Source organism: Camellia sinensis, chromosome 2 (genome assembly GCF_055761805.1).
Source record: "Camellia sinensis isolate YWXY chromosome 2, ASM5576180v1, whole genome shotgun sequence".
NCBI lineage: Eukaryota > Viridiplantae > Streptophyta > Magnoliopsida > Ericales > Theaceae > Camellia > Camellia sinensis.
In genome coordinates, this window is record NC_138962.1 from 42,615,663 (window position 1) to 42,759,841 (window position 144,179).

At 37.3% G+C, this 144,179-nt stretch overlaps 6 protein-coding genes and 1 pseudogene across 17 annotated transcripts; 3 read left to right on the plus strand and 4 right to left on the minus strand.

Annotated features, from left to right (window-relative positions):
* Positions 1-36,722: 36,722 nt before the first annotated feature.
* LOC114284601 (soluble inorganic pyrophosphatase 6, chloroplastic) lies at positions 36,723-42,011 on the plus strand. Its single transcript, XM_028227545.2, has 6 exons — positions 36,723-37,182; positions 38,556-38,716; positions 40,101-40,201; positions 40,312-40,493; positions 41,318-41,416; positions 41,779-42,011. The coding sequence occupies exons 1-6, from the start codon at positions 36,907-36,909 to the stop codon at positions 41,869-41,871; spliced, it is 912 nt and encodes a 303-aa protein (XP_028083346.2). The 5' UTR covers positions 36,723-36,906; the 3' UTR covers positions 41,872-42,011.
* Positions 42,012-42,686: 675 nt separating this feature from the next.
* Positions 42,687-55,840, minus strand: LOC114284600 (putative sphingolipid transporter spinster homolog 2). The gene is made up of 16 exons (XM_028227544.2): positions 55,449-55,840; positions 54,357-54,488; positions 53,205-53,306; positions 51,923-52,027; positions 51,738-51,813; positions 50,314-50,388; positions 49,990-50,092; positions 49,841-49,906; positions 48,423-48,498; positions 48,125-48,222; positions 47,801-47,877; positions 47,521-47,634; positions 46,087-46,206; positions 45,404-45,532; positions 43,787-43,865; positions 42,687-43,138 (listed from the first exon to the last, which is right to left on the minus strand). The coding sequence occupies exons 1-16, from the start codon at positions 55,583-55,585 to the stop codon at positions 43,002-43,004; spliced, it is 1,626 nt and encodes a 541-aa protein (XP_028083345.2). The 5' UTR covers positions 55,586-55,840; the 3' UTR covers positions 42,687-43,001.
* An 8,964-nt stretch (positions 55,841-64,804) lies between these two features.
* LOC114284598 (disease resistance protein RGA2) lies at positions 64,805-71,939 on the plus strand. Of its 4 annotated transcripts, XM_028227541.2 has the most exons (4): positions 64,805-70,248; positions 70,874-70,921; positions 71,022-71,120; positions 71,808-71,939. In XM_028227541.2, the coding sequence occupies exon 1, from the start codon at positions 66,648-66,650 to the stop codon at positions 70,188-70,190; it is 3,543 nt and encodes a 1,180-aa protein (XP_028083342.2). In that variant the 5' UTR covers positions 64,805-66,647; the 3' UTR covers positions 70,191-70,248; positions 70,874-70,921; positions 71,022-71,120; positions 71,808-71,939. The 4 variants fall into 4 exon arrangements, with proteins under 4 accessions (XP_028083342.2, XP_028083344.2, XP_028083341.2 ...); XM_028227543.2 differs by lacking the exon at positions 70,874-70,921; XM_028227540.2 differs by lacking the exon at positions 71,808-71,939 and having other exon boundaries at positions 71,022-71,350.
* A 1,015-nt stretch (positions 71,940-72,954) lies between these two features.
* On the minus strand, positions 72,955-81,994 carry LOC114284597 (mRNA cap guanine-N(7) methyltransferase 1). Of its 4 annotated transcripts, none has more exons than XR_014360849.1 (14): positions 81,760-81,937; positions 81,308-81,443; positions 80,841-80,980; positions 80,656-80,724; positions 80,474-80,545; positions 79,937-80,038; positions 79,591-79,647; positions 75,711-75,849; positions 75,305-75,369; positions 75,144-75,194; positions 74,784-74,846; positions 74,179-74,705; positions 73,498-73,559; positions 72,955-73,367 (listed from the first exon to the last, which is right to left on the minus strand). XR_014360849.1 is itself a non-coding variant. In XM_028227539.2 (14 exons), exons 2-14 carry the CDS (start codon positions 81,384-81,386, stop codon positions 73,269-73,271), a joined length of 1,122 nt encoding a protein of 373 aa, XP_028083340.1. In that variant the 5' UTR covers positions 81,387-81,436; positions 81,760-81,994; the 3' UTR covers positions 72,955-73,268. The 4 variants fall into 4 exon arrangements, 2 of the variants coding, with proteins under 2 accessions (XP_028083340.1, XP_028083339.1); XR_014360850.1 differs by having other exon boundaries at positions 81,308-81,436; positions 81,760-81,925; XM_028227539.2 differs by having other exon boundaries at positions 74,179-74,302; positions 81,308-81,436; positions 81,760-81,994.
* Positions 78,520-79,054, plus strand: LOC114279504 (uncharacterized; annotated as a pseudogene). Its single transcript, XR_014360851.1, has one exon. The product of XR_014360851.1 is annotated as an uncharacterized LOC114279504 (transcript).
* Positions 81,995-82,830: 836 nt separating the features above from the next.
* LOC114284595 (K(+) efflux antiporter 3, chloroplastic) lies at positions 82,831-117,664 on the minus strand. 4 transcript variants are annotated; one of them, XM_082914221.1, is made up of 20 exons: positions 117,244-117,626; positions 116,020-116,124; positions 115,735-115,909; positions 115,087-115,188; positions 114,644-114,724; positions 108,225-108,326; positions 107,536-107,613; positions 106,680-106,748; positions 106,451-106,501; positions 100,186-100,299; positions 99,998-100,099; positions 99,765-99,899; positions 88,386-88,567; positions 88,168-88,303; positions 86,764-86,835; positions 86,578-86,679; positions 85,409-85,570; positions 84,944-85,033; positions 84,691-84,852; positions 82,831-83,411 (listed from the first exon to the last, which is right to left on the minus strand). In XM_082914221.1, the coding sequence occupies exons 2-20, from the start codon at positions 116,076-116,078 to the stop codon at positions 83,136-83,138; spliced, it is 2,250 nt and encodes a 749-aa protein (XP_082770347.1). In that variant the 5' UTR covers positions 116,079-116,124; positions 117,244-117,626; the 3' UTR covers positions 82,831-83,135. The 4 variants fall into 4 exon arrangements, with proteins under 4 accessions (XP_082770347.1, XP_082770346.1, XP_082770344.1 ...); XM_082914220.1 differs by having other exon boundaries at positions 82,831-83,406; positions 115,735-116,124; positions 117,244-117,664; XM_082914218.1 differs by having other exon boundaries at positions 115,735-116,124; positions 117,244-117,664.
* Positions 117,665-122,800: 5,136 nt separating this feature from the next.
* Positions 122,801-135,349, minus strand: LOC114284596 (peptide methionine sulfoxide reductase B5-like). Of its 2 annotated transcripts, none has more exons than XM_082914228.1 (3): positions 134,888-135,349; positions 123,419-123,575; positions 122,801-123,283 (listed from the first exon to the last, which is right to left on the minus strand). In XM_082914228.1, exons 1-3 carry the CDS (start codon positions 135,214-135,216, stop codon positions 123,125-123,127), a joined length of 645 nt encoding a protein of 214 aa, XP_082770354.1. In that variant the 5' UTR covers positions 135,217-135,349; the 3' UTR covers positions 122,801-123,124. The 2 variants fall into 2 exon arrangements, with proteins under 2 accessions (XP_082770354.1, XP_082770353.1); XM_082914227.1 differs by having other exon boundaries at positions 122,801-123,313; positions 134,888-135,319.
* Between the last annotated feature and the right edge of the window lie 8,830 nt (positions 135,350-144,179).

The window sequence follows — 144,179 nt, forward strand, 5'->3', positions numbered from 1 at the left end:
TGGAATCGATCCTGAGATTGTACAGCACCGGATCCCTCTTGATCCCGAGGCTCGCCCTGTCAAACAAAAACTCAGAAGGATTCGCCCGGACTGGGCTCTCAAAATTAAGGAAGAGGTCACCAAGCAAATTGACGCAGGGTTCCTCTGGTGTCCGAATACCCAACTTGGTTGGCCAACATTGTTCCGGTGCCAAAGAAGGATGGCAGAATTCGGGTCTGTGTAGACTTCAGAGATTTGAACAGGGCCAGTCCGAAGGACGACTTTCCCTTGCCACACATTGATGAACTGGTGGATTTCACGGCAGGACACGCTTTGCTTTCGTTTATGGATGGTTTCTCAGGCTATAATCAGATAGTAATGGCACCCGAAGACCAAGAGAAGACTGCGTTCACTACCCCGTGGGGTACATATTGTTATAGAGTGATGCCATTCGGGTTGAAAAATGCTGGAGCTACGTATCAACGGGCAGCAACTACAATATTGCATGATATGATCCATAAAGAGGTCGAGGTGTATGTGGACGACATGATTGTCAAGTCCAAAGAAAGAGAGGGCCACTACACCGCCTTACAAAAATTCTTTCAAAGGATCAGAGAGTTTCGGCTGCGATTGAATCCCCAGAAGTGCACGTTTGGTGTTACAGCAGGGAAGATGCTAGGGTTTCTGATTACACAAAGGGGCATCGAGGTCGACCCTTCCAAAATCAAGGCCATCTTAGAAATGCCACCACCAAGGACTGAAAAGGAGGTGCGAGGCTTTCTAGGTAAAGTGCAATTCATAAGACGGTTTATTTCTAAATTAACCTTGACTTGTGAACCACTTTTTGGTCTCCTGAAGAAAGGAAAGAAATTCCAATGGGACGGCCGATGTCAAGCAGCTTTTGAGCAGATCAAAGAATATCTACAGAACCCGCCTGTGTTGTCACCACCAGAGCCGGGGAGACCGTTGATATTGTACCTTTCGGTAACTGAGACTACCATGGGCTGCATGCTGGCGCAGGAATCAGAAGACAAAGTAGAAAAAGGCCCTCTACTATCTGAGCAAAAAGATACTGGATTACGAGACCCGCTATACACAGCTGGAGAAGGCTTGTTTGGCCTTGGTATGGGCAACCAAGAAGCTGCGGCACTACCTGTTAGCTCACTCTGTAATGTTGGTTTCACGATTGGATCCCATCAAATATCTTTTCGAGAAACCAGCACTTACGGGTAGGCTAGCTCGTTGGCTGCTGTTGCTCTCCGAATTTGATTTGAAGTATGTAACGCGCAAGTCAGTAAAAGGAAGAGCGGTAGCAGAGTTCCTTGCCGACCACCCGGTTGAGGGGGATGAAGCGGTTGAGTACCTATTCCCAGATGAAGCCATTCTGCACGTCAAAGATGAAACTTGGACGATGTACTTTGACGGAGCGTCAAACCAGTACGGGTATGGGATAGGGGTGCTGCTGATAGCGCCTGACGATTCCCGTATCCCTTTAGCATTCAAGCTCCAGTTCAAAGTCTCCAACAATGAGGCAGAGTATGAGGCATGTATTGCTGGCCTGGAAGCAGCCCTAGAACTAGGGGCAAGACGGTTGGACGTCATTGGGGACTCGAACCTTGTTGTGTCTCAAGCAAAAGGAGATTGGAAAGTCAAGGAGGAAAGGATGATAATTTACCACCAAACCTTGGATTTGTTAATTCCTCGGTTTGAGAAGCTAAATTTCACCCACCTCGTAAGGGAGAACAACAGGTTCGCAGATTCACTAGCAACTCTATCTTCTATGATAGACATCCCGTCCGGAGTTCGGATGCGTCCGGTCATTATTGATCAAAAGTTTACGCCAGCATACGAGTCGATTTCCGCCATAGATGAGGTTCAAGACGGCAACCCCTGGTATTACGACATCTGGAACTTCTTGGAAAAGGAGACATATCCACTAGGGGCAAATGCCAAGGATAAGAGGGCCATCAGAAGAATGGCTGCTCAGTTCATTATCTGCGGGGGTAAGCTGTACAAAAGGGGTCATCTGGGAATGCATAAGCTCTGTGTAGAAGCTGAAGAGTCGAAACGCCTGATGGAAGCCATCCATGGGGGGGAGTGCGGTGCACACATGAATGGAGTAATGCTGGCCAGAAAGATCCTCAGACAGGGCTACTACTGGTCAACCATGGAGGAGGATTGTATTAGTTTTGTTCGGCGATGCCATAAGTGTCAAATTCATGCAAACCGCATGAATATCCCGCCGTCAAAGCTGTACAACATGACTTCACCATGGCCTTTTTCGGTTTGGGGAATTGATGTGATCGGAGCTGTTACCCCGAAGGGGTCAAACGAGCATGAGTTTATCCTAGTAGCGATAGATTATTTCACAAAGTGGGTCGAGGCCCAATCATACACGGTGTTGAAGGCGTCGCACGTCGCAAAGTTCATCAGAAACAACATCATCTGTCGCTACGGGGTGCCAAACGAGATAATTTCAGATAATGGTTCCCACTTCAAGAAAGAAGTGATAGACTTGTTGGAAAAATACAATGTGGCTTTCCATAAGTCATCTACATACCGGCCGCAGACCAATGGAGCGGTTGAGGCCGCCAACAAGAATATCAAGCATATACTGCAGAAGATGGTGGGAACCTACCGGGATTGGCCAGACAAGCTGCCATTTGCTCTGTGGGGCTACAGGACTTCAATCAGAACTTCTACTGGAGCGACTCCATATTCATTGGTCTATGGAATGGAGGCTGTTCTACCCATCGAGATTGAGGTTCCGTCGTTACGAGTATTAGCTGAATGCCAAATAGCCGAAGCAGATTGGCAGCAAAGCAGATTCGAAGAACTCATGTTCTTTGATGAAAGAAGACTGAAAGCACTGTACCACATCCAAGGCTATCAACGCAGAATTGCCCGGGCTTTCAACAAGAAGGTTAAGTCCAGGAATTTGAAAGAAGGAGATTTGGTGCTCAAAGACAACCGAGCTCCCATCCACGACCCAAGGGGCAAGTTCAAACCCAATTGGACTGGTCCTTACATCATCAAAGCTATCTGGTCAGGTGGAGCTGTGGTTCTGATGGATCTAGATGGCTTGGAGTTCTCACAACCGATTAATATGGACAAGTTGAAGAAATATTACCCTTGAGAGGCTCGCTAGGCCGAAAACCCGAAAGGGCGACCTAGGCAAAAGTCAGAGCACAAAAAATTAGAAAATATAAAAACTGAGCTCGCAAGGTTGAAAACCCGCAAAGGGCGGCCTTGGCAAAAGTTAGAACGCAAAAGGAGAGTGAAAATACTCGAGTGAACCTTAGCTTGAACTACGTAAGGCTTGATTCCCATCTTTGGGATACGTAGGCAACTTCACCTTGAAGTTCAGCCATAAACTTTTCCCCGATCAACTCTGTCCATTTTGATCGTCTCAGTCATCTTTATCCATCAGCATTCACCGTGATCTCCGGTACAGTGCTGTTCAGACTAGGGGCAACTTTCCGTTGCCGCGACGGTGCAAAGTTACTCAGACTAGGGGCAACTTTCCGTTGCCATGCAGTGCCGCATTGTTCTTCAGACTAGGGGCAACTTTCCAGTTGCAGGGATCTGGGGTTGTGCATCTCAGTGACAGATCTTCGGCGTGTCCAGTTCTGATCCACATCGAAAATAGTTTTGAAAAGTTTTAATAAAAGTTGACTTTGTTCAAATTAATCTTTTTACGACTAAGACCATTTTTGGACCAAAGCGGAAAATTTTCAGTACCACAACCTTCAAACTTCATTGATTTCAAAACAGAGTTCTCCTGCTCTTATATATAATTGAGGTTGCTTTTTTTAGTACATTGATAAAGAAAACTTGAAAATGCTAAATAAGCAATAAATTCGGGGCATAGTTGAATCAAGTATCTCTGTGTCCCCTCCCAGAGCTGGACGAAGCATCTGATGCCAAGCTAGGCCCAACCTGTGCCTCCTCATTGAGCCAATCCAAGCACTCATCGGACAAAGCGCAACTGAAAGTGGAAGCAGGGGCCAGGAGCTCTCTAGTCCTCCATGCTGTGGCATATCGGGCAAGCTGTGCACCCCGGATCGGGAAAGCAGCTGGGTACTCAATCCCCTCCGGTGGGCAGGTCTGATCATGACCGAACTGGCGCAGGAACCGGAACGGAAAATAGAATACGCAGTGGGTTAGACCAATCAATTGGATCCCAATCAGCCGGGACATACTATAGCTCATTGCCAGGAGGTTGAGCCAAGGACAACGCCAAGCAATGCCGTCTGCGGACAAATTGCACATCCAATCGAACCACCACCTTTCGTCAAGAGCATTGACTAGGCGCTGCCGAAAGAAGTAGCCTCGAGCTGAATAGGCCGGGCAAGAGTCCACAACCTGTAACTTGTCCATTAACCATACCTGGGGGAGAGATGGAAAATGAGAGAATAAAGAACAGAGAGATGTACGATGAGAGAAAAGTAAGACAAGGGTTTTGTGAGAAAAACCGAGCCTGAGGGCCGAGTGATGTGAGCAAATATATATGTAAGGTCGGGTGGGAAACATTACCTGCAGCAACAGTGGACTCCCAGCAAACCTAGTCGCCTCCCGGCGATAGACAGAATCTAAGCCCATCAGTGTCTCGGCCAAGGTCATGGCAATACAGCTCTTTCCATCTCTCAAGCCTTGGGCAACTTCAATCAGGCGAATGCTAGCTCCGCCGAAGCCCGAGGAAAGCAGAAAGTGAGACAACAAACACAAGCAAAGGGCGTGTTGCCGGAAACCCTGCCAATAATGGTTGCTGCGGTCACCGGCGTCGGAAAAATGATGGATCAAGCCGAGGATGTCCAGTTCCCCACTGCAGATCAGAGATCGAGCGTCATGCGCCGTGAGCCCACACATCCGCCCTAAAGCCTGAGCATGGCCAAAACGGAGCTGGGGCAAGATCACTTCAGAGCATTCAGACTCCATCAAAACCTCAAAATCTTCGAAAGTGGGACACATCTCTTGGCCGCCAAAGCTAAAAACGTGCGTCACTGGGTTCCAGAACCTTGCCGCGGCATGGAGAAAAGGGAGCTGTAGCGGGGTACGGCTCAGCGCGAATAGTGCATTCAAGCCGAAACCCCGGAAGTTCAGCTTTTCCGAGCCATCTAGAGAAGAGATCCAAGTTGTGAGATTTTCCGCGAGAAACGCCTCCATCTTTGTGTAAAACTAAGATGAAATGAATGTTCCCGAAGTTGAGGGTTTTATAGAGGGAAAAACACTATTCACGGGGACACGTGTCAAAAACCAGGTGGCTGCAGGAATAAGTGGCCGGCCGACCACCTTTTCTGGCTGGCCGACCATTTACTTTTTACAAAACTGGCCGGCTGGCTCCCTCTCTCCACAAAATTGGCCGGCCGGCTCCCAAAGGTGGCCGGCAATGCTGCAGTGTATCCCCTTGGCCCTGTTTTACCCTTCGAGGGAAAGTTTCAAGCATTTCCATGCAACGGGAGAGTCAAAGGCCTTCATTTCCCTCTGTTTCGGATGCGTTCCGGTGTCCAGATCGTCCGAAGTACACTCTGTTGTTGCCGAGTTTTGTTTATCGAATTGTTGTTTTGATTATCGAGTTATTGTTTTGCTTATCGAGTTGTTTGTCGAGCGGACGTGTTTCGTGTTTTTGAGTCATTGCGCTCTGTTCAAGCAATCTTTGTTTAAGTCTTGTTTATTTGCGTTGTCAACGTTATTGCATTTTGTTTATTGAGTTGTAAGCTTCCTAAGGTTCTGTTATATCTTAGTAAGTTGAGTTGCTTAGTTTGTTGCGTCGGTTCACTACCTGACTTGGTGATTACACAATGCACATTACCATTCTATTTCATTTTTGTGCAAAATAAAATGATGCGATACGATGCTAAAAGTTTAAAATACAAATACCTTTTCAAAAGCTGTTTCATTCCATCATGTTTTACAATGAACAAAGGTACAAGTTTTACGAAAAATAAAACTACCTAACAATGTGCAAAGTGCTACAAACTACTAGCAAAAAGAAAAATAAAGCAGGAAACAGCAGCATCAACGTCCTCAGGAGCGGGAATGAGAAGCACTCCTCATCCTCTTCTGCGGGACAACCTCTGCACCATCATCATCATCTGAGTCGGAGCTGTCATCCTCAGGATCCCCCTCAGCCTCGCCTCTGTTCCCCGAACCAAGACCGGAGCCCCCCTCCTCAGCAGATGTCTCTGACTGACGGTCGGTAGCCTCCTCCTCCTCCTCAACATCCTCCTCCTCCTCATCAGGCTCCGCCTCTACAACGTGAGCCCTGCGTCTGCGGATAGGCCCTCCTCGAGCTCCTCGAAAAGGCCTAGATGGCCCGGCTCCTCGGAAAGGCCGGGATGGCCCAGCCCCCTGGAATGGCCCAGATGGCCCAGCTCCCCAAGGAGGCCCAGGTGGCCTGGCCTGCGGCTGACCGGACCATGAAGGTATCTGAAAACAAAGAGTTCAATTCAAATACATCAGTCCAAATATATACATCAGATGCAGATACAAGCAAAGACTACGTGAAGTGGGTGCATGTAAATACAATGTACAAGTGGGGTGTGTGTCAGATGTGCTCTACACAAGTAGTCTATCGACGCAGTAGAAATCAGCATGTCATCAGAAGTATGATAAATGCCAGAAAACTGAAGGGTACCTGAATGCCCGCGATAGACAACCGTGCCTCCCTCCGCAGGACCATGCCCTCGAGTGTGGCCACCAGTCCAACCACCTCCTCCACGTACCCTCGCGATGGCTGCAAATATGAGCTCATAATCATCAGTGAATGAAAGAGTGTCTAAACGTCTGAATGACGAATGAAAAACAGTGGAGCATACCAGCGGTGAGTCAGGATCAATGGCGTATCGATCACTGGGCATCGGAGGCTCTAGCGGGATCGGAGTCGGGGAGATAGCCCCATACTGCCACGCCATCAACTCAGTTGGCATATCCGGCCATCCAGGATGAGGATAAGTCGGAGGAGTCGGAGGAACCGATCTACCCCTACCTCTAGATGTACCAGCCCTACTAATAGAAGGGGCGTCTGCAGCCCGAGCCCGGGCCTGGCCCGAGGATGACATACCAGCAGGCCTCGTCATCGGGGTACGAGCTCCCGTCAATGGAGGCATCAAATATGTATGGCGGTAAGTGCCGTAATTCCCCTCCTCGAGATATAATAAAGCATCGCTACCCAGCATAGCGCCGACTACCTCCGAGAAAGAGAGCCTGTCAGCAATCCACATACTGACTGGGGGTGCTGAGGGAGGATCCTGAGAAAGATACCCCCATACCTGACGCAGAAAGCGTTCCCCCAGAAACCATGCTCTACCAACAGGTCCTTCGAGCAGGAACCTGTACTGGGAGGTGCCCGATCCTCCGAGATACTGAAATCGGAGACCATCGCCCAAGGGTGCCCATGGCTGCCATGTGATCTGCGGATAATAAATACATAAGCCAATCAGAAATCGGGAATACACAGAGCAAATCAAAGATGAAAATGAAAAGAACTGAAAGTTCTGAAGTACCTCCGATGGGCGCACAGTGTCAAAATACTGTCGCAGATAAATAAGAGTCTCTCGGGGTCTCGGCCGATGCGGGCCCTCGAATACTAATGAATATGGGGTCATGGGAGGCCCTGCCACCTCCAACTCTAGGGCTAATGCTGGGAAGTATACATAGACCCATAGCTGAGAAAAGCAGTGCAGAATGTAAGTACAAAGTGCTGAGAACAGAATACAGACTGTAGAGTGCGCTGTGTGTGTGCAATGTACAAGTAATGAAGAGCAGAAATGTAAATCAAGGGGACAGAAAAGTACCTCCCAGGCTCGCCAGTAACCGCCAAGTAAGTCTCCCCGCCCGCGGGAAGTGGCGCTCATATAAAAGTAAAGGGTAGCCAGGCCGGCGCCACCCCAGTCATATCGACTGACCTGTGATAGGTCAACCAGAGCGCTCAACAGGTATAGCCCGACCGTGTTCCCTCTATCGGCGAACAGGGTAGTCCCGAAAAGGAACATAAGGAAACCACGGGCGTACTGCTCCGTCTCCTCAGGAGTCTCGGGCACCATCTCCGCCCGTCGGAAGTGGGAAGAGAACCAAGTATATCGGACTCTCCCAGAAACCCTGTCAACAGCCGAGCGAGCCCCCAACAGATATGTCCAAGCGGCCTCCCACTCGCCCATGTCCTCGTCATAGGGGATGGGCCAACCTCCTATGTCCAGGCCGGTCAACACAGCGAAGTCTAGAGGGGTCATAGTCATGTCCCCGGTAGTAGAGAAATAAAAGGAGTTGGTGGTGTCCCACCATCTCTCTACCAATGCCGCCATCAGAGTCCTCCTGGCAGAACAACGTGACAACCCAGCGCAGAAGGCCCCGAACCCTGCCAAGTCTACTAAATCTCGGACACCCTCCGGGAGCTCAGCGTACCAGTCCCGCGCGGCGGTGGAACCATACCCCCGTACACTACGAGAACCAACCTGCATTCAGAATGAATACATGTGTCAATAATGGAAAGTTTAGGCTGCGTGCCAATGAAGTGAAATAGGCTGCGTGCCGATGAAATGAAATGGGTTGTGTACCGATGAAGTGAAATAAGCTACATGCAAATTTAAAGTCTGGGCTGCGTGTTCAGAAAATTTGAAGTTTGGGCTGCGTGTTCACTATTCTAATCTAGGCTGCGTGTTCAGAAAATTTGAAGTTTGGGCTGCGTGTTCAACTTTCAATCAGTGTGGGCTGCGTGTTCACTATTCTAGTCTGGGCTGCGTGTTCAGAAAATTTAAGTTTGGGCTGCGTGTTCACTATTCTAATCTGGGCTGCGTGTTCAGAAAATTTAAGTTTAGGCTGTGTGTTCAACTTTCAACTAGTGTGGGCTGCGTGTTCACTATTCTAATCTGGGCTGCGTGTTCAGAAAATTTAAGTTTGGGCTGTGTGTTCAACTTTCAACTAGTGTGGGCTGCGTGTTCACTATTCTAATCTGGGCTGCGTGTTCAGAAAATTTAAGTTTAGGCTGCGTGTTCAACTTTCAACTATTGTGGGCTGCGTGTTCACTATTCTAATCTGGGCTGCGTGTTCAGAAAATTTAAGTTCGGGCTGTGTGTTCAACTTTCAACTAGTGTGGGCTGTGTGTTCACTATTCTAGTCTGGGCTGCGTGTTCAGAAAATTTGAAGTTCGGGCTGCGTGTTCAACTTTCAATCAGTGTGGGCTGCGTGTTCACTATTCTTGTCTGGGCTGTGTGTTCAGAAAATTTAAAGTGTGGGCTGTGTGTTCACTTTCGAATTCGGGCTGTGTGTTCGACAAATCAGTGTTTGAGCCGTGTGTCCACCTCTTAACTAATATGTACTGTGCGTTCGCAATTAATTAATGAGCCGAGTGTTCAGAAATTCGAGTGTTTAAACTACATGTTCAGGATGCAAGCAAAGTACTATGTCATAAGCTAAACTGTGTATTCAAGCATGGCAAAGGCGCAAAATGTACGAAAAATGCAGAAAATGAAGTAAATACCTCTCGGGCCTCATGGGAGAGGTGATGCTCTGGCTCTCGGAGAAGCAGATCCCCGGGTGCTCGCTCATCAAAATCAGTGAAATGACGGAAGACGGCACGAGGAAGGACATGTGCTGGCGGATTGTACCTCCCGGGAATAAAAGGTTGGACCCTCGGGGGCAAAGTCATAGGATCAAAATCGTCCCCGGCACCCGGAAAGCCTCCACCATGGGGAGAATTACCCGCCATTTTCAAAAAATCTGCAAAAGGAGCAAAAATGAGTGAAAATGAGCCAAAATTGGAAAAAGTCAACAAAAGTCAACTCTCGGGAAATGAAAAAGTCAACAAAAGTCAACCCCCGGGAAAATTTTCCAAATATTGAGACAAACTCACCTCAAGTGGCGGAAATGAGAAAAGAAGCTCCGAAACCAAAATTTGATCAATTCAAAGTGCTTGAAACTGAATATTTTTCCGAAAACAACTTGCGTGGGGTGTTGGAAAACGCGTATGGAACTCAGATCTGGAGAAGAAAGTGGTGTAGAAGGCAAGGGGAGAGAAGATCTCGGCTGCATTTATAGGCTCCAAGTCTTGGGATGAAGGAGCATAAAGAAAGGAGGTGAAAAGACCGAAATGCCCTCGGATTTGGTCATATAGCCGGCCGGCCCCTTTTTCTAGCCGGCCGGCCATTTCCTTTTTGGAAAACCGGCCGGCTAGCCATCCACTTTTTGTAAAACCAGCCGGCCACCTCCCCCTTCCCATAAGACTGGCCGGCCATGTCCCTCACAGGCTCACCTAGCTCCCTGCAAATTTTGAGGAAGATCGGAGTTCCCGGGACCTGAAAAAGTTCAAGAAAAGTACACTTCCGGTCGCGAAATTGCTCCGCCGGAACTTCAGCTTCAGGATCTGACATGTGTCTCATCATCATTCATCAAAATCAGAGTGTATCCTTTTTGAATAAGTTGTAGCCTTTCCGGGAAGCGGATCGGAGGCCGTGATCGAGTTGCCTTCGCCGAAACACGCATTTCCGTGCTCGTTATTTCACGACAAACGGGCACCCTGATTTATGCTCGTTTTGTACTATCATGCACATAACTTGCATTCTCATGAGCATAGTTACATTTTTATGCACATTTCTTGATATTGGCATACCTCTATGCTTGAGCATGCGTTGTCACGCATGTTCCACTCTTGCATTGCGATGCATTCACTCACCGGCGCTGCGTGTGTCAAACTTTCAGAATCACATTAAATATATGTTATTAGCATATTGTGCTTGTTGAATTTCTTTCTTTTGCAGGCACGATATTGTATGTACGGTTCAATTGAGGCTGGTGCGACCAGACGAATCGCGCAGGTATCGTATCTTCTCCGTGTGAGACGTGGTGGGGATTGAATAATCCTCCGCATTCTTAACTGCATGAAATGTAGTTGTTGCTTTGCATTCTTGCTTAAAACTGTTGCATCTATTTGCGAATACTTGCTTCATTACAGCTTGCTACATTTGCATGATCATTGAGTTATGTTGGGCTTCTTGCATATCGCTTTGCATTTTGCCCCCCCTGCCTGCGGGCACATCTCTGTTTACTTTATACGTTTGTCTAAGTTTTCGGCCTTGTCAAAAATGGGTCGTCTCTGGGCTTTGACAATTCACTCCCGTCACTTGTGACTTCCGAGTTCTGTCAAAGAGGGGCAACTGTAGACACCCCATTTTTGACCGACCTTAAGACTCAGACGTCACCGATTGAGGGCTTGGTGATGTTGCATAATGTGCTCGTTCAGAAGTTTCAGAGTCGCGGCCGTGAGCCCTGCCTCCGGACTTCCGAAGCCTCTTCTGTGCCTTGCCTCGGTTTGCGAACCAGGCTCGGTTTTCTTTGTTTCTTTTCCTGAGGGGAGGGAGAGGTCCCGTAGACTATATCTCAGTGGCCGTGCACTACATTTGGTGGCCGTAGGCCATTTTGCCCATTTCGGAGTCCGGTTCCCGGTTTTCGGAGCTGTCAGGCCGTGTGCCTCGGTTCGGGACCGCTTAACCATCTCTGTTTGTTCTGATTTTTGGCATACTTCCTTTCTACTCCCTTTTGAGGGACACTGGCGTCTGAGAAACCCACTTCGTGGCCGAATGCCACTTTCGATGCTTAACAGCCCATTTTCGGGACCCCGAACTGCGCGTTTTGGCCCCCGAACATTCGTTTTGCAACGGTTTTCGTTCATTTTTGGCAGGTACCTCTGTTTTATCACTGGGAAGGTCACTGAAGGGTGGGAGGCCAGTAATTGTTGCAGCAACCAGTTATATATTCGCCGACGCCCTCCGACGCCCGTTTTTCACACTTCTGGGCTAATGTTGAACACCTTGGGCCCACTTTCTTGAACTTTGAACCTCATACTTGTGATGTACACACATGGGAGGACCCTAAAAGTTGGTGGCCGGCCACTAATGTTACTTGACCCTTTTGAACCTCTCCTTCCGGGCTAATGTTGAACACCTTGGGCCCACTTTCTTGAACTTTGAACCACATACTTGTGATGTACACACATGGGAGGACCCTAAAAGTTGGTGGCCGGCCACTAATGTTACTTGACCCTTTTGAACCCCTCCTTCCGAGCCAATGTTGAACACCCTTGAGCCACTTTCTTGGACTTTTAACCACAGGGTTGTGTTGAGGACACATGGGAGGACACCATTATGTGGTGGCCGGCCACTAAACCAACTTGACCCTTTTGACCCCTAGCCGGCCGGCTAGGGTGTGTGGCCGGCCGGCCACCTGCAACCAAAATACCTGGCCGGCCATGATCCTCACACTGTTCACTTTACAGCTGTATGGCTTTATCCCCCAGAAAATATCTATATCCGGGGGATATTTTGTGGGGGAAAGCTTGCCTCCTTTTTCCCCCACCTTTTGCCCCTCTTTTTGGTCCATATAACCAAGAGCCAACACTTGTATTAGGGGTTAGAGAAATTGCCTTCAAGCATATACATTCAAACCTCCCTCTATCTCTCTCATTTCCTCAAAAACATCCAAGTTCTATACTTCATTCCTTCATCACCACCAATCACCACCACCACCACTCCATTTCCAGCAACAAGGAGGGCTTCTCAAAGGCTAAAGGTGCTGCAACTTGGTCCAAGAAGCAACCAAAGATTGGTCTACAAGGGTGAGTTGCTATTTCACCCTTTTGGGGCTTATTTTTGCAACTTTTCTTAACCATATATGCTTCTTGCTTTGAGCTCCGGCCATAACTTAAAGTGGCCTTGTTTTGAGCTCATTTTCACTTTTTCTTAAGGGCTCAACCCTGTTTGAGCCTCCCATATTGCACTTGCTTCAATACCCTTCTCAAATACCGTTTTCTTGCATGATTTTTTTAGCTTGTGTATGAGCTGTTTTGGAGCATGATGTAAACTGTAAATAGGCTTATTTTGAGCCCCTCTTCAACATTGAAGAAGGGATCAACACTGTTTGGGACCTCCATGCTATACTTGCCTTTATACTCCATTTTTGGTCCCATTTTTGCATGCTTTGGCAGCCTATTGTGCTTTGGTTTTTGGCCATTTTACAGCACTGAAAATAGTCTCATTTTGGTCCATTCTTCATGTTTCATTTAGGTCCTTTCATGGTTTGGGACCTCCATATGCCACTTCATGTTATATCTCTCTTTTGGTCCCCATTCTTGCATGTTTTGTTAGCCTATCATGCTTTTGTTTTTGATCTTTTTACAGGCCTAGAAATAGTCTTATTTTGACCTTCTTAACATGTTTCATTAAGGGTCTTTGGCAGTTTGAGGAATATTTTGCATACCTCATGTTATAGCCTCTTTTGAGCCTTATTTTGCATTGCATTTCTAGCATGTTTGTATACTGTTTTGGAGTTTTTAAAGTTCTGTAAATATGCTTATTTTTTGTCCCTCTTCAATGTTGTAGAAGGGAATTTTTCAGTTTGGGCTTTGCATATACCACTTGCCTCTTTGGCCACCTTTTGGCCCTTTTTCTTGCATGGGAATGCAGCCATACCTGTGTTTGTTTTTGGGGTTTTTAAAGTTCTGGAAAACATCATATTTTGAGCCCCTCTTCAACTTTGTTGAAGGTCCCTAACCTGTTTGAGGACAGAAGCTATGAGTTGCTTCTTAATCCCATGTTTAGGGCCATTTCTTGCATGCTAATTTTGCCCTATCTTTGCTTGCTGTTTGGCCATGTTTTGTACTAGTAAAATGTTTATTTGGGGGCTGCCTTGCTTCTGTATTTTCATTCCATGTGCCAATTATGCATGTTTGGTATAGCTATAGGCCATTTCGGGTGCCTAATTTTGCATTTCGGGAGAAATTCCATGCATCGGGTGTGTTTTCGCTGCGTTTTGGGGCTGTTTTCCCCCACATTTCAGTGCTTAAATTCCATTAGCATGTTTGTATGCCATTTTTTCCATATTGCATTGCATATGCCATTGCCTCGGTTTGCGTGCCCGTGTGTACGCATTTCGAGGCACTTCATTTTCATCTACCGGCCTCTTATGTGAGTGTGGCTGAGGCTCTCTCATGTTAGTATAAGTCCATGTTGCATTCTATATGCCATTTCCATGCCATTGCATTGCATATACCATTGCCTCGGTTTGCGTGCCCGTGTGCACGCATTTCGAGGCACTTCATTTTCATCTATCGGCCTCTTATGTGAGTGTGGCTGAGGCTCTCTCATGTTAGTATAAGTCCATGTTGCATTCTATATGCCATTTCCATGCCATTGCCTCGGTTTGCGTGCCCGTGTGCACGCATTTCGAGGCACTTCATTTTCATCTACCGGCCTCTTATGTGGGTGTGGCTGAGGGTCTCTCATGTTAGTATAAGTCCTTGTTGCATTCTATATGCCATTTCCATGCCATTGCATTGCATATACCATTGCCTCGGTTTGCGTGCCCGTGTGCACGCATTTTGAGGCACTTCATTTTCATCTATCGGCCTCTTATGTGAGTGTGGCTGAGGCTCTCTCATGTTAGTATAAGTCCATGTTGCATTCTATATGCCATTTCCATGCCATTGCATTGCATATGCCATTGCTATGCCCTTTTCCTGCTCTTGTTGCAGCAAAATGAAGAATCAGCAACTTCCGGAGTTTGGCGCGCTTTCCAAGAAAAATCACAAAACAGAGGCTAATTGGGGCATCCCAGTGGATTTCCGCGAAGGCAGCCCAGACATGCATCATTCATCAGGAGCAAGGCAGTCTCTGGCTTGCATGCCAGTTTATTTATTTTCTTAGTTAATTTGTTAATTAATTAGGAATTTGTATAATATTTGGACTGTACTATTCTTTCATTTGGGACTGTATATTTATTCGGACCCTCTGCACGAGGGCACAGCTGTAATAAGCGTGCGTGAGTGTGATGTATGTTTTCCAACCCCACGTCTTTCTCCCTTTTATTTATCCGCTTATGATGGTTAGATTAGGGCATATTTCAATTAGCATACAGTATGACAGCATGTTTGCATTATTCATCTGTTTTGCATGCACCGGGCTCGGCGCATCATACTAACTGCATTGTACTTTCAATTCCAAATTGAATACATGATAGTTGTAGCATTTCACATGCCATGTTTAGAATAGCCGAGCCTGCTATAGTTTGCATTTTTGCATGTGTTGCATTAGGCATTTCTGTATACTTAGGATTCATGCATGATTTCTAATGAGTTTTTGTTTTGGCTTGGAGTACCCGGTAAGCTTTATGCTTTAGCATCCTTGCATGCGTGTGAGTGAATGCCATGATAGCATACTTACCATGAGGCTATGTGCTTATATGATATAATTGCCTGAATGCCTGTGGGTGAAGGTTGGGTCACTTGGATTGGAATAAATCATCAATTGTTTGTTTTAAGCCCACTAGATAGTGGCAAAACCATTGTTTTCTAAGCCCACCTAAGGGTGGCAAAATCTGCATTTTAAGCCTACTTGCGAGTAGCAAACCATCTTTCAAAAATAAACATAAAATGTTTTGTTCCAATTTAGGCGACTCAGTCTATAATTGTATGTTGTGCGCATCACATAGTAACCTAGGCTAATAACCGGAATAAGAACATACAATGTTTTCAAAAATAGATATCATAGTTAGTAGAGGCCGGTCTATGACCGGGCGAGCGGGGGTGCTCACGAAGTGACCTTCCCCAATCGTACCCAAGTTCCCGAGCCGAGGCAACTTTGGTGATGACGGACATGTGGCCTTTGGCAACGAGTCAGGGTTTCTTAAATTTCCCATAAAAAACATTTAGGTGGCGACTCTGTATCTGGCAAAACAGTCCATGTTTGGCACTTCTTTCAAAAAATCTGTTTTTTTTTTTCTCAAAACGATTTGCCGGATTTGGACTCTTTGGTTCAGACTTAGAACCGTGACAAATTTGAGAGTTCTGAGCTGTAGTGACCCCAATATGAACGGAACGGGAGCTCGTTCCTCCCGGGGCGTTCGGGGACGTCTACACTTGCAAGTAGCAAACCATCTTCCAAAACAAACATGAAATGTTTTGTTCCAATTCGGGCGACCCGGTCCATACTTGTATGCTGTGCGCATCACATAGTAAAACTAGGCTAATAACCGGAATAAGGACACACAATGTTTTCAAAACTTGATATCACGGTTAGTAGAGGCCGATCTTTGATCGGGCGAGTGGGGGTGCTCACGAAGTGACCTTCCCCAATCGTACCCAAGTTCCCGAGCCGAGACAACTTTGGTGATGACGGACACGTGGCCTTTGGCACCGAGTCAGGGTTTCCTAAATTTTCCCAAAATAAAATATTTAGGTGGCGACTCTGTATCTGGCAAAGCAGTCCATGTTTGGCACTTCTTTCAAAAATCTGTTTTCTCAAAACGATTTGCCGGATTTGGACTCTTTGGTTCAGATTTAGAACCGTGACAATTTGAGAGTCCTGAGCTGTAGTGACCCCAAAATGAACAGAACGGGAGCTCGTTCCTCCCGGGGCGTTCGGGGACGTCTACAGTTTCTGGCGACTCTGCAGGGGACTTAGAGAACTTGACTTGAACTCATGATATCTGTTTTTGACTACACTTGTGTGTTTCTTTGCATTGCATTTGCATTGGTGCGCCTAGGACACCGTGTTTGCCATCTGCTATTCCTGAACGGTTTGCCGGAAGCTTGTCTTGTCAAGGCATGACCATAAGGCTGACCGGTTGTGGGCTCTGCCTGTATGGGAACACAAACCCCGGTTTTACCGGGGCACCCTTTTTGACCATTCGACCTAGTGCATATTCGGATCCATAGTGACCATTCCAAACTAGGACAGGTTGCTTACCCGTTTATAGGTTGTTTGAAACCACTGCGTACGTAGTGAAACCCTAGTTCCTGACAAAATAGGACAGGGAAACCCTATCCCAACATAGGGGTGTTTTGGCTCTCACTTATCTGTTATGTGCTTTAGAGTGCGTCTCTACAGGAATGCATGTATCAGTTTGTAAGTCTGGGCATCAGGCCTGCGGGCATTACTATCAGTATTTGGGAGTCAGCTTTACCTGTGGGTATCAGACTCAGATTTTGAGGCCGAATTTTGGGGCAGAATTCAGTAGAGGGCACACTCATTCAACTATGCTCGTATCTGTTCAGATGGAATCAGGCTAAGATGCTGTCTGTTTTCTCTTTTGCTAGGTAGTCTGGGAACCATAGCTTCAGAAGGCTCCGATATCCCCCGAGGTTCATCAAACTTGTGCTGATAGACTTTGCTAGGTCAGAGATTCAGTTCAAGGGCAATCATTGTTCCTTCGCCAGAGGCAAGGTAAAAAGGGCTAGTCGGGCACAAATCACCGGTTTAGCAGTTACCAGGTCAGCGGCCCTTATCCGCCCCACCAGTGAACAGTCAGGCTGAGGTCTCAGTTTCTACTGCAGGGATAGATACCAACCAGTCAGATGGATCAGCAGAACACGTCAGGGATGGAGGCAATGATGCGCCAGATGCAAGAAAGTATGAAACTCATGCAGCAGGATGCTGCTTGTCAGGAGGAATTTGCCAAACAGCAGGCTGTGATCATGGCTCAGCAGGCCGAGCTCATCACCAAGCTACAACAGCAAAGCGGCGCGTCCGCTTCACAACAAGTTCCTCCCCCAGCAGGAGCTCCAGCACCTGGGGAGATGCCAAACGTCCGGGATGATACGGACATTCTAGGCGGGCCAGCTCCGCCCCCAATTTTACCTCAACTATCCAAAACACCTACCAATCTACCGGACTCTCCCTTCGAGTTCGAGGTCGACCCCACAGCGTTGAAGTTGAGTGTAACAAGCCCGCGGGGGACCTCGCTACAGTTCGGACTCTCGATTTGTGTCACGGTTCTTAATCTGAACCAAAGAGTCCAAATCTAGCAAATCGTTTTGAGAGACAGATTTTTGAAAAAGTAGTGCCAAACATGGACTGCTTTGCCAGATACAGAGTCGCCACCTAAATATTTTTTATGGGAGAATTTAGGAAACCCTGACTCGGTGCCGAAGGCCACATGTCCGTCATCACCGGAGTTGTCTCGACTCGGGAGCTTGGGTACGATCGGGGAAGGTCAGCTATGAGCACCCCCTTTCGCCCGGTCCGAAGACCGGCCTCTACTAACCGTGATATCCGTTTTTGAAAACTTTATGTGTTCTTAAACCAATTGTTAGCCTAGAATTACTATGTTATGCGCGCAGCAAACAAGTATAGACTAGATTGCCTAATTTGGAAAGAAACATTGCATATCCGTTCATTTTGAAAATGCTTTGGAATTTGCTGCTCGCAAGTAGGCTAAAACACGGATTTCAATGAGTTCTTCCAACTCAAACAATCCAACCTTCACCCATAGGCATTCAAGCAGTTTATAACACATAAGCATCTAGCCACATGTTAAGCATGCTGTCATGGTAGCATTCACACACATGCGACGTGCTAAAGCATTAAAATACTTACATAGTACTCCATGCCAAAACAAAGAACTTGTTAGCAAACATGCATGATCCAAGTCCATGTTAAGTGCCTAATGCATCGCATACAAAATGTTGCTAAGATAGGCTCGGCTAACCTAGACATGTCATGTGAAAATGCACAATTATCACATATTCAGTTTGGAATTTGAAATACATATGCGGTTAGCGTGATGTACCGAGCCTAATGCATGTAATACAAAATGCATGAATGCACTCATGCATAGCATAAGGTATGCTGAATTTAAACATGTCCTAATACTAACCATTAAAGCGGGTAAGTAAAAGGGAAGAAAGAAGTGGTGGTTGGAAGACATTCACACACTCACCCACACTTATTACAGATTTACCCTCGCTCGGAGGGACCGAATAAATATTACAAATTAATTAACTACGCAAGCTAATTAATATTACAAATTGCCTAATTTAATTAACAAATTAAATAGACTAAGGAAAACAGAAAAACGCCTCGAGAAGCGCGTCGCCATGCACAAGCTGCCTCTGTTTTCCTTCCTTCACTCCTCTGGAGGCTGTCAAAACCTTAGGGTTACATCCCTGGGCACTGGGGAGTACCACCGGCTGAGTGGGATCATCACCGGCACTGGTATGTGGCCATCGGCACAAAATTGAAGCTGTCGGCAGAGAAAAGATTGCCGGTCGGCAGAGTGTTCCTGCAGAACCTGCAACCCACAGCAACAGAGGACAAGGCAAAGCATGGCAGCACATTTCAAGGCATATATGCACCAACCATGTCTCTTATCATTGTAATGACTCAAAGGGACATGTGCCTCGGTTCTCGGACCACCAATCACGCATTTCCATGCATGATGGCCCAAAGAACCAGGTATGCAACTTTGATTTCAAATGCATGCAAACCAAATCAAACAAATAAGGGCCCAATTCCCATCACCAATTCAAGGAACAAGGCATGCATGCAAGATGCAATGCAACCTAGGCATACAAGCTAAGGATGCAACATGGCATGGCAAGGCACTTATGCAAGCATACAAGCATACATAGGGGCATGCAAATGGATGTAAAGATGGACTTATGCATGAATTAGACAACTCTAAAATAGGCCTAAAACAGTAGCCATTAATGCCCAAAATGGATGCTAAACACACATGCACACATACACATGTTATGGTCCAAACATTAGGCACAAATTGAACAACCCTCAAACACATTTGAAAGGGGGAATCATGGACTAATCAGCATGCAACATGAGCATTGAAAGTCATGTTAGGATGGTGCCAAACCAAGCAGCAAGATAAGCTAACATTCACATGCAAAATGATCCAAATGTTCAAAGCAAACCAATGAGCAGTGAACTACACTTAACAAGACCAAACATGGCATGAAAGGAAGGACCAAAATCAGAGGTTTAGCATGTTAAAACAAAGCTAAAGGGCTACTTAGATGGCATCTAAGTGACTCAAAAACAAAGGCATGCATAAACGCCAAAACATGGAGCATTGCTACACAAGCTTCCAAAGCATTAAAGAGGCATGCAAGGCTATCAAACAAGCATGGAAATGGGACTGAAATAACATGTAAGGTGACCCCAAATCACCAAAACAATGCAAAGATGCCATGCTATACATGCACATGCTCAAGGCCAACAAGCCTAAATACAAAGGAGCTATATCAAGCATGCCAAAATCAACCCAAACACTTATGGACAGACCTAAAACATGGCAAAATAAGCACATAATCTTCACAAGACTAAGCCTAAAACGTGCTCCAACAAAGGCTAACAACCTAAAACATGTTAAGGCATAAATAAGGCATTACAAGGCAACTATGCTAAGCATGCATGGAGTACCAAAACCAACTTAAAATCATGTTATATTATGGATATATAAGCATGAAAAACATACCAAACATGCTCAACACACACTCAAGCATAATGCTCCCTCAAGAGGCCAAAATATGCCCTTTTCAAGGACAACAAGGAGAGAGGGTGGCCCTCTCCTTCTTGGGACTTCAAGGCATCATCTTCACCACTGAAATCCCTCAAGATTTCAATGGTGAAGAGACCCCAACACCAAAATCCCGGAGCTAGCACAAAAATGGCCTAAAATGAGGCCTTTCAAGGCCTAAGGGTGGTCAACAACCCTCAAACAACAAAACACTCTTAATAAACAACAAAGAGGGTCTAAAAGCAGAACTTTTTTATGTTATAAAATAAGCACAAAAACAACTCTAAGATGGGTATAAAATCAATGCAAAAAAGGGGGAAAATGGGACTAGATTCTCACCCTTGAAGCCTCCTTCACAAATGATGCTCCAATGGCCTCCTTTGGCTCCAAACCAGTCAAGAAACTCAAGAACAAGCCCTTAGAACCCTAGTTTCAAGAGGAAGGTGAAACACTAGGTGTTTGTGTGCAATAGTAAGACACAAAGCACCTAGTGAACAAATGGGAGGGAAAGAGAGATAGAAAATGTATCTCACCCAAACCCTAGAACAAGAGCTCAACAATGGCTGTCTTTTGCTCCCAAAATCCCTCTCTCTCTAACCTAAGTCCTCTCTTCTTGTTCCAAGAGAGAGCCTCTCTCTATATCTCTTGTAAAGCTTACAAGACAAGCTTTACAAGAGGGAGATCCCTCCATACACGTGTATGGAGGAGAGCAAAAGCAAGACAGCTGTCTAAAAATATCTGCAAAAGCAGATGAACAGCAATCGGCCGGCCAAAAATGCCATCTTGGCCAAAAAGAGTGCCGACCGGCACAAAATAGTGCTGACCGGCAATAAATAGTGCCGGCCGGCAAATTACATTGCCGGTGGCACTAAACACCAGCCGGTGGCCTCTAGCCACTGCCGGTGGTGGGTGGGGATGGTCTACAAGCCTCACCCTGCCTCTCAAAGGCAAGATGCAAGTGTTTGGTGCAAAACCAGACACTAAACGGTTGAGTTCGGGGATCCTGAGGCAAGGCGCGCGAGCCGAGACCTCCGGGAACTCCAAACGAACACAAACATGGATAATCACCGAGTGTTCAAACGGTGACGTCCAAGTCTTGAGGACGGTCAAAAATGGGGTGTCTACATTGAGCAAGCTTGAAAATTTGTTCAAGAAATCTCAGGGGGTAAAGTCCATCCCGGGCATCGAGGACGGGTACACCGACGCAGCTGTAACTCTGCCGGACAGGTTCAAGATGCCTCACATCGACCGTTTTGATGGGTCAGGAGATCCCATGGTCCACCTGAGTCTGTTTTCAGATGTTTTGCGCTCGATGGGCTTGACAAGATTACAGAAGCTCTCCTTTTTGGCAGGACCCTGTCAGGTATTGCGGTCACCTGGTATGCCAAATTGGAGGATTCAGTAAAACGAAGCTGGGAGGAGATGGCCGAGGCCTTCGTCGCGCAATATTCATACAATACCCAAATTGAGATTACGACCCGTGATCTTGAGACGATGAGACAGGAGCCTAAGGAGAACTTCTCAGAATTCGTGGCCCGCTGGAGAGCCAAAGCCTCAATGATGACCATTAGGCCAACGGATAAGGATCAAATACGGATGGTTGTGCGCAATCTCCAGCCCAAACTAATGCAGAAAATGATCGTGTTCCCCTTCCCTACCTTTTCAGATTTGCATGAGATGGGAGTACAGATCGAGGACGCTATGAAGCAGGGCCTTTTTGACCAGGAGAAGGAGCAGCCCAGGAGGGCGTTTTCCCGCAGTTCGAATGCGACCACCAGTGGTGATGCAGCTGCAAGATCTTCTGATGTAGGCATGGTTACTACCACCGTATCAAAAACAGCTACCCCATTCACCGGTGCATCCGGAAGTAGCCCACAAGGAACCAAGTACCCACCTCGAGTCAAGAGGGTTTTCACCCCACTTCATATGCCTTTGTCAAAGGCCCTAGAGGTCTTAATCCGGAAAAGACATCTGAAACCATTGGAACAACGGCCCTTACCCAATCCTATCCCTGCAAAGCATGATCATATCAAATACTGCGCCTACCATCAACAAACCGGTCATGACACCGACAGTTGCTTTCGTCTGCGCCATGATGTACAAGATCTGTTTGACAACGAGGTCATTCCCGCGCCAGTCCAGCAAAGTCTATCGGCACTCGATCAGTGAATTTGTGGGGGGATAATGTGATCTGATCAGAGATTGAACCGGCTGCGGGTGGCACTCGATTTACTCTAGATGGGGGAAGGACAGGCACTGTTTTGAGCATTTGCGAATGCCAGTTTCTGACTTGGGTATTGGGTCAGTCTTGTTGTTTTATTTTGAGTCTGTCTTTTTGCTTTGAGTCAGTCTCTTTTTGTTTTGGGTCTATCTTGTTGTATCGAGTCAGTCCTGTTGTATAGGAGTCGGGTGATTCCAGGGGGTGTTACCTCGGGCATCACCATTTTGTTTTGTGTCTGTCTTTTTCGTTTTGTTTTGAGTCTGTTTCTGCCAAGGAGCTAGTAACACCAGAAGATTTGAATGAAACAGCAGTAATTTTTACACTTCTGTGTTCGCTTCTGCCATGTGCTAGTTGTGATGGAATCTGAATGAAATGGCAGTGCATTCCACCTGCTCTCTTGTGCCCCAGAATCATTGCATCGACCTAAGTTTTCCAAAACTTTTTGAACACTGCAGTGAAAACGAAGAGGAAGGAATTCCTCGGGATTTGTAAAACTTTGATCATTTGACAGAAAGAGAGGCGTGCTAAGCCCTTAATGAATGAAATCATGCTTGTTAGCGTGAGTACTGAGAAGGACCCTGGCTTGATCCAGACTGGTTTCACACTATCTTCAGCACGAGTGATTTGTCGCTTTCTTAAAAACTTTCAAAAACAAAATGTTTTGCGCGGTCCTGCGAAGACCTGTGTGGAATCACTCTTGAGATTGTGCAGCCTAGGATCGCTCTCAACCTCGAGACTCAACCCCTTCGCTTCCAAACCTTGAAACTTGAATTCAGAAGGTTCAACGGTCAACTATGATGTGAGGCCTGTGTGGCCGGATTTGAAGCAGCCCTCGAACAAGAGGCCAGGAAAGTCAGGTCAAGAAGATCAGATCTCATCAGAAGAAGCTTACAAAGCAAAACAGCAGCCATTCTCCTGGATTCAGATGACTTCAAGATCTCAAAACCATTTGACATGGACAAAGCTACACTTTTACCCTTGAGAGGCTCGCTGGTCCGAAAACCCGGAAGGGCGACCCAGGCAAAAGTTAGAGCAAGAGAAAAATACAAAAAAAGAGAAGCAAAAAAATGCAAAGAAAAGAACAAAAAAAAAATCAAAAAAGAAAAGAAATGAAAAGAATTGAAAAGAAAAGAAAAACAAAGCTCGCAAGGTCGAAAACCCGCAACAGACGCCTTGGCAAAAGTTAGAGCATAAAAAGGAGAGGTTAATACCCGAGTGTACCTTAACCCCGAACTACGTGAGGCTTGATTCCCATCTTTGGGATACGTAGGCAACTTCATTCTGAAGTCCAGCCGTAAAATAATTCGATTATGTCCATGCGATGGTTCTGGTCATCTTTGTCTTTTCTGTATCCGGGAGTTCGGTTGCAATCATCGCTCTGAGGGCTGATTACAATACACTACGGTGACATTCAGACAAGGGGCAACTTTCCGTTGCCATTCAATGCACCGCGGTGTCATTCAAACAAGGGGCAACTTTCCGTTGCCATTCAATGCGCTGCGGTGCTATTCAAACAAGGGGCAACTTTCCGTTGCCATTCAACGCGCCGCGATGCCGTTCAAACAAGGGGCAACTTTCCGTTGCCATGCAGCTCCCCTCAAGCAAGGGGCAATTTCCCATCGAATCCGAGGTTGTGCATCTCGAGAGTAGGTTCCGTGCTCGTTGAGCAGTGGTCGTTCGCAAAAATAGTTTTTGAGAATTTTTACTAAGGTTGACTAATCTTCTCGAAAAGTACTCCATTTTTCAAAATTGGACCATTTCTCGGACCCAAAAAAGGAAAACTCTCAGTGCTCATAGCCCAACTTGCATGATTTTAAATCAGAAAATCGAACAAGCGCGTTAATCTAACTCTCATGTTGGTCAAAATTGTTTTCGTAGAAAACCAAAACAAAAAATGGTCAAAATGATGAACTAGGGGCACAGTTGAGTCAGACTTTCTGACTTTCCCATTGTCAACATACTTGCCAAGAAGGGCACTCTACCTACCAGAATAGGGCACAACTGAAGTTAACAACAAAGGGCAGAAAGCTCTCACATCCTCCAAACCAACGAGGTATCAAGCCAAGTGCGAAGCACGAACTAGAATGGGGCAAGATATTCCACTCCATCACCTGGACAGATCTTATCACGTCCAAGCTCCCCAGCAAAGCATCATCAACTGATGTTAACTGCGGATTTGCCACACACCCAGTTGTAGCGCAACCTTTCCGTGGGAGGAATTTACTAGCTGTGAGCGGAAGAAAGAGAATCTAGCAGAATGCTAGGGGCACGAGCCCACAATTTGCTGTTTATCCATCAACCACCCAGGGGAGGGATGAAAAATGAGAGATTGAAGAATAGAGAGATGTGCGATGAGAGGAAAAGTGAGAAGAGGGCTTTTTCAGAAAAATAGAGCTTGAGGGCCGAGTGATGTGAGAACCACAAATGAGAAAGGGTGGGAAACACTACCCGGTGAAACAGGCTCCCTGTGCACGTCTGAGTGTCGTGTCTTTTGTTTTGTTTTATCTCGATTCTTGTTTCAAGTCGTTTCGAGTGTTACTCGATGTGTCTAGGTTGTGTGCCTTTTATTTCCTTGTTGAGTCGTTTTGCTGTGTTCAGTCGTAGGCTCAATACTTGGTCGAAAACTCATCTCCCAATTTCAAAAATAAAATCATTTTGTGCTCCGAGTGCCGTGTCGTTCTCCACATCTGTGCAAAACAAGATTCGTTCTTTCATAAAACCGCAGGGTTCAACCCAGGTCATGTCAGAACAGCAAAACTAGGACCTATTTGAAACTATATGGGTTCCAGACTACAAAGCAAAAGAAAAGAGGAAATGTCGGGTATCTGAGTTTGTTCCAACTTCAGTAAGTTCCGAGACTACATTCTGTGTGTACCTCTTCAAGTCTTGCCAAAGCTCCGAAGTATGAGTGCGCCTCTACCTCAAGCTCAAGATCAAGGCTGCTTCAAGCCAAAATGGCAATCAAAAGTGCTCTCCCTGAGTACCATTCCCCGCCAGAGGCATCTTGGCTGTGTTCGCAATGAGTTCCTAGGAGACCAACTGCGACGGTGGAAACTAGAGTTCGAATGGCTGATGCCTAGAACGTAATGGTTCGAGATTTCCGGGACTAAAGTCTGGTTTAAATACCCAGAGGCGCGTCCTCGGCTTGAAATCTGTATGGAAGCCCCATAGGTTGAGATAGCGTGTATGCACCTCAATTCTGGATACTGAACCAACCTAGTCTGTCACCCCATTGGAGAATAGGGAAAGTTGTGAATATGATCAAGAAGAAAGGCAACATCCAAAGTGTTCTACGTGAAGAATCCTTGTCAATATTTCAGAGCCTTTATACTGTAAGATTGAAGGTAAGTGTTCGAAGAGCACAAGGGGAGATCCCCATCGGAGAAGAGCGGTTCACCGCCACTCACCTCATGAGGTGCTTTCTAAAGCGCCGCTACGCTTGTTTATTGCGTTCATTAAACATCATGCATTGTATTGCATTGTACCTATCAAGTTTCTTTCTCATTCATGCACGATATTGTATGTACGGTTCGTTCAAAGAAGTTTGGTTTAAGATCATTTCTTTAGTGTATCTATCACACTTTTCTTCATTCACTTTTGTGTATCTATCACATACATTCTCATTTTGTGTATCAATCACACTTCTTTCATTTTGTGTATCCATCACATACATTCGCATTTAGTATATCAATCATACTTTGCTCACATTGTGCATCTATCACACTTTGTGTTCACTTTCAGTATATCAATCATACTCTGTTCACATAGTGTATCTATCACACTTTGTGTTCACTTTCAGTATATCAACTCTGTTCACATAGTGCATCTATCACACTTTGTGTTCACTTTCAGTATATCAATCATACTTTGCTCACATTGTGCATCTATCACACTTTGTGTTCACTTTCGGTATATCAATCATACTTTGCTCACATTGTGCATCTATCACACTTTGTGTTCACTTTCAGTATATCAATCATACTATGTTCACATAGTGCATCTATCACACTTTGTGTTCACTTTCAGTATATCAATCATACTCTGTTCACATAGTGCATCTATCACACTTTGTGTTCACTTTTAGTGTATCAATCACACTTTGTTCACTAAGTGCATCTATCACACTTTGTGTTCACCTTTTGTGTATCCATCACACTTGTTCACATAGTGCATCTATCACACTTTGTGTTCGCTTCTAGTGTATCAATCACACTTTGTTCACTAAGTGCATCTATCACACTTTGTGTTCACCTTTTGTGTATCCATCACACTTGTTCACATAGTGCATCTATCACACTTTGTGTTCATTTTCAGTATATCAATCATACTCTGTTCACTAAGTGCATCTATCACACTTCGTGTTCACATTTAGTATATCAATCATACTCTGCTCACATAGTGCATCTATCACACTTTGTGTTCACTTTTAGTGTATCAATCACACTCTGTTCACATAGTGCATCTATCACACTTTGTGTTCGCTTTTAGTGTATCAATCACACTTTGATTCACTAAGTGCATCTATCACACTTTGTGTTCACCTTTAGTGTGTATCCATCACACTTTGCTCACTTCACCCTTTGTATATCAATTACACTTTGCTCAAATAGTGTATCTATCACACACTCGCTTTGCTCACTTAGTGCATCTATCACACTTTGTGCTCACCTTTTTGTGTATCAATCACACACTCTCGCTTTGTGTATCTATCATACTTGTTCACTTAGTGCATCTATCACACTTTGTGTTCACCTTTTTGTGTATCAATCACATGTTCGCTCTGTGTATCTATCACACATGCACACTGTATTTGCAGTGAGAATTCCATGATTTTCTTACATCCTTTCTGCACGAGGTGTAGTTTGGCTCGAGTTTACTTGCTTGCCTAGCATTCGCTTAAAATGTTGCATTTATTTTGCATAATTGCTTCATTACAGCTCTCTTTGCATGATCATGAGTGATAACCGGCTTCGCGTAGCGTATAAGTCCAATTATCAAAACCGGCTTCGCGTAGCGTATAAGTCCAATCTTCAAAATATTTCTGCGTATCATTTGCACTTTGCCCCCTTTGCCTGCAGGCATGCCTGCGGGCACATCTCTGTTTATCTTGTATGTTTGTCTAAGTCTTCGGCCTTGTCAAAAATGGGTCGTCTCTGGGCTTTGACATTCACTCCCGTCACTTGTGACTTCCGAGTTCTGTCAAAGAGGGGCAACTGTAGACACCCCATTTTTGACGGACCTTAAGACTCAGACGTCACCAATTGGGCGCTTGGTGATGTTGCATAATGTGCTCGTTCAGAAGTCTCAGAGTCGCGGCCGTGAGCCCTGCCTCCGGATTTCCGAACCCTCTTCTGTGCCTTGCCTCGGTTTGCAAACCAGACTTGGTTTTCTCTGTTTCTTTTCCTGAGGGGAGGGAGAGGTCCCGTAGACCATCTCTCAGTGGCCGTGGGCTACATTTTGTGGCTATAGGCCATTTTGCCCATTTCGGAGTCCGGTTTCCGATTTTTCAGGACTGTTGGCCGTGTGCCTCGGTTCGGGACCGCTTAACCATCTCCGTTTGCTCTGATTTTTGGCATACTTCCTTTTTACTCCCTTTTGAGGGACACTGAGGTCTGAGAGACCCACTTCGTAGTCGAACACCACTCCCGGTGCCTAACAGCCAGTTTTCGGGGGCTCGGGCTGCGCGTTTTGGCCCCCGAACCTTCATTTTGCATCGGTTTGGGCTCATTTTTGGTGGAGACCTTATTTTCACTGTTAGAAAGCTTGTAGGAGGGTGGGAGGACAGCAATTTTGCTGAAAAGCCAACTTCTTTTTGGTCAAAAGTGGTTCAGCATGAATCCGGGAAGGAGAAATTTGCGCGGCTTCACCGAAACGGGCGTAACTCTTTGCACAAGAGGAATTAAGATATGAGGCCACCACCATTGGAAAGCTTACTTTCAAGGATTCATTTTTCACTCAAGAATATCCCAAGTCCAAGTCCGGGGGGGGGGGAGATGTGGTTGGTTGAAGTCTGGTTGGACCGAATCTGCGCGGCTTCACGGAAAAGGGCATAACTTTTTCTACAGGAGGAATTTTAATGCAAGGTTTGCGCCATTGGAAAGATAACTTCTGGGGCTTCATCCTAGGGGGTGGCCGGCCACTTTTTTCCCTTTGACCTAGCCGACCAGCTAGGGGAAGTGGCCGGCCGGCCACTTGCAGCCAAAATGTCAGGCCGGCCTGCTTTTTCAGGTTGAGTACATTCCAGCTGTGCCTTGGTTTTCTCCCGAAAATATCTATATCCGGGGGACCCTTTTGGAGGAAAAAGAGGCCTCATTTCCCTCCACTTTTGCCTAGACCCTTCTCTCCCTCTCTTGCCTATATAGTTGGCCTCCCAACTTAAGAGAAAGGGTTACAAAAATTGGCCTGAGGATATACATACATATCACTCCATTTCCTTCAAGTTTTGGCTCCATTTTCTTCATCATCTTCAAGCTCTACCATCACCACTCCATTCCAGCAGCAAAGGAAGGGATTCCAGCAGCTTAGAGTCATCAAATCTGATCCAAGAAGCAACAAAAGTGTTGGTCTTCAAAGGTAAGTAGACTTTCCCTCTTTTCTAGCTCATTTTTGCACCATTTCTTAGCCATATATGCCTACTGTTTTGAGCTCCGGCCCTAATTGAAAGTGGCCTTCTTTTGAGCTCTTTTTCACTTTTTCTTAAGGGCTCAACACTGTTTGAGGCCCCCATATTGCACTTGCTTCAATATCTCCTTGTATGTCAATATTCTTGCATGCTTCACTAGCCTATCATTTTTCTATTTTTGGACCATGATCAGAACTGAAAGTGGCCTTATTTTGACCTTATTAACATGTTTTATTAAGAGTCTTTGCTCGTTTGGTGAATGCTTTGTATACCTCATGTTATAGCCACTTTTGAGCCTCATTTTGCATTGCATTTCTAGCATGTTTGTGTACTGATTTTGGGGTTTCCATAAACTGTAAATGTGCATATTTTTGGTCCATCTTCAGTGTTGTAGAAGGGCATTTTTCAGTTTGGACTTTTCATATACCACTTGCTTCTTTGGCCACCTTTTGGCCCATTTCCTTGCATAAGAGCTTAGCCATATCTATGTTTGTTTTTGGGGTTTTTACAGTTCTGTAAAGTGGCTTATTTTGGGCCCCTCTTCAATGTTGTTGAAGGGCCCTAACCTGTTTGAGGTCAGCAGCTGTGAGTTGCTTCATAGCCTCACATTTAGGGCCATTTTTGCATGCTAGTTTTGCCCTGTTTCGGTTAGCTGTTTGGCCATGCTTTGAACTGTAAAAATGCTTATTTTGAGGCTGCCTTGCTTCTGTCTTTCATTCCATGTATCAATTATGCATGCTTTGTATAGCTGTAAGCCATTTCACGTACTTAATCTTGCATTTCGGGAGAAATTCCATGCATTGGGTGTACTTTCGCCTCGTTTCGGGGCTGTTTTACCCCTCATTTTGCTACTGAGAATTGCATGTTTGCATATCATTTTCCATTCCATGTCTTTGCCATGTCTCATTAGAGTGGCATTTCGGTGCCTGAGGGTCGGTCCTCGATTTGCGTGCACGCGTGCACGCATTTCGAGTTGTCTTATTTTCATCCATTGGCCTCTTATGTGAGTGTGGCTGAGGCTCTTTCCTGTTGGTGTAAGCCCATTATTGCCTTGCATATGCCATTGCCTTGATTTGCGTGCCCGTGTGCACGCGTTTCGAGGCACTTCATTTTCACCCATCGGCCTCTTATGTGAGTGTGGCTGAGGCTCTCTCATGTTAGTGTAAGTCCATGTTGCATTCTATATGCCATTTTAGCCATATTGCATTGCGTATGCCACTGCCTCGGTTTGCGTGCCCGTGTGCACGCGTTTCGAGGCACTTCATTTTCATCCATCGGCCTCTTATGTGAGTGTGGCTGAGGCTCTCTCATGTTAGTATAAGTCCATGTTGCATTCTATATGCCATTTAAGCCATATTGCATTGCATATGCCATTGCCTCGGTTTGCGTGCCCGTGTGCACGTATTTCGAGGCACTTCTTTTTTATCCATGGCCTCCTATGTGAGTGTAGCTGAGGCTCTCTCATGTTGGTGTAAGCCCATTATTGCATTTCGTATGCCATTTCATCCATAGCATTGTGTATGCTCGGTTGTGTATTACCTCGTGCAGCGTGTATGCCATTCCATAACATTGTGTATGTTAGGATTGTATCTTAGTTACATTTCATGCATGTCATGCATATTGCATCGTGTTCGGGATAGGAGTTAGCCTGGGCACGGGAAACGAGGTACGTTCCGTACTCCGAGTGACGAAACGTGTCTCAATTCCCCAGTCACCGACACTCCGGATTATCCATGATGGAGTTAGGTTTTGTTGTATTTTCATATGCATTCATTTTATATTGAGTTGTGCAATTCGACTCCTCGGCCATCATGTATCGATATGCGTGATTGGTGGCACGAGGATCGAGGCATGCATATATTTGTGAAAATACATTGCCGTGCCCCTTTCCTGCTCTCTGTTGCAGCAAAATGAAGAATCAGCAACTTTTTGGAGCTTGGCGCGCATTTCAAGAAAATGTGTAAACAGAGGCTAATTGGGGCATCGTCATGGATTTCCGCGCAAAGGCAACCCGGGCATGCATCATTCATCATCCGGAGTGGAGTCAAGGCAGTCCCTGGCTTGCATGCCAGTTTATTTATTTTCTTAGTTGATTTGTTAATTAATTAGGAATTTGTACATTATTTGGACTGTATTATTTGGACTGTAATATTCTTTTATTCGGGACTGTATATTTATTCGGACCCTCTGTGCGAGGGCATAATTGTAATAAGTATGGGTAAGTGTGATGTATGTCTTCCAACCCCACGTCTTTCTTCCCTTTTATTTACCTGCTTATGATGGTTAGATTAGGGCATATTTCAATTAGCATACAGTATGACAGCATGTTTGCATCATTCATCTGTTTTGCATGCACCGGGCTCGGCGCATCATACTAACTGCATTTGTATTTCAATTCCAAATTGAATACATGTTTAGCTGTAGCATTCCATATGTCATGTTTAGAATAGCCGAGCCTGCTATAGTTTGCATTTTTGCATGTGTTGCATTAGGCATTTCTGTATACTTAGGATCATGCATGATTTCTAATGTAGTTTCTGTTTTGGCTCGGAGTACTCGGTGAGTTTTTATGCTTTAGCATCCTTGCATGCGTATGAGTGACTGCCATGAATAGCATGCTTACCATGATGCTATTTGCTTATGTGATATAACTGTCTGAATGCCTGTGGGTGAAGGTTGGATTATTTGGATTGGGACAATTCATCAAATGTTTATTTTTAGCCCACTAGATAGTGGCAAAACCATCTTTTCTAAGCCCACCCGAGGGTGGCAAAATATGCATTTTAAGCCTACTTGCGAGTAGCAAACCATCTTCCAAAACAAACATGAAATGTTTTGTTCCAATTTGGGCGACCCGGTCTATACTTGTATGCTGTGCGCATCACATAGTAAAACTAGGCTAATAACTGGAATAAGGACACACAATGTTTTCAAAACTTGATATCACGGTTAGTAGAGGCCGATCTTTGATCGGGCGAGCGGGGGTGCTCATGAAGTGACCTTCCCCAATCGTACCCAAGTTCCCGAGCCGAGGCAACTTTCACGTGGCCTTTGGCACCGAGTCATGGTTTCCTAAATTTTCCCAAAATAAAATATTTAGGTGGCGACTCTGTATCTGGCAAAGCAGTCCATGTTTGGCACTTCTTTCAAAAATCTGTTTTCTCAAAACGATTTGCCGGATTTGGACTCTTTGGTTCAGATTTAGAACCGTGACAATTTGAGAGTCCTGAGCTGTAGTGACCCCAAAATGAACAGAACGGGAGCTCGTTCCTCCCGGGGCGTTCGGGGACGTCTACACCTATTCTTCCCTTGTCCTGACCTCATCGACATGGTCTCTCAGATGGCCTTGCCTCACCAGGTCTTCTAAGTGTATTTTCAGGGCTCTACAACCCTGAGTCATGTGCCCATCTTCATTGTGGTAAACACAATGTCTGCCGACGTTTCTTCTCATAAACTCTCCTGGTGCCCTCATTGGCACTCTGAAATAGGGTTGGCTCCGAATTTTGTCCAGGACTTTCTGAATCGGGATTCGAAACACAGTTGTAACTGCTTGTGTTGCCCCCAGTCCTACCTCTTGCTTGCTGGATCCATTGTTACCTCGGCCTCGCTTCGGCGAGCTGTTTCCTTTTTCTTGCTTTGTCTCATTTGTCCTCGACGTATCTTCCTCAGCTCTGGCATACTTCTCAATTCTAGCCATGAGCTCTTCCATGCTTTTCGGCAATGTCTTTGCCAATGACTTCCGTAGAGCGCAATCATCTTTCAGGTCGTTCTTAAAAAACACGACCGTCACCTCTTGGTTGCATTCGGGTATTCGGTTGAACACCTCATAGTATTTGCATAGGCCTTAAGGCCTTCATTCTTACTGATTCTTAGAGCCATCAATGCGTCCACCCTTAATGGCTGTAATTTATTTGTCATGAACCTGGCCACAAACATCTCGGCCAGGCCTTTCCAGGTTTTCACACTTCCTTTTGGTTGTTTGTGAAACCAATCTGATGCAATCTCCCCGAAGGATGAGGGAAACACTTTGCAGAGCAACGTGAAAGTTGAGTTTAGGCACAATCCAACGTGAAAGTTGGGGTCCGACTTACCGTCGTATATTTGAAACCTCGGCATACTGAATCTCTTTGGAGCCTCAAATTTGTCTAGCTCTACTAAGAATGGTGTTCTCGGCTTATCAGGGGAGGTTACCTCGGCATCGGCATTCTGTTGCTTCCTCTTGAGGTAATCTCTCAAGTCCTCCTTGCTCCGCCTAGGAGCTCGGCTATCTCCCGACTTCAGTCTTTTCGGCATACTACTCTCAGCTTCGTTGTGGGCCCTTTTCAACCTTTCTCCATGAGTTGTGTCGAAGCACAGCTTTTGCCTTTGAACATGCCGATATTCTTTGGGGTCTACTTCTTTAGTTCGATGTGTCATTCGTGACTCTTCTTTCCTCGACTCTCCTCGCCCGACCTCCCTAGAAGGCCGGTGAGAGTGTTTTTCGCTTCTGGTGTGTTGAGGGGCTATTGGGATTGGCTTCTGCCCCCATTTCTGGGTATTGGCCACTGGAATCGGCGTGTCTTGCAGCGGGATGGTGGCTGCATGACATTACTTTACATCATAAAATTGACGACCGATTGCAGGTCTGCCAACTTGTTTGCCATATCTTTCACCTCTTCGTCCTTCTGTAGACATCTATCCTTCCATACCTAGAGGTCATCCTCGTTATAGTATCCGCTTTGATCTGGTTTCTTTGGCACGTCGCCATCCTGGCCGACGTCTTTCCTGCCGTGATTCTGGTTCTGAGTCTCCTCATTGCGACCATCTTCTTCTACGTTTGGATCAACGTGTTTTCCACTCCCAGTAGGGATTTCGTCCCCAACCTTATCATTATGTCCGTCACTGGCCATCTATTCTCCTTTCTTTCCCACAGATGGCGCCAAATTGTGTGAGTGAATTTCCAATCACACTGCCAACTTAGTACAGCTGGAGAGCACTGGCAGAATAGATGGCACCTGCCTGACCTGCAACAGAAAGAGAAGATTTCAGCGGTGGTTCGTCCATCCGGGGGCACTCCGACGATCAAGTCAGTTTATCTCTCAAAGATAATCAATAGTGCTAAACTCACTGTTCATAATATAAATTACGTATCTTATACCCATCGGGGGTGCCTTTCTTTTATAGTTACCTCAATCCTAGTCCCCATAGAAGCCTAGCTTCAATGGACTTCTGCTCAGTGCTTATCCTGGACTCTCCAAGAGATAAAGATAAACTCCCTAAGAGTGTTACCCTTATCCATGCTGAAGTCCTTCCTCATTTTAGGACTCTTGTGCCTTATCTGCTTATCTCGGATTCCGATATCTTCGGAGATAACCTCGGCCTTTCCGAGATAACCTCGATGTCATGACCAGGACACGTGGCACCTCGGCGTCACCTTGGCCACGTGTTGGTACTCAGAAAATTTATTCCCATAATATCGATGAAGACGGCGAAAGAAAAATGTTACAATAGTAGGTAGGAAAAAAAAACGAGGAGTTATTAAATAGATACTCATATAAATAATCATGTGCCATAAATCAGAAGTAAACTCGTGCTAAGATAATTTGTGATTTGAAATAGAATTATTTTGAGTCACATTTTTGCATAGTTTTTGGAGTTTTAGACACATACTAACGATAAGGAAAATGTTTGGTAGCTCGAAAATAGTTGGCTCAAATTGGCTCGAAACCCAAAACAACGTCGTTTTGGATTCTCTTACTGGTAAGATATATGAAAATTCTCTTACCGGTAAGATAATTTGGTAAGATAATTTTCATTAAATATCCCTCTCGTAAAACGAAACTACCGTTCCAAAACGACGTCATTTTAATTTCGAGCCAAATTTGAGCTCGAAAATTTCGAAATACGTAGCATAATCTCTAACGATAATTAGCATATTTTAATTTTTTTAAAACAATAGTTTGTTGGGAAAATTACAAATAAAATAAAATAAAAATTACACGATTTAAATTTTGTAGTAAAATAAATTATAATTTTTAATTTTACTAATTTACATCATAAATTTTTTATTTATTTTCAATATAAATCATTTATCTATTTTTATTAAGTAAAATAAATAAAAAAAATTAATATTTTAATCAGCAAACTTAACAAAAATAATATTTTAAATATTTTATGTATATTTACATTGAGTTTAATTATCAAAATATTTTTTTTATCAATTTTATTTAACAAAATAAGTAAACAGTTTAAATTTAAAACAAAAAAATTAAGATTTAAATTGATAAAATTAAAATTCAAAATTTATTTGTTATAAAAATAAAAATAAAATTTTAATTTTTTTTTCTCTTCTAATTGTCCCAATTTATATATCCCTTTTATGGATTATTTACCAATAAATCTTACTTCACAAACTGTTATACTAAATAGTCCCACTTTTATTCTATTATATCAAATAGTCCTGTTGGTGGGTTGATTTAGTCCTTTTTGATTTTTTTTTTCCATTTTTGTTTCACTGCGTGGACGAGAGTGCCCTTGATTTAATGTGGTACTCTTTTGCGGGGTCAGTTCCTTTGGGTTGGTTTCATGCTAGAGAGAGAGATGGGTTGGTTTCAGGCGAGAGAGAAAGAGGAGTAATCAGTCTCTCTTGTGTGTGTGTGTGTGCGTGTCTACTATCCGTGTATCAGTCTGTGTGTTTTTCAATCTCCCTGATCAAGGCTCTGTGCTAATGTTCCACTCTCTTCTTCACACACACACACACAGACAGCGAGAGCGAGGGATAGGGTTCTTCTGAGTCGGTTCGAGAGTAAGAGAGAGAGAGATGGGTTGGTTTCAGGCTAGAGAGAGAAAGAGAGGAGTAAGTTGTTTCTCTTGTGTGTGTGTGTCTGCTGTCCGTGTATCAGTCTCTGTGTTTTTCAATATCCCCGATAAAGGCTCTATGCTATTGTTCCACTCTTTTCTTCACGAGAGATAGAGAGAGATCAGAGAGAGAGGGCGACAATGTATGTTTGTATCTGTGTGTGATAGGAGAGAGAGAGAGAGCCCATGCCAGCCCCTGTGTGTGTCTTAACTCAGATTGAAGAGAAGTTGTGTACGTGTGTCACATGTATCAGTGTGTGTGTGTTGTGTGTGTGTATCAGTGTGTGTGTTAACCCCCAAACACACCAAACCCAGCCCAATAAAAAACCCCTTACAGCCCTTTGCCATTCTGTGACACCCTGTGTGTGTCTTAACTCAGATCGAAGAGAAGCTGTGTGCGTGTGTCCCGTGTATCAGTGTGTGTGTATGTCGTGTGTGTGTATCAGTGTGTGTCTTAACTCAGATCGAAAAGAAGCTATGTGCGTGTGTCTCGTGTATCAGTGTGTGTGTATGTCGTGTGTGTGTGTTGTGTGTGTGTTAACCCCCAAACATACCAACCCAGCCCAATAAAAAACCCCTTACAGCGCTTTGCCATTCTGCGACACCCTACCAATGTATCACATGCAACACACCACACATCTATTCACTAATCATGCATGTGAGCGACACACGCACCACACCCAATTTCTACCCGACAACTGCATCAGCAACGGTTAGATGAGGGTAATTACGTCCCTCACAATTGAATGAGACTAAATGGTTTAATAGAATAAAAATGAGACTAATTGATTCATAAGTTCAAATTTTAGGTTTTATCGGTAAATCTCCTTTATTTATTTATTTTTGTTGTAAAACTACTAATTGAGAGTGAGAAAGAGCCGAGCCTACCAGATTTCTTCATCGTCTTCGAAGACTCTCTCTGATTTTGGAGTTCATAGCAAAATCAACAATGGCGGTGGTCACCAGAGTGATAGCCACAGCAGCAGCAACCAACGCCACCTTCACCACCACCACCACTGCCTTACTCTTCAAAGGGACGCCATTGCGAAGATCTCAAGCTTTCAATCTTTTCTTCAACAACAACAACAACAGCAACAAATTAGTACCCAAGAGGAGGTTATTCACTTGCAGTGCTCTGTATAAGCCCGAGATTCATATCCAAGAGGAAGGCCAATTCGAAACCCTAGACTACCGGGTTTTCTTTCTCGACAATTCCGGCAAAAAGGTTTGATTATTAGAATATGCTAAAAATCTGTGTTCTTGATGTGGATTGACTGATTGAAATTTAAATTTAAATTCTTACCTTCTGAATTTTCATTTGCGTGATAGAGATGCATGACACTAATTTTTTGTTTATGTACTTTTGATTCACAAGAAACTGCAGGCAAAAGAGGAACTTAAAAAAAAAAGAAGCCAAAGTTTGATCATTCTAACAAAATAAACTTCTAAGTACTTAATTTTATCAATTTAAATTGTAATTTTTTTTTTTTAAATTTTCAATCGAAACATTTGATTATTTTATTAAGTAAAAAAACAGAAAAAATAATATTTTAGTCATTAAATTTAATGAAAATGCATATTATAGATGGTGTATGTACACCTCCATTGAGTCCAAGACTAAAATTAAATTTATATATATATATATATATATATTTCTGTGGGTTTTAATTAACAAAAATAGGTGGATGGTTTGAATTGAAAAGCAAATCAGAAGATTATGATTTAAATTTACAAAATTAAAAATTCTGGGTTTATTTTGTTACATAGAGTCGGGTTATTTTGTATTTTTCTAAAAAATAGAGTTTAAATTCTGTGTCTTAAGTTTCCTTGTTACCTTCTTAGCTTGTATTTTTATTTGATAGCACCGAATGACTGAGCTTTTCAACTAAGATGCTAATGCATTTTTAATGCACTTTTTTGTTTTTCCATACTAGTTATGACTGCTATAGGTTTTTATTGCATGCTTATATACATATTTGATGTGCAAGCTTGAAAGGGCAAATCGAAGTTGGATATATATATCCTTGAAAAAAGTAATATTTGGAAGTTTATGATTCATAGTAAGTGTGTGCATCATGAGTAGAGCTATTTCGTGAACTAATCAGTTCCATTGAGTTTGTCATTGTTATGAAAAGGGATTCTTGATAGTTTTCTATGTAGATGATTGCTTTGTAGCTTAATCCCATGTTGCATTGGTTTTGGTATTTGACATAATTTTGAACCCATTTTCTACCCACATCAAAATGATTAAGAATGAAGATAATGCAAAATGCAGTAGATAATTAAGAGTTGAAAAAAATGAGAAAAAGGGATTCTAGTAGAATTATTAAATTAGTAAAAGTTTACTTAAAATCAATAATTGACAGATAAAAGTGAAGTACACGTATCATTGAAGTATATCATTTTTTGTGTGGTTTAGGAATTATTTACAGATTTATAGTAGTCCTGGAATTTGCAAAATATTGAAGTACATGGAAGAGGAATGTTTTATGTAGCTTTATAAACAAGTATTGGGAAATATGGTTTTTTCTTACAATTTCAAATATTTATTGGTTAGTAAGGCATTTATTTATTTGCAAGTGCTTGCTTACTTTGCAGGTTTCTCCCTGGCATGATATACCATTACACTTGGGTGATGATGTTTTTAATTTCATTGTTGAAATACCCAAAGAAACAAGTGCAAAGATGGAGGTTGCTACTGGCGAGTCATACACTCCCATAAAGCAAGATACAAAGAAAGGAAAACTTCGATATTATCCGTAAGATGTGCCATTTTGCCTTCTCTTTTCCTTTCCCCTTCTTTTCTTGTTTCATAACTTCTTCATGCATAGTTTTGTTGTTCTATAAGGGCTTGAATCAGGCACTGTTGTTCATTTTCATGTATAAGCATCTGATTAAGTTATCGGACAGACTGCTCAATTTTTCCGCTGATGCATGTCTAACTAAGCATCTAAATACGTTTTCATTTGTTGGGAGTTGAGTATTACCAGTCTCATATGGGAATTTTGCAAGCCAGAATTCAACATTTTTCTGGTCTCATATGGGAATTTGGAGTATTGAATTCATCCATATTGATAATCGTAGTGCCCTCATGCTATTTCTGTCAAACTTTACCTAGTGATGTTTGCTTCTCTGAGGGTGATTTGTGGCATTTCTATCAAATGGCAAGCACCCTAGCCTATAGGCTTAACATATGTTGAGTAATGTTGTTCGTACGTGGTCCTTTAATTGTAATCCGATTTTGGCTTAAAAAAATATTTCTTAATGTGAATGGATTAAGAAGGTGGAAATGGTGGATATCAGAATCTTCTGGGTTTAAACATTATGCTAGTTTTATTCCATTGAGATTATTTTTAGCAGTTGGGTAATTGCTCTAAATCCTAATAATCAACTTAGATTTTGGAGAGGAGGTCAAATAAATAGGCGATGTAAGGCTGGTCCTAGGGAATATTTCCTTGAAAACCTGAGATATATAATCAGTGTCAAAAAATGAACTAGCTTTAGCGACCTTCATATCATTTGCATGCTCTTATAGAGTGAATTTATTTTGATTTTATCGTTTAAAACTTTAATATGAGAGCTTTTTAAGCCAACTTGTTTATCCTTTTATTTCTTTTAACCATGGTTGTTAAAATCGCGATCCGGAGCGTAGGATCGTACGATCCTACGATCCTACTTTGCCAAAACGATCCAGATTGTTGGAGGATCGATGTTACAACAGGATCGCAAGTATCGTGTAAGATCGCATGGGATCGTGTAGGATCGTATGAGATCATATAGGATCGTAGGTAGGATTGCAAGTAGGATCGTAGATTTTATGATTTTTCACCTTATTTTTAATATGTATCATTTTAATTTTAATTTTTATCTTTTTTTTTAATAGAAAGTAGGATTTTACGATCCTCGATCCGATCCTACGATCCGATCCACCAGACCCTCTCACCGATCCTACTTAGGATCCCGATTTTAACAACCTTGCTTTTAACAAATTGATGTTTGCCAGATCTTTGGTACTTCTTGCCACTGTTGATCTAATCACAAAACCCTGGATTCTCTCTTTACATGACTTCTCCATAATTTTTATATTGGAATTTGAGTTTCTTAAAGTCTAAGCTCCTGAATCATTTTATTTATCTTTCTCAGTTACAATATAAATTGGAATTATGGATTGTTTCCACAAACGTGGGAAGACCCATCATTTGCAAACTCTGAAGTTGATGGGGCACTTGGAGATAACGATCCAGGTACTAGTTGATCATTCATTTCATTGTACCTTTTTACTAAGCATTCTCTTCTACCAAAAGCAAAAGCATAAAATAATTGAATTTATTTTGCCAATTTCTTCTAATTGTAGTTGATGTTGTTGAGATTGGTCAAACTCGTGGAAAGATAGGCCAGATTATGAAGGTCAAGCCATTAGCTGCCTTGGCAATGCTTGATGAAGGGGAACTTGACTGGAAAATAGTTGCAATTTCATTGGATGATCCAAGAGCTTCACTTGTTAATGATATTGATGACGTGGAAAAGCATTTGCCGGTAATGTTTTTGTTGAACTAAGCAATAATTTATTTTAGTTTGTTCTAAATACTAGTAAAAAAAAGAGAGTTTATTGTAGATATACATGCTGAGACTTTTGTAACATCTGTGACATATCATCTGTTCTCATGCTCTTTGTTTATCTGGTTCCTTCGGGGGATGGATCTATAACTGGTTAACATCTCCTTGTATAATAATAAGCCTACACCAATTAGTTAGGATGAGCATTGTTGGGTTGGTCGAACTTACTCATTGCACAAAATGTTTTAGTTATTAATTTTAACAAGGGCAATGTGATAATGTGTAGAACACTAGAAGGTATGGAATTTTGTAAGACAAATATAGTCTTAGAAGCACTAGCAATGTATTGGTTATATCATATACAGTATCTATGTCATAAGTACATTTGAGCTTTACAGCATTTTCCATCCTTTTCTTCTTCCTTTTTTTTTTAATTTTTTTTTTTTTAAATTTTTTTAAATTTTTATTTTTTTAATTATCTTAATAAGGGCATGACCAATGATTGGTGTGAAAGTCAATATTTTACAGGTGTTGGTTACCTCAAAGCCATTAAATTCGAGCAATATGAATGAAGGTGTGATTTAGATTTCAATGTTAGTAATCAGCGGTGCATATGTACATCATTCTGATTACATTGCAATGTCAATAATCAGGGCTAAGGTGTTCTATTTATTAGCAAACTATGGTAGTCCCTGGTTAATAGAAATATAAGTTGACATAGGCTGCTTAAAAATTGATTTGGCACCTATGTAAATTAATTGCTGTGCATAATTGTCACGGGCCTGACTGGGTAACTTCTCCAGGGCACTCTCACTGCCATCAGAAACTGGTTCAGAGACTACAAGATCCCTGATGGAAAACCTGCAAACAAATTTGGTCTTGGCAACAAGGCAGCGAACAAGGTATTATGATTTCTATGCTTCAATCAATCTACATTGTTTAGATGCAGTTCTGACCATCTTGAAGGGTGTTTGATTAGGAAATTGTATGTCATGCAGCATAAGTACATAACGCATAGAAATTTATGTGCATTGAACATATTCATTTTGCTCATGAATTTGAAGTGCTTGTCAAACCACTGGAAAGGACTGAATCCGAGAACAACAATTGATTATGTCATTCTTTAAGAATGGAATTTCCATATTGTTGTTATTTTATTGTCCTTAAAAAAAAAATTATTTATTTATAGACTATGTTTTGAATTCTATTATATGATATTGTTCTGTTGTTTAATTAGTGAAATTAATTGTTTTGGAATAAACAGGATTATGCTCTTAAGGTAATCAGTGAGACCAATGAATCTTGGGCTAAACTTGTGAAGAGATCTGTTCCTCCTGGAGAGCTTTCGCTTGTGTAAATATGAACACTGTAAAGTTCGAGGTGCTGGTGCTGGTGCTTCTGCTTGTAACTTTATTGACAAACCATATATCTTCTCTGTTGCAAAGTGGGCAATATTATTTTTAGACGTCAAAATCAATAGTGATTTTTTTTCCTTTACCACGATTTGTGCATTTTTGCGCTTCAGCTCTACATCCATAGGAGAAGAATATACAGAACATTCACACGTAACATGGGTGCAGACCTCACACATACATATAAGTGTTATGTTTATTTCCGGTGTACAAAAAAAAATAAACATGCAAGTGTTATGTGAGACTTACACCAATGTGAATGTTCTATGTAGTTTTCTCTAGTAAAGTTCTCTTTTCTGCATTTATATGACTAGAACTCGTGACATTGATATGCTAGGTGTTGGTTTTATGTGACTTTTTTGTTGGTTTTTTTCTTCTTTTAGTAATTTTTTTTTTTTTTCCCCACACTTTTAAATTTTACTCAACTAGACAAACTTGAAAGGTTTTTAAAAATTAGACAAAAATCTACTAAAGACAATAAAGTCAGTTTTGTTGTTGTTGTTACTGCTGCTGCTGCTATTGTTGGTCTTTAGTGAATTTTTTTTTAAAAATTTACTTGACACAAATTAACAAATATATATACTAAAAACAAAAGTATGGAAATACAAGACTTTCAACAACAGCAATGCAAACTATGCAATAGACCTTCCAACATATTTCTGGTAATAATAGGTGGTGATGTTTTTATGAGAGCCATCCATACTCTTTTGGTTCAAAAAATACATCCTCTCTACCAAACAAAGATCAGTAACACTTGGGCTGCATAAATTCTGGGATTGATATATCACTAGGAAATGCTTACAGATTACTGAAAGATTAGATCTGTAATAAAAAGCCAAAAGCCAAAGATGGAAGACAATATGTTCTTCACAATTCCTTCTAATCTGTCCGACAAGATCAATTTCAAAACATTGTGATTTGTTTCGAAACTATCGACAATTTGAAAGCAATTGAATCACCATTGAAACATTATTTACAAATTGAGAAGAAGAAGAAAAAAACATCAAGGGGGCATGTACATGAAAGACGTGTCAGGCCCAGCTAGAACTGGGAACTTGTTATACTGGCAAGGAGTTTATGGTTCACCGGATGATTTCGTTCTTTCTTCAGTCTCCTCTTCAAGCAACGGTGTTATGTTTGCCTTGTCGATTATCGTGACTGGATGCTCATCATCATCTTCATTAAATCTGTCCACACTGTGAAGAAAGATCCCTGCCAAAGTACACACATGGATAACACAAAATTACTGCCAGTTGACACGTGGACGTTGAAAACTTGCCAGCTTGGTAAGATCTATGGTTATCAATGATCATCATAACCTTAGGGATTACCAATAACAGTAAGTTTAGATTGGGTGATTTGTGAAGAAAATTTCTCTTGATTCATATCGACACGTGGATTATTAGGTAGAATACCTAATGGGGAGGAGAAAAAGGTGAGGCTGAAATAGGGCCTGTTCTTGTTTTCCGTATTGATTTTCTAAAAACACAAACTTGTTTTTTTGGGAAATTTTTTGAAAGACCCCCCAAATTTTGATTAAAATTGTTGCCACACAATATGGAATGAAGACGATAGACACTTATGAACTTTTCGTTTTATTTCAAGAATGCAGAAATCAAAAATGAAAAAAACGAAAAAAAAAACAAAACAAAACATGCCCAAAGTAACCCAGTGCATTTCATGCAAAAGACGAAAAGGGGTATCAACAGGAAAAAGAGGGAAAATTGTCGATTGTAGGGTCCTTTGGAAATAAGAATAGGCTGCATAAATACCAAATTACCCTTTGCAGATGCTATTAAATGAACAAAGGTTGATTTTAGGTGGTTTCTGATTCAGGAAAGTAGTGATTGAAAATGCTACCTATAAACCATATTCCAGCTGCCAGAAACAGAATGGATGTTAGGATCAGAGTAGTCTTCCTCCAGTTGTGAATATGATCCTGAAGAATCATCCAAATTAGGACATTAAGTAATAAATCTGGGCATGATTAGAGAAGAAAGAATGGGATATATATACATATATATCTAGAATAGTAGGGAGAGATGTTGAGTCCATCACCCACTACCTTAGCCGGAAGGTTATAAAAAATGGAACAACAAAGAAAATATAGATGGCTTATCAAAAGTCACAACTTAAGAGTCACAATAGAACTTCTATTAATTAAATAAACATTCAATTGTTGTGTCCATGATTGTGACCGTCTAAGTCATCACTATATTTACTAATGTAGAACTCTAACTAGTTTAGGCAGGTCCAGATTTAGAGATCCAACTATTATAGAAGAGTAACAATTATTGACCCTGCATCATAAATCCAAACAGTTTAAAAATAACAATAATAAATAAATCCAAACAGTTAAGAGGGCTTCAAATCCCTTCTGTAGTTTTACTTGATGCAACAATATTTATGTAATCAGCCTTCAATTTCAGTAGTATTTCAGACTTCCAAATACATTGCTTAGTTACAACAATGTATTTGGAAGATTTAACCGTTAAGGTAAAACATGAGATGGTCAAATTCGCAGTCCTTGAATCACAGCTGAGCAGTTAATATTGTGGTGGCCAAATTTGAGCCATTGTCTCACAGCTGAGTTTCAGTTAGTCAGAATTCTCACTAAAGTCCCCATGACGAAAATGTGAAAAAGTTGTAAGCAAGTTGAGCAAGTGTACTTACCCAAAAAAAGTTGAGCAAGTGTGTATTGGGAGTCTGGGACATAAACAAACTTTCTCCTCTCCTTTTGGTATGGTGATTGACCTCTTATAGGTTCTTCCCTTGAGTGTTCATGAGAAAGAAATATGTTGTTGAAATAACAATGACCTAGAGCTTGGGTGATCAAACTTTGTTTTTACCTACAATTTTTTCCCCTCTATTTTCATCTTGAAAGGGGCATTTCTTATCTTACAAGTGTAGTATTCTGTTCAGCATGATTGTTTTCCTTTGGTTAGCATTGCCTTCTTCTAAATGCCTAAATACTTATTTTATGTTTTGTCATGTCCTCAAATCCCAAATAAATATCTTCATCATTAAAGAAAGGGAAAAAAAGAAGAAGAAGACTTTCTAGTCAAACTAAATAAATTGCTTTTGACACAGATAGACCTGATATATTGTAGTTGACATCTCAATCTTCCCACCCATTTAAACCCATCTTCTTCAATGATAATAACAAACATTGATCTACTTCGCTCAATATGTGAGGCTACCGGGTGGTCGCATGTATCCAAGGTATATGAATCTACATGGAAGAACTTTAGCTACATCAAAGAACTTCTATCTGAATCAGTTCGAAAACAAGTGGTGCGATCTAAACCAATGCCGAATAATCTTATTTTCAAATATATGAGCCATTACTGGTGAACCCCACTACTTCAAGAAAGGGAGTCATGAAACAAGATCCAACAATATAAAGAGTATTGGTTTAGCAAATAACAACATAAAGCTGTTTGCAAGATGGAAGCCATTGAGGATATGAATGCAAACCTGGAGAATCCCAACAAGTGGGGAGGAAGGCACATCACCGAAAATGTGAATTGCGACGGTAGACATAGCCATAGAAAGTGGCCTCATACTTGGTTTAACACAATGGAGACATACGTAATTCACCGGACCCTGCAACAGTGAATGTATAGAATGTTATTAGCAACCGTGTCTTCAGAATTCTGGGCTTATGTAGATGCCTATTGTCTTGCTCACATTAGCACAAACAGAATAGTATTAGGCAAAGCCATATAAGGATCTTAAATAATTAAACATTATTAATAGAATGAACAATGCATGCCGCCATTTGATTTAGTATAGATGCCAAATGAGGAGAAGATTGGGAGAGTTAAAATCAAATAACTACATAAGAGTCAACCACTATTAGCCACAAAGTGGAATTTGGTCAACCTATAAACCAGTATTGCCTCACCCCAAACTGTATTTTTAATCTCCAGATAATATACTAAACAGCCTAAGTTGATTATCTTGTTTCTACATTCTCACTTGGGCTGCTTTTTAACTTGTGCTTGCACAGTCTTTACTTTTGCATGTTTTAAGATATATATATATATATATATGCTGCATACTTTTTGTGTCACTTTTATTTTTGTTTTTGTTGTATATATGCTGACAGCTTGGTTAGGTACAAGGTAATAATATCTTTCCTTTAAAAAATAAAATACCTGAGTGGCGAAGACGAGTAGTTCACCGACAGAGAAAAGAGCTAGGAAAACATAGAGGCTCTTAAAACAGAAGGCGGCAAAGCAAAATGCAGCTCCCAGAAGTGTTGTTGCAGAGAGGAGCTGCAAATGTGCACAATGAGTTGAATGATACAAACCATAATTATCTTAGTGTAATTTAAAAAGGAAAAAAAATAAAAATAAAATCAACATAAGAATAGCATTTGACAAATGCAGGATTACAACTGAAAACCAGTAAAATTCTCCTCATGACCTGCATAAACCATATGCCACTATGAGTATTTTATGCTATTGGCAAGGAACTTATGAATAATGTGAATCCATTCCTAGAGGTACCATTCATGGAACTACTAAGTTTAACCAAACTTTTCAGTGGTTAACATAATGGGGAAAAAAAATCAATAATACAAATCTTATTTCCATTAGATGTAGGGTGCACTAAACCTTTAGTGCCATGTTTGATTGCCGGATTAGGGTTTATGGATGGGATTAGTATTGGATAGGATTATATATGCCATGAGAGTACTTATACTATGTTTGGTTAGGGTAAGATATGGCATGGGACAAAATGGGAGGATTATTTTTTATTGTTAGATGGAGGGGGTGGCTAATCCCATGGTGGGGCATAATGAATATCATAGAGGGTGGTATTGTTAGTCCCCCCTCAATAGACAACTAAATAAGCAATATACAATACAGTCAAATACACACACACCCAAAAAAACAAAAACAAAAATACAAAAAACAATAAACTAAAGTTTACTTGCAAGCAGTATATCCTGGCACCAACAAACTAGGTTTAGTTGCTACAACTACAGGATTATGTAGCAAGCGTAAGACAAGCTGACTTTAAAATCCAGGTCACCATCCAAATGAACATTGATCATAACAAGTATATACGTATACAAGTCAGAAAAAAACTCATGGTTGGCTATTAAACTACCTTTTGCTCAGCTATAAACACTTCTTTAGTAATCCTAACCATCCTGCATATCAAATTTTAATTATCATTGTAAAACTTCTTTTGGTCTTCTTATTATATTTTCAAACAATTAAAAGCATGAGAAGCAAAATGAAAATTTGGTTCTCAAGCCAAATTTTTGTAGATCTATGTCAACAACTATGTAATACTGATCAAGAACAAAAGAATCTTCTCTTTGCTCCATGTGGTCGATAAGAAATTCGAACAAAAGTTTATGTATGAAGACTTAAATATGAGACTTCACTCAAGTTAAATTTAAAAGGAATATAAAAAGACTAAGAGTTGAATAACACGCGGACATGCATCACACATCTGAACACAGAATATTCCTAACAGGAAAAATAATTATGCATATGATAAACCAAGAATACAATAGACCAGTGTTGACAATTCAGAAAGGTAATTCCTAAATCCTATTATTTAAGAGCGTTTACCTTGAAAGCATTGGAGATCGTGGAATTTATTTTATCTAGAACATAACCTCCTGCTAATGTTCCAAATATTCCACAGACAATTGTAATCCCACCAAAATACATATCTGGACTTTTCTGCCAAAAGACCCAAATAACAAACATAGTGAAGTAACTTTAGTGTTTCCATCTATTTTCTGAGTATCACTAATATCTAATGAACACAAAAGAAAGATGAAAGAGCTGTCATATATTGAGTGATATAGAAGTATCCTAATCAACACAAAAGTCGCTTAAAAATTACCATGTGATATATATTATAACCAGCTTTTGGCCCCCAATAAGAATATGCACCTATAACAAAATTGTAGGCTATGTAACCTGCAAGCAGCCAAACAAGTGGAAGAATTAGTACATTGAAATAAGGTACAAAAGTTAATGCCATAGATTATACGGAGGGAAATCTTCAATGACTAGTTAAATGTAGCTGACGTTGATCAAGACAACAATGTCAAGCAAACAAATTAACCATCACGTCTATGAGCACATAAAAATATCAAATCAAAACTAATCTATAAGAATCCTTCTACAATAAAAGCTTGCAGGTAAAGTGTGGTGAACAATATACCTAGAACATTTACGACATAAACCTTGTCAAGCAAAAGCACTTTCATATCTTTTAAAAATCTTGATATCTGATTCAGAAGAGCATATCTAGACTTCAGCCTGAAATAAAAATGAGATCCAACAAAATCAAATTGATATTCCTGTCTATACTAAGCTTGCACGGATGCCAAATCAAACTTAAATAAATGTGTAAAATCCTACAACATAAATGACATTTGCTTAGAAGGCAGCATAAATTCATTCCCAACCATATGCTATCATAAATAACAGAGTATGAGCATCAGGAAGAGAGCCCTCACTTGGAAGGTCCTTTTGAGCTTTGATCAATGAACTCTTCCTTTACGAATAGGATGCCATCTTTACCAGTTGAGTCATCTGTATTTATATCAAGTATCAATCAAATTATTATGGGCAAGAGAGGAAACTATAAGCTGAATAAATGTATGAACAAGAAAAGCTTAAAGCTAAAATCCCCAGTTATCATTAACTGACTTTCATTAAAATACTGAACAGCCCTTGACCGAGGAAATAAGGTTGAAGACTGAAGTGAAGGAATTAGGCCTATCAGTAGATTTAATTTTAGTCCCAATCCAATCTAATTAATCAGATTTGGTAAAAAGAGTATGAAGTGTTGGCCTGGTAATGATCCATATCCAAATTTAGGGTGGCCAGATCCAATAACAGTGTTTATAAGTAGATGTATATACATATATATAATAGGTTGTGGAAAAATATTTATAAAGGTAATATGGATAACTCAACAAAAAATATATAATAAATAACCAAATATCATAATTCAAGTTTAGTTAATTTAATCGAATAAATTTCTCAAAAGGTTTTTTTTATTACTTCTCATTGGACTATATCAGATAATCATATCAATTTCGGCTGTTAACAAATTCAGATTCAAATTATTGTTGAATAGGCCCATTAAGTTCTCCTAGTGGAATATTTTCTTGACTGATTAAACCCCCCATCTATTTGAAATGCCACAACAAAAGAAAAGCATGTCCTTCAAAAATGTGCATTTGCGATGCCTTTCCCATCTGATTTTGCACAGTGCTCCCCACTTACCGCAGAGTCTAGGAGAGGTAGTAGGTAGGTAGCCTTCCCCCCACTTTTTTGAGGAATGGTTGATTCTTGTGACTTGAACACCCACGACAAGGCTGGAAGCATATAGCACTTGTCATATCATGACCTCTAATTATCCAAAGACACAAATTGTCACCCCTTGAGAAAAATTTCTCTGGTCTTAAATAGAAGACAATAACTTACTGCATGCAATGCAAGGATTGTTTTCCATTATAAAAAATTTCTATTTCAAGTCCATCACTAGGATTGATTAGCATCACTGATTCAAAATACTATTCAGAAACTTTGAGTCAAAACCACATTGCATAGCTAGAATAAAATTCTGACAATCAACTATTTTATCAAGGTAATCAAGTTGATTATAATGGATTCAAATGAAATCAATAAAAATATTTAAACTGGGCAAATTGAGGCACTATTGTGTGGGAACAAGATTGTCAAAGCTATTCAGTGACATGTGCTTGATGTATATTGGATTACTGTATATGTTCTCAATAGCACCCATTATCTTGGCTTTTGTACATTGGTTCTTACATAATAGCGATGTAGTAAACTGAAAAGAGAGAAGAAAAAAGTGCAATTATACTGAAAAGATCCCGTGCACACTAATCATAAGGGGTTGCACCTTTAAGTTCTACGACAGCTATCTCTGTACCAATCAATGCTTTTTTTGATCCAGCAGGGGAAAAACCTGTATCCACAAGTTGTTAAGAATAGCTAGGAAATGCTAATAGATTACATCAAAAAAAAAAAAAAACCTAACACAACATATACCTTTCAACTGCAAAGGTTTTATAACAAAACCTAGAATAGCAAATGGAACCATCACAATTGCCTCCCCAAAGAATGCAAAACGCCAATTCCAGTGACCTGCAACCTATACCAAAAACAAAACAAATTAAAGGGAAAAAAAAAAAGACGATTAGCAATTGTTCCACCTAAATATTATCAAAACAAATCCATATGTGAACTATAAAGTAGCAGTCAAACCCACAACTTGCAGTATCATATGGCCAAAGATCCAACGATGTATTAAAAAATGTTTGTCAAAAACAATATTGATTTAATGTAGCACAGTTCAGAGTAAGTTGTACTCACAAATCCACCATAAACATAGCCAAGTGCAACTCCAGCTGGTATACACATGTAAAATATTGAAAGCCATGCAGTTTTCTGATACAAGGACAGAAGTTAAAAATCTATATGAAGATGAAATGTATGTAGAGGCAACAACCGTTTGAAATGAAGCTGCTACTAATACAGTGAGCAAGTCAAATAGAAATAAGAATTCGATGTCAATGTATATAGTAGAAGTAAAACAAGACTGAGATCCAAATAAGCTCAACAAATTTAGAGAAAGGCCTAAAGTTAGGGGTCCAGTTTTTTGGTTTCTTTTTTAGTTTGTTGGGGAAAAAATCAGCAGTGAACATGCAGCAAAATTCGATCCTCCTTTCCATGTTTTTTATTGACTATTTGATCCATATACTGTTTCTACTTCAGATGTTTGGACAAAGGTGTTTCTCAAGAAACATTCATTATACAATAACATGAAACTAAAATGGCAGTAAAATATTTTGATGCATATGAAATTGGAATAGAGGTAGATTTTTACTCAATGAAAGACAAAGCAGACAAGAAAAGAGGGAAGAAACAAGATACGATCCAAGAGAGACTAACACCATGCTTATTTTCACTTTGGTCACATGAAAAAAATAGGGTTGGCAATTGCTTTCAGAGAGAAGGCAGGGTTGAGAGAAAAATGCCAGAAGAACTCCAAACACAAATTAAGAATTTTTTTTAATATGGAAACTCTCACACATTTCCAGAATGAGCTGTAACTGAATTTTGCCGAGCTAATTTGGCTCTCTTCAATGCCCAAGCTAAATTTAAGCTCAGTTCAACCTTATTCAGGTTTGCTCCAAGCTGAGGTTAGTGCCAAGTTGTACATGGGTGTTTCGATAATTCATCAACTAACATCCCAGGACATAAATGGTAAGTAACTCGCCCAAATAGCAATTTCATTGGGCACTTTTTCTTCGTCTCTATTTCTCACCGTTTGCAGTTTGCTCCCCCTGGCCTCTTTCTCCAAATCTATTAGGAAAAAAAAAAAGTTAACAGGCCACCAGCACTAACTACTTTTGCTATGTAGTCTGTTCCAAAAGTCTAATACTTAACTTATGAGCACCTCTGGCCTTTTTATACTTATACCAAGATTTAACCTTCATTATGCTTATGAATAGAATTTTTTTTTTTTTTTTGGGTTGCTCTAACTACTTGATAGAGCTACCAAAAAAAAAAAATTAAAAATTCATCAAAATTCACAACCTTGGGTACTACTCCGATGAAAATATATATATGAAAATTAAAAGGGGCTACCACGTATCCTAAGCATGTCCCCCAGTGAGTCCAACTAGAAAAAAATAAATAAATAAATTGAAACACTTCCTCCTGTGTGTCCAACATGTGTCCATGCTTCATAGTCAAATATCAAGCATAGTACAAATCAAAAAATAACATATAACCTGAGCAGCTGGAGCATTGTCATCAATGAATGGAGCTGCAAGGCTTATAAAAGAAGCTTCACCAACACCAACTAGCCTAAAAGAACATAAATGAAAAATAAGAAGGCTATAGGACAAGGGAAGCAAACCAACAAATTCCTATATTATGAAACAATAATTCAATATCTTCCAAGTAAGACACCTACATGCGGCAGGCACTGATGAACCAGAAATTAAATGAAAAACCACAACCAGCAGTGGCTAAAGTCCAAACTGACAATCCAACTCCAATAAGCCTGAATGGATTAACACTGCAAAATTTCATACACAAGGAAAAGTAAACCGGTAAATTAGGTGGAACAACTCAGCATCAGAGCATAACCATATAGCTAGAAAGAAAGAAAGCTTCAGTTCTGAGTTCTGAGTTCTACGTGGCAAACTGTGATGCTGGGAACCCTAAGGTTTAAAATTTTCCAGAATTTAAGTAAAAGCATCATTAAGAAACAAGAAACTAAAGCTCCATTTAGATTAATCCAACACCAAAGCATACAATTCAAAGAAAGCCCAAAAGGAGGCTGGCCATCAAAACGCGGGTACGTATTCCACACTCTTGATTCAAGCTTCCATACAAACTAAAAATCCTTGTTCATGAATAAAAACTTTTTAAGGAGCATCGTTTGTGGAAATTGTCAAACATACTACAAATAGGATTGATGTAGTACTGCTTAATAAGTGAACGGTCATGCCTACAACGCAATGCAATGATGATATTCCATCTAATATTGTTGGTGGAAAAAGTGTTGCTGTAATACCAGAAACAAGTGAACGATCATGCCTTGAAAAATGGGTTGATTATATTCCATCATGCGATAATACCAGTAAAAATAAACGATCATGCAATGATTATATTCCAACTAATATTTCAGTTTATACTAAATTTAGAGAAACAGGCTTGCATTGAAAAATGGGTCCCACATAGAATGTAATAACTTACCAGAAATTATTTTTCCATGCCCTTGATGCCCTCAATGCTGTCTTTTAATGAATTATAATAATAAAAAAATGTTTCCATGTCCAAACGATTCAAATGTGATCATAATTATTGCCTTTGCCAAGGCAACAAGGACACGCTTTTAAACACATGATTTCTTAAATTCATAATATTTTTCACAAATTATGAATAGTAAATCTTTATATAAACTTTATCCACACCCATTTGTTTTACCATAAATACAATTACCATCAATATGATCGCTACGCAACACTATCCTAAATTTAATCATGTCTTGGTCACCTACAATCTCATTAGACATCGTTTTAATCATTCATCCTTAACATGAGAACCTTTCAACATTCATATTCCGCATGACTATACTCAATTGTTATGTTGTAAAAAATTGAAACTTGAGCTTGAAACCATGCTTCTCATATTTCAAATCATTAGGGCCACAATGGTGTGGCAACCAAGCCACTAAAATATATTCTTACCTCTTCGCTAAGATAGCAAATATTGGAGAAGCAACAAGAAGTCCAACCATGAAAGCAGAAGATATTACACCATCTTGAAAATTGTTCAAGTTAAAATCCCCCCTATATACAACAAGACATTGAAAGCCCTCAGAAAAGTAAAATGCTTGAAAAAATAATAACAATGATTGTCAAAGGGTTAGATGCACAATACAAGGGTTAGAAAATCACAACAGGATAGATTTATACAATGGTACGACCCATGGGCTCGTATAACCCATGGTGGTAATGTTACAAACATGAAGTTGCACAAATTTGAGGACGAATACACCATGAATGAACTTCAGCATACAAATTTCTTATGTTTGGGAGGATAAGTATTCACTAGTCAGCATAAGGAAAATATATCCACACTAGTCTTTACATGAACCCCAGTACTGTATGGTGTATCTAATCTCTAGTACTACCACCTAGGAATCATCTTGCTACTCCCAATGAAAGTTCCCACCAATCAGAAACAAGTTTAATATTTGATAGCAAATTATTTTGTTATTTTCAATGAAAGCTCTCATCAATCAGAAGCAAGTTCAATATTGGATAGCAAACCTTTGATACAATCACTTGCCTTGTGTTATTGAGAATGTCCCCCGTTAGTTAGGGAACGGGGATAGTTCTTCTTACATATGCATGTTCAACATTTAACAAGATGTAGAATTCTTTCAATCTTCCTATTAAAAATTAGTAGTAACAAAACCAAGAAATCTGTCCTGCTTTTTTTGACAAGTTTTGATTAAGGAGTGGTAAGAGAGGAACGCAATGGATGTTCAGGAAATGTATGCAGAATAGATCGAAGCTATATACCTAGTGAAAGAAAACAAAAATATCTAAATTATATATGAAATCCAAAAGGACTTAAAGAAATAAATGCATGAGACTTGTAACCCAACAACACAAAATGCTAAAAAATCTACCCTTTAATTTATAAATAAGTTGAATTTTAAAAAAAAATCACATTCTGATTCAGTATGATGGTCATAGAAATATGATAGAGTCAGCAAACAAGTAATCAAGCATAGCTTAGGATAGGAAATTACAAAAAAAAAAAACAGTATAAAATGACATAAAAGCAAGAATAGTATTAAGATGAAGCCAAATCCCTCCATGATGACTTACTGAATTCCAGTACCAGCTGTGCATGTACCATTTTTTGTGCAAGTTTTACGACTCCCATTTACACCATTGCTCGCAATGGTTCCTCGATCAACATAATTTATTAAGTTAATCACACAAAAGATCACGAGTAACCTGAAAAGACAGAATTTAAAAGAAAACAAATAATTAAACTAACAGAGAAATTATTGGCTACAATAAAAAAACGTATCCCCTGAATGAACAAAAAGGTGTCTATGTATGTACATTTTATTGGCTCATTACTTAATTGCCACTATAATGCCAAAAGAAAATAAATCCAAATTCAGCTTGCTAAGTTAATTTCAGTTAGGATTAAGCTCTATGAACTTTTTTTAATGTGTAATGACAAATAGAACACAGAACGTGGTCACTTCACCCCATTAACAGGGTTTTCAAAATCAATCTGGCTTAACTTCATTGGTGTAACCCATCACAAAGTATAATTGAGATTGATGAACTCCAAGGAAATGCAGGAAGATTTTCATGAGCCCTGTAATTTACGAGGAGCAAACTATGGTATGCGACACGAGTTTGGGACAGAACATAGTTTGCTCCTCATAAATTACAGTGTTATGAAAATCTACAGGACACGACTTTGGGACAGAGCATAAGAATTTTTCTCTCCAATTCAATGAATCCAACCAGAGTCTTTTAGCACATTGGTCAAATTCTTAACATTTGGCATCTCCAATGAAAAAAGAGGCCGCCACGGAAATTCAAGCTCTGGAAGTGTGTGGTGTGGTAGTTATGATCTTTTTAGGCCATACCTGGGTTTTTTCTTAACTAACCCTAAACTGCAACCTTCTACTCTACATATGTTCAAGAAAATCAACCAAAATAAAAACTCCAAGACCATCATTTCCTAGTCCCATCAATCTCCATTAAATTCATTCGACAAAACGAACACAAACAGAAAACCCATAATTGAATATCTTCAGAAAAATCTAATTAATGGGTCTGGTCTTAAATGCGATTCTAAATCATAATTACATTTCTCATTCAGTTTTCTCAACAACCAAACAACAATTAATGACAAACCCATTAAAAGAAAACAAAAACAAATTAATGACGAACCTTTTAGGGGTGAACCAAGAAGGGTTTGGATCTGATAATGCATTGGAATTTTTCACCATATCTGTTGTCGTCTCCGAAGGAACAGCCAACTTGGGCTTGGGTTCCTCTGGTTTTGGCTGTTCTTCGGTTCCCATCATATATATGTATATTTATTATTTATGTGTGATTTTAGAGTGAGAGCTTGGAAGGTTCGTTGTTGTTTTGTGATGATTGTGAGGCTTTTTTTGGGTGAATAATGATTGGGAGGCTTTACTGGTTCACAAAATTACTTTACATGTTTGACAACAATGGCGTAATAAATAAGGGAAGAGTTTGGTTTTGGGGTAGGTTTTTTTGGTTGAGATTTTTAGTAGAGCGAATCATGTACTGTTTTCCTGGATTCTCTCATTTAATACTTATCGCTTGCAATTTTTCTTCCATTTTGGTGAAGTTGATTATTTTGGTTAGTTATTTTGATTTTTTTGATTATTTTAATTTGATAAAAAAAGTTGTATTTGAAAAGTTTTTTTTTTTTAATAATTGATTTGATAATTATGATAGAAAAAATAAAATAATTATGTATTAAATGTGACTTTTTAGCCTATTTTATTTTTTAATAGATTATTTTAGCCCAATCCTATTTCCAAACACCCCTTTTTCTTCACTTGATTTTGGAATTTGTCAAGAGAATTATATAAAAAATAATAATAAGGACTAATTTAAAATTTAAAAATACTTTATTTTAATAATTTTTTTGCTAAATTATTTTGGATGATTTTTTAGTCTTTTATGAAGGGAAAAAAATGCAAAAGGTAGATAATAAAAATATTTAATTTTTCTTAATATAATTTTTTAATTTTTTTAGTATTTTTTTTAAACTTTTTTTTGTTATTATGGGGAGTTTCCAAACCAAACTTCATTTATTACCAATATTTACGGTTGGTTGGGAAATAGGTTATTACTGTGTTCTTATAATTTTTCCTATTGAGAAAGGTTTTAAAATAAAAAAAACATATTTTTCCATCATTTTTTTTTTCTTTGTGTAAATGAAAGATCAAAATACATATACATTGCAAACATGTATTCGACAATTTTTGAGAAAAATCTGTTTGAAATATGTGTACACTATTTAATCTAATAACTTTTTTAGTAGACCAAAAAATCCTACTTTTCCTCTCTCTCTCTCTCTTTGTGTGCTTTTTGTCTCATTTTTTTTTTTCCTTTTCTTTTTCATGTATGACGACCGGTGATCACACATTTATTATTTTCTTTCTCTTTCTTATATATAGTCACCGGTGACCGACGATCACCATTGATTGGGCTTCACCGGCAACCACCAACCATCGACATCAACTCGTGACTTTATCCTCACCGACGGCAAAGAAGATGAGTAGATTTACTCAAATCTAATGAGTAGATTTAGATGAGATCCGACTAGATCTAAACAAAAAATAGTTGTCGAAATACAATATTTTTTCTATATCTATTCTTTCATTCGATTTCTCAATTTTTCTACCTTTTCTCTGTTACACAAGTCTATTTTTTTTGTTTTAATGGATAAAATTTTCAAATTTTGAACAAGTTGTTTTCGAGTATTAGTTACAGGTGATGAAACTGTAAAATTTTACAGTTTCAATTTTTTTTGGTGCTGGAATGAATTATGGTTTAAAACTGTAAAATTTTACAATTTCATAACATTCTTTAAAATTGTAAAATTTTGCAGTTTCATAACATTCTTTAGAACTATAAAATTTTGCAATTTCATAACATTCTTTAGTACTGTAAAATTTTGTAATTTCATAGCATATTTTTCAGTTTGATTAATAAGGATAAATACTTAATAGATTTTTGCTCTGAAACTATAACATTTTACAGTTTCAAAACTTGTTTTTCAGTTTGATCAATATTGAAGATTATTTATTTAAACCCTACAAAAATTAAAAAAATAGCATATGTTTTTCCCATTGTTGTTGTTTTTTGTCGTTACATTTTTCTTCTTTTAGTTTATCAATATTTAGCACATTTTACTATGTTTTTTCGCTTTAATTTCTCCATTTATTCTTCTTTTTTTTCATGCAATATTCTGGACATTCTGATGAGTCTCCAATGATGTTCTTAACGTCCAACGAATATTCTGGACATTCCGATGACTTCCATTAGTGTTCATAACAGTCCAATGAACTTCCGGCGACTTCCAGACGATCCTCCGACGACTTTCCAACGATAGTCCAACGATTTTCTGGTGATGTTGAACATTCTAGCGAGTCTCCGGTGACCGCATGACGGAAGTCCGACGGTAGTGGGATATAACAGCGTCTGTAAATTTTAAAAAAAAAATATATATATATATATATATAGGATTTTTTTAGTAACAATTAAAAATATATAGGACTAATTGGTGCAAGTATTTTGTTTTAGGATTAGATGGATTTTAAACTTTGTATATAAGACTTTTTGGTAAATTCCCAAATTTTTAATAATTTATGAACAAAAAATTCAATATATTTGATTAAATAAGTTAATACACAAATTTTTTTGTTGTGTAAATATTTAAAATATCCTAAAGGTTATAATTATGATAAAAAAAATTGGATTTTATATCAATATATTTAAGAGTTTCAAATGAGCTTGGAAAAAAGTTATAAATTATAACTTAAGAAACTCTTGTTTTGCTTGGCCAAATAAATTGAAATTTTAAAATAATTTATAATTTAAAAGTATAACCAAGCACCATTAGTTAGTTTTTTTAAAATAAATGAATTAAATAAGTTGACTTATATTATAAATTCTACTAAATTGGACACGGCAACGGGTGGGTTTTTGGGGTTTGTTGCGCAAATTATTAACTTTAAACTCAACTATTTTAATGATACGATTTCATACTTTACCTTAACTTTGACAATCTTAACTTACATATCTATATATTTTATCCTACTTTATCAATGCTTTCTTAAACTTTTTTTATTAAAATCGAGTTGGGATTGTGTCCTCGCTTGCACAAACGATGAAATGAGAAGTGAGAAATTTACTGGATGCAAATGAGGAAAACTTCAAGCAATGACACAACACAAGATTCTCAACCATTTGTTCAATTTGTTGCTCATTATGAGAGAATGGAGAAAATGTGATGATTATTCTTAAATTTAAAATCATTAAATTTAGTTAAGAAATATTGTATTAATGATTGTTGCAAAGAGTCAACCTTTGTTTCTTTAAGAAACATCATTATTAATGATTAATGTAACAAAAATAGACTATTGATTTTGAATTAATAATATGTTACAACTTTATGCATTATTAGAATAAAATTCCTCATTACAATCATAAAATATAGATGATGGAACAACATTGATTGTGTTATGTAATAAATAAAAAAAAAAATCATGTTTTATTTTAATATTTAATTTATTTAAAAAAAACAAATGTTAATCTGTGCCTTGAGGTCACTAGTTTAAATAGGTAAAAGTATTATGAAATTCATTTAAATAAATTTATCGTTCCACATGAACACTTCTTAGCAATGTCCATTTAAAAGTTGGGTAAGTTAGGACCTATTATAGTAAAATAAATTTAAGAAAAGTAAGTGATTAATTTCATTTGAATGTGTATCAAAATAAAGAACAATTAAATAATTTTTTTAAATAACTGGTATGTATTAGTACACAAATGAAGAACAATTAGGCATCGTTTGGCAATGATTTTTTTAGTTGATTTTTTGATTTTTTTGATTTTTTTAACTTGAAACTTTTTTATTTGTTTGGTTTTCTTGTTTGGCTTTTTAACTTTGGAATGGCAAATAATTTTTTGTCCTTTTGTGATTTTTAATTTTAAAATTTTTAATTTTTTTTTTTGTCCTTTTATAATTTTTTAGCCTAGAAGAAAAACTAAACCGGAGCTTAACTAGAGGAATTAAAAGGTGGCTAAAGCATAATGAGGGCCCATAAGTATTTCAAATCTTATTAAATTAAAAGAAAATCAGTAATTATAATAATTTAAATCTTATTAAATTAAAAGAAAATCAGTAATTATAATAATTTAAATTTGGAAATTCGATAGTAGTACACTTCTTTTGGACTATGAAATCAATGTATTTGGATTAGACTTACAACAGTATAAGCCTCCGTTTGGGAAGGGAGTTGGTTTTTTAATTTTTTGACTATTTTAATTTGGGTTAAAATGTTTGGTTTGGAAAGAATTTTTTGATTTTTTTGACTTTTTTTATGAGAGAATAATGTAATAATTATGAGTTGGATATGATATTTTATTTTTTGTGACTAAAATAACTTATTTTATCTTTTGTGACTAAAATAACCAAAAAAGTCTCGTTTAGCTCTTGCCAAACGGACCTTTAAGTCGTCCTAAAATGGTGGGGGATAAAGCATATGCTTATGGCATATGTCATTCTTGTTGCAAATCACCACTTAGATTCTACAAAACTAAAGTTACTTTCCTTGATTTTCTCAACCCTCAAATGCTTTAAAAATTTCTATTTGGAATTGGATTTTCCCACCACATTCTTTATGAATATTTAGGGGTTGTTTGAAGTGTCCTAAATAAGTATATTTTTTATTTTTTTAGATTAAAAAATTGAAGTTAAAAATATGAATGTTTTGGTTAACTTTTGACTTTTTATGGAAAAATATGTATTAAAAATTTGTATAAATTAATGTGTATGGAAAAATTAGTATTGGGAGTTGTGCAGCCGTAATTGTTGACTTTTGGTGAATAGTGATAACTTTTTAACTTTTTAAGTAACTTTTTGACTTTTTGACTTTTTTGAGACTTCCCAAACTTGACCTTAAAATAGATGATGACAGATGAATTGAGAATTCTGATCACTATTGATTATTGATCTACTTTTAATTTAACGAATTAGAGTAATTTTGTTTCCAATTTAGAACAATGACATTTCTCTACTTTCGAATAGTAATGTTTTAGAATAGATAAATTTGCAATTTTGACATTTTAAACCTTTGGAATTTATAGTTATGCATTTGGATTTAAATACCATTTTGCAATTGATTCTCAAATTTACAAATTTTAGTCCACATTTGAAAAATGTTAATATTTTAAAATATTAAAATTTTACTGTCCAAACATAATGAAATTTTGTCATTTATTATTTTAGTTACCAAATAAAAATAAATTTATTGGACAATTATGTCAAAGAGTGAATAATATCATGGCAATGTTAAGTGGATCCATGCAACTGGTCAGACTCACATGCAAGATTTGTATGTTAATGATAATTAAAACATAGGGTAAACTTGACTTGACTCCTTATTAATCATGTGTGATTTATCTTATAATACGTAAAAATAATTATATAATTTTTTTGTAGTTTGTAAATTAAAGTATACCGCTAAATATTCTGTTTAATTTAACAGTAAACGTGAAATATGTGACAAATATAATAAGGTTATATACTCATTTTCAAATTTTAAGAAGGTAAATCGCATATGGAGTAAATCACATGAGGTTAAAGTATATTTCGTCTTCCAAACAAATGACGAAAGTATAGAAATATTTTAGTATTTTTTATTAAATTGTTAATGGATCTAACGGTGTATTTTAGTTTACAAATCACAAAGGGATATGTGGTCATTTTTAAACGTTATAATAAACCATACATGGTCTAAATCACAGAAAGATAAAGTGAAATTTGTTCTAAAACATATAATGGGTCACAAAAAGTTACAGTTGATTTTTTTTTTTTTAATTTTTCAAAATGGACCTGTATAAAAAAAAAAAATGGATAAATAAAATGGACCTCTATTATTGATTTTAATTACGATCTTTTATTGCATTTTCAAGTATAAGTGATGCATTGTGTGTTTCTGGCATCACAAATTTATTACTAGTAGTTTGTTGTATTTTTGTAGAACATGTTAACATTTTATGTTTATTGTTGTCAATTTATATTTCAAAAAAGAAAGAAAGAAGAGAATTATAAACAAATGGGTAAATTACACTCAGCTCCCCTGAGGTTTTTGATAAATATAAGGACTTCTCTTATGATTTGAATAATTACATAAACCCCTCTTACTTTACCTGACATTCTTTAGATTCTCTCATTCTGTCAAATTGGCACAATCGACGTTACTTGCATATACTAAATAACCTTATTAGCCTTGCTTTGGAATACGAAAAGTCGATAATAACCTTTGTACTCTAAATTCCTAATTCACTATTTATTCTGATTTCGATGGAATTTGTGAGAGAAAGAAGAGAGAGAGACGAAATCTTTGAAGAAGATCGATCGGTGTAAACAAACGACAAATAAGCTTGAGATTTTGATTCGATCATCGTCACTAGTGCAAAATGTGAAAGAGATTGATGGGTGATAAGTTGGTTTTAGTGCTTTCAAGTAAGATTTCAAACCTTTTATACTTCCTCTCTGTTTATTTTCTGGAGTAAGTCCAGTTCTTTCATACTTCATCTTCGTTTGTTTTCTGGAGTAAATTCAATTCTTTCATAGTTTATCTTGTTTGTTTTCTAGAGTAACAATCATCTAGCTCATGTTTGTTTTGATTTTGAACTTTAGATTTGTAGTCCCTTTCGGATTTGTACGCCTTTATGAATAGATGAGCAGTTTAACTAGGAGATGTTGGGTGACCGGTTGTCCATGGGATGTCCTGCCGGACGTTCGACCGAACATCCGGCTGGTCAACCGGCCAAGCCAATTTTTTATTTTTTGTCTTCTCTTTGTTATGATTTTTGATTTTATGCAATTATGATTGTATTATATGAACTTTTATTTATGTTTGTTATGAAAGTTTGGATTTGGTTTTGTCAATTTACTGTGAAAAACAGTTTTCTTCTTAATTTTCTTAGAATAATGATTTAAGGATTTTTTATTATTATTATTGTTTTTGTTATGCAATTATGATTATATGAGCTTTTATTATTATTATTTTATTTTTTTTTATTTTTTTTATGTCTCTTGTTTATGAATTTTGTTACATTTGGATGAGTAATTGTTAAATGGATTGTGGACTTGATTTTTTTTTTTTTTATTTATAAAAAAAATAATTACTTACTGTGAATGTGAATGGTAGCATACCTGTGTTGTGGTTGGTCGTGAAGTTGTGTTGTGGTTGGTTGTGGAGCTCTGTCTTCTGCTTTATTTACTTTCAGTTCTATGTGTTGTGTTTGGTTCTGAAGATGAAATATTTTCTTGGGTATATATAGCTAGGTTCAAGAGCCCTGAGGACATTATTAGCATTTTTGGGATTGTCTTTGATGACTTCAGCATTTTCTGTTACTTGTGCTAACAGAAGTTATAACACGGGGGAATTTGGAGAATGTCAGATAAAGTATGGGAGGTTTACGTAATTATTCAAACCACAAAAAAAATCCCTATATTTGTTAGAAACCTTAAGGGAGGTGAATGTACTTTACTCTAAACAAATATGTGTTTTTATTTTTAAAAAATTGTAAATAATTTACAAGTTTTGGAGAATTTTATTATACACTCTCTCCATATCATATACATTTTTAGTTATGACATTATTTTAAATTTTTTGTTATGAATTTTTTATATTTGGTTATGACTTTTTATTTTTTATTTCTTTAGTTAGGACTCATAAAGTATAAAATTATATAATTTTGTTATGTTATTATAAGGTGCATATATATACCTTTATCTTTTTCACAAATTTTAGTTAGGCCTTATTTGTTATAATTTAAAAAAGTCAAAAAGTTATTATCCTATTTAAGTCACATGATCTTATTTAAATCACATTACATCTCTATCACATCACTTCAAACTCAACCCAAACTCAACCCATATTCAACCCATATTTAATAAAAAATAAAAAAAATATACTTATTTAAATCATCTCAAAAAAGCCCTAAATCATTCGTTTCATCACCATCGCCAATTCTTACACTTGACAATCATCCATCGCTAAAAAGTATCTTCAACGAATTGGCAATCAAATTTTTTTTCCCCTATCAACCGTCACATTTGGACATCACTTCTTGCAACTAGCAACTATCATTGGCCATTAGCAACCACCTTCGGCTAATATTTTTAACCATGAATGAACATTTTTATAGGTAAGTTATCGATAGGTCTTAATAATTAGAGTTAATTTTTATCAAATTTTATTAAAAATAAGTCTTGATAAAATTATATTTAAAAATATTTTTTTATGATAATTTTTTACATACGTCACTAAAAATTAACAATTAATAATTTTTTTGTCATAATTTTTATAAATTATCACTAAAATTTATAATTAATGATATTTTTTTATGACAAATTTTTTTATAAGACCCATTAAATAATAAATCCACTTATTAGGACTTACACGCAAACTCTCATTTTTATCTGTTATTTTTTTACTGTCACTTAGGGGTGTGCATAATACTGCCGAAACCGCTGAAACCGTCAAAACCGCACCGAACCGCACCACCAAGGCAAATTCGTTATTATTTGCTAATCGAACCGCCGGTTTTTTGTAAGAAAAATGGCAAATTCTAGTGACACATTTATTAATCCGCCGGTTTCTATTTTTCTTCCAAACTGCACCGACCCGCACCGATATTAAATCATGTTTTATAAGATTTTAAATTTTTTTTTTTACTTAAGTTTGCTTGTTGTTTTAAACCTTAGAATATAGTATTACATTACTGCTCGAGGGGAATTCAAGATGTCAGTAATCCAAAATACAGTTGGATTTCAATTCACTTTTCAATCTTTTTTTTTTTCTGGCCATGTTGCAAGCTTGCATCAGCTCACTTTTCAATCTAAATACTTTTCAACAGTAAACATTTTCAATATATTGTAAACCCTTAATGATATTTGATCATTGTAGCTTCCACAGATGCTTGTAATGAACTGATGGCACAGTCGTTGACATTATCGTGTTATTGCTACACTCGCTGCATCAGAAGAAAGCTTCGCAAGATGCTTAACATCACGGTATCTCTCGTCTATTTTTTACTCTTTGATTTAAGTTTTGTAATTTGAATTATATTTTTTATAAACCGCCAATCCGCCCAAACCGCCAAGGCAAATCCGTCATTATTTGCCAACCGAACCGTCGATTTTTGATAAAAAAAAATGACAAATTCTAGTGACACTTTTATCAATCCGCCACCCGCCATATGGTTTCTATTTTTCTCTCAAACCGCACCGACCCGCACCGCGCACACCCCTACGGTCACTTATTTCATTTTTTAAAAATACGTGGTTAGCAATTTAGCATCATATTTATTTTCTTTGTTTTTACGGGAAAAAATAAAAAATAAAAAAACAAACAAACAAACAAGCAAACCAAAAAAAAAAAAAAAAACACAAAAAACATGTTTGCATTCAAAAAAAACAAAAACATAAAACATAAAACATGTTCAATATTGTTCTCAACAAATAGTTTTTTTTTTTTTGGGAAAAAAAAATGAAAATTTTCACTTTATTTCAATTCCCTAGATTTTTTCTTCATTCATTTTTTCTTCAAATCAAAATGGCATGAGTCTAATACTTTTCTTCCTTCAAATGCACGAAGTAACTGGAATTTGAATGAACCCTAAATCGATTCATACAAATCCAATGGAATTTACATCTGATTTTGTATCAGCAAATTGAAGGATTGGATTGGAGGGTTGATCAGCAGTGTTCTGCATACTGCGCTGCACCACGATATCGCCGAACGCATCTTCTTCTTCGAACTCATCTATGGTCTCTGATTTCCCAACAAACGTAGTAAAAGACAAAAAAACATTCTTTGGTATATTCCTCTGCTACATCTCATCCATGGATAATATGCGTTTTAGTTTCTTTGCATTTTCCTTTTTGCTTTATTTCCACTTTTCCCCCGTGATTTCTTGCAAACTTACACATTTTCCCTTGCCCAATACCCATGTTCTTTTCATTAGGCACAACAGTCTGTTTGGGTTTGGCGAGAAAACTAAAGAAATGAAGAGAGAAAAAGGGTCTCATCACTAGTTGTTGTTGGATGATTGAGAAGGTGAGAAATAGAGAGAAATGTTGAGAAAAAAGAACTCTCTCTTGAAACATATGTTTTGTTTCTCCCAAAAATCACCAAAATTGGTGAGATTTGGTGGGAAGCAAAGTTGGTTATATAATTGGAAAAAAAAAAAAAACAAGAAAAATTAACCCTTATATTGTCCATTTAAATACAGAACATTGAATATAAAATGATTCATGTGTCATCTTTTATTTGTTGTTCACCTAAATACTGTGATAAGAAACCGCAATGATTTCATGAGAAGTCATATTTCTGGTCGTTTCTGTGCACCTAGTTTGTTGAAAGGACTGTAAGGCCTACATTAGTGCTAATATTTTATTTAAAAAAAATAAAAATGGGGACAAATCTATATAATTTAGAAAAATTCTTAACTAATATTACTATAATAAAGGGTTTCCGAAACTTTGGGGTGCTTGCGCCGGCTGCCTCCTTGGGGTCAGTCCATTTCAGGTAGAGCTTATTGGTTGGAAGTTGGAACCTTGTTGGTAAGTACCTTAATCGCAATGAATTTCAAATTTTGACCCAAGTTTTTACCTTAATTGCAATGATTATGGAATTGATGATATCATTGTATGCTTTCAAGGCCTACAAACATTTAACACCATTATCTTCTGCACTAGTAACATATTTTAAATGTGATCATTTGAGCACAATACTGATGGTATTTGATCCAATTATGTAAAGCTATGTTATATGACTTGTTTGAATAGATGGAAGGGAATTAGGGGAAAGTAAGTACTGCAGAAGGAGGAAGTGTAACACTAAGTTAGATTTTGTGTTACTTGGTATTTTCTATTATGTGAAGCATAAAATTCTATAAACTCAAATATTTGAAAATCTATGATTGCCCTTAAAAGTCGAAATTGTAGCTATCAGCTACAGGGCTGCATAGGATAGAGGTAGTAAACCACTGCATGGAGATTCACAGACAGCAGTATGGCAGGGTGGGAATATACGAGCATAATTCGTATAAACCAATTCATGGATAAAAATAATAATAATAAAAAAAAAAAAGCTGAAGAAGAAGAAGAAGAGGGAAATACATGGAATAGCATGAAATTATAGGGTAACTATGCAAAAACAACTTATTTCAACTTCAAACAACAAGATTTTACACACTATGCTAGTTGTTCATTCAAACACCCTCAAGCATATTCCATTTTGAAACCATTCAAGTATATCAATCACCAAGCCTTTCCAATTTTATCTCCGGTGAACATCAGAAATGTCAGACCTCCTTTTACAAATAGTCATTGATAAATTAGCATCTCCTCTCCTAGAAAAACTTAATGATCTCTGCAGCCTTAAGGAGAACACGGGAAAATTACGGCAGTCTCTACCACTGGTTCTAGCTTTTCTTGAAGATGCAGAAAAGCGGCAAGAAACAGAAAAAGCCATTGAAGTTTGGCTGTTAGAGCTTAAAAATGTAACATACGAGTCTGAGGACTTGTTGGATGAGCTTACAGCAGAGATCATGCTGTGTGAGAATCACAGCAGGATCAGTGATAAGGTGCGTAACTTGCTGCCTTTTGAACCATCAAGACATCTTTTTGACCTTGCAAAAGAGCTTCGCAATAAGCTTAAAGAATTACGTAAGATAGTCAAGCGGGGATTTAGCTTGAATTTCAAAGAAGGGGCAGTTTTTAAGTGGTCTGAGACTCTTGGAAGAAGGACAGAGACAGGCTCTTTTGTAAAAGAATCAGATATTTATGGACGAGAAGATGATAGAAAGAAGATAATGGAGCTTCTGTTACCTACCGGCAAAGCAAAAACTTTAGAAGACGTCTCAGTCATTCCAATTGTTGGTATCGGAGGCCTTGGTAAAACAACATTAGCTCGACTTGTATACAATGATGAGAAGGTGATCCAATGTTTTGATTTGAAAATATGGGTTTACGTGTCTCAAGATTTTGATGTAAGAAAGCTCATTATAGCAATCATAAATTCTATAACTAGAAGAAACTGTGAGTTTTCAGAGATTGATTTACTTCAATCTCAACTACAAGAGTCATTGTGTGGGAGGAGATTTTTACTCGTGCTGGACGATGTATGGAATGAAGATAAAAAAGAGTGGGATAAACTGGGTGATATACTGAAAAGTGGGGTGAAAGGAAGCAAAATAATTGTAACTACACGTAGTACAGAAGTTGCTTCAATTATGGGCACTACTAATTCCACATACCATCTCAAGGGTTTGCTCGAGGATGATTGCTGGGCTTTGTTCAAGAAACAAGTTTTTGGTTATGGTGAAGAAGAGAAGTATCCTAACCTGCTGGCAATTGGCAAAAAGATCATCAAGAAATGTGGAGGTGTGGCATTAGCAGCAACAACTTTAGGAAGTCAGTTGCGCTCCAAACGAGAGGAGAAAGATTGGTTGTTGGTGCAAGAGAGCGAGTTTTGGAACCTTAAGCAATGCCAAAGCGACATTTTACCAGCTCTAAGGTTGAGTTACATTCATTTGCCACTACATCTCAAGCGATGCTTTGCATTCTGTTCACTTTTTCCTAAAAATTATGAATTCAAGAAGGAGAAGCTGATTTATATATGGATGGCTGAAGGCTTAATTCAACCCCTAGAAGGAAATAGACCATTGGAGGACATAGCGGATGAATATTTCAATGATTTACTGTGTTCTTCTTTCTTTCAAGAAGTTGAGAAATGTGAAGATGGCAACATAACATCGTACAAAATGCATGATCTCATTCATGACCTTGCTCGAAGTATTGGAGGGAATGAATTTGTGATACTAGGGGATGGTTTGGATCCAAGTAATCTTGCACGAACTCGTCATTCATCAGTAGTTGGCAATTTTGACTCTTTTCCGCTTGACTTGATTAAGGTAAAACATCTAAGAACTCTCCTTTGCTATCTTGGAGGTAACTCTGAAGAGTTGCCTTCTTTTCTTCCTGCCAGTTTTATCTACTTGCGTGTGTTCGATTTAAGTGGATGTGGCATTAAAAATTTGCCTGAATCAATCAGTGTTTTGATGTGTTTGAGGTATCTAGACCTGTCAAACACTCCAATCCAAACACTCCCTCATACCATCTGCAACCTCTATAATTTGCAGACACTGAACCTTTCGGGTTGTAGTAACCTTGAAGAGTTGCCTCTTGGAATGGGGAGTTTAACTAGCCTAAGGCATCTTATTATAACAGGGTGTGAAGGATTGACCCGCATGCCTGCTGGGATTGGAAAGTTGGTTCATCTTCAAACTTTGCCCATATATATTGTGGGCAAGGGGAGAGGGGAAAGCATTGCGGAACTCAACTCTCTAAACCTAAGAGGTGAGCTGAGCATAAAATGCTTGGAGAATGTTACAGATGCGAAAGAAGCACAGAAGGCAAATTTGAGAGAGAAGAAACACCTTAACATATTGCGATTAATATGGGGAGATAATAATGACCAGGGCCACAACCTGAAAGCTGCAAAAGGAAGCACTTTGCAGGGGCTGAAATATGGAAAAAATAATGGTTCACCAGGATCGTCACGTAGTAATAGTTTTTGGGATTCTGGGATAGAAGTGAAAGATATTCTTGAATGCCTCGAACCACATCCAAATCTTAGAAAGCTTTTCATTAAGGGGTATTCGGGAATCAAATTCCCCGGTTGGGTTCTTCCAAATCTTGTTCAGGTTGTGTTGATCAACTTTAGAAGATGTGAAAACTTGCCTACTCTTGGGCAGCTTCCTTTCCTCAAGACCATCTGTTTGCAAGGAATGGATGGTGTTGTATGCATTGCAGAAGAGTTTTACGGTTCGGACTCCCAAACGCTGTTCCCATCTCTCAAAGAACTAAAGCTCAGAGATTTTCCAAACTTGGAACAATGGTCCAGCATTGATGACAGGGAAGCATTTCCTTGCCTGGGCAAGTTAATTGTAGATGGATGTCCCAACCTAAGAAAGATGCCGGTTTTTCCATCTCTTCAACGTTTGGAACTCCGGAATTGCCACCCAAAAATAATGAATTCCATCAAAGATGTGACCTCACTTTCCATCCTTGTAATTGATTCCTTCCAGAATCTATTGCACCTACCTGGAGAATTGCTGGAAAACAATACGTGTCTCAGATCTTTTGAGGTCCGGAAATGCCAAAATCTTCGTTCGCTGCCTTCTGAACTAGGTAGCCTCACTGCTCTCAAGTCTTTGATAATTAGCCACTGTGAGAACCTAGCCCATTTGTCTCCTAGTTTACAAAACCTTAAAGCTTTGGAGTTCTTGGAGATCAATGACTGCCATGGTATGAAAACTTTGCGAGAGGATGTAATTGGGGGTTTGAGCTCTCTTCGGACTTTGGTCATTGAGAACTGTAATAACCTGATTTCTTTATCAAATGGACTGCGTTTTCTCACAGCTCTTGAGCGCTTGTCCATTATGTCTTGCCCAAAACTGGCTTTTCTCCCAAATGGGTTGCAAAATCTGTCCACACTTCAGAGCTTGAGCATTTTATCATGTCCTGAGTTGTTTTCTCTGCCAGTGGAGCTACAACATGTCACGACATTGCAAAGTCTGGTAATTCACAGTTGTCCTGGTCTAACAATTTTGCCAGACTGGGTTGGGAATTTTTCTTCGCTTAGATCATTGTCAATTTCAAATTGCCATTATCTGACATCTTTACCAGCTGGACTACAGCACCTCAGTAAACTTCAGCACTTATCAATTCAAGATTGTCCTCTTCTAGAACGACTGTGCAAGCAGAAGAAGGGTAAGAATTGGAGGAACATAGCCCACATACCTCACATCTATGTTGGGTCTCTGAAGCTCGGGAAATAGCTCACAGAAAGCAGCTTTCCAGGTTGAAGTCAGAAACTTCCCTAATCTGTTATTCTTGGTATGCAATTTCTCTCTTATGTTTTGTTATGTTATGCACATTTCACTATTTTTTTAATTAATTTATTTTCTATTCTATATGAAACCATCAAGACTCATATTGAATTTAAACAGTTTTTATCGAAAATTCTATGAAGGGATCTACTAATTATTGAATTCCGGAATTATGTTCTTACAGGCAATACTTGTGGGTTTTAGCTGTTTTGTCATGATTTGGAGTTGAATATAACATCAAATCTAATCTCATTATATAAAAGTTTAGCATAGTCCAAATTACCAAAATTATGGTAATTAGGATGGACTTAACTTGTTGAGATCTCAAATGACTTTTTAAAAGGTGTGGTTTGGGGCTTGGCTTTTTAGTGCCTTAGCTTTTTGACTTATTTTATGAGGTGAAAAATGGTTAATGTGTTTGGGAATGACTTTTTTAGTTGTATGGAAAAATGTGAATGACTGAAGTGTATGACTTGTTTTTTTTAGTAACTTTTTGACTTTTTAATGGCATTTTGGCTTTTTTAGACAAAAAACCAGCTTAGGGGTTTGGAAAGTTGGTTTTTTGGCTAAAAAAAGGCCATAAAGCAAAAAATGATTGGGATGCTTTAAACAGTTGTTCCATTATTGTGCAGGCCTGAAATTCCGTTTACTAGAGCATTTACATAAGAGTCTAATATTAGGTACTTCATACAAAATACAAAAGAATAACCTTGGCATTAGCAAAAATTTGTTTATCTTTCCTGATAAACCCTTCTGACATATAGAACTTGTTTTTGGCAGTCCTAGCTCCTGGGTTTGGTTTGGTACTGCATGTGCCTATTGTCGGAGAATTTTCACCGCGAGGAATCTTCCATGAACGTTTTTGTCCAAGATGAAGAGGTATGCAATGCATGGAAGGGGTTTTTTGTCACTCAGAGATTTCAGCTTGTTTGAGCGCATAGTCGGTGCAGCCTTATTCTTTTTAATGTGTAGTATTTATTGCTTAAGTTACAATATTAATGGTATATCTGTAAAATTTTGGCTTGATTAGATAACTGGATGTTTGGTATTGTTCTTGAGGTTGGGCACTACCAGAACTCTTTGATATATGCAAACATGGATTCATCATTCATGTGGTCTTGAGAACTTCATGTACTCTTTTATTTTATGGAGCTTAATTTTACTACATTGTTAGTCATCCTTCATTCTGTTTAGGGATGGCAATTTGAAACCGGCCTGACGGGGATCCCCGACCCCGACTCCGATTTTAGCGGTTTTTCCCCGAAAAATACCCCCGACGGGGAGGGGACGGTATTTGAAAATCAATCCCTGATCTGTTCGGGGCCGGGGACGGTGATCAGTGTTCAAGCCCCGGCCCGGCCCGACCCCGGCCCCGATCCCCGATCCCGATCCCCGCCCCGGTTCCCCGACATGAAATTACTAATATACCCCCGTTTATATATATAATATATGTGTATTGTGTTAGGGCTTGGCACACTCATTCACACAAACTGTTTCTCTCCTCTCTCTCTCTCGCATACACAGTGCCTCTCCTTCGCTTCTCTCTACTCTCTCTCACTCTCGCAGATACACAGTGCCTCCTCAGTGCCTCCATCACTGTCTGCGATGCCTCCGCGATGCTTCTCTCTACTCTCGTACCTCTCCACCGTCACAGATCGCAGCCACCGTCGCAATCGTAGTCACCACTCTCTCTTTCTCAGATCTGTGTTGATCTCACAGATACACAGATCTCAGATCTCATATCTGGGTTGATCTCCGTCATCGCCGCCGATCTTCGCCGAGCTCCTCCGTATCTGGGTTGGATCTAGGGTTTACATATATGTATATTATATATATATGACTATATAGATCTGTTTATACAAATATATCTGATTATATATATATATATCTGAATGAGTATATAGATCTGTTTTTTTTTCTAAATTTATAAACAGATCTGATGATGTTCATTGTGCATTAGTTCATTGTTCATTATTGAAGATGAATAATGATAAATTTACAGATTTTCATTGTTCATTGGATGATGTTCATTGTTCATTAGTTCATTGGTTCTGTGTAGATGATAAATTTATTTATGATGTTCATTGTTCATTATTTACAGATTTTTATAGATAAAAAAAAAAAAACCGGGAATTTTTCGGGGTCGGGGATCCCCGATCGGGGCCGGGGATGGGACCAGGCTATGAGTCCCCGTCGGGGATCGGGGCCGGGGCCGGAGAAAATTTGAGCATCGGGGATCGGGGACGGGGAGTGTGATCCCCGGCCCCGCCTCGCCCCGTTGCCATTCCTAATTCTGTTTGATCATCTTATTTCCCATCACCAAGACTGTGTTTGGATCATGCTTCATTATGTTTTCTGTTTCACTTCTTTTTTTTGGATTTGGCAATGAGCCAGTGGATCTCCTTAGATACTCTCCCGGCAAGAACATGTACTATTATGATTTTTGGGCTGTTCGGTCAACAGTGACAAAAGAGACGTGCTTTCTATCTGTCAAAAGCAAATACCACCTCCCATGCCCGAGAAGCTGTGCTCATACATTGTTGGAAACTTCCACTCCTTCGTATTCAAAATATGCCTTTATAAGAGCATTATGATATGCAGCCCATGGTCCTTTATTGTGTGCCTTGTGCGAGCGTTTGGATACGCAAAGGCAATGGCTCGAATGTTATACAAAATTCAAAATATTGCAACTTTATTAACACAATTCTGAGGATTTGCAGTTGTTTAGGCCATGCTAAACATAATTAGTTTGTAATTTATTATTTTCTTTGGCACAGATAAAAACAACATTTCATTATCCAAGATATTATACATATATTCAAGTCTTATGAGCTAAAAGTTTATTAGCATTGCTGCAATCCTACAAAATTGAGATTAGCCGTGTCAAATCCGTAACAAACTCACGGAGGATAAACATGAAAAGCCTCCGACATCAGTTAATTATCTTCAGCCTGGGGAATTCTTCCACGCCGCAGTCATTGAGGTCTTATATGAAGATGCATCTCGTGGCTAACTTCAAATGTTTAATCAAATTCCACTGCCAATATACATAATGTCTTCTTTTGATAGATGCATTTTGCCTTTGTCTCGTTTACCATTTACACGTGGCTGCTCTGGTTGGCCTCGCTGCAACAAATATAAAATTTTCATTCCTTGGGTCACAAAAATCAATTCTCTTCTCTGTCGTATGTACATGCGGGCTTTTTAAAACACCAGTAGTAACTATAGTGTAAAATTCAAGGATGTAATCGCTTACCTTCCTCAATACAAATGATAGATATAAATAAGCTACTTCCCATTCATCCGGCGATAATGTACCTGAATATTGCAAGGCAAAAACTGAATCCGTTAATGAATATCCAAAAATTCGAATATGTTAATGAATGATAAACTAATCCATTAAAATCCAATTTGATTTGATCCGGCAAGACAAGACGAGCAATTCTGTAACAACGAAGTAATGGCCTTTTGCATCCACAATAATATTTTTTATGAGTTATTTGAGAATGTATTCTTATGAAATATATGCACCATTCCTAGACATTGTTCAGTTTAACACAGATGAGATTATTGCATCACTCGTCAATAATCGAGTCAGATCGGACACTCAAATAAACTGAATTTGGATGCAGATGATCTCTTATCAGATTTGTCATAATCGGATCAGGTTCGGATTCAGATTGTTTCATAATCGGAGTGGATTATGCCAAATCCAATCTGAATCCAGTCTGTTGACAGGTCTATTGGTATGTATGGGTCTATTGGTATGTATGGGTACCCAGGTGGTGGAAGGGGAATCCATTATAACATGGGAATACTAACTTTCTAAAGTAGGGTTGACATGATTCCTGGTAACACAAAAGTTGGAGTGCGGCAAGCAAAAATATCAAGACAAAAAAAAAAAAAAAAAAGAACAAAAAGAGCACGATAAACTTACTCTGGTCTTGGTTTCCATCACCCAAGGCACCCAGTCTCCGCATGAGCTCAATGAAATCTGGCTTCTTCAAGTATTCGTCCACGAATACATGCGAGTTTTTCACAAACACTAGCTCCAAATCATACTGCATAACTCAGTTTCTTTTATAAGAAAAATCATAGTGTATAACTCATAAACAAGCAAACTGTATTGACAGACTAACTATGCATCTTAAATCTTAATGCTAAAAATTGGCATACATGTTCATCTACAATGAGACTGTCAAAACAGCAGCACATCTCAAAAGGCTCTAAACATTACAAGGGAAAGACATAAATTTACATTTACATTGATAGGGTATTATAACTCATTTTCATTTTTCTTTTCACAGTAATATTCAACATTGTACCTTTCCCTCGATCCATGGCAGGACTACCTTTCTATAAGCATCAGCTAAAGCAGTCATTCTATGAGGAAAGAGCAAAAATTAGCATGTTTAGAAGGCAGTCTAGCTTGTCAGTTGTCACCCATCCAAAGCACGCAGTATACTAACATGCATGAACCGACAATGAATTACGTTCAGCAGCTTAGTCAAACGGGGAAAAAATGTAGCAAAAAATTTATACCTCTTCTGCCAGTGATTTGAAGACGTGGAAGGGAACAATCCACTCTGGACAATCAACAGCATCCTGCAACAAAAGGTTCAGTGGTTCAAGATATTTGTGGTAGAACTAAACATAAACCCAAACTTAATGAAGCAATAAAACTGTATGGCAGAATTATATGCAACAACCAAATGTAAAACCAACTTCAAAGTAGCACAATGCACCACCACTGAACCACACATTATTCAATGCTTACAAATGTAGACTAGAGCCCAAAGAGGGGAAAAATCAATTCATAGAGTAGATCCACAGACCATATTTAAGAAGATATAAACAACTCAGGAGGGAGAAATCAGAGAAAAGAATTCAAAGGAATAGTACCTCAAGGTGGAACTTGTACTTTATACCAAAGGGACTTGAAGATTTAAATTTCTGAACCAGAAAAACTCTTAACTATCAGATACACTCCCAATGGTAAAATGACAATGGCAATTTATTAATTCCCCAGGTACCATAGAGTTACATGTATGAGAAAAAATCACCTTTTCAGAAAATTCTTCATCAAAACGTATCCAATAAACGCTATTACCAAAAACCAGTCCTTCGGCTGCATATTCGCAGTGAAAAATTCATCATAAATTGAAAAAAACTAGTTTACCATGCTGAACAGTTTCAATGATTATAACCTAGATATTAACTAAAGGTCTTTTGGTTCATACATGCATATCATCATTTTTAGCAAACAAAAAGTTCACAAGTATTAGACCTTTATAAAAGAGAGTCGTAACAATATGTATTGGTCTATCAATGAATGTGAATTCCACTCTTGATCACCAGACCCACCAGCTCTCGTGAATTATGCAAAATTCAGCAGGTTTAAAATCTTTTACAGTGCAGTATGGACTACAGACCAGAAGAAAGAAAAGGAAAAGAGAATAAAATTAAAACCTTCTCTGAGCTTTTTGACAATAACATTGGCATCAGGCATAGTTCCAATAAAAATGCCTCCTGGACGAAGCAATGCCGATACATTGGCCAAGGCCTGACGTGCACGTGCCTCAGTAGACCATGAATAATGCAGGGCAAACTGCAAATTTCAAGTTTTTATGGTTTTCATTATAATCTACTGGAGTTTGAATAATCATAAATAATCGATAAATTGCATAACTGATTGGAGAGAGTGCAGACATAGTATCCCAGCATAGGCAAAAGCAGGGAACCCATTTAATCAAATAGTTTGTAGAGAGACCATTTCCTCAAATTATGCCCAAAGTACATTGATTTTATAGAGAAAAAACAACATAACAGAAAAAGAAAAACTTAAGCAGCAAGAGTATTATTTTAAAATTCAAATTTTAGAAACAAATATGCCAAGGATACTTTGTATTTCACTGCAGGAGTGTCAAAATGTAATGAAAAACTTGAAAAAAAAAATTGACCATAGGAAACAACCCAACAGCGAGTGAAGCAACTTCCTTACAAAATGGCTACTAAAGATCACCAATCTAATGAAGTCAGGGTAATAGCTAGGCGAACTATTTCCAGGAAGTGCGCTTTTTGAATATTGAAAAGCTTCCTAGACATCAGCTAAAGTGACAATTCTTTTGCCTTTTAAAACTTTTTGTCCTGCAAAACCTTCTTTGATATTATTGCTTATTAAAATAATAATCAGGTAACAAACATGTTAAAAATCATCTATTATTGATTGATATTTTGATGATGTTGTATTACAAATCAGAGTGACATTATATAGGAGAGGGTTTGGGTAGTAGGTGTAGTGTAGTGGAGGTGGTAGGTGAAGTGGGTGCTAGTGGAGATGGTAGGTGGAGGAGTAAATTGGTAAATTCTAACAGCCCCCCGCAAACTCAAGGAGGATAGAAACTAACCAACTTGAGTTTGGAGAGAGGAACAAAAACAAGAAAATACATAAAAAAAAAAAAAAAGGATAGGAGACACTGTATGGTCGTGTCAGACCGTTGGTGAAGACACTGTATGGGGTGTCATAACGTTGTAGAGGACACTGTATGGTGGTGTCAGACCGATGTAGAAGACAGTTTATGGGGTCATGTCGGACCGTTGTAGAAGACAGTTTATGGGGTCATGTCGGACCGTTGTAGAAGACAGTTTATGGGGTCATGTCGGACCGTTAAAAAAGTTGCACCCTCAAAAGGTGTGCCCAATTTTGTCAAAAGGCGTGCCATCAAAAGGCGTGCCCACTTTATCAAAAGATGTGCCATGAAAAGGCGTGCCAGTTTGTCGGGCGGCAAGAGGCGCGCGATGCGCGTGGCTGGCCCTGGCTATTTAAAACAAGGTTGAGGCGAAGGCTGTGCATATTAGCCTGAAACCTCTGAACGCTCGGAGAGCTTGTCTCTGCAAATCTTGAAACACCCGGAAACCAACCCTTCTCTGAAACGCTTAGCAACTCAAAAACATGGCCTCGTCTTCCCGTCCAGCTACCCAGAACCTGCTCACGCTCTTTCCAGAACTGAACGAGCCCACAAGAGAAATAACTGGTGCGGTGGCCAGTGAACCGCAACCAAACACCTCTGGTTTTGCTCCATTGAACTTTCCGATGCGGTCGGTGGAGCAAAAAATGGCGATGCAAACTGATATTGAGGCTAATCAGTATACTCTGAAGTCATGCGTGGAAACCATGACGGCGGTCACAAATTTGTCGAACCGGCTGCAGAGTAGGACAAATGAGGTGCAGCATTTAAACTCCCAGCTGGCTCTGCTCCAACGCATGTATAAGGATGCGCGAGCAGAGATAAGCGTGCTAAGGGCAGAAAACAAGGAGCTGAAGCGGAAGGCCACCGTGATGTTCCGATTCGGAGGGCCGCCATATGCTGCAATGGAAGACTTTGGGAGAGTGAACGTGCTGGGCGGCGTGGAAAACACAGGGGCAGCACCGTCAAGGACTGGCCAAGACGGAGGCAAGAAGAAGAGACCGGCGGCAGAGTAGAGAAGGGAAATCCCACTGTGGCGATTTGTGGTGGTTTGGTTTTGTTTTGTTTTGTTGTTGTTGTTGTTTTTTTTTTTTTTTTTTTTTTGTTGTTGTTGTTGTTTTTTTTTTTTTTTTTTTTTTTTTTTTGTGTAAAATTGCGATCGAGGTTGGACCCGGTCATGAATAAAATATGATTGGTGGTGCAAATTTGTAAATGGTTTGCAATGGTGTTTGGTATTTTTTTTTTTTTTTTTTTTGTTTTAATAAGAAGAAGAATAATAATAAGAATAAAAATAAAAAATAGGTATGGAGTGGGCGGTGGAATGATGATTGTTTTGGAGTGGAGAATATTTTAAAAGTTTTTTTTTTTTTTTTTTGACGTAAAATGGTGATCGGGGTGAGCCCGACATGAATAAAATAAGAGAAAGTTTGGTGTGCAAATCTGTATAATATGGCTCTTTATGGATGTGCGTGTCGGCAGTGGGAATGATAAAGAAATAAGAAAAGAAGGGGACTGGTTGTGGTGCTGTTTGAAGAAAAAGAAAGAGAAAATAAAATAAAGAAAAAGAAAGTTGGGGCGGTGTCGGCAGTGGGAATGATAAATAAATAAGAAAAGAAGGGGACTGGTTGTGGTTCTGTTTTAAGAAAAAGAAAGAGAAAATAAAATAAAAAAAAAGAAAGTTGGGGTGTGGAAACCAGTTGAGGTGTCGGTGGCTTTTAAAAAAAATGGAGTAGAATAAATATAAAAAAAAATAAAAAGAAAGTGGAAAGATAAGAGGGGTTGATGTAAAAATATTAAAAAGTGTTCCTCATAAAAAAATCTGCCGCATGAGAAGACGCTGGAGTGGAGACCCGATCCGAGCAAGGGACTTCTCGCGGTGGCCAGACAAGCCAGAGGAGTGGAGAGCGGTGACGGAGAAGTACAGCTCGAGGCTGATGGAGCTGGAGATTACGGTGGCACACTGGTGGCAGCGGCGCGGTGCTTCTGCGGCTGCTCTTGTGGTGGTTATTGGCAGTGATCGGAGTGAGTTGGCCATGGCGACCACCAAAGTCCAGAGGATCATGAACCAGCCCATCAATCTCATTTTCAGGTTTCTTCAAAGTAAAGCTCGCATCCAGATATGGCTTTTCGAGCAAAAGGACTCGAGGATTGAAGGCCGCATTATTGGGTTTGATGAGTATATGAATTTGGTTTTGGATGATGCTGAGGAAGGCAATGTAAAGAAGAAGACTAGAAAGGCTTCGGGGAGGATCCTTCTCAAAGGGGACAACATCACACTAATGATGAACACGGGAAAATGATGACTGGCTTTTAATGGTGAGGAGTCAGCATGAAACTGCCCTTCACGTTGATGATGATGATGATTTGGATGATGATGATGAATGGCCAGCAGCATCCACAGCTTATGAATGCGCTGGCTCAAGCCAAGGGTGGTGGCGGTGGAAATATACCTGTTCAGGTGAATGATGGAAAGAGTGGACTAGGTTGAGGTCCGGCGGGCGGCCAAGGCGAGGTTGCCGCCCGCCAGTGATGCGAGAAATATTAAGGTCTTAACCTTGCTCTGATACCATGTTAAAAATCATCTATTATTGATTGATATTTTGATGATGTTGTATTACAAATCAGAGTGACATTATATAGGAGAGGGTTTGGGTAGTAGGTGTAGTGTAGTGGAGGTGGTAGGTGAAGTGGGTGCTAGTGGAGATGGTAGGTGGAGGAGTAAATTGGTAAATTCTAACAAAACATAGACTGGCCACACCAAAAACACTACATTATGTGAAACTTTGATGAAAAAGGAAGAAGCCCATGAACAGATATTAATATATATCCTAACTAAAGAGTAACATTCAATTTGTCTACCTCAACATCCAAGAATCACTTACCTGGCAACTACAAATATCAAATGGTGCATCTTCTTCCAAAACTTTATCCAGCCGGATCTGACAACAGGAGACAGAACAGAAATCATAATTTTTTTTTCCCCTTCCCAAATAGAGTGGATTCAGGCCTACTTCAATTAGGTGCTGGTTCAGTACTAACATTTTCAACAAAGAAGCCCATAAAGGCCATTAGTTTGAAGGTAACTTTAACTTGTAATGAAGTGATTGAAAGACAAAATACACCAGGCAAGTAATTTCCAGAGTTCAACCCAGAAAGGCTGAAATTTTGTTAATCAATATCACAAATACTCAGCAGGACCATCTATCACATAAAATAGTGCAACATTACCTCATAACAATCTCCACACATAAGGCGTGCAGGGAATGTGAACTTTTTACGACGTTGATGATGTTCTGCATCACCATTGTAGCGTGTACGACAATCTTCTATCTGCACACAATTGTTGAACACGATGGGTTATACAAGCCTTATTTCTTAAAAACATATAACCACTGAAGATGACAGACAACATACTTGAACATGGACCAATTACTAGTAATTAATTTTGCTTGTTTATTGCATAGGAAATCATTGTTAAGCAGGAAAATGTCCGAGCATCTGGGTGAAACCACTTTCATATACATACAAAATGTCTATGGAAGCCTTATTTCTTAAAAACATATAACCATGGAAGACGACAGAAAACATACTCGAACATGTACCAATCACTAGTAATTAATTTTGCTTGTTTATTGCATAGGAAAATCATTGTTATGTAGGAAAATGTCCAAGCATCTGGGTGAAACCACTTTCACATACATACAAAATGTCCATGGAAAAAGGAGTAACAACTGGCAGAAAAGGCATTGAGCATTAATAACTTACCGAGCCTTCAGCTATATCAATGCCAACATAATATCCAATCTTTGCCTTGTCCCATTTGATTAGATCTCCACCCTAGCGATTTTAAAGAAATATAATTTCAAATATCTGTGTAAAAACACACAGATAGATACCTTTGAACAAGGCAACTGTCCATTTTTAACAGTATAAGGGACCTATAGTACCTTGCCACAAGCAAGATCAAGAACCGCATCTCCTCGGCGCGCATAAAGTTGAATTAATACACTTTTAATCTGTTCACAGAAGCATAAATAGGAAAAAAATAAAAATTAATAACTTCAATGGTTAATACTTCATGTATCATAGATTCTAAAGAGAACAACGAATTTGATGAGATTGAAAGGCATACCCAATTGTTAAGTTTCTTTAAATGAATAATAGGACTAGCTTCTCGCTCTTCTAGAGTTTGATTCGTCCTAGCACTATAATGGTCAGCAACTTTCCTGGCAAATACCTTTGTACTCTCATCCTCCAGAAAATGGGTATCGCCTGACCATAACACAATAACATATAACTACCAAACTTCAATACTAATATACTATGTTCAGCTTCTACCAAAATGCAGCAAGATAGTAGACAATCAATTTTCCACATTATATTTTTTCCCCTTTTCATAAAACATAATTTAAAATAAAAATATACTAAATAAAGTTGAGAATTTTTTATTTTTTCATTCAGTTTCCCCTGATTTCTTACCATTCAAAAGCCCAGCTCCAGCAATTAACAGAGAAACCAAAACACGCAAATCTATATTTACTGAAATCCACAAATCAAAACCACAGACAAAATGAATTGTCCATAAAAACCACAAAATACCTTCTGGGTTGTGTCTGATTTTGGATTGAGGCGGTCCGAGAGAACCCGACGATGAAGATTCTTGGTATCCTCTCTTCATGGCCAATAATCTAAAATGGCCCCCTTCACTGACAATGGAAATCAATCTTCCTGACAGCTTATATGCATAACATGATTAATCAAGGGTAATCAAATCAAACCCCATCAAAGAAAAAAAAAGTAATTAAAACCCTAAACTGCAGCATATAAAACATGGACTAATCCAAACAAGTACAAGCAAGCCTTACATCAGGTGATGGAAAAGTTTTCCCCACAAAGAAATGTTCACAAATTTTAATTTTTTTTTTTTTGGTTGGTATATGATTGCAAGTTTAAAGATAAATTTTTTCTAAAGCTGAATGAGAGACATGGAATGAAATTGAGCTTAAATGTAGAACAATGTTTTGAGCTATTGAGTCTGGGCTTTAGATTACCTAACTTAATAGTTCAAACCCTGCTTCAATTTTCTTCTTCTTCGCTGGTCTCAACGAATTTCTTTGGTTCTTCTTCTTCTTCTTCTTCTTCTCTCTCTCTTCGGCTAGGGCTTTTTGTTCGAATCGAAGAACAGATGGATCCCTCTGTTCTTTGTTTTTATTATTTATTTTTTAAAATAGATCTTGTTATGTGATTAATAATAATTAAATTAATATTATTTTTTATTATTATATTCTCTGCCTATTCTATCATATATTCATTTAAAAATTTGTTGGATCTACAACTTTTTGTTGCACATTGTTTTTTTTTTTTTTTTTTTTTAAATATTTGTAAATATATAAAAAAAATTATAATTTTAATTATTAAAATTAATAAAATATATCAAAAATTAAAAAAAAAAGAGCGATGGTAGAGGGCCACAAAAAAGTGTGGCGTCGTTTTGACAGTTTTGAGCCATTTGAGCTACACTTTTTGTGGCCCTCAAACATTTTTCAAAAAAAAAATTCAATTTTTTTTGCTAAATTGTAGTTTCTTCATTATTTTACATGATCAAATTATTTTTAACTTATTTAATATAAGTTGTCTTCAATTAGAATTACTTTTTTACTTTAATTTTATTTTTTTAATACCACATATTATACTCAATTTATTTCTTATTAATTCAACATTCTGTCTCATTTTAAATTGTAATCGCAATCCCACCAAGTTATACATCTCTTTTATAGCTACAATATATCAACCGATCACTCTTTGACTCTAATAGCCACCAATTGTTGAAAAATGTGACAACTTGGATAATCGCTCTCAAGCCTTGCTAAGGATTAATTTTGGCAGACCTAAAATGGTTGAATTGGGGGCATAATGAATGGGGAAAAGAAAAAAAATAAATAAAAAATAGAGGGGTCACAATGAATTAATTTTTTGGAGAAGCCATTAATTTAATATTTTATAAAAAAAAATTAAAAAAAAATTATCATATAATGTGAAGACTTTACAAAATTTTGGGAGGCCAAGTCAGGGTGGCTGTTTAGGAGAAGAGCTGACCTCCTTGCTATTGCAGAAATAAAAAATGAAAAACAAAATATAGCAACTTTTGATTGAATAAACTATTGTTGTCAAATTCAATTATATACATGTGTGGTTCTAAAAAGATTTGAACCATGTATGAATTATTGGGATCTTTTGTTGTTTAATTTTCTACCAAAGTTCCAAAAAAAAAAAAAAAAAAAAAAAAAAAAAAAAAAAAAAAACCTATTCTGCTGTCACAATTTTTCTCAGCAACAAAACTAAAAATGCTCAGAAAACATTGAGCTATGCTGCAAACTTAAAGCACTAGGCTGTCTTAAGACTACAGAAAAAAAAAAAAAAATTATCTTCAAGGTCCCTCACTGGTTGTTACACAAGGTATTGATGGATCTGCCTCAACTTTGTCTCCCTCTGAATCTTCACTGCTGGTTGGAAAACTCTTCTCTCTACCCAATTCACAATATAATGTGCCATTGCCATCTGAATCCTTGGATTCATGCAATGATTGATCTTCTACTTTCCCCTCCATCGAGATGTGATGCCTCTCTGTCTGGTTCACCATCGAAGATTTGCCTTCTGCTGATGCCGCGTGGATTCTGGCCCCAGCTACGTCTGCAACTCTTACCTTATACAGGAAAATCATTCTTTCATTGTAAATGGTATATTGCTTATGTGGAAAATTAATAAAAAAATATGGTATATGAACTAGAGCAATTTCAAAACACACAGCGGAAGGAAACAATTGAATAGTTTAACATGTTTGAGGTTTAGGCCAAGTTTGGGTAGTTTAAAAAAAGTTAAAAAGTCAAAAAGTTACTCAAAAAGTTAAAAAGTCATCACTATTCACCAAAAGTCAACAATTACGGCGGCACAATTCCCAATTCTAATTTTCCCCTACAAACTAATTTTTACAATTTTTTATTACACATTTTTCCATAAAAAGTCAAAAAGTTAACCCAAACATTCATATTTTCAACCTCAACTTTTTAGTCTAAAAAGACAAAAAGTGCACTTATTTAGTCTTCCCAAACTTGGCCTTACTAATTCATTCACAAAAAGGGAACAATCGCACAATATGGTTCAAAATGTCAATACGATCCAAAATCATTTAATTAAAATAAAACATATTTATCAAATACCGAGTGTTTTATGATTCTGAATGTGCATAAGGTTCCTATCAAACAAAGTTCACAAATATATAAGAAACAACAACACTAATTAATAACAATGCTTAAGTGGGATTTTGCTTCACACCTTTCCTAACACGCAATGCGTTCATTGGACAGCACTTGCAGTGTGCAGGCTAGGGACATACACCTTACGCATCCTTGAGTACCTTAACTCTAATAACATGTCACATGGTCTTGGGTAGAAATTCAACCCCAAAAGCTAACTATTAAGGTGATTTTTTTTTTTGTTTTTTTTGTTTTTTTGAGCATCAACATAGAATTTTACTAAAAAAGCAAGAAGAAGGAAAGAGGACAAGAAGTTCTCAAACAAAGAAAAAGAAAAAAGTCAAAACAAATAGCATGAAACTATTAAGGTGATGTTGCTCTCATATTTATATACTACACATTCCTTTTGTACTACTAGGGTAATTTGGGATTTCACTTCACATCCTCCCTCATGCGCAATGTGCTCACTTGGCAGAACTTGCAGCTTGCAAGCTAAAGACACTTGCCCTACCCCATCCCTAAGTACTCCAACTTTGACATGATGTAAAGTCACCAATTGTCCCAAAAGCTTAAGTTATTAGGAAATAGGCTCAACATGTATATCAAGTTATCCAACACCTATATCCAACCCTGGTATAGACACATAAATATACACAAATCATGTCGTCTTTTTTTGTTTTTTGTTTTTCTCAACATTATATTTGTACCTATGCATGCATGTCTTAGTACCTTGAATGGACCCATAACTCCAAGTTCTTGATCACCAGTCTTGTTAAGTGCTTCTTGAGCTTGCAGCTCCATGGAGTCTCGAACAAGTTGACTAAGAAAGGTCACATCGTCAGACATGACACCAAGCCCTTTCAAAAGCTTAGAGCCAAGCTGTAAACTTGTCTGCAGGAACAAATTGGATATGGTCAGAGTGTCAGGTTGACACTACAGCAAAAAAATTCTCATTGTAAGACCCAAATCATTTTGATGATACCTCTGCATTTTCAAGAATAGCATCTGTTGCACCTGCTTTCTTCAGATCTAAGAGATGTGCAAGGTCTTGAGCTCTGGCATATATTGGGACCTGCCAAGTACAACAAGGAGATTAACAAATTAAAAGTAACTTGAACGACTCTTGTCGAAAAGCCCATAAGGCTATTACAAAATGCATCAATGTATAAACGATAAAACATCACATCGAAGAGTTCGAGCACATGTGCAGTACTGCCAACAGAATTTCATCAGATAAAAGGGGTTAGAGCTTCACAAACTTTTCTTCAGAAGGGTTTGCAACCCAGGATAGAGTAAAGGACATTAACTTTACTAAATATTTGTCCCTAATGATCATTATGTTCTATGGGTTATACTGCTTAATCTGACCTCAACATAATGATATAATACTACTTTCGCTTTTCTTTTCTTTTTTTGGGTCTCTTTTTGGGGGGTAAGGAAAGGATACCACAGGAAAGGCAAGCCGAAGCCTTTGAACAGACTCAATTGTCCTCTTCTTCCCTGTGAACATGACCATGACAGCTTTTGGAGAAGAAATACCAGCAGATTGCAGAACTGTGGGGCGTGATGCATCACCATAGAGGACTGGAAACCCAAGCTTCCTAGATGCCTGTTGCAATTATAGCACAAAACTTTAATATCATCATTTACATAATCTTTTTCAGGTATAGAAAACAGAAGGAAATATTATGTAATTAGAAGATTTGATTCTACTAATGACTCTGCAGAGGGAACAGTCAGTCAAGAAAAAAAAGGTCACAATTTACTGTCCTTTCTACTCATACCAAGCAGCTATGAAACTGTAATAAGAAACAGCAACATCTGAGAGCACATAATGACTTTTACATTTCCTTTTGGTCACTGATTCCACCATTCCTCTGACACAAGGAAATGAGAAGTGAAGTAAAACCTTACAGAAGGTACATATCATGGTCTACACAAAGGGCTATTAATCCTCACTTTGATATAATGTTTCTCAGTGGTTTCAAATACCTTCTCAAAAGCAAAATGCAACTACAGAAGCATTTATTAGTTAATAACAGCATAAATTTGTTAGATATTAGTGAATAAAAACAATGTAATGCACAAAATCAGCAACATTTATATTCATATCGAGAAATTCTAGAGATCCCTAAAATTCACCCCTAATAACGTGGCAGGGTGTTGGGTCTTGGGTGGTTGATTTATAAACCAATGGGGTAGTCCACATCATTGTGGGTAAATTTAGGAGTCATATTTGAAGGGTCTCAAGCTTTTTCCCATTCATATGTATGTGCATATATCAAATTAATTACATCTCTGGAAAAACATAATCCACGAGGGCACTTTGCAGCGTAAAAGACATTTATGTACTCAACACAGTCATAATTGCAAAGGTACAAATTTCATACAGAATAAAAGTTTGGTTTCCCATTGACCAAATTTGCAATGTCCCACATGCGAAATCACAAGTGCACGCATCTGATGAATCCAAATCATCATATAAGAACATCTTGACAACTCACCAAACCTCCTAAAAATCTAAGCTAGTATGTAATATAGTCCATAGAGCTATTTGAGTTCTGCAGACCTTCAATCAAGAATTTTTAGTAGAACAAGATGAATGAAAAAACTAACCTTCACTACATAAGGATCAATATCAAAAGCCACGTAAGGCTGTCCCACAACATCACGATCTATTCCAGAAGCCAGTGGTGTCAACAAAAAATTGGCAAGGACCTGTCTGACAGAAATACTTAAAAACTGGGATAGAAAACTACAGTTGCAGGATATTGGAAGTTCTTTATAAAAGAATTGTCCTACCTGACCCATTTGCCCAAATCCAAGGATAACAACTGGTTCGCTAGCATCAAAGTTCACCGTGTCAGTAGTTTTCTGTCACAATTTCAATTCTGATTTAAGCAAACTTAAAGCAGTTTAAGAAATAAACTTGAGATATCTATCCAATATCACAACAGTTAGCACAAAACACAAACTACCACCTAAGTTACTGAGTTGTTAATCTTATGCATCTTTTGTTGGAGAGCTTGATATGCATTGTTGAGTCCCTTTCCAAACAATTAAAGGCTCCATTTGGTTTAGATTTTCAAATGGGTTTTCGAAAGCCCAAAATTGAAAGCTCATTTGTTTATCTCTATTCCCAAAACTATTTCCAAAAACTATTTTAAATTTATCTCTATTCCCAAAACTATTTCAAATCAAATTTATCTCTCTTACCAAATCTACATTAATTGAACCGAAATCCATATTGAAGTATGCGGTATATCATATTTTCAAGTTAATCGATTTTTTTTTGGATGGCACTTTGTAAATAAGTTATTTGCAAATTCATATAAAAATTTAAAACAAAATAAATTTGTATTTCGAATTAATAAAAAATATTTTTGAAAATAGTGAGAAAAAAAAATGTGTTACATGATTTAAGTGTATTTAGATTGAGTGGATCTAAAATTATTTATTTATTTATTCATTTATTTGCATAGTTGTTAGTATTTAGTGATTTTTTTTATAAAAAAAAAAAAAATCGTAAATTTTATACGTTTTAAGTGTATTTAGATTGAGTGAATTTAAAAACTTAAAAAATTGTGTATATATTTTTGGTATGTTTGTTAGTATTTAATGATTTTTTAAAATATTTTTTTTCATAAATTTTTTATACTTTAAGTGTGTTTAGATTGAGTAGACCTAAAAATTTAAAAATATTGATTAAAATATTTAAAAAGTTCACTACAAACAATAAAAGATGGATTGAAATTCAAAAATTATTAATGAGTTTGGATTTTCAATGTTTTAAAAACTATTTTCAGAATATGCAACCAAACAAATTTTTTAATTTTCAAACTCTTTTCACAAAGTTATCTTTCAAAATTAATTCTGAAAACCAAACCAAACGCACCCAAAATTTTTAGGAATAATGCTGATCTAAGATGGTATTAGAGTTCAGGTTAAGAGAGGTATTGGGTTATAGTCTCTCCATTGCATTCTGTTTCTCTACATGTTTGGATAATTAATTTAATTAAGTTCATGGAATCTGAGACATCCACTATTAATCCAATCATTATCCATATCAGTGGTTGGAAGCCTTAGATGTTTGAAACTTATTAAATTAATCCAAACACATTAGTTACTGACCATGGTTATCTAGTTCTCTCACTTCTAATGAAGAATTGAGAGAGGCAATCAAGAGTAGCAAACTTAATAACTTACATCCTCTTCACCAAACTTTTTGCCAATAAAATCAGCAGCCCTTCTCCCAACCTCATTAAGTAGGGGTGTCAGTGCCATTGACAACACAACAACAATTATGAGCAATTTGTTCAACTCAAGTGGTAGAACTCCAAGCCTACAAGGTATAAAATTCTTTTAAGGAAAGACAAAAATGAAATTATTAGGTAGAAAGTATATACAATTTAAATCGAACTTACCGGTTTGCTAGAGAAAAAACTACGAATCCAAACTCCCCACCTTGGGACAGAAGCAATCCTATTCTTACACTCTCTTGTAAAGTTAGTCCAACACGCGGACCAATAGCTGTTATAATTATAGTCTTGATAACAATTAAACCTGCCAAGAGTGAAATTACATTTGGCCACTCTCGGAAAAGAAGCTGCAAAGGAAAAAGGATGAATGTATTAAAAAAGTTGCTCAACGTCATAAAATGCCTTATTTTCATATATAAAAGTTAAAACACAAAGGAAAAAAACTGTATTGATGCAAAGCATGTGAAGGACCAGTGGCAAAGCGGGAATCACATGGAGCCTACTTAGGACCACATATATTCTTGTTTGGGTTTAGTTTGACTTAAATTTAGTGTTTCATAAGTTAGTATGCTATGGGTCAGATTTATTTATGTACTATTAAGTTGAAAGATTCAAGGGTAGTCTAATAAATTGCCTTTACCAAGTCTACAACTAATCAGAGTTTTTAAATTTCCTATCTTAAAATTCTAGATCTTATACAAGTAGGAAATCAAATGTTTACGTAGTCATTTAATTCAATGAAGTTGACTTTAGAGTGTACTATTGTGTTTTATCCATATTATATAAAAAGCAAGGCCATAGTCCTTGTGACGGCAATTATCAGACCTGATAGAAATGATGAAGGCATCTAACCTAAAACCAATTAGCATTTGTGGAGAGACCTTTAGACCATATGAGCCAAGCTTAACACTCCCTCACATAAGAGAAATAGTTCTGGGGCAGAGAATTGGCCTGAGAGACCACCCAATACCCAGTTTTGATACCATTTTAATGTTAGAACCTTTGAGGCATCCAACCCAAAACTAATTGGCAATAGGTGGAGAAACCTTTAGACCACATGAACCAAGCTTGGTTGGTTTAGAGAGATGATGTGAGACAAGGCTCTAACAATACTCATTATCGATTTTCCCAAACAAAAAGGTCAAAAGAGGTCCAAAGGTAATTTCAGTTGATGTAAATTTACCATATCATCAATAACTAACCTAGCATCTTTTCACCCCTTTTGTCTCTCATGATTCCCTCCCCTTATCATATCTTATTATTTTTCTCTGGCTATTGATCCCACACAACATGCTGACAATACTCTATATAAGATTATTGTGATGAATTATAATCCAGAAAGATGATGTTAGAATAATGAATTTTGTTCTTTTGTTCTATTGTTAATATTTACTTAAGTTGAGGGTACGATGGTCATATTGTTATGTTAGGGTTTTGTATATATATTTGCTCTTTTGTTTTATTGTTAATATTTACTTAAGTTGAGGGTACGATGGTCATATTGCTATGTTAAGGTTTTGTATATATATTTGACTGATGTAAAGTTGAGGCTAATGCTTATTTCAATATATAAAACTTCTTCTTCTTCTTCCTCCTAAATCCCAACCCTAAATTCCTTCATTTTACATTCTGACTTGGTATCAGAACAACCTATTCTTCATAAAAAGGTTTCTACTGACTCTGGAGATCGATCTGAGGTGACCGAGACGTGCTGAGGTCATCAGCCGTACGATGATGTCAACATGACGTAAGCACTGTACAGACCGGTCCTTCACCCCTAGACTCAAAATTGCCTCCTGATACTTATGGTATTTTTGTGGAATTTTTTGATCATCCCTAATATGAGTTTTCGATTTTTGAAAGTATTTTCATGTTTTTGGGACTGTTATTCAAATCTACTGTTGGGATTTTTTTTTTTTGTTTTTTCTTGCTGAAACCTCTTCCTTAGGAGCCGAAAATCATCACCCTAGGGTTTCTTGATCTTAATTTGAGGTTTTGCTACTGTTGGATTGATGTTTTGTTCGATTATTGCCTATTTTGTGGTTCAACAACATTATTTCTTCACTTCTACCTATTGAAGGTTCCTATATAAGGGCTGAAATCCTTCTAGCAAGTGATATTTGTCCTCTATTTCTTGATTTCTGCTGTTGAGTTGGTGTGTTGGTCTAATTTGGGTCCAAATCTGGTGGCAGACCTGTGCTCTCCTCACTCTTGCCTATTTTTGCTGTGGATTTTTGTTTTTTTGAGCTAGTGCTGTGTCTATATTGGCGATTGATCATTATGGTTGAGATTGAGGCTAAGGCTATAACTATGGGTAAGGATGATGACATGCCTAAATCTATCACTATCAAGAAATTGAATGGTGCCAATTATTTGGCTTGGGCCCACGCCGTCAAGATTTTCTTACGTGGTAAGAAGAAGTCCCGCTTCATTAGCAAACTCCCTCCTCCTATTGATGACCTAGCTTATGATGATTGGTGTAGTGAGGATTCCTGTGTTATGAGTTGGATTTGGCATAGTCTGGAACCACATGTTGCGACTACCGTGGAATTTGTGATACCTCTAAAGACATTTGGGACTCCCTTGCTGAGTCTTTTTCAAATCAAAGTAATGTTTCTCGGGTCTATGAGTTATATGAATAGATTTTTGCTATGCGTCAATCTGGCCGGTCTCTCCCTGATTATTATAGTAGTCTCAAGACTTTGTGGGATCAATTACTGCAGCATCGACTGTTCACTAATGATGTGAACAAGCAGAAGCAACATTGGGAGGAGTTTATGATGGCTTCTTTACTTTCTAGCTTAGATCCTAAGTTGCGAGGGTTCAAGGATCAAATTCTTGCTAGTGAGACTTTACCTTCAATTGCCAATGCCTATTCTAGGCTGTTACGCTCTTCATTGGAACAAGCATAATCCACTTCTAGGTCCTCTCCTTTATCATCTTCTACATTGGTTTCTAGTAGTGGCGATCATGGGTCTACTCACGGGGGTTTTCATGGTTCATCTGGTTCCCGGGGCTCTTATTTTGGTTCATGGGGCTCTCGTGGAGGTGAACCTCATAGTGGTGGCTCACGTGGTGGTTTCCGTGGTGGCGGTAGTAGCGGACCTAGTTTTCGTATACATGGTGATCGCAAGTGTACTCATTGTGGTTCCCAAGGTCATACTGAACCTTGGTGTTGGCAGAAATATGGCAAACCTGATCATGTCCATCATGTTATGGATGTCCTATCCTAACAGTCTTCCTTGTTGTCCACTGGCTCGGATGCTTCTCCGGTTAATTCTCATGAGACACTCACTACTTAGATTAGTGAGCTTATTGCTCTTGTCCAGTCTCTCTGGCCTAGTCTACCTTCATCCTCTACTGCTACCATGGCTAGTTCAGGTAATATTGCATGTGTGGCTAAGTCCCCTTAGCCTTGGCTCCTAGACTCTAGTGCTAGTTCCTATGTCTCTGGTAATTCCTCTCTTTTTGATACTCTTAGACCTGTTGATCATACCATTATGCTGGCTGATGGATCTTCTCGGCCTGTCTGTGGTCAAGGTCCACTTTATCCCACTCCATCCCTTTCTTTACCTTCTGGTCTTTACGTTCCTAAATTTCCATTTAATTTGCTTTATGTTAGCCAATTAACTTAAGCTCTCCATTGTTCGATAACCTTTTCTCCTACTTCATGTATTTTGCAGGACCTCCAGACCAAGAGGATGATTGATTCAGGGCATGAGAAGGATGGCTTATACTTTTTAGACACTGAGACCTCTCCTCATCCTCCATCTGCTGTGTTGAGTGCTAGTGTATCTCCTCTTCAGTGGCATTTTCGCTTGGGTCATCCCTCCTTGCCCAAGCTCAAGTTAGCTGTTCCGGGCTCGAGTCATGTTTCTCAGATTGAGTGTGAAGCCTGTCAATTTAGGAAGCATCACCGTAGTTCTTTTCCTAGTCGTAGTGTTAGTCATGTGTCTGAGTCGTTTGCTCTTGTCCATACAGATATTTGAGGTCCTTCTAGAACTCCCACTGTTAATGGGTTATTTTATTTTGTTATTTTTGTAGATGATTACTCACGGATGACTTGGTTGTTTTTAATGAAACATAGATCTGATTTGCCTTCCATCATCTCTAAGTTTTATAATGAAATCTTTACTCAATTTGGTCAACGTATTAAGATATTTCGATCTGATAATGCCTTAGAATATGTGCAATCTATTGTAACTACCTTTTGTGATACTCATGGTATTATCCATCAAACTAGTTGTTCTCATACATCTCCTCAAAATGGTGTTGCAGAGCGGAAACACTGCCATTTGTTAGATGTTGCTCGCACTCTGATGTTTAATATGCATGTCCCTAAACAATTTTGGGGCGATGCAGTTCTCACCGCTTGTTTGCTTATCAACCGCATACCCTCTAGTGTTGTACACATATCTCCCTATTCTCTGTTATATCCCACAACATCTCATTTTCCCTTATCTCCTCGCATTTTTGGTTGTGTGACTTTTGTCCATGTTCTTGACCCTGGTTTGGATAAGTTATCTCCTCGAGCACGCAAGTGTGTGTTCTTAGGCTATTCTCACACTCAGAAGGGGTATCGATGTTATCATCTTGAGTCACGTCACTACTTTGTCAGTGCTGATGTTACCTTTTTTGAGTCTACTCCGTTTTTTTCTTCCTCTAGGCAACAGTTATCTCTTGATCTTCTCTCTTCTCGTGAGGAGAAGCCAGCCTCTCTCACTCCTACTCTTCCCCCTCTTATACTCCTTCCACCTCCACTTCTATATCCTCTCCATTTTCTCTTGCTTCTAGCCCTCCTTTGCAGGTTTATCAACGGTCTCAGGTTCATCGCATTGTGTCTTATGGCCCGACTTAGAAAATATGAGGAAGAAGAACTCCGAAAATATGAGGAAGAAGGAATATATTTCTGTTATATTCAAAACTTCTTATTTTACAAGACCAAATGACACTCCTTATATAGGAGATATTACAAACATCATTATAACCCATTATATGCCACTTACATATTATATATTACCACTATCTACCACTATCATATTATATACATGCCACTATCTACCACCAACACCACTATCATATTCTATACATGCCACTATCTACCACCAACACCACTATCATATTATATGCATTAACACAAATTTCCAGCACTCCCCCTCAAGCTGGTTTGAAGATATCTTCCATAGCCAGCTTGCTAGTCAGCTTATCAAATTGCTTCTTGTGTAGTCCCTTCGTTAGCACATCAGCTAATTGTTCACCTGTTGGAAGGTAGGTCATACAGATTATGCCAGCATTGATTTTCTCCTTGATGAAATGTTTATCCACTTCTATATGTTTTGTGCGATCATGTAGAACTGGATTATGAGCTATAGATATAGCTGCTTTGTTGTCACAATAGACCTTCATAGGTGTCGGGTGAGAAAGCTTTAATTCTTCAAGAATTCTTTTAATCCACATTACTTCACAGATTCCATGGGCAACAGCTCTGAACTCTGCTTCTGCACTACTTCTAGCTACCACATTCTGTTTTTTACTCCGCCATGTAACTAGGTTCCCACCTACAAAGGAGCAGTATCCGGATGTTGATCTCCTGTCTGTAACACTTCCTGCCCAGTCTGCATCTGTGTATACTTCAACTTGAAGATGTCCATGTTTCTTGAACAGTAAGCCTCTCCCTGGAGTTCCTTTCAAATATCTTAAGATCTTATAAACGGCCTCAAAGTGCTCTGCCCCTGGTGAGTGCATGAACTGACTTACCATGCTGACTGCAAAGGCAATATCAGGCCGCGTATGAGACAAGTAAATCAATTTCCCGACAAGTCGCTGATATTGTTCCCTCTCTTTGACTTCTTCAGCCTTAGCAGCTTGTAACTTCAAGTTAGGCTCGATCGGAGTCTCCACCATCTTACAACCAAGCATACCTGTTTCTCCAAGGAGATCAAGAACATATTTTCTCTGATTAACGAATATACCTTCCTTGGATCTTGCAAATTCCATTCCGAGGAAATACTTGAGAGCTCCCAGATCCTTAATGTGAAATTCTTTTGCGAGTTTCTCTTTGAGGGCTGCTAACTCTGCTTCATCATTACCAGTTAAAATGATGTCATCAACATAAACAATCAAAATTGCAATTTTACTGTTTTTTGAATGTTTATAAAATATTGTGTGATCTGCTTGACTCTGCGAGAAGCCACAACTGATAACTGCCTTTCCAAAGCGTTCAAACCACGCTCTTGGTGATTGTTTGAGTCCGTATAATGACTTGTTCAATCTGCATACTCTGTCGCTTCCAAGTCTCTGCTCAAATCCCGGCGGTAGGCTCATGAACACCTCCTCTTCAAGATCACCATTGAGAAATGCATTCTTAATGTCAAGTTGATGTAGAGGCCAATCTGAATTTACTGCAAGAGATAACAGTACTCTGATGGAATTTATTTTAGCAACAGGAGCAAACGTCTCCTGATAGTCGATCCCATAAGTTTGAGTGAAGCCTTTAGCCACCAGTCTCGCCTTGTATCTCTCAACGCTTCCATCTGCGTTACATTTTATCGTAAACACCCATTTACACCCAACTGTTTTCTTGTCTTTGGGTAGATCAACTATCTCCCAAGTACCACTTCTCCTTAAAGCATTCATCTCCTCCATGACTGCTAATTTCCAATTCGGATCATCCAATGCTTCCTGTATATTTCTTGGAACAAACAAGTGTGAAATCCTAGATGTGAAAGCTCTATGGTTTTTAGACAGTCTTTGATAGGAGAGGTAATTTGCAATAGGATGTTTAATGCAATTTCGGACACCTTTCCTAATTGCTATAGGAACATCAAGGTCGGAAATAGAAGGAATAGGATTACCTAAAATTTCGATGCCAGAACTCGGGTGGACATTCGGGTCATTAGGATGGACATTCAGGTCATTATTCTTCAGATGAAATCGCTTCCTAGTATAAACCTGAAGCTCAGGATTTAGATCATTTTGTAGTACTTCTCCCCCTAAACAAGAATCTTCTTGACTAGGCACCATAGAACTTGGTTCTCCTAAGTGATCATTATCAGACAGATGTGGTTTTTGTGTAGGATAAATGACATTGGGGAGCGGGATAGAAATATCCCAAAAACGGTCTTCTACTCCACTTGTCTCCCCCTGAAGAGAAGTGTTGGGGAAATAGGATTTTGTTTCCACAAATGACACATCCATACTCACATGAAATTTCTTGGTTTGAGGATCGAAACACTTATACCCCTTTTTGTTTGAGGAATATCCCAAAAAAACACATTTTATAGCACGGGGGTCAAGTTTTGAACGAAATTGACTAGGAACATGAACATAGGCAGTACATCCAAAAACTTTGGCGGGTAAATCAGAAAACAACCTCGTGTCAGGAAAAAAAGCTTTGAGACAATCGAAAGGTGTTTTGTATGTTAACACCTTTGTAGGCATCCTGTTTATCAAATAAGAGGCTGTTAAAATTGCTTCACCCCATAAATATTTAGGAACATGCATGTAAAACATTATAGCACGTGCAACTTCAAGTAGATGTTTATTTTTTCGTTCTGCAATGCCATTTTGTTGAGGGGTATCCCGACATGTAGATTGATGAAAAATCTCCTTTTTTTCCAAAAACTCACCCAACTGCTCATTGAAATATTCTGTTCCATTATCAGAATGTAAAATACCAATTTTGGTTTGAAATTGGTTTTCAATCATATTGTAAAAATTTGTGAATAAATTTTTCACGTCAGATTTTTTGTTCATCAAATAAATCCAACATAAGCGGGTATGGTCATCAATAAATGTAACAAACCATCTTTTACCAGAAAGAGTAGTGATTTTAGAAGGGCCCCAAACATCACTATGAATCAAATAAAAAGGTTTGGAAGTCTGGTAAGGTTTTGGCAAATAAGTAGAGCGATGAAATTTTGCAAAAATGCAACTTTCACAATGAAAAGAAGAACAATCAATCCCTTTAAATAATTCTGGAAATAAATGTTTCAGATAAAGAAAACTAGGATGTCCTAGCCTATAGTGCCATAGCATTATTTTTTCTCGAACAGAGATTGAACTAGTACTATTAAAGCTCTGAGCTTTTTTATTACTAACAGGTACTTCATCAAAGTAGTAAAGACCTTCAAGCATCCTAGCACGCCCAATCATCATCCCCGAGTTCTGGTCCTGAAATTCACAATGGGATTCAAAAAATGTAACACGACAATTAGAATCCTTAGATAGTTTACTGACAGACAAAAGGTTACAGGCTAAGTTGGGGACGTGAAGAACAGCATTGAGATTAATTTTCTCAGTTAGTTTAATAAATCCTTTTCCTGCAATAGGTGAAAAACTACCATCGGCTATTCTGATTTTGTCATGACCAGAACAAGGGAAATAGGTACTAAATAAATGGGAAAAACTAGTCATGTGATCGGAGGCACCGGAATCTATGATCCACGGAGAGAAGTTTAGGCAAGAGAAGGCTTTAGGATTTCTACCTGTTTGTGCCAACAAAACACTAGGAGTACCGGATGAGGAGTTGGATTTTATCAGCTTTAAGAGTTGATCAATCTGCTCTTTGTTGAAGGGACCTGAATTGGCTTCATTAGCGGTAGGAAAGCCACGATTCTTCTCTCCTTGTTTGCTGCTTTTCCAGTTGACAGGTTTGCCATGGATCTTCCAACACGTTTCGCGTGTATGGCGAGGCTTGTTGCAAAAATCACACCAGACCCGTGGCTTATCATCAAACCTGCGCTGGTAATTTGCAGCCTTGTTGGCCGCAGCATCGCTAATTAAAGCAGAAATTTCAATTGATTCACCAGTACCTTTTTTCTTAAGCATGACGCTCCTTCGGCTCTCTTCCCTTCTGACTTCGGCAAATACTTCGCCAATGGATGGGAGAGGAGGTCTGCCAATAATTCTTCCTCGCACTTCATCGAACTCAATGTTGAGGCCGGCAAGAAACTTGTAAATACGGCTGTCTTCCACAGTTTTCTTGTGGTGGTTGCAGTCGTCAACCGATTTCCATTCGTATGTGTTGAAGATGTCAAGATCCTGCCACAACCTTTTCAACGAATTGAAATATTTGGTGACGGAATCATCTCCTTGACGAATCTCTCCCAACTTCAAAGTTAATTCGAAAACTTGAGATTGATTTCCTAGGTCAGAATACATCTGACTAACATTATCCCACAATTCTTGTGCAGTAGGATAGCACATGTAATTAGAGCTTATATCCTCCTCCATAGAATTGACCAACCATGTCATAACCATGGAGTTTTCAGCGTCCCAACTGTCAAACAGCGGATCATTAACAGCAGGAGCTTTCTTGTCACCAGTGATGTAACCGATCTTTCCTTGCCCACGGATATACATCCGGACAGATTGTGACCAGCGGAGAAAATTATCACCATTTAGGCGGATGGTGGTGATTTGGACAGAGTGAGAGTTGGACGTTTTCACCGGAATGGCAGCGGCAGGGGTTGAAGTGGTTTCGGACGTGACTTCCGACATGGCTATGACGGTTTTAGGGCTGCTGCGTTTTTTGTTGCTCTGATACCAACTTAGAAAATATGAGGAAGAAGAACTCCGAAAATATGAGGAAGAAGGAATATATTTCTGTTATATTCAAAACTTCTTATTTTACAAGACCAAATGACACTCCTTATATAGGAGATATTACAAACATCATTATAACCCATTATATGCCACTTACATATTATATATTACCACTATCTACCACTATCTACCACTATCATATTATATACATGCCACTATCTACCACCAACACCACTATCATATTCTATACATGCCACTATCTACCACCAACACCACTATCATATTATATGCATTAACACAAATTTCCAGCAGCCCGACTAGTTCATCTACTTCGTTTGAGGCCCCTGTTCCACCTGCTGATATGTCATCTGATGACCTTCCTATTGCACTCCGCAAAGGTAAACGAACTTGTACTCAACATCCCATTGCTCATTTCGTTTCTTATGATCGCCTCTCTCCTAGTCTTCAGTCGTTTGCTTGTAGCTTGTCTAGTATTTCCATTCCCCGCACCTATCAGCAGGCTATGTCCATCTCTGGTTAGAAGCATGCCATGGATGAGGAAATGCATGCTCTTCATCAGAATTAGACGTGGGAACTTACCTGTCTGCCGTCTGGCAAATCTATTGTGGGTTGTCGTTGAATTTATATTGTTTAGTATCTTCCTGATAGAGCTGTTGAGCGACTTAAGGCTCGCCTGGTAGCTAAAGGCTACACCCAGACCTATGGTGTTGATTACTTGGAGACTTTCTCTCATGTGGCTTGTCTAAATTCTATTCGGATTTTTCTCTGTGTTGTAGTTAATCAGTCTTGGCCTTTATATCAGCTTGATATCAAGAATGCCTTTCTCCATGGTGATCTCCAAGAGGAGGTGTATATGGATCAACCCCCTGGCTATGTTGTTCCTGGCCAAGAGCATCTTGTTTGTCAATTGCAGAAGGCCTTGTATGGTCTTAAGCAGTCCCCTCGTGCCTCGTTTGATCACTTTAGTGCTGTTGTGCTTGCCTATGGATTTCACCGTTCCACCTTTGATCACTCTGTTTTTGTTCACCACTCGTCTACTGAGAGTATTGCTCTTATTGTCTATGTGGATGACATCATCATTTCAGGGAGTGACTCCACTAGTATTGCTGATTTGAAGCAGTATTTGGGACAACAATTTCATACCAAAGACTTGGGCCTTTTTCGGTATTTTCTTCGGATTAAAGTTGCCCGCTCTTCTCAGGGCTTGTTTTTTTCTCAATGGAAGTATGTTCTTGATCTTCTTACTGAGATTGGCATCTTAGGCACTCGCCCCAGTGATACTCCCATTGATTCTAGTGTCAAGCTTGATAGTGACACTGGAGACTTATTGCCCGATATTGGTCGTTATCGTCGGTTGGTTGGGAAGTTAAGGGTTGGTTTGGGATGTCCTAAAAAAGTGCACTTTTTGACTTATTGGTGGGTTTGGGTTGGGTTGGGTTTGGGTTGGGTTTGATGTGATGCGTTAGAGAGGTGATGTGATTTAAATAAGATGATGTGACTTAAATAAGATAGTGACTTTTTGACTTTTTGGCTTATTTAGTACATGCCAAACTAGCCCTAAATTTTGTTCTTTTGTTCTATTGTTAATATTTACTTAAGTTGAAGATACGATGGTCATATTGCTATGTTAGGGTTTTGTATGTATATTTGACTGATGTAAAGTTGAGGCTAATGCTTATTTCAATATATAAAACTTCTTCTTCTTCTTCCTTCTAAATCTCAACCCTAAATTCCTTCATTTTACATTCTAATTGATGACATCTAAGGAATCCAGGTAAAATTCCCAAAAATTTCTTTACCACAAGAAACAACCGAATTATTTTTCATATGTGACTGCTAACACCCTCCAAACAGTTGCCATGTCATCTCCAAAACCTCACTCTACGAAATCATCAACCTAACCTTGTACCCAAGGAATGAATATGAACAGTGCACCATAATTAAAACACAACATATGGGATAAAAGCATGGAACTACCTGCATGTCAATGGAAGTGCCAGTAGTAACAAAAAATAACCCAAGCAGCAAGCCCCTAAATGGCCTTATATCAGCTTCAATCTGTGTTCGGAAATTTGTTTCTGCTAATAATGCCCCAGCCAAAAATGCTCCAAGCTGCACAGTGAATGCAAAAATCACAAATTACATAAACTAATAAATTTGAACAGCATCAATATCAGGTATTCTCCATCTTTGAGAAATATATATCACACCGTGTCACTGAAACCCAACTTCTGGGTTAGGAGTGAAGTCCCAGCAACTGTCAATAGGCAGAGAGCAACAAAAGCTTCTGAGCTCCTCGCTTCTGCAACCACCTGGGATTCATATATTTGATTTAGTATGTGCACCATATGACGACATGACTTTGGAGATTTTCTGGTTTAGATAACTTAATGCAAACCTCAAAAACTCTCCGAAGAAGGTATTTTCCTCCCAGAGAAAGCAAACCAAGTCCACCTAAAGCCTTCAAACTTTCTTTAGCAAGCATTGGCCAAATACTTTCCTCAACCAAATTCTGCAGAGAATGACAAGCCAAAAATTTAAAGAAAGAAAGAAAGAAAGAAAGGAAGAAGGAAGGGAAATATTAAGAAATACTTGATCAGTAAAACAGGAAGCACTGAGAAGCTAAATTGCTTTTTTACTGATTACAAAAAAGAGCTCAATTAACTTAATGATAGAAATCTAATTTTGAATTTTTTTATTTAACATCAGGTAATTAGAAATTGTGAAGGAATGATTTGTGGTGCAACCATTAGCTATATATACAAGAATCCAAAATTTAAATGATTGATATGAGATGCCTGCTACCCATGGCATGGTTAAGGATAAAACTAAGCCAGGCCTCTAAACACTTCAACAACTTGCCAACTTCACAAATGGAGATATCTCAACATCTGACATTGATTTCCATTTCACTCTGACTTGATATCCGGATTTTCCATCATGAACCTGTTTCTAAAGTCCTCCATGCATACAAAGAACGCACTGACTGATATCTTAGGACATTTACCCTTCTCAACAAAATACCCAGCCTTAATCTCCTCAACACATTGCCCAACTAAAGGCCCAAACCTTCCTGTCCATCATAATTAATTGTGCAAAACCTATTAAGTTTCCTTTCCTTCCTAGAAGATGGTTTTACCCCCTTTTTCTTCTTAGCCTTCTGACTTAAGTTTCACAGGTTCAAATTTCTTGAAGCTAATGCAGTCACCACACATCTCATTCTCCTTCTCTACATTAGCCAACTCCTTCATCTTCTTAACCACAAATTCTAACTGACCCTGATTTAACCAATCACCCTTATCATAAGAGAGAGTGAACCCTGATTTAACCAATCACCCTTATCATAAGAGAGAGTGAACACGTCTACTTGACATATATAATCTTATCTTCCTTTTGAGAAGTAAAAATCCTTTGGCATCAAAATCAGTAAGTTGAGCATGATAGGTTAAACTGCTACGTCTTGATGTGACTCTTTTATCCAGACATTGAATTGTCCACTCAACTAAGAAATAGTAGGAAATTGTTAAACAAGAAGCTAACAAGCTCCATATAGGCTATAAACAATAAGGACCATTTGCTATATAATATACAACTATTGCACGTTCCCCTTCTTTTTTCTTCTTCCTTCTCTGTTTCTTCCCTTTCTCTTCTCTCCCTATTTTCCCCCTTCACTGCAAGCTGTAACTGGGTGCTACATCACCATGCCCGGTCAATTTAAGGCCCTCAAGAAACATCCTACGATTCAGTCAACAGCATGGTTATTAGAATCCCAATCCGGATCTTATGATCCTACGATCTTATGATCCATTTGGATACAATCAATCCGGATCGTGTAAAAAATCCCTTATAGGTAGGATCTTTCGATCCTAGTAATAGGATCTTATAGGATCGTGAAATCCCGATCCAAGTCTGATCCTATCCGATCCAATTTATAAGCCTTGTTTTATATTGTATAATCTATTTTATTGTAAATTTTATATTTGTTATCTAAATATCAATTTATGTACTCCAAATTAATATTAAAAAAAAAATAGTTTGAATTTAATAAACAAACTAGGAAACAAACATTTAATATAATACCAATTTTATTCACCCAAAAAAATATAATACCAATTTAAGAAAACTACGTAGTCAAGAAAACAAACTTAGGGCTGGTTTGGAGTGTCCTAAAAAAGTGCACTTTTTGTCTTTTTGGACTAAAAAAGACAAAAAAAAAATATGAAGGTGTTAAAATCCACCTACTCTCCACCTACTTCACCCACTTAAACCTACTCCACTAAACATAACCCACTACACCACTACCACCTCACCTACTCCACTAAACCTAACCCACTACACCACTACCACCTCACCTACTCCACTAAACCTAACCCATTACACCACTACCACCTCCACTTCACCTACTCCTTACCTACTACACACTCACCCTCTTCTATATATAGGAATCATGAATCATTGTAATAGATATCAATATATCAATCAATAATAATACATACAATTTATTCTCTCTCTTTCTCTATACATTATTTCTTACATGGTATCAGAGCTGGTTTAAAACCTAGTATTTTCGCTTCCCCGGCGGGCGGCAACCTCACCTTAGCCGCCCGCCGGACCTCAACCTATTCCGCTGATAAAATCAACAAAGATTTGTGCAACTGTAGTCATGTGTGAGGCTGATGGAGAAGAATTCTTCACCTCATATGACGAGACAGTCTGGAACTAGAAACACTGCAACATTCTGCTCTGGAATTCTGCAGCAGCTAGATTATAGCTTGGTTGAGTGCCAAGCTTTGGTTCTTCCACCCACTCTTGAACTTGCCCAGCAAAGTGTGAAGGTTCATGCTTGTGTTGGAGGGACTAGTGTGCGCGAAGATCAGCGCATTCTCTCCAGTGGGGTTCATGTTGTTGTTGGTACTCCTGGTCGTGTGTTTGACATGTTGCGGAGACAATCACTTCGCCCTGTTTACATCAAAATGTTTGTCTTGGATGAAGCTGATGAAATGTTGTCACGAGGTTTTTAAAAATCAGATCTATGATATTTTCCAGTTGCTGCCACCCAAAATCCAGGTTGGGGTGTTCTCAGTTGCTGCCACCCAAAATCCAGGTTGGGGTGTTCTCTGCCACAATGCCACCAGAGGCTCTTGAAATCACCAGGAAATTCATGAATAAGCCTGGAAAGAGAAAAAGCTCATGCTAGGATTTGCGAAGTGATTCGCTGCAGGAATTTTGGCTTTGGATGAAACCCTTACCATACTCCACTCATTCTCTCCAACTGTTCTAACTTTTTATTTTTATTATTATTATTATTATATCAAATAATCAATGCACTCATGTTCCCCACTAACAGTGTCCACTTTTGACCCAAACCATTTTCAATCCATCATTTCTCCTTCACCTTTTGCACCCCACTCACCGACGCTCTCTCCACTTTATCACATGGGTTTGTCCCTCTCTCTCCTCCATTTGATTTCAAAAATCACTTATTTTTATTTATTTTTTCCAAGTCACTTTTCCTCTTTTTTAAATACCCCACTTTATTTTGAAACAATCGCACTGATGTTTTTCATATAATCCATCTATAAATATTTTTTTATCTATTTTCTTTCTCCCTTGTTTTCTTTCATTTTATTTTTATTTTTTCAACAAAACACTCCCAAAACAAAAAAAAAAAAAAAAAAAAAAAAAAAAAAAAACAACAACAACAACAACATTTTACAAACTTGTCATTTCTTCATGCCGGGGATCAACCCCGATCAGCATTTTACACCATAAAAAAAAAATAAAATAAAAAAAAATAAAAATAAAAAAACACAAAACAAAACAAAACACAACCAACACAAATCGGAACAGTGGGATTTTTCTTCTCGCCTATTCCGCCGGTCTTTTCTTCTTGCCACCGTCTTGGGCGGCCCTTGCCGGTGTTGCCTCCGTGTTTCCCACTCCACTGGGCATGATCACTACTCCCTGCTCCTCCACTGCAGCATATGGCGACCCTCCAAATCGGAACATAAAACTGGCCTTCCGCTTCAGCTCCTTGTTTTCCGCCTTTAGCACACTTATCTCTGCTCGCGCATCCTTATACATGCGTTGGAGCAGAGCCAGTTGGACGTTTAACTGCTGCACCTCATTTGTCCTACTCTGCAGCCGGTTCGACAAATTTGTAACCGCAGTCATGGTTTCCACACATGACTTCAAGGTATACTGATTGGCCTCCACATCCGACTGCACCGCCATTTTTTGCTCCACCGACCGCATCGGAAAGTTCAACGGAGCAAAACCAGAGGTGTTTGGTTGAGGTTCACTGGCTACCGCACCAGTTATTTCTCTTGTGGACTCGTTCAGTTCTGGAAAGAGCGTGAGCAGACCACGGGAAGAGGAGGCCATGTTCTGGGTAGCTGGACGGGAAGAAGAGGCCATGTTGCTGAGTGTTTCAGAGACGGGTTGGTTACAGAGTATTACAGAGTTTCTTTCTCAGCAAAGGAAGAGTTGTTTTCAGAATGGTATGCCTCAGCCTCAGCCTTCGTCTTGGTTAAATAGCCGAGGCAGCCACGCGTATCGCGCGCCTCTTGCCGCCCGACAAACTGGCACGCCTTTTCATGGCACATTTTTTGACAAAGTGGACACGCCTTTTGATGGCACGCCTTTTGATGGCACGCCTTTTGATGAATTTGGGCACGCCTTTTGATGGCACGCCTTTTGACAAAATTGGGCACACCTTTTGAGGGTGCGACTTTACAAGGGTCCGACAAGACTCTGTAAACTGTCCCGACATAGATTCCGGTTAGTTTCTACAAGGGTCCGACAAGACTCTGTAAACTGTCCCGACATTGATTCCGGTTAGCTCCTTCATGGGTCCGACAAGACTCTGTAAACTGTCCCGACATTGATTTCGGTTAGTTTCTACAAGGGTCCAGCAAGACCCCGTAAACTGTCCTGCTACAACGGTCCGACATGACCCCATAAACTGTCTTCTACAACGGTCTGACACGACCACACAGTGTCTGCTACAACGGTCCGACATGACCCCGTAAACTGTCTGCTACAACGGTCCGACATGACCCCATAAACTGTCTTCTACATTGGTCTGACACCGCCATCCAGTGTCCTCTACACCGTTATGACACCACCATACAGTGTCCTCTACATGGTTATGACACCCCCATACAGTGTCCTCTACAACGTTATGACACCACCATCCAGTGTCTTCACCAATGGTCTGACACGACCATACAGTGTCTCTTATCCTCTTTTATTTTTATGTATTTTCTTGTTTTGTTACTCTCTCCAAACTCAAGTTGGTTAGTTCCTATCCCCCTTGAGTTTGCGGGGGGCTGTTAAAATCCACCTACTCTCCACCTACTTCACCCACTTAAACCTACTCCACTAAACATAACCCACTACACCACTACCACCTCACCTACTCCACTAAACCTAACCCACTACACCACTACCACCTCACCTACTCCACTAAACCTAACCCACTACACCACTACCACCTCCACTTCACCTACTCCTTACCTACTACACACTCACCCTCTTCTATATATAGGAATCATGAATCATTGTAATAGATATCAATATATCAATCAATAATAATACATACAATTTATTCTCTCTCTTTCTCTATACATTATTTCTTACAGAAGGTTCGGGTTAACTTTTTGACTTTTTATGGAAAAATGTGTATTAAAAAATTGTATAAAAAAAGTGTGTAAGAGATGATAAGAGAGGAGTGGGCCCCAGCCGTACAACTGGCTGTGTAATTTGAGTTGGAAATTATTGGCTAATTTTTGTACAAAGCACTGGACGGTTTTGTTTGACCCGTAGGGGTCATCACGGGTCCCATTTTAATAATCTGAACCGTTCAATGTGTGTAACTCGTCGAACACTAAGTACCTATAAAAAATCACGTTAATCGGATATCGATAGCTATCTGATCAGATTTATTTATTTTTCAATCATTAATTATAACACCATCCATTTGTTGTATATAACTGATTTGATCATATAGTAATCGATATCCGATCAATGTGATTTTTTGCAGACATATAGTACTCGACGATTTCTACACATTGAACGGTTCAGATTATCAAAACGGGACCCGTAATGACCCCATGGGACGAACAACGGTGTGTGTGAAAATCACACCGAATCATTTCATTTTTGCTGCACAGCCGCTGCTTTATATCAATTCAAATTGTACTTTTTGGGAAGAAAATTGATTTTTAAATTTTTTTTTTTTTGTGAATAGTGATATCTTTTTGGATTTTGGAATAACTTTTTGACTTTTTGACTTATATAGTATAAGCCAAACCAGGCCTTAGCTTTAGTGGTGTCTAAGGAGGGTAAAATGATTACAATTTTACCCTAATTTTTGGAGAGACAATTTTACCCTATTTACAATTTTAAAACATATGACTTCTCATCCTTTGCATGCCTTAGAAAGTATGCCAATGGGAGTTAAAGGGGAAATTTAAAATCATCCCAACACCACTAAATACACAATAAAAAAAGAGTAATCTTCCACTAATCATAGAAAAAGAAAGCTCTACCATCCCCAAATATAAGCATATGGAAAAACAAAAATTGACTTTTTCTTCCTATAACAAACCAACTTCAGTTTTCAAATAGGTAATACTGAACATGTTACTATTTTGACATACCTGGCTCTCCAGCACTGGAAGTATGACCAAGAGAGGGACAACTGCTATGTCCTGCAAATATCAAGCAGCAGGGATCCAAAGGTTATTGACCTGATACTTTTTGATGCACTTTGCATGACCAGCCCAAGTCAATTCATAAAGAAAAATGGAGGAGGAAAAACAACAGCATCACCAATGACATTACAAAAATCAAAAAGATGTTTTTGAGCATAACAGAATCAAATAGAACCTGTAGTAGAAGAATCCCCAAAGTTGCCGAGCCAAATCTAGTTGGAAGCTCACCCTTTTCTGCAAGAAGCTACATACTACACGAGATAAGCATAAAACAGCTATGCACAATCTTTATAGCAATAAACAAATTACCAAATTTACATGAATGGGAAACAGATACACATGTATTCAACCATATGGAGCAGAATTTCTCTTTCCTTTCCACTTTGATTGGTAAAAGGAAGAGACTCCGAAAAACATTACAAAGAACTAGAGGAGAAGAAGAAGGATGAAGAATGAGAAAGGCAGAGAATAGAGGAAATCCTACTACACAAGTATCTAAAACTGCTTGCCAATCAGCCAGAGTCCTCGTCACTTTTTGTTAGTCAATTCTGTGAACCCATGGGAATGGAAACTGCCTCAAGGGGACCACAGCATTGACTTCTATACAATGTGAGCTAGGTTGTTATATTCTTTTGATCTCTTATTTCCAACTTGACTAACATCTCCCAAGCATTCTCCAGCCAGATGTTAGAGATCTTTGAACTGTCAAACTCAATATGTCCAGATCATGGTATCAGGTGACATACCTTCAAATGTAGAAAAATTCCCCAAGATTGCATACTGATGTTTATTATGACAACCTAACAGAAACTCATAGGCTCCCAAGAACAAAGAGAAAAATCCAAGTGAATAGTAAAGGCACTACATCAAAATAAGTGTAAGCTACCAATACATGCTTTGGCAATTAAGATATATTAGAAAATCTAATTATTGCATAAGCCATGCTGCAAATTCACAAGGCCAATGCTGGCAAACTCTAACCAACTTATTTAATCGACAGAGCAACCTTCAAATACCTAGAACAAAATTACCTGCAGGACAAAAGCTGAAGAAGACAATGAAAGAGCAGCACCGATCACTATTGCCTCATCAACACTCCTGATGTTCACCTACAAATTTTAGAAATCAAGACATCAAACAAATACATGAAATTTCAATGTTCAAACATGGATCACCACATGGTAAATACAATTTCTATAAGTTTATCCAAGTGTCAACAAAAAGTTTTGTAGACAATTTGAAATATAGATGAACACAATAAATGATTCAGCACTAACTAACTCACATACTGATATGGGGATTGACACCTTAAAGTCTATGCTCGGAAAAGGAGAAAGAAAACATCCATATGGGCCCTACCAACGGACCATTGTCTCACCATTGGTATCACATTATAGGGGGACTGTTTTCAAGGGGTTTGGTTGAACCCAAACAATTTTAGCTACTTCAGATTTGAGAAAACTCAGACAAATCAGGTGCATTTCAATAAATTGCCTATCAGGGAGTACTTTTGTAATTTGCCCCATCTAAACTAAGCTTGCAAGTAGAATAGGACAAAAAAGTTCAAAGTAGTTGGCAAAATCACAACATGAGAACTCCACAACAATAGTTTTTCAATTGCCAAATTTCCCACCAAAAACAAGGCAGGACACAACAATGGTAGTGCATTTCAGGATTAGATTTACTGACATTAAGAAAAATAAATAAAAAAAATTCTCACCAAATCAGGCCTTGAGTGAAAAAGGAACTCCAATATTCTTGTTCCAATAGCCCCATTAGGGGGAAGCTCAAATGCTGTGAAAGCAAGAGTGGACAACACAACCTGCAACAAGCCACATAAAAGTTAACACAAGAAATATAACATGGACCCAGAATTAATAGGATCATTATTATTTTTTTTGCAGAAGAGCGTTTAGTACAGTTATCATTTCTTTCTTAGAAGACCTAAATTTGCATCCTTTGTTAGCTTATTATATTAGCCGAAAGTGTTAGCATATTATATTAGCCGAAAGTCACTATGGTCTGTAATCATTTTATGCACTCAGGGATCATCTTGTAATTGTAAACCCTAATCTTCATTTATAAATAAGGGGTGATATTCTATCATACCCTAAGCTGGTTACCCAAGCTTCATGGTATCAGAGCTACACCTCTAGGGTTAGGGTTCAAAACGTACCTAGTTGGATCATCTGCTGGGTCGATCTTCAGCCACTGTCGTCACTCCGCTTCGTCTTCATCAGCCGATTGGATCATCTGCTTCGTCTTCATCGATCTCCTCAGCTCCTCAGCTCGTCTTCGTCTTCTCCTCAGCTCGTCGATCTCCTCCAGCCGTTCGTCACTCGTCTTCATCGCCCTCGTCGTCCTCAGCTCCTCTGTCGTCTTCGTCACTCGTCGTCCTCAGCTTCGTCACTCGTCGTCCCTCGTCGTCCTCACTGTGGTTTGTGATTGCCACTAGTTGTGTTGCGGGTTCGGTAGTATTGTATCCATGACAGATTCCACCAGTGTGTCCCCTTCTTCTCAAACACCAAAGAGTGAGAGTCCCATTCTACCTCCTACCATGACTAAGAACCCCAACCCTAGTCTGAAAATCACCACCTCTCTATTTAATGGTCAGAACTACCTAGCATGGTCTCAAAGTTTGACTATGTTTTTGAAGAGCAGAGGGAAAATGGGATATGTTGATGGCAGGATACAGGCCCCTAGTACCACTGACTCAGGTTATGACCAATGGGAGATTACCAATTCTTTAATTATGAGTTGGCTTATCCATTCGATGGTTCCAGAACTTGGTGAGGGCTACTTGTCTATGGAGACTGCCCAGGACGTTTGGGAGGCTGTGGCTGTTACCTATTCCCGCAATGGGAATTTTTCACAGGCATTTGAGTTGCGCCGCTCTATTGAGAGCACACTTCAGGGGGAGCAAACTGTTCTTCAGTACTTCACTTTCCTCACCAACGGCTGGAAACGCCTTGACCACCTGGAAGACTATAAGCCCGTTTGCCCTACTGATTCTGTCGGGTACAAGAAGTTCATCGCACGGGAACGGGTCTTTAAATTTTTGGCCGGCCTAAATGTGGAGTATGACCCAGTTAGGAGTCGAGTTCTGAGTATGGATACTCTTCCTTCACTTCAGGAGGCATTTTCCTATGTACAAAATGAGGAGAGTCACCGGTCTGCTATGATGTCCCCTGTCTCTACTGACCGTTCCGCATTACTGTCTACTCCTCGAGATGGCCTCAGCCTGCCTCATCCGTCTGCTGCTAAGGAGTCTGTATTTTGTGATTATTGCAAGAAGCCGCGGCATACTCGTGAGACGTGTTGGAAGCTTCATGGGACTCCATCCGGGGGTCGCGGTGATCGGTCTGGTTCTCGAGGAGGTCGGTCAGGTCAATCTAGGGGACGTGGTTCCTATTCCCGGGCTCATCAGTCTAGTGCCGTTGATACCCTTGATTCTAATTCTACTTCTGTTACCCAAGCTTCTGATACTGAGCTGGAGGATGCTTTGCGCCAATTATTGGACCGCCGATCTTCTACTGCTCTCAGTACCGCTTCCTCGTCCTTTGCCCGCTTAGGTAACTTAGCATCTTCTCCTTGTGCTTTCCTGTGTCATACATCTTTGCCTTGGATTATTGATTCTGGTGCCTCAGATCATATGTCTGGCTCCGCTGATCTTTTCTCTGTCTATAAGCCCTCTTCAGGTCAGGACAAAGTTAGGATTGCCGATGGAACTGTTTCTTCCATTTCTGGAAAAGGTTTAGTCCAAGTCACTCCTACCATACATCTATCTTCTGTTCTCCATGTTCCTAAGTTTTCTGTTAATCTATTATCCTTAAGTCGTTTTACCCAGGATTTGAATTGTCGTGTGACGTTTTTTCCTGATCATTGTCTTTTTCAGGACCTTGTCACGGGGAGGACGATTGGCAGTGGTAGTGCAGAAAATGGTCTCTACTTCCTAGATCAACCGGACAAACTTGCTTATTCTTCCACCACGTCTTCTACTACCCCCGCTGATGTATGGCTGTGGCATCGACGTCTTGGGCATCCCTCCTTTCATTTACTTAAGCATTTATTTCCTTCTAGTTTCGCCAATCATCATGTGTCTGACTTTCTTTGTGAGTCTTGTCAACTTGGAAAACAACATAGAGCTTCTTTTGCTCCCAGTTTGAATAAAAGCTTCGTTCCTTTTTCATTAATACATTCTGATGTTTGGGGTCCCTCTCGTGTTCTGTCTGTGAAAGGTCATCGCTGGTTTGTTATATTTATTGATGATTTTTCTCGTGCTACTTGGGTGTATCTCATGAAAGATAAAAGTGAGGTTTTCTCTGTGTTTCGCACTTTTCATAAGATGATTTGTACTCAGTTTGGAGCCACTATCAAAATATTTCGTTCTGATAATGGCGGGGAATACATCGATTCTGGGTTAGGACAATATTTCTCTACTCATGGCATTATCCATCAGACCTCTTGCACCAATACCCCTCAACAAAATGGGGTGGCCGAACGCAAGAATCGGCATCTTCTTGACATGGCTCGGTGCATGTGTTTTTTTATGAATGTGCCTCGACCCTATTGGGGCGACGCTGTTCTCACCGCTACCCATCTTATTAATCGTCTCCCTACCCAGGTCTTGGACAAACAAGCTCCGCTTCACGTCCTCCTCGGTTCTCAGTCCTTGTTTTCTATTCCTCCCAAAATATTTGGTTGTGTCTGTTTTGTCCATAATCACTCTCCCTCTCGTGGTAAGTTGGACCCTCGCTCCCTCAAGTGTGTTTTCCTTGGTTACACTCCTACTCAAAAGGGGTATAAATGTTACCACCCTTCTTCTCGTAAGTGGTTTGTGTCCATGGATGTCACTTTCTTTGAGTCCCAGTCCTATTTCTTGTCCTCTCCGGTGTCACCGTCCTCATTTCCGGGGGAGCCTTGGTGTGAAGTGAGTCCTGTGCCTCCTATGGTAGAACCAGTTGCTCTTGCACCACCCTCTACTACTGTGCTTCCTATGGTGGAACCAGTTGTTCTTGCACCCCCCTCTTCTACTGGAACTATAGAACCCACTGTCACCAAGAATAAGGACGGGCATGTTTATGTCCGGGACATAGACAGACAACAAGTTAACTGGATACACGGGACCGTTTCTGCTACTCCACTGCCATCTCCTGCTTCTGATGAGAGTCTAGGTAACTTTGAATCTCGTGAGTCCATTGATCTTGATGTTCCTATTGCCCAGAGGAAGGGTGTGAGATCTTGTACTCAACATCCTATCTCACAGTTTGTATCATACTCTCATTTGTCATCCTCATATAGAGCGTTTGTGTCCAATATTTCCTCTGTTAGCATTCCTAACCATTTTCAGGATGCTCTTGCTACCTCTGAGTGGAAACTATCCATGATTGAGGAAATGAAAGCACTTAGGAAGAATGGCACTTGGGAATTGACTGAGTTACCTATGGGCAAACGACCTGTGGGATGTAAATGGGTATATACTGTGAAACACAAAGCAGATGGGTCTATTGAGCGTTACAAGGCAAGACTTGTGGCAAAAGGGTTTACTCAGACATATGGCATTGATTATCAGGAGACCTTCGCACCCGTGGCTAAAATGAATTCAGTCAGAGTACTTCTCTCTCTAGCAGCTAATCTAGATTGGCCGCTTTATCAGTTTGATGTCAAAAATGCTTTTCTCCATGGTGACCTCGAAGAAGAAGTATATATGGACATTCCTCCGGGTTTTGAGGATCATCAAACAGAAGGCAAAGTATGCAAACTTCGGAAGTCATTATATGGTCTCAAACAGTCTCCAAGGGCTTGGTTTGAGAGATTCACTCAGGCTATGTTTAAATATGGCTTCAAACAAAGTCAGGCAGATCACACATTGTTTGTGAAGCATTCCTCATGCGGTAAGACTACGGCACTTATTGTTTATGTAGATGACATAGTTCTTACAGGCAATGATAGTGGGGAAATACCTCTGTTGAAGAAATATTTAGCCAAAGAATTTGAAATCAAAGACTTGGGAAGCTTGAAGTATTTTCTGGGAATTGAAGTTGCTCGCTCTAAGGATGGGATATTTATCTCACAGAGAAAATATGTGCTTGACCTGTTGAAGGAAACTGGGATACTTGGCTGCAAGGCATGTGCCACCCCACTGGAACCCAATCAGAAATTGGGGGATGATGAAGGAGGAGAAGTTGTGGATAGGGGGAGTTATCAACGATTAGTGGGTAAGCTCATTTACCTATCTCACTCCCGTCCTGATATTACTGTTGCTGTCAGTGTAGTTAGTCAGTTTATGCATACTCCTCATCAGATTCACTTTGAGGCTGCCATGAGAATCTTGAGGTATTTGAAGTCTGCTCCTGGTAAGGGTCTGTATTTTTCAAAGTATGATCATCTTCGTGTAGAAGCCTATACAGATGCTGACTGGGCTGGGTCAGTAACTGATAGGAGATCAACTTCAGGGTATTGCACATTTGTTGGCGGCAACCTAGTTACTTGGAGGAGTAAGAAACAGAATGTGGTTGTCAGGTCAAGTGCAGAAGCTGAGTTTAGAGCTATGGCACAAGGTGTGTGTGAACTTTTATGGATCAAATTATTGTTGAGTGATCTAGGTATTGATCAGACGGACTCCATGCGGTTATACTGTGATAATAAGGCCGCCATCAACATCGCTCACAATCCAGTTCAACATGACAGGACAAAACATGTTGAGATTGATCGCCACTTCATTAAGGAGAAACTCACTAGTGGTACCATTTGTACTCCTTTTGTCCAGTCTGGTGAACAACTTGCTGACATTCTCACCAAGGGAATTGGGAATAAACCATTTCATGACATATTAGGCAAACTGGGCATGAGAGATATCTTCGCACCAGCTTGAGGGGGAGTGTTAGCATATTATATTAGCCGAAAGTGTTAGCATATTATATTAGCCGAAAGTCACTATGGTCTGTAATCATTTTATGCACTCAGGGATCATCTTGTAATTGTAAACCCTAATCTTCATTTATAAATAAGGGGTGATATTCTATCATACCCTAAGCTGGTTACCCAAGCTTCATCCTTCTCCTGTCTGATATCTCAAACATATTCCACAATTTGCATTGCTCAAATCTGGTATATCACTAATTTTAAGAATAGTTGGTTTGTTCCAAAACACAAACTTTCTACAATTTCTATATTATACATATCTCAAAAACTTAATAAAGCCTTATCCCATCGAGTTGATATCAGTTGTATGTAGTCATGTTTAAGACAAGGCATGTTTGGAACACAGTTGCTGAAATAATCCAAAGGCAGTGTGGAACAGGCAATATTTTGTCAAAATAGGTAGTAGACTCACATTGATCAAAAGTACCTTACCAAGTTTGGCAACTTCATCATGCCTTTGTTCACCTTCCTTCTTTGGTTTCTAAGAGGCTATAAAAGAATGCAAAGAGACTACTTTGTGGGGTGGGCTTGGGATACAGGATGCACAACAACTCCAACAACTCTTAGAGAAGGGGGATAGGGATTTGAAGGCTTGAGATTTTCAATCAAGCTCTTTTGGGGAAAATGGCTTTTGAGATAATCTTGGAGAAGGGTTGTAATGTTGTATGTGTAAGCAAAATGCAGAATCAGTGAATCACCTACTCATTCATTGTATGGTGGCAAGAGACCGTTGGCTAATGATTCTTAGCATGTGTGGATTTTTTTATCATCTCTTGGCATGTTTGGATTAAAGCTGGTATTTTCTTCAAGTTTATTGGACACTAGCATAGAGGGGCTATAGTAGAGAAGACAAGGAAAAAGCTTACTACTTGGTACATTTATGTTTGATGTAAATTATTATTATTTTATAATAGGAACTAGGAAGGAAGAACCACTTTTAAATTGAAAAGTAAAATTTTCACCTTTTGTATATTTGGTTCTTGAGGGTTGTTGATCCATCATTGAACCAATTATTCTTGGACTTCACAGAGACTTTTGAGCAAAGAGTTTCTTTTATTTAGTGTATACCGGTACCAACCCCTCGGTGCCTTTTCTTTTATAAAGTATTAATTATCAAAATATAGAAATAGTCATGCTTAAGGGATAACTTACATGTGATTTGTATGCCTACTAAACACCAATTGAGAATCGCAACTTAGTGCGACAAAGATTTACCTGAGTCAATCCCATGCCAAAGGCAAATTTTGCTAGAGCTTTCAAGCGTGCAAGTGAAAGCTCCAAACCCATCTCAAACAGCTGCAAAGAAATGTTAATTAGTGAAAAATAAGTATGCTACAGTTCTGACAAACCACACAGCACAGCAACTAAATGAAATAAGAGAATCATAAGCTTCTTAAATAAACCATATTGTCTAATTATAATTGCAACAAGAAATAGCAACATAAAGAAGTAAGTTTAGATGGTTGATTCTCTAGAAAAATCAGCCATTTTAATGAAATGTGCCAACTTGTTTGTCCTGAGGTTTGGCTTAGGCCCTGGCGGAGGGTTGGGTAACTTGGGTTTAAGGGTGTAGATGGCCAACCCCGTTGCATAGCAGATAGTGGCCGTCTGAGCAAACCCCACCCCAGAGAGAGAGAGAGAGAGATCATTCGGCTTACCAAGAAGAGGATCCCCCATTCAGATAGTACTTTAACGTCTGTAAGATTCCTTATCAGGCCAAATTGATTGAGCACAACTCCCGCAAAGAAGAAACCAAGTATCTGAAAACATTAAATAAATCTTCATCTTACTATATTTAAAAAAACAATAACCTACTAAGCAGCAATTCTTGTTCTGTCATGCTCTATAAAGGTGGAGATTAATCAAGTAGATTGGCAACAATCAATTTAAATCCCATCATACTAAATAACAATGTGTCTCATATGGGCCCTTTTTTCTACTAATTCTTTTAACATTCAGCTATAAAGGTTCTTTGCCAAACAAAAAGACTTAACAAATTTTATGTTCAAAAAATTATTTTAAGCATATAGAAATATTCTGCTGCAGCTCCAGTAAAATGTTTTATTACAAATCAATAAGACTGAAAATAATCACTAGAACATGCTCACACACACAATGCATGTCATTTTTGAATGCTACTGTGCAAAATGGAACCATGTATACACACACGCCCCCATAAGCATAAATACACAGATTTAGACATGCAGATTATGTTCGTATGTGAGCGCATTTTGTCTTGCATTGAGTGCAACTCAGCCATACCAAAAACAAGAGTCAAAAAATTCGAAGTACTAAGGTACACTTACAGGGCTAGCCTTGATGGTCTTGAAGGCTGGAACAACTATAACAGTCACAGCTAATAATGTCAAAGTATCCAATCCCAAATCATTGATGACCTCAACAGCACTGGCAACATCAAGTGCTGCATGTATACAGAATCTCTCCTTCCGATCCCGTCTATGATTGGAGAAGTGAAATCCTCTTTCACCAGAAATTAAAGAAGATAACAAAGGTCTGTAATTAGATGCATTTGCGGTAAAAGAAAAGCAGTGACTTGTCCATTGATACATGGAGAATAATGGCAAACCCACTCGCCGATTATAGGTATATGGCACAGAGAAAAATTGTCGAGACAGATTTGAAAATACATCAGAATTGGCCCTAATAGTGCTTGTTTGATTGATTATGTCATATCCCTGAAAATAAACAATCATATGTAATAGATTAGCATCCTGACTATCAATTACCTCCCAGAATGAGAAATATCACAGAAATGCATATTCAATCAATGTTGTCAAATAACATGCCCATGGCCTAGTGGCATGGAGGTTGGGGGTTCAACTCCCTAGGGTGCTAATCTAATAACTAACAACTATCATTCGCCCATCAAAAATAAAAATGTTGTCATATAACATGCTTATCATAATGAATCACAACACAACAGCACAAACATTTTGGACTGCTTATCCACTAACGTAAAAAGAAGACACCTCCAGCCCTAAAACATGCATCTGGTTGCAGATAATTTCCATACACAAGATATGTTACCCGTGCATGTTAAATGAGCATAGTAACAGCCCAAGGCTTTGATCAGCAATCTGGAGGAACCATTTTGCTTTTGAGGGAAAATTAGGATTCAACTTTTGCACTCAAAAGCAAGGCAATTACTTCTAAAATGCTAATCAAGGAGTGCTTTCATGAAAACTTTTGCTTTTACTTCAAAACCTAAACCTATTTAAGATTATTTGGATTTGGTGCTGATGGTGAATCAAATTAAATACAAAATATATGCGCATGCAAAACAAGGGTTGTCTTTTCCCAAACATTGGGAAAACAGATATCAAGGTTCAACACTTCAATTTTCTGTTTGTTAACAGACCTAGGCACAATTGTTTGGGAAAGTCAAGAAGTTTGAACCATGTTTAAGAAAATTGGAAAACATGATACAATGAAGGTAAAAAAAAATTCCTGGAATCCAAGCTAGTTCTTATTTGATCCCAGAAAGAAAATTCAAAAAAAAATTGCAAATAACCCTTCACTGAATATGCTTTCTGAAATATGCAATAAATCAAGTAGTCCAAAAGATTAATACTTGCAAAAATAATAATAAATAAATAATGAAAAAATAAGCAACTTAAAATTATGAAAAAAACAAAAAGATTGAGTTAGTATGGTTATTGTAAAAAGGTCAAACATGAAAGAAAGGAAATTTAAATTCAGTTTTTTACCCATAAATTGACATTCCATTAATTTTCTTTAATTTGCTTGTATTTTGTTTTTGGTAAAGAAGATGGGTTGTTAAGTGAAGAGTTTACCTTGGGAGCGTAGAAACAAGCAATGGAGTCTAGCATGCTGATATTGACGCTCATGAAGCTAGACTCTGACTGAATTGGGGAAGTTACCAGCACTATGATTCTTTCCCTCCAAAAAAAACCCTACAAAAACCGTTGCCAAGATATATATCTATATGTATATGTATTTCAGCTATGGATTTTTGCATACATGCCTGTGTACTGAAGATGAAAGGAGAGGTGGACGAATCACCACACGTTTAACTCCTGTGAGTTTATAGAGCTTTTTCAGAGACAGAGAGAGAGAGAGAGTAATTTTAGAGAGAGAAAGAGAGAAATTTGTCTGTGTGTGTGATGTGATGGAAAGAGTAAAACGGCAGACTCTTCTTCATTCTCAGATGTATAACGTCTAATGGATGATAAGACTCTTGATTTTGCTAAACTGAAAGCCCACGACTTGCCTACGTGGCAGATATATATGGCCCCGTTTGCATATTTTGACAGCAACGAAAAAAGGTCAGCCTAGTTATATTACATTTTTATTTTTTTGGATAAATTACCTTAATAGTCTGGTGTTTATATTTATTACAGTTTCTTTTATCTTTTGAAAATTGTATTTTCTTTTCTAAAGTTTAAATTTTTATTACAAATTATTTTTTTTAGTAATTTAATTTTTTTAAATATCAATTTTATCTTTATTGGATAAATTACATTGACACTCCTTATATTTTAAAAATTACAATCATCTCCCCAAGGTTTAAAGTAACATTACTAATTGCCCTCTCAGTTAATATTAGTTAAAAAAAAATTATTTGAAAAAAAAATTTGTTAGTCAAAATTTTAGGCTCCGTTTGGTAGAGCTTTGTAACTATGATTTGAGAATATGAGTTGTATTTTGAGTTTGTGTGTTTTAGAATTATGATTTGAGTGTAGAAAATTTGTTTGGTTATGGTTTTTGAATAAAGTGTTGAATTGAGTGTGGAATTGAGTGTAGAATTGAGTTTTGAAAGTTTGATTTGACATGTGAAGTAAGAAAATTTGTTTGGTTATGAGTTTTGAAAAGAGTTTTTAAAACTTAATTCAAATTGCTATAACTCATAACAAAACATATTACTTTCACATTATTAAAAATTTTGATCAATACTCAAAACCAAACTCTTTTTAAAATTCAATTAAAAAAATTTATTATTAACAAAAAATAACATTAATCAATTTTTTAATTGAAAATACTACAAAGGAAATAATTTTTTTTCAAAATAAATATTCAAAAAATTTAAATAATAAATATTTAAATAATTTAAATAATCTAAAAAATTTAATAAGTAAAAAATTAAAATAAATATTCAAAAATTTTAAATCGTAAAAATTTAAATAATTTAAATATTCAAAAAATTAAAATAATTTAAAATTTTAATATTTTAAATTTAAAAACAACTCTACATTCAAATCGTAACCAAACACATAAAACAAAACTCAATTAAAAAATTATTTTTAAAACTCATAACCAAACACATAACTCGAAACTCCATGCTACTTTCACAACTCTACACTCAAATCGTAACCAAATACATAACAAAAAAATTAAAATATTTAAAAATATTTTTATAAAATAGAGTTTGAATTTATTTTTATAAAATATTTTAAAATTTAAAAAATTAAAATCGTAATATTTAAAAATTAAAATATTTAAAAAAATTAAAAAAATAAAAAAAATCGTAACATATTTAAATATTAAAATATTTAAAATCTTAACAAAATTAAAATATTTTTAAAATATTGATTTGAATGGAGTTTTGAAAAGAGTTTTGAATTATGTGTTTGGTTATGAGTTTTGAAAAGTAATGATTATGTTTTGAATTGAGTTTTGAAAAATGAGTGTAGAATTATGATTTGAAAACCCTAAACAAACATCATACTCAAAAGTGAGTGTGGAACTAGATTTTGAAAACTCCACCAAACGGAGCCTTAAATTTTTGTTTAAAAATCAAAGAAAATTCATTTTTTGAATTTATGTTTTTTCTCAAATTTACAAACTGAAACAACCATTTATAAACCAAAAAAATTATCAAACAAGTTTTTATGACAATTTTTAAAATTTTTATAAATATAAATTGAAAACTGAAAATGAAATGGTTACCAAACAGACCTCATATAGTAAAACTATCGTAAAATTAACAAATAATTAAATAAGTTACCAACATAAGAAATGACTTATCAAAAGATTCTTAGGCTATATATGGTTTGATGTTTAGAATATTTTTTTTTAAATTAAAAATTAATTTGGTTAAGAAATAAAAAATAAAAAATAATTATCATTTTTATATAATTTTTTATCTTTTTAGTGTAATAAACTTAAACTTCAAGGAGTGTTAGTATAATTTTTATCTTACGTTGGTTTTTAAACAGAAATTTAAAATTTTGACTAACAAAATTTTTTTCAATTAATTTTTTTTTCAACTAATACTAACCGAAGAAGCAATTGGTAATGTTATTTTAAGCCTTAGGAAGGGAATTGTAATTTCTAAAATGTGATGGATGTCAATGTAATTTCTCCAGTGAGGGCAAAATTGGTATTTAAAAGAATTAAATTACTGGAAGGAACAATCTGTAATGAAACTTTAAACCTTAAGGAGGGGATGTAATTTTCAAAAGATAAGAGAGAAACTGTAATAAACATAAACCTCAGGGGGTGTCAATGTAATTTATCCTTATTTTTTATTCTTACACATTTTTTTATAAAAATCAAAAAATTCAATATCTTTTTTCTTATTTCTCAAAATAGGTTTTATAGCTATTTTAGTTGATTTTTTTGTCTATTTGATTATTTTAGTCTGATTGAAAAAGTTATGTTTAGAATAATAATTCACTTTTTTTTGTAATTGATTTGATAGTTGTGAAAAAAATAAAATAATTGTGATTCTGATATGATATTTTGTCTTATTAATTATTTTATTTATTTTATCTTTATTGACTGTTTTAACCAAAAAAAATCATATGCCAATCAAGGCAATAGTTTCTGAAGAAAAACATTTTTCACAATTTTCTTCTCTTTTTTTCCTGTTTTTTTTATATATGTTTTTCAATGCCACTCATACGTTAAAAAATTCAAAAATAAAAAGTTTGTTTTCTAACCAAAAAATGAAATTTGAAAAATAAGTATTTTTTTTTTTAATTCGATACAATTTAAACATTTAATTTTGAGTGTACAAGTATGATGGATTAACAAGTTTACAAATAAATAAATCACAAATATTACATCTTATGATTGATTCGGTGATTTATTTGTGTATCTTATCATTTTTGTGGATTTTATGAATTTTTAAAAAAATATAAAATAATATGTATGTTATCAATTTTTGATTTGTTATAAATTTTAAAGTCTAATTTCCTTGTTATGTCATTGTTGGTAAATTCTGAGTTTTAAATTGTGTGGTTATAGCAAACCTCCTGTATAAATCATCGAAAGCTTGCACATGAAGAAGCAAGTGACTAGATTATTACTTACCCAAAAAAGTGACTAGGATTATTCTATATTAAAATGTAGATGTATATTACAGATTATTCTATAGAGTGGTACTCTTGGCACCCTATGAATTATTTTGGATCTTTCATTTTTTGGGACCTCTATTTATAAATTTTGAAACTCTCAAAATTTCTTTTTCCCTCCAAATAATATCAAAATTATCTTTGTAAAAATATTTCACCCATTGAATGCACACCCCCACAGCGCTACACCCAAAAAGACCTCTCTTCCAAAAAATCCTAACAAAAGCCACCAAGAAGAAGAATAGTCAATGTAATTACTGTCACTGCTAGCCCATCCACCATTGTCACAGTTCGTATACTCTCTCTCTCTCTCTCTCTCTCTCTATATATATATATATGTGTGTGTATATACATATATACATAATTTCTTAGTTTTCTCGTAATAATTTCTTCTCTTGCAGGAAAAAAATTATAATAATTAGTTTGGTTAGTTTTGTTGGTGGATATTATAAAATTGTGAGTTCAGCAGAGCACTGCACAATAATATTATCAAAACTACGCGATGAATGAATAACTTTTGAACCTGATAATGAATTTGGGCTACTTCCGATAACTTTTGCAAGTGTTAAAAATTTTGACCATTCAATATATTAAAAAATTTCCTGTATTCCTGAACTTGAAAAAATGAAAACTTCTGCAAGCGTTAACGATTTTGACTGTTCAATGTGTTAAGAAATTTTCATGTTCGAACCTATATTCCCGAACATTACTTATTTGTTTGGGAATGCCTTCTCGAACAAATAAGTAATGTTCGGACTTATGTTCCGGAACTTGAAAAAATGAAAACTTCTATAAGTATTAATAATTTTGACCGTTTAAGGTGTTAAGAAATTTTCATGTTCGGACTTGCATTCCCGAACATTACCTATTTGTTCGAGAATGTTTTCTCAAACAAATAAACAATGTTCAGGTATGTGTTCCTGAATTTCGATCATATGCTTGGGAGTTCAGTCCCGAAAAAAATGACGAACAAATTTTATTATTTTTGTCATTTTTTCAAAAAACTTACTCTTATAAGGCCAATCTCCTCTGAACTAAGAACAACATCAAAGTTATGAACATCATCTAAGTTTTTATTGTTGTACTCCTATTGTCTTATGGAGTTGTAGTTACTAGAAAAACTTCCACTCATTGTCATTGTCGGAGAGGTGTAGATAGTCAAATGATTGTCATTATTATCGCCAGAATATTGCCGCCAAAAGACTTTTAAGGTTTTGAGGGTGAGTAGGTTTTGAAAGTGAGATTTGGGAAAGATAGATGGGTGGTGATAGAGGTAGGTGCTCTCATAAACCCTAATTTATGATATAGTGGGCGTGTAAGTTTAATTGTGAGATAGGGTGTCACAAAATTAATAATGTCATTTTTAGTAGTAATTTTATTTGAGATTATTATCGTAATACAAAAAAAGTTAAAAATTAGGAGGTCCAAAATAATTTATAGAGTGCTAATAGCAGCACTCATTCTATATTATATATCCAAAATCATATCTCTTCAAATTTGTGTATTAAAACGTATATTACATATCCATTTTTTTTTAATTTTATTGTAAATGTACTATATGATAAAAAATGATAAAAGTATATTTCAAATTTTGTGCATCAAGCGTTTGTCAGTTTATAAAGTAAGAGAAAAAATAATTAACTAATTACAAAAAATTATAGAACTGCCATTCTCTCTTTATCTGTTTGTGTTAAAAAAGGATATGATTTTGAATTAAAGTACAACCTTTTAATGATGAAATAAAAAATGAAAATTTCATTTTACATTGAGAAAATAAAAAATATTATTCAACATTTTTACTAATTAAAATGATGCAATGATCTACCCAAAATGTTTTATTTTGTTTATGTTATTGTGATTTTCCTCTCTAGTACAAACGATATATTTCATCTGTTGGAGTTTGTTTCTTGATGAACAACCAATTGGATTTTAATTATCAACTGACACCGAATTTTAAACTTTCGATACCAATGATATATCGACACGTTTCCCGATATCATTAACCCAAATATTTTGTACTTAAAGAAAGGTAGAATGGGAAGAAAAGACATAAATACAATAGATCCATTAATTTACACTAGGCTTCAATTTCTACTTTTGTGAACTTAACAATATAGGATTCAGATCCTCCAGTACAACAGCACACCAACATTTCAACAGTCAATGTAATGCTTTTTGTCAAAACATAATTGAAAATGGTAAAAGAGAACAAATACACAGAACTGTACCGTGTAACTTAGAACAGAGTAGAACCACACCAAGTACTTGACTCCGTACAGGCATCCATCTTTATTGGAAGTTCATCAAACAAAATAATTACTGCATTAGATATAAACTATAATCTTGAACAAAGACGACTTCACTTAGTAGAATCTTCAGAAGTGAACTTAAGCGAAATACTATTGACGCAATGACGTTCATCAGTTGGTGTAGGGAAGCCTTCACCTTTAAATACATGACCCAGATGGCCACCACAAGCTGCACATGTAATTTCAATCCTCATTCCATCTGGGTCTTCCTGAGGAAACATGACATGACGATATTGTTTCTTATGAGAGGGGAAAAAAAAAATATCAATAGATATGACTTGTGAGAACTATATGGTGAAGAGAATGGATATTGAGTGCAATATAAGAGGAAACATGAGACTCACATTGCGGTTTATGGCTCCAGGAAGACCTTCATAGAAAGCGGGCCAACCACAACCGGAGTTGAATTTAGTTGTTGACTTGTAGAGAGGAGTTCCACATCCAGCACAAGTATAGATTCCCTCAGCAAAGAGCTTGTCATATTCCCCAGTGCCGGGATACCTACAAAGCCCCAATATAACAAGGTTTATACAAGTAATAAAAGGACACAATTCAGCTGTTTCAGAATATAACACCAGCCAGTTCAAACCCAACCTTCACAAGATTCCAAGCTTTTGTTTAGCAAAATAATAACCAGCAGCAGTGCTGCATTCATCAGATCTATGCTCATCACATCAACCATTCAGAGAACAACTAATGACACTAATCTCACTAAAAAAACAGCCACGTACGATGCATCCATATAGCTGGAAAAATATTTGTGGAGTTGAGATTTAGCATGTATTATGGCACAATAATTATGCTAGTTTGTTCTTTCAACCTGTATAATATTTAAATAAATAAAAACTCAAAACCCAGTGCATCCGGTTTTTCCTTCTTCCTTTAATCTTTTCCTCTACTTTAAAAGCAATTAAACTAAAAGAAAATTTGGTGCAGAACTTTTTTTTCTTAGACAGGAAAATGGCATTCAAATCCTCAAAAAATTCCAGCAGCAGATGTGTTGGATTTCACATATATTTCCATCCCTTTCTTGCCCTATCCCAGGCAGCAATGCCTTATATGTTTCTCTTACCACATTCCACAAGATTTTACGTTGTTCGGCCTTTTCTTCTCTTAGAGAAGGAAGTTGGTTTATGTTGTTGTCCTGAACTATAAACTTTGTCATCCTAAGATTGACATGTTAGAACTTTTTAGCATGCTCTCCTCCACCTCCAACAACATAAACCTCCTCTGCTTTTCCTCTAAAACAAATGGTTCAATTACATACAACTTCATATGTAAGAGGCTAGAGCTATGTTTGGATCTTGGATTTGAAGACGTGTTAATGGAGGGAAAAAACAAACTATGAACACTACTAAGAATCACTAACCCATCAAACAACTCAGTCAATCTATATATATCTCCTGAATAGGAAAGTCCCGAACCCAACAAAAACAATAATTAGGAAGTGGTTATATCAACAGCAACTAAACAATTACCAAATCCACCACAATATTCAATTAATAGGGTTTAAAGTTTTAAACAACAAAGACAAAGCCAAGCAATTGAATGAAAATGTTATAACCAACAAAAACAACAATTAGCAAGGGGTTCATCAAGAACAACTAAACAATTTAATAGGGTTTAACATCTATATAACAAAACAAGGGTGTTTTTGAATTGGGGATGGGACATTTGTCTGTGTGTCAAAATGTGGACCATCAGATTAATTCAATCTAAGGGCTGAAAATATCTTACTCTCATTTGTCCTATTTGGACATTTCAATGGTTTAGATCAATTTTACTAAGTTTAATAAATAGTCCAGATTTAGGTTTGGTTCCCACCCTGAAAAACATCTTCCTCTTTCTCTCACAGACGTCTTCTTCCTGTTTCTCTCTGATTTTGATTTCAAAATTTGAAACTTCATTCTCTCTCACACCTCTTCCTCTTCCCACCACACATCTTCTTTCCACCAAGCTTTCTCTCTCTAGAAGTTTAAGTAATCTCCGGTGGTGATTTCCTTTGACGGAATACAACCCCGCTGAGAGGGGATGATTTGTATCATCTGGCTCAATGTTTTCCTCCTCTCTCTCTACACAACTCCAAGGTAAAAGACTAAATCCTCACCTTTTTTTTACTCCCTCTTTTGTTGTTGTTCCATTGGGTTTGTTATTGTTTAATCTTTGCCTCCTCTCTCTCTCTAATCTAGACAGCTCTCTGCTGGGTTTTTTTTTTTTTTTTGAAGAGGGTGTGTGAATCTAGGGTTTTATTTGGGTTTTGGATTTTAGATTTTGATATGATAATCAATCTTTGCCTCTTCTCTCTCTCTCTCTCTCCCTCTTACTTTTTTCCCCTCTTTTATTTGGGTTTGTTTTTCTTTTTTCTTTTTTGTTACTAGAACAGAATTCCGAATAGCAAAATTCTTGGACAGAATTACCAGCACAGAATTATTTCTTTTTATTAGATTATGTTTCTACAAAAATAAGATAAAATTATATTTAAGCAGATTAGTTTTGATTGAAGTTAACTTCTATGGTTGAATAAAAGAAGCATTGAGACTGTTCTAGATGCTTTTAGGGCAACAATTGAATTGCGTTGAAATTCAGCAATCTGAACCAATTGATTTTTTTTTTTTTATGGTTTGTATAGTTAGTCTTTGGGTTTGGGTTTGAACTTGCAAAATTTCATCAATGTGGTGAGTTAATTATCTATTTGTTGTTGAGAAAGTGGCGAAAAAAATAAAGAAAGTTAAATTTTGGTTATTGTCATTCCTGGGTTTTGCTTAAAGGTCTATTATGATTGTATTTTGTCAAAATTAATATTTTTTTATTGGGTTTTGTACTCAATAACAAGGGTTGCAAGCACCATTAATCAACTTTTGTTCAAGCACCATTAATTTATCTCATTATATTTTTTCTACTCTATCTTTAAGCACCATTATCTTTAATGTATCTCTTTATATTTTTTCTACTCTATCTTTAAGCACCATTAATCAACCTTTGTAGTGACTTCGACGGCGGCAATGGAGCAGACTAAGGTTGTGGGTAGTCGTCTTGGCCTTGCTGACTCTGTTTCAGTGTCTTGGTCTTGCTAGCTCTGTTCAAGGATATCCCAAATAGTTATTTTAATTAGTTAGTTATGTTGGAGATGTTGAAACCATGGGAAAAGCTCCTGGAAACTTTAATTAATTAGTTTTGTTGATTAATTAGTAGAGTTCCTCTTGCTGATTTGTATTAATATCTAATTTGTATTAGATTTGTATTAAATCAGTTTCGATTGCTAGATTTGTATTAAATCAGTTTCTAAAGTCACCATTAATCTATCTATTTTATTTTATTTTTTTTGAACAGCCCATTAATCTATCTATTTAAGCACCATTATGTTTTCTGCCATACGATGCAGCGACTTCGACGACGACAATGGAGCGGACTAAGGTTGTGGGTATTTGGTGTTTGGGTATTTAGTGTTTTGTTCAATGAGATTCCAAACAGATATTTTAATTAGTTAGTTTTGTTGAAACACTGGGAAAAGTTGCTGTAAACTTTAATTAGTTTTGCTGATTAATTAGTTAGTTTCGTTGCTAAAATTGTGATAGATTTGAACTATACTTTAGTTTTGTTTGGTTTGATGCTAAACATTAGTTTTGTTTTTTTTTTTATTTTTTGCAATATTTGTTGGTAACAGGGTGCTTGGCTTCCATTGTAGGTTTAATGTTGTTTCAGCTCCTTCCTCTTATCTTCCTCATTGTTTTCACCTCCTCACCATGGGTTTGAGACCACTTCAACTTTCTCCTTGATGTAGCCGTCACAACCCATTCTAAAGTCTCAACCGTCACAGTTTTCACCATGGGTTTGTGGCAATTGCGAAGCAACAATTGAGGCTTGATATATAAAGTGCTGATGGACGACTGAAGCACTTAAAGCGATTTTGAGGCCACGATTCAATGGGTATCCTCCATCACAATCTATGGTCTCTTTCTTATTCTGTCTCTACATTTGTGTAAACATTTTTCAATAATTATTCCTAAATTCTAATTTTTATTCCTGTCGTTAATTAGAATAACACTCATCAGCTCCAACATTTGCAAATCGAGAATCAAATTCTTATTGAAGCAGCTACACCCTACAGTGCATTTGGCTGGATTATAGAGAGCTTTTAGCCATCAAGCAAGTTAGTAATTTTGTTGTTATTATTAGTTTGGTTTACATAGCATTTGTTTAGTTATTTTTTATACATAGCATTTGTTTTGTTGTACATTTGTTATACATAGCCATCAAGCATGTTAGTAATTTGTTATACATAACATTTGTTTTGTTGTCATTGAAATATGTCTGAATGAAGGTTACAATTACTATCAATAGTGCTTCAAAAAGAGAAAACACGAGTTTAATTGCTTTATTACATTTATGTTATGGATTCTTACAATTTGTATTTGAAGGTTTGCCTTTGTGGTGTACTATATAACTATGTATATATTTTGATTGATTGATTGGCAAAACTAGTTTGTTTGTTTGACTGAATTGCATTTCCATTTTTGTTCTTTTGTTTCTAATTTGCTTAATAGGCTCACATTAGAGAGCATGAGGAAGAAGTAAAACTTCTTCAGAACCTATCACATCCAAACACTGAGGTAAGTATCTGATTTGTATTCTTATGGAAGCAATGGTTGCTCATTCTTATTGACTAATTTTTTCTTTTGGTTGGTTGTCTTCCTTAACTCTACAAGTCTACGAATTAATCATCAATCATGCTTGCTATCGAGTTGAAAAGTTGAATAAATTTTGAAGCAATGGTTTAATCTTTTTTTACAATTATCATACTTTGGGTATCAATTAGGCCATTTACAGCTGGCGATTGATTGGGTCTCTGATACATGTAGCATGAAGTTTCGATTAGGCCTTTGGTTTTCTGATTGAGTCACGAATTATTGTCTTTGATTGCAATTGGATGTCTGATATTGTCTTGAAAGTTTCAAGGATGCTCTATTTCCGAAGAGGTGTAAGGTTTGAGCCCTCTTGAAGTTTTAGTATTGGTTGGAGCAAAACCCACTATTTCACTCTATTTTTCTCTGTGATTTGTTTGTTTTTCTTTGTGATTTGTATATAGCAGGAAAACTTTGATCATGTAGATTTTTGTTATTATTTAGATTCATTCCCAACTTTCTTCCCAAAACAAAGAGAACTTTTGGGTATTGCTATAAAACTTTCTAATTACTTTGATCATGTGGATTCTTTGGTTGGGATTAATTTGAATTATGTTAGGAAGGTTTCTGATTGTGAAGAGAAGGAATAGGCTGATACGTTGCATTTACTTTCCTAAGATTTGAATCGGAGAAAGAAAGAGAAACTTTTGTAGTTAGGAATAAAAAGAAACTATTTGTAATCGGTTTCTCTTCAATTGATTAATGTTTGGCCCTCTCACTTTCTTTTTCTCTCTGTATCCCTTTGAAGAACATGTATGTGTGTTTAGGTAATATTTGTTTGGGTTCAGGAATAAAATTTGATGTTATCTGCCACTTTAACATTAACAAAAAGTACATCACTAAATTTGTCTTTCTTGGGTTAATAAAAATCCCGGTGGTATAATTCCAAAGGGAAACATTATGCATATGATTTTTTGATTCTTTTTTTTTCTGTAATTTTTTTAAAAAATTTCTATTAGTAGCCACGCCTATGAGCTTTATATCTTAATATATATTATTCAATAATAATTTTTTGGCACTTCAATTTCCCGTGGGATTGAATTGTAGAGGTGCTAATATGACTTCTTTCTTTCTTTCTTTTTTTCCCCCCCTCCCCTGTAGGAACATTGCTCAAGACTGGCATAGTTATGCTTTTTTTTAAAAGACATTTATGAAAATGTATGTTACGGATGTGTTGTATAATATTCGTAGGTGTGTTTGGATCGTGAATTTTGGTAGGATTATGAAGAGATAGAGGAAAAGAATTAGTAAAATGTGAATGGAATATAAACTAAATTATTTCTTTATTTTCCTTTCCCTTTCCAAATCCCTATTCAAATTCATGATCCAAGCTTGATAAAATATTCAAATGAATGTTATCTTTTGTTGTCTATTTTGACATATGTAAGTTGTGGGTATTTCACTTTAATTCCATTTGTTGAACATAAATATTTCAAGTAACTCATAATGCTTTAAGTTTTATAGGTGAGTGAAATTGCTATTCACGCCTCTCCATCATGGTATGTGCAGATTTGGGTATGAACCTGTCATCAACACTTTGACACTCTAATTTTGACATGGTTGTCAGAATGAAAATGAATGCCAAGTTCATGTTCTATATATTTTTAGACTTTGCAATGTGTGCCTTCTAGAAATCAATAGAACTTAAGGGCTTGTTTGGTTTGCTTTTGGGAGACTTGTTTTTGAAAAAAAATTTCAAAATTTTGTTTGGCTTGTGGTTTTTCTCAAAAAAATTCCAAAATTACTTTCTTTTTCTTACACATCAATCAATCAATTTTTCTCTCTCCTCTCTCCTTCTCAATCACTTTTTCTCTCACACTTCTACTCAATTACAACAAAATATTAAATCATCCCAATCTCCCAAACTTCCAAACTCCAAAACTATTTTCAAAATATACAACCAAACAAACCAAAAAAAATTCTAAACTTTCTCCCCAATTTTTTTTTTGAAAATCACTCTCTCAAAAGCAAACCAAACACACCCTAAATGTTTTGACATGAACAACATAAGTTCATTCATATTTCAAGTTCATTATTCTTTTATTTGAACCAAGTGGGTTGACTGGTTTTGAGTTTATGGGTTTTTTTTTTTTTTTTTCCTCCTTTTAAATTGAACACATCCTTAGAATAATATTTTTATGGAATACAGTAAATTATCATCTCTAAACCAATTGTCTTCATTGTTCTTAGTCTTGATATTTCATATAGGAATTCGTTTGATATTACATGCAAGATTTTTTTGATATTCTATGCAGAATTTCTTTTGTCTTCTAATTGTGGAGCTTTCTTAATTGATTATGAAAGGAATATTAAATTAGCAATTGATTTATTATATTGTTACTGTTAATGGTGCCATGAGAATGCTAAAACTAGCAGTTTGGTTCTCTTGCATTTAAGGCAACAAAATTGAAGCAACTTTTCCACTAGAAACAACTTCTAAAATGCCCAAAAAAGGCAATTCAATATTTCATTCACCAATTGTGTTATTCTTGGTTAGTCTACATGGTAAGAGTGGAATGTGAATGTGGGAGAGTTAGGGTAAAGGAACCCAAGTGAATAAACTTTAATGGATTGATTTAAAATTTTTTGGTGTTGAAATAAAGATGCTAATAGAATATTTATGGCTGAATTACTCTTAAAGGTTTTGAAAATATATTTTTTAAGTTTTTACATGTACACTACCGAGTTTTATACAATTTTTTCCTCATTTAATGTTGAGTTATATACACTATCAAATGCTTAGGTTTTGTTAAGGAGTGTCCCTAAGGAGTGTCTTTAGGCACAGGTTATCACTATATTATCTATGTTTTTTTAATTTTTTTTTTTGTTGATAAATATCACTATATTGTCTATGTTGTCGTGTATCAATGTCAAAAAACATTAATTACTCTTCTAGGAGAACACAATTTGATTTGAAATTTGCATTGTTTAAACTTATGATTCCTACACATTGTGTGGTTACTTTGAATTTAGTTTGGCTATCATGATTTGAATTTCATGTTTCTAATGGATTTGTCTCAACTCAAGGGTAGTGAAAAATGTATAATTTGAATTTCAAAACATCAACAAATGTTTGTTGCGTAGATTAGCATGTATCCTTATTTTGATTTTCTTGAAAAAATAGAATCTTCGAAAATTATTTCAGGATTGAAAATGGAGTGGGAGGCTATTCAAATAGAATAAAAATTATGCTAGGAGAGCCAATGAAACCGTAATGTGATCAGACGAGTAAAAGGCGAGTTTCATATAAGATGAGTTTAGACCCGTTTTAGCTTTGAATTGCCGCCAACAAAATGATTCATTGACTTCATGCATTTTGCAAAGCTGAATAAAAAGAGGAGGCACCAAAGATTTTTTTTTTTTTTTAGAAAATTATAATTTCATTAATTATCTATGGTTGTGATGTTTTCTTGGAGATATTCCTATTCAAAAATTACATTAGACCTTTTGTTTTTTTCCCTAATAATGCAAGTTGGGAGGTATAGATTTTTTTATTTATTTGTTCTTGACCTTTCCAGAAAGAAATTTAGCATTACTTTATCCTTGGTTTTGTTTGGATTGGTTTATTCTATGGGTTTGTTTTTGTTAAGAAACACACTAAATTATATAATTTATTGTTTGGTGATTTCTTAATTACTACAAAATTTATTTTACTCTAATTTGTTGGCCCTTTTGCAGTTAGAGTAGTGGAGCTTATTGTTTGTTTTCTCACATGACGATGGACATAGCTAAGACGGAGGATGCGTCAAGTCCATGGAGGGAGTGTTAGTGAACATAGTTCTAAAGCAAGGCAACTTTATATGACAATGTCACTTAAGCAAAAATGTCTATTGGTCACATATAGAAGATGGTTTTGAATTGGTTATCTCTTTTCAATGTTAATAACTCAATTACATCAATCTAATAAATTTGGTTATTACGTCACTTTTGTTGGGTTTATTTTTTTGTTTTACTTTGTGTCCTTTTTTTTAACATAGTGTGCTTGAATGTGCTACAAGTGTTAAGAGTATGAGATAATGTGCTATTTCAGTGCTTGAGTTATTTATCTTTCAAGGTTCATTTGGCAGTTTCAAACAATTCTCAACTTTGTTCACATAGTTTTATTAGAGAGCTTGGATGTATTACAAGAAGTTATTTATAGCAGATTTAGCTGTGCTATTAATTAAGTAGGCACCGTTAATTAGTTTTGCTAGCAATGTTCAATTTAGGAGTACCGTAGACATGAGTAATTTTCTATTTTGTCATTTTAATTTGTCAAATTGTTAGAAGGCTAAAGAAATTTTTTACTCTATATCACTATTTGTGTATGGACAATTTCACTAGGTGGTATTTTTAGGCACGAGTCATCCGCTAGAAGGGTAAGATTAAAGACCAAGTCTTGCAACCTACAATCTCTCAAGTTGAGTCAATTTTGTAAAATATTTTGGTGACATGTCAAAGTTGTTTGACTCCTCTCCAACATTTTATTCGAAAAAAAGGAATTGTTTCTTTGACTCCTCTCTAACATTTTATTTGAAAAAAAGGAATAGCTAGGTATATGTTATCTAATGCAGCACTATGTTGTCATCAAGTTCAAATTTTTAAATTTTAACTTTTATTTTCCTTTTTTTTTTTTTCCGGTGCTTGCTTAAATATAGAAAATAAGTGTCAGGCATGTAATCAAATTGCTCGAGACATGAGATCTCTATTGACACAATGAGCTTGAATGTGCTACAAGTGCTAAGAGTATGAGATAATAGGCTATTTCAATACTTGAGTTATTTATCTTTCAAGGTTCACTTGGCAGTTTTCAACTTTGTTCACATAGTTTTATTAGAGAGCTTGGATGTATAGCAAGAAATTATTTATGTCGTATTTAGCTGTATTATTAATTAAGTGGGCACCGTTAATTAGTTTTGCTAGCAATGTTCAATTTAGAAGTATCGTAGACGTGAGTAATTTTTTGTTTGATTGTTGTGTGGTATTTCAAATTTTTAGACTTTGATCTTGTCATTTTAATTTGTCAAATTGTTAGAAGGCTAAAGGGGTGACCATTGGTTCAATGGTAAATCCTTGGCCTAATAACCTTGAGGTTATGGGTTCAAGTCACGGGGCAATCACTTTGTGCACTATGCCAAAGGTTAGGTGTGTATCCAATCTTTCCCCTCCCACACACATTAATGTGTACTAATTGGGCGTTATTTTTTTTTTTTGTCACTATTTGTATATGGACAATTCCACTAAGTGGTAATTTTTATGGTTATAAACTTCATATTAAAATATTGAAATATATAGAATCAGTAAATCATTGGATTTTTTTATATGTTATTGGAAGGATAGTTGGTTTTGGAAGAAATCAAAATGTATGCAAGTATTTTTAGGCACGAGTCATTCGCTAGAACTTAGAAGGGCAAGATTAGAGACCAAGTGTTGCAACCTACAATCTCTCAAGTTGAGTCAATTTTGTAAAACATTTTGGTGACATGTCAGAGTTGTTTGACTGCTCTCTAACATTATATTTGAAAAAGAAGGAATTGTTAGGTAAATGTTATCTAATGCGGCACTATTTTGTCATCAAGTTCAAATTTCAACTGTTATTGTGCCACTTTTTTTTTCATTTATTTTTTGCAATGCTTGCTTAAATATAGAAAATAAGTATTAGGCATGTAATCAAATTCTTCAGAGACATGAGGTCTCTATTTTTTGTTATTCAGTACAGATCTTTTCATTATGTGATTTTATTTGACAATGAGTTTAAGAATATATGAGATGTTAATACACTCTATGTGTGTCATTGGTTGGCTCTCATTCTAAATTAGATGATTAATGTTCTATTGTTGGCTAGCTAGGATAATTACTCTTTTATATCAAAATATTCATTCATCCACCCAAAAAAGATATTGAAATCTGATAAGGCAAAAAGGTTACCAGTTATGATACTAATTCAGTAATATTTTTTTATTGAATGTTTGTTATACATGTGTCATTTTAAAATTTGCTATTTGGGCTTAGATTTTAGAAAATATTTTTAGATTTTTTTTTTATGTTACACTGAAATATAAAATTCATTATTTGGACTCTATTTTTGAAGTTTAATATTTGAGATTTATGAATATTTTTGTTAGTTCAATGTATAGAAACAATTTCAGCTTCTTATCATTGAGGTTATAAATTGAAATAATATTATCATTTTGAATTGATTTATTACAATTGAATTTCGTAACAGATGTGATACCAAAAATATTGTTGGTTGTGCCTTCAGGCACGGGTTATCCCTTGTCAAACAACAAAACAAAGACGAAACCAAGAAATTGAATGAAAATGTTCTACCACCACATGAAACAATATAGAAAGCACATATAAAAGGTATCACATATATTCATCAAGATTCAAGGAAAACTAAACAAATACCAAATCAACCACAACACCCAATTAAAAGGGTTTAACATCTAACAACAAAACAAATACAAAACCCATCAGTTCAATGAAAAATGTTCTACCACTACACAAAACAGAGGTATACAAGTATGCAAAATATGACTAAGTATCGTACTCTGTCCCTTTCAAGAACAAAAATTAACAAGTGGGTTCATCAAGATTCTAGGAAACTAAACAAATACCAAATCAAAACCCAATTACAAGGGTTTAGCATCTAACAACAAAACAAATACAAAACCCATCAGTTCAATGAAAAATGTTCAACCACTACATAAAACAGAGGTATGCAAGTATACATATATGACTAATCTTATTCTGTCCCTTTCAAGAACAAAAATTAATAAGTGGGTTCATCAAGATTTTAGGAAAACTCAACAAATAAGGGTTTAACATCTACAACAAAACAAATACAAAACCCATCAGTTTAATGAAAAATGTTCTACCACTACACAAAACAGAGGTATAGAATTATGCACATATGACTAAGTATCGCACTCTGTCCCTTACAAGAACAAAAATTAACTAGTGGGTCCATCAAGATTCTAGGAAAACTCAACAAATACCAAATCAAAACCCAATTAAAAGGGTTTAACATTCTAACAACACAACAATTACAAAACCCATAAAATTAAATGAAAATGCTCTACCACTACATGAAACAGAGGCTTATATAGCATACATATATATATATATATATATGAATAAGAATCATACTCTGTTCCTTTCTTCCTCAGAATCCGAAACTGCTCAGGCGAAAGAATTGCCCTCCACTCTTCGTCTGATTTCTGCACAGACCCAGAAGCAGCCATGGCTACAACTCCGCCTCTGAATCTCCTCTCGCTCTGACGAAACAACAAGCCAAACCCAGGCTGAGAAATTGGGGTATTGATGAATATGGGCTTCGATGAAAACTGCCTGAGTTGGGTATTGCAGAGCCTAGTGGGAGTATTTGACTTCGGTAGTAATCGGGAAAGAGGGGTGGGATTGAAAATTAGGGTTCTAGAAGAAGAGAATGGTGAGATTTTGAGAATCTGAGAGCCCATTTGTGATAATTTCGAATTGTTAATTTGTGCAGCCACGCTACCACCGTTTCTCGGTTCACCGAGTCAGCATTAGTTTGGAAACAGTTTTTTTTTTTTTTTTTTTTTTTTTTCCTTCGCAATTTAATATTTTTCTAATTTAGGTCTCATTTCGCAACACTATAAATAGGCAATATATTGGTTTATTTTTATCACGTCTTATCTCTATTTTTTTGCATATATTTTTATAATAAAAAAAATAAAAAAAAAAATCAACTTAGAGCATCCCTACCAGTTTACCTAAATTTTATCCTAAAATATTATTAAAAAATTCATTTCCTATTTTTAAGAATCTCTTTTTCTTTTACTTCCCCCAACAAACTCCCTATTCTTTCTCTATTCTATTAAACTAGGGAAAAGCACCAATAAATCCCAAATTTGGGAATGTTAGACCATCTTCAACGCTTCACCAAACCTGGCATCAAATTTAAAATTTGATGAAAAAGCCACTTTTTTGAGCTCTAACGGTTTCACCAAATCGATATCAAATCGAGAATTCACCAAAATGAGAACAGGCGTAGCATTTTACCAAATCACTGTTCCTGATCGTTGTCGGAGACCAACCGGTCGACCACTAAAGGGTTCAAACAGTTCAAAAAAATGTTCAAACAGTTAAAAAAAATTTGCCTTGCCAGTCGCCCCGGAAAAAGGTTCAGACAGTTCACTGAAAAGGTTCAAACAATTCAAAAAAAAAAATTGCCTTCACCGGTTGTCCCGGCGCAGATTTGATGAAAATTTGATTTGATGAACCATTGGAGCCCTCCGTATCAGAATGACAAAAAAGTCACTTTTTTACTCAGATTTGATGAAAATTTTGGTGAACCGTTGGAGATGTTCTTAACCCATTTAGTCCTGAAGGTTTTTTGTTGGACTAATAGGTCCTATTTCCCACGAAGCTTACTATAGGCATTTTTATGATTTCCCTTCTTTTCAAACATCAAACATTATTCATCAAGCATCAAACATTAGCAACGTGAGGATTATTTATCAAACATCAAACATTAGCAACGTCCGAATTATTCATATAATGTCGGTGAAAACATTAGCAACGTTAGAATTATTCATCCAACATCAAACATTAGAAACGTTAGGATTATTTATCAAACATCAACCATTAAACATTAGGGTTATTCATCAAACATCAAACATTATTCATCAAACATCAAATATCATATTTATTTTTTTTAAAAATTGAAACTATTGCTCGAGATCCAACATTAAATTCATTAGAACATCAGATCCATCAGATTCATCAGATTGTGGGTGTTTGTGGGTGTTTCATCAGATTCATTAATTTGAAACATCATAAAAAATCAGACCGAACAAGGCAGACTTCGATCACCACCGACTTGGCATCGCGAGATCTGGTGATGGAGACACCGAAGACGGCGGCGGGCCGCCAGGTGGTGTGTGAAGACGGCGGAGAGGAGGATCGGTTCGCCGTCGAAGGAGAGGGATAGTCGATCGACAGAGCCGTCCCAGATTGGGGTTTTTTGGGCGGCGATGATCTGGGTTTTGAATCCCACCAGCGATCGTAAAGAGAGAACCAGAGCAACATCTTGACGATGTCCTGAAACCATCGAATCAACTTCTTCGTTGTTTTTCTTGTGAGAGAAACACAGATTCTCAGGCACCAAACACACAGACAGAGAGAGAGAAAGATAGAAATTTAGAGAGAGAGAGAGAGAGTGTGTGTATGTGTGTTAGGGCAATGAAGGGAGAACGTGAGTTTGGTGAAGGTAGAGAAAGGGATCTGATCGAGCACGTTCCATTACGGCAATGGGGAGGCTGTATGTTGTTTTGATGATGTTGTTTGATGATGATGTTGTAATGTTTGATGTTGTTTTGATGATGATGTTTGATGTTGTTTTGATGATAATGTTGTGATGTAAAAAAAGGACTAAATGGTTTACAAAAAAACACTCAGACTAGATAGAGTAACATTTTCCAATATGGGACTTATGAGTAATTTTTCCATTAAACTAATATTTTTCATTACTTTTAAATTTAAATATTTTTTAATAATAAAATAATAAAAACAAAAGCAAGAGCACAACATGCAAGATAGCTTCTTTGCAGTGAAAGGCGATCGACTGGCTGGATGACCGAGCAGTCGACCGGGTGGATGTCCGGGGGGACGTCCAGGTGTGCCTTCAAAACGAAATAAAATAAGAATTTACCCTAAAATATTATTAAAAATTTCATTTCTTATTTTAGGAATCGTTTTTTCATTTATTTCCCCCAACAAATTTCTTATTCTTTCTCTATTCTAATAAAATATTATTTTTTTTATTATTTTATATTTTATATTTTTGGGGATGGAGATGCTCAAGGTTGAATAAAAAATAATTTTATATTTTTAGGGGGTGAATAGTCGCTCCCAACATTTGGGGAGCAACTGTAGCAATACTTTTATTTGAGGGGTGGGTTAAGGGATCTGATAGGGGTGTTTTTTGATGGCAAAATCCCTTATTTTGAGTAAGGAGGTGATATAAGGCATCTGCTGGGGATGCTCTTATAAGTTATACCTAAAAGCTAATTTATGTTCAAAATTAGATAAAAAATGACACATTAATAGCCATATCATATAAAAATATTTTATTATATATAACTCAAATTTCAATATAATATATTTTTTATGTTGACAGTTAATATGATATTTTTTCGTGTCTAATTTTAAACAAAAAATAACTTTAGAAGTAAATTGAGAAAAAGATGAAACATGAAAGGTTAAAGTGGAAAAAATAAATTTTTAAGGAATAAAGTGAAAAAACAACTAAACATAAATTAGACAAAGTGCAATTTATCCCAAAAATATAATAAGCCTCATATTTTTTATATTAGTTATGCTCGAATTTGGCCTGAATTCAAAACGACGTCGTTTCGTCGTTTTGATTTTTTTTTTTTTTCAATAGCCGGCAGACGAAGAGAAGAACAAGAAGAAAGAAGAGAAAAGGAGAGTAGCAGAGAGAGAGAGAGAGAGAATCATCATCATCAACCACCCAACAAGCCATTCATCTTCAGATCTTCATCAACATCATCATGAACAACCATTCATCTTCAGGTCTAGGGAAAAATAAAAAAATAAAAAAATCAACCATTTGTCTTCAAATTCAGAACATCTTCATCATCAACAACATCTTCATCAACATCACCATCATCATCATCAACACATTTTCAGATCCAGATCCACTAGGAAAAAAAAAAAGGGGCTGCAACGATCGATCTGAAAAAAAAAAAAATCGGGCTGAAAAAAAAACAGAAGCGAAGGCGAAGGCGGCGATCAACCCTTTCTCTCTCTCCATTCTCTTTCTCTTTCTCTCCCTCTCCCTCTTCATTTTCTCCTATTTTCTCTCAGCTCTCTTTGTTTCAGACATGAGGAGGAAAAAAAAAAACTACCCAAAACGACGTCATTTTGGGCAGTCGGGAGATTCAGGGAAGAAAGATTCAAGCTACGAAGGATTATTCTCTTTATATAATTATATTGACTTCTTTTTTAATAGGGCTAAAGCAACCAAAATTAATAAATGGTAGCAAGACATTGAAATAACTAAAGATTAGTATGGCTTGGTTTGGGAAGTGGGTTGGCTTTTTGGCTTTTTGGCTTTTTTGGCTATTTTAGCCTGGGCTTAAAAGCTTGGTTTGGGAAGGACTTTTTGGCTTTTTGACTTTTTTGAGTTTTTTTGTGAGAGAAGAATGTAATGATTATGGGTTGGATGTGATGTTTTGTTTGTTATGGCTAAAATAGCCTATTTTGTTTTTTGTGGCTAAAATAGCCAAAAAAGCCTCCAACCTCACTTGCCAAACAGAGGCTATATATTTTATTCAAACAAATATGACAATACTATTTTTTTTCATTCATACAACTAATGCTTGGCAGGGGGTGATTGGAGGAGCAGGAAAAAAAAGAAAAAGAAAAAGAAAAAGTAACCAATGAGAGAGAGAGGGGGTCAAAGGGGGTGGGGAAAAAGAGGGATGAATCATTACTCTTTTTGTTTTCTTGCGCACCTGAAACATTTATCAGCAAGACCCTATTAACCAATGCCTCAAAGTACTCTTTAGCATTTGCCTTTTAGCTCTAATAAAAAAATTTCCAATTTTTTTTATTCTTTGTTTTTTAGATACCTCTATATTACAAATTATATAATTTTTATAAAAAAAATAAATCAAAAGATTAAATATAAAGATTAAAAAAATTTTACTTAAAAAAAAGAGTCAAGAATCATTTTTTCTTTTTTTTTTTTTGACAAAAAAAAAAAAACCAGAGTGAAAAAATGAAAAGAAAATGTTGGCTTAAAAGTTATTCCTCAATGAGGCATTAATGTTGGTTTCATTGACAACCGTTTTGTTCCCACGCTTTCAATTGTCTTTCACAAAAAATAAAACAAATATAAATATAAGTATGTTATTTTGTGAGCCTGTCACGAAAGAGATAAAGATAATCAGTGTGTTGAGTTTGAGATTTTGGGATTAAGTTTTTTAAAAATTGAATTTTTTTATTTTTGTATTCTTTTGTGTTTTAGTGAATATTTTTAAAATTTTAAACATTTTTTTTACTTTTTTAGATGCACTTTAGTTAGATGTATCTAAAAAAGTAAAAAATTTGTAAAAAAATATTTTAAAAAATTAATAAATACATAAAAATACAACAAATATACTGAATTCTTGTATTTTTTTGTATTTTTTGTATTTAGTGAGTTTTTAAAAGATTTTTTTTACAATTTTTTTACTTTTTAGGTGTATTTATGTTAGGTGTGTCTAAAAAGTTAAAAAATTGCTTAAAATATTAAAAAAATTCAGTAAAAACAAAAAAAATATCAAAAATAAGAATGTAAAATTTTCTGAAAAGTGTTTTCTAAAAAATGAAAACAAGCAATGGATTTGCTATTATAACTTTTGACTTTTTATCACTACTAATTTTTAAATAATGATATTTTTAGCTTATTTAATATTTTTAAATTTATTTAAGGTAAATCTTATAAACGGTAAATATAAGTTACATCACAAGTTTATTTTATTTTCATAAATATTTTACCATTTTCAATATATTTTTTACACTAATTTCAATGTTAAAAAATACATACGGGTATTTATTATTATTTTTCTCAATTATTAACAAATATCGCTTTAACTATTTATTTATGCATTTCATATATTTTTACTCAATTAATTATTAAAATATTATTTTACTCTCTTCTCATCACTTTTAAATGTGCTTGTATGATTTTCAAAATTAAAAAATTTAATATATACAAATTATAAATAAAAATAGTAAAAATAATATTTATTACTAGTTGAGGAAATCTTCTAGGATATTCGGTCCATAAATTTAAATTTGAATTTTGTTTGGTCAAAGGTCCAAACGTTGAAATACTTTGTTCTCTCTCTCTCTCTTCACCTCCAAAACCCCTTCAACTTTCTCCGCTGTCGACCTCTCCAAATCCGATTGGAGAGGTAATTCTTACCACCGCGCGCCTCGACTCTCTCTCTCTCTCTCTCTCTCTCTCTCTCTCTTCCATCACCATCGCAGAAACCCCTCCAGCTTCCTTTATTGTCAATCTCTCCATGTTCGCTTGGAAAGGTCGCCATCTCCACCTTGGCTCTTCCTTTTTCTCTGTTCATTCTCTCTTTTATTTTTAACGCAAGATCTGTGGACCAGCGATCGATTTTAGTTTGCGATCTTCAAAACCAGATTTTCAAAGCCCACAATGTCCCAATCAGTTCCTCACTTTTAGGGCTATGCAAAATACTGTCCAATTCGCTAAAACCGTATTGATCCGCATCAATTCACACTGCTCTATCCGCAAACCGCGGATTGAACTTTAAAATATATAATCCGCCTTTCAAACCGCTCTACTCCGCTATAGTTAATACATAAATATTTTTTAACCTCTAATGAAACATCAAAGTAAAAATGAGTGCGTGCGAAATTTAAAATCTGAAATTTGTTACAAATTAATAGTTATTTATATGAAACAGATTATGTAAAATTAATTTATGTTATATATATATATATGTGTAATATTATACAAATTAGTGTTATATATTATGTAAATGTTTGATAATTGGTTAGAATATTCTTCAATCTGTCCAAAACTGCTCAAATCGCGATTTGCCAATCCATTAATCCGTCAATCCGCCATTCAGTTTGTAATTTTACCCTCAAACCGCCCGAACCACACCGCACACACCCCCACTCGCTCTCCTCCAAATTTGTGGTCATCTACTCCGTTGCCGTCGTCATCTCCCTATCACCTCCACCTCTGTCTTTGTTTTACGGTACAAAAGTTATTGATATAGATGGATATATCTATTTATATAGCCTTAGTGTTGGGCTTCGAGGCAGTTACAACGTTGGACTGCAAACAGTGTTGTTCGTTGACGGATTTGTCTAGCATAATTTTCATTTTCAGTTTGCTTTTCACATCTCAATAGAAAGGTTTGTAAGAATTACTTTACTTGATTCAAATCGTTTATTTTATAAATTACTATTTATTATTTATGATTTTTTTTTAAAAAAAATTGTTCCAACTCTTTTGAGTATTTGATAGAGTTTTTTTTTTTTTTTGTTTTCTTCGAAAACATTGATTTTTTTGTATGTACGGATGTTATTGGGTAGGTTAATTTTGAGGCAATTTGAAACTGTTCCAGGCTTGTATTTGATAAAGTTTTCCAATTGAACAAGCAAGCAAGCAAGCGTGTTCTGTGCAACTTGAGGTGAGGTTAACATGTAGGTGAGATGTAGATTTGAGATGTGCACGTTGTTTGGTTTTGTGTTGGTATTCTTTTGTATTTGGTTTAGTTTTTTGTTGGTAGGAAGCTGCAAATATAGTATTTTTAGACTCAATTTTTTTATTTTTTTTGGACATCTAATATTTAAAGGATTTGCATAATTTGATATAAGGCATTAGAACAGATAGAGTTTGAGCTAGAGTTCTAGATCTATGTCTGAAAAAAATATGTTTGTTGAATTTTAACAGATAAAAAATTCAACAGTTAAAAAATTTGACATATAATAATAGTTTGTGAATTTTTGTGTACTATTTGAGTGTTAGTGGTGGATAATTCCAACAAATAGAAAAATTAGTTTGTGAATTTCAAACAAATAGGAAAAATGGGCTTCCAAATTTAAGTAACAAATAATAAATTGTTATTTTAACAAATAATAAAAATTGAACAAATAGATAGAATTTAGGGAAAAAATTAAACCAAACGAGGAAAAAAATGAATAGATAGATACAAAATTTGAACAGATTGTCAATGAAAAATTAGACAGATAAAAAAAGTTAATAGGTAAAATTAGAAACAAAATGTCTTTTAGGACTTTTCATCAACTTATTTCACAAAGTGTGGACGTCTCACCAATAAAAAAAATATCTACTCCACCTAATGCCTTATACTCTTCTTGGATTGGATTTATCATCAATTTTCTCAATCTTCTATTTGGTTAATTTTTTAAATGAGTTTTGGGTTTTTAGTTGTATTTTGAAAACAAGTTGTTGAAAAGAGTTTTGAAAGTTGAAATTTTATCTAGTTATGAGTTTTGAAAATAGTTTTGAGAAGATTTGTAATTTTTTTTATTGGAACAATCTTCTGTGTAAATAAAATAACTTGAAAAAAAAAACAAACAAAATAAATAAATAACATACCGGATTTATTTATCGAATCGAATTAAAATTAAGACCACGTCGAGTGTGTGACACTCTGTCCTTAAGACAGATTCGCCCCACTACGGTGCTTACGGTTGAGTGGCGTCTATCTCCCAAGATACAACGATCTTCACAAATTTGTAGAAACACTTCAAACAAATTTGTCCGGCGAACTAGAACCTTGTGTTCTATAACTCTCTGAAATTTATTCCTAATATTTTATATGAAGAATAATGCACTAAAAGAAAATGGACAGCAAAGAGACAAGAATTTCAGATTGAATTTTTTTTGAATTAATCAAAATTGGAATGGGGCTGCCTTTATATAGGCTTTGTTAGCACCTATTCAATTTGAATAGAAAAGGTATGAAGAAGGGACATACCTATTCCTTTAAAATAAAGAGACACCATGAAAGGTTTGCACCCTTTCATTCAAATGGAGGTTTGACCCTTCTTTTAAAACAAAAAGACACCATGAAAGGTTACATCTTTTCATTCAAAATGGAGTCTATTTCAATTCACAACTACCTCTTTATAAATTTTCCAACAATCCCCCACATGAATGAAATTGACAGAGAGAAAATGCAACAACATGATGTAAATACAGAGAGTTTAGAAATTGGAAATATTCTGCAAAGGATAGGTAGCTTTTGGCTTTGAACATTCCCTTGTGAGATACTATCGGATTTACTAGCTAACCAGTGAACATGATGTCTTGAACTGTTCAGCAGTTTGTGTAAACCAAGACAATAGAACTCACACAGTATATCTCTAGACATAGTTTAGTTCTCACTATTGTGTTCATTTTGGCCTTGAACAATCTGGTCTTTCATGAGTGCTCTAAAGACTTGTAGCCCTTCACAAATCTTATAGAACTGGCCCAGTTCACACTCACATAGGTGATTCTTATGAAAAGTATCCTGCCATACTCCACTAGGTTTACCTAGATATAAGAATCATTAAAAGTATTACTTAACCTAAACTGCTGCAGACATCACTATTTTATCAAAGAAATGGGTAGGAGATAAACTCCCCAGTGATCCTTCTGAGTCATTCACAACTCGGTTGTCCCTTTGAACCTAGATCTTAGAATCTCCAGTCAACTAGGTTGGGTTGCCATTGTGGTAACTCTTATTTAATACGCTTTAGTCCCATTCCCCTCGATGAATTCTAAACTAACTCTCTTGCTAACCCTTTGATTAGTGGATCCGCTATGTTGTCTTTAGACTTAACATATTCTATGGACATAATTCCATTAGAGAGTAGTTGTCTTACGGTA

Excerpts from the sequence above, each read along its gene's own strand:
- LOC114284601 (XM_028227545.2), top strand. The coding sequence starts at position 36,907 with ATGGCGGTGGTCACCAGAGTGATAGCCACAGCAGCAGCAACCAACGCC. Across the intron at positions 37,183-38,555 it reads TCGACAATTCCGGCAAAAAG|GTTTCTCCCTGGCATGATAT; the intron begins GTTTGATTATTA and ends CTTACTTTGCAG. Across the intron at positions 40,202-40,311 it reads ACTTGGAGATAACGATCCAG|TTGATGTTGTTGAGATTGGT; the intron begins GTACTAGTTGAT and ends TTCTAATTGTAG.
- LOC114284600 (XM_028227544.2), bottom strand. The coding sequence starts at position 55,585 with ATGATGGGAACCGAAGAACAGCCAAAACCAGAGGAACCCAAGCCCAAG. Across the intron at positions 54,489-55,448 it reads TCTTGGTTCACCCCTAAAAG|GTTACTCGTGATCTTTTGTG; the intron begins GTTCGTCATTAA and ends CTGTCTTTTCAG. Across the intron at positions 43,139-43,786 it reads AGCTGGAATATGGTTTATAG|GGATCTTTCTTCACAGTGTG; the intron begins GTAGCATTTTCA and ends GTACTTTGGCAG.
- LOC114284595 (XM_082914218.1), bottom strand. The coding sequence starts at position 117,297 with ATGAGCGTCAATATCAGCATGCTAGACTCCATTGCTTGTTTCTACGCT. Across the intron at positions 99,900-99,997 it reads AGTTGGGTTTCAGTGACACG|CTTGGAGCATTTTTGGCTGG; the intron begins GTGTGATATATA and ends TTCACTGTGCAG. Across the intron at positions 83,412-84,690 it reads GAGTTATGGGTCCATTCAAG|GTAAGAGTTGCAGACGTAGC; the intron begins GTACTAAGACAT and ends TTCCTGTATAAG.
- LOC114284596 (XM_082914227.1), bottom strand. The coding sequence starts at position 135,216 with ATGGGCTCTCAGATTCTCAAAATCTCACCATTCTCTTCTTCTAGAACC. Across the intron at positions 123,576-134,887 it reads CTGAGGAAGAAAGGAACAGA|GTATCCCGGCACTGGGGAAT; the intron begins GTATGATTCTTA and ends GGGGCTTTGTAG. Across the intron at positions 123,314-123,418 it reads CTGGAGCCATAAACCGCAAT|AAACAATATCGTCATGTCAT; the intron begins GTGAGTCTCATG and ends CCCTCTCATAAG.
- LOC114284597 (XM_028227539.2), bottom strand. The coding sequence starts at position 81,386 with ATGAAGAGAGGATACCAAGAATCTTCATCGTCGGGTTCTCTCGGACCG. Across the intron at positions 80,725-80,840 it reads TAAAGAAACTTAACAATTGG|ATTAAAAGTGTATTAATTCA; the intron begins GTATGCCTTTCA and ends TTCTGTGAACAG. Across the intron at positions 73,560-74,178 it reads TGATGGAAACCAAGACCAGA|GTACATTATCGCCGGATGAA; the intron begins GTAAGTTTATCG and ends TGCAATATTCAG.
- LOC114284598 (XM_028227541.2), top strand. The coding sequence starts at position 66,648 with ATGTCAGACCTCCTTTTACAAATAGTCATTGATAAATTAGCATCTCCT.